Source organism: Labrus bergylta, chromosome 8 (assembly GCF_963930695.1).
Source record: "Labrus bergylta chromosome 8, fLabBer1.1, whole genome shotgun sequence".
Classification (NCBI taxonomy): Eukaryota; Metazoa; Chordata; class Actinopteri; order Labriformes; family Labridae; genus Labrus; species Labrus bergylta.
In genome coordinates this window covers 11,280,718-11,402,613 of record NC_089202.1, presented here as the reverse complement: position 1 = coordinate 11,402,613, position 121,896 = coordinate 11,280,718, and the positions used below count along the sequence as shown (strand labels likewise).

The window sequence follows — 121,896 nt, the reverse complement described above, 5'->3', positions numbered from 1 at the left end:
AAGTGAAAAAGAAATAGCACCAGAAATATTTAATGAACCAAAAGTAAATGGCATTGTGCAGAATGGCCGCACAATGGCCGACGTTTTTTCTTCTTTATAATATTGGTTTGATTTAGGATTTTTTAAAATCTAGATAATGTTGATTTGTAGGTTATGTCCATCTATCTATATTTCTATCAGCTAGGCCATATGCTATTAGCTACCAAAAACAGAGAAACCTGACAGGGCCTTTGTATTGTGTAGTGTAGCTGGTGCCTAAAATCTTGCTGAAGTGGGTCTGAAATTAAACTGCTTTGGCACATCTTTTCCTAGGTGAACAAAAAATCTTTATGCATCTATGACTCCCAGATACTGGACTGCAGAAAAGTGGACTCCAGCTAAAACACATCTCTGAGTTTGAAGTATATTAATTGTAAGTGGGTGAAATGAGATGACTTAGATAAGAGGACTAATAAAGAAAGAGAAGAAGGCAATAGTGCTGATAATGAAGCTTTTTTTCTCCTGTTAGGTGTAGTCATTCATACAATCACAGCATATAATCTGTCCTGACTGGTGGGGTTTGACAGTATAATGGTGGGCCTCAGTACCCGTAGGAATGCTGTTACACTGTTTAGCTATGTTGTGTAGTGTTCAGTGCCCCATCTGTTGCATGCCAGCAGAAGCAAAACCAGACATGGCCAGTTCCTCTGTGGTGTCAGAGTGATGGGACATGAGATGTCAGACTGATCGGTCAGAGCAGAGACTAGTTCACTTTGGGGTGACAGGGGAAGATGAGGAGGGTGGTGGTGGTAGTGGGGGTGGGGGGTATCATGCCTCCACTGTAACAGACAGGAACCTCCCCCTGTTGCTGTCCGAGGATCGGCTTTCTGCAACAGTAACCAAGACACCTTGTACCAACTCTGCCCTGGACCCTCTGCTGCTCCAAATTTAGACACAGAGACACAGGGACAAACTGCACAGTATGTCCAATTCATCTCATTTACACCCTCGTAATACTGACTGTGATACCAAGGCACTTTTCTATCACTCATTCCCCGTTCACAGCAACACTACCCGTTCAAAGCAAGGTCATTTTGTACCCCTCGGTCCTTTTCTCAAGAATTTGTTTTCTGCTAACTGCGCCAGCCTAAAGATACTTTGTCTTTCTCATCAATGTATTATGTGATCATATGTTGTTATGAATATGTGCATATATTCAAATCCCCAACAGGATAATTTGATCTTGATAATGTCTGTGATATTCTGGCGCATATAAACTGCAGAGTTAAAGACAACAAGCCACTACAGTTTGATCATATATCACCATCATAAAAGTGGGTCTGTGGTTGTGACCTGATATTACTCATATGTGCAGAAGCCACATGAGACATGCAGAAACTATTTTGTCATGTGTTGGAATGCTATCATGATGAAATGTACACATGTAAGGTGACCTATTAACTATCCTTAGGCTCAAAAAGAAGCTGTGTGCTGCCGGTCTTTGGTCATCCAAAACAATTTGAGTTGTGTGCGTGACCCAAATAAATAAACAATCGTATGTAAAGTTCTTTAGATATGAACCTTGATTGATTACATCACAGATAGTATCACTAAAGGTCAGTGAGCTCATGAGTATACTGTTCCAATTTTCTTAGGGGGACATGAACTCTGTGCTACCTTCAAGGGCCAACAGACTTAAGACCTGAGGAACCCCACTTGTCCTGCATTACACTCTTTACTTATTAGTTAACTTTATTTAAAAAAATTCAGACCAATTGTCCTAAAAAAAAGGAAAAGATTTTAGCCCTCAGTACATTTTAACAGATTATTTTTATGACAACACATAATGATGTGTTGAAATAACATTGGCCCTAGCATAGTAGCCTACACTTACACTTGAATTTGAGTGGCCTATGTTATTTATGTATTTACTTGTATAAATGGGGACAGTGCACATGAACAAAAATACCAAAAAACTGTTTGGTTGTATGTTAAACAGTCAATCATAAAGTCATTTATCTTAACTTCTTGGACCTTAAGCTTTATTATTAAATTGAAACTACAAAAAAAGTTTGGAGGTGAAGATTTATGTAAGCACTGCTAATTACTCATAAACATCTAAAATGTGACAAGAAACCTCATGATTCTCTTTTGTCAAATGTCGAAAAGACTTGGAACTTATTGGCCTATAACAATGCATTTCACTTTCAAACACTTGTTACAATTAATGGTGTATATACGAAGTCTGCAATTTTAGGTATAACATTATAAAAAACCTTCATTTTGTGGTTGAAAAATGACTTCTGTTAACGAACTTACTTCACTTAGTTTTCCGCACACATTGTATCTTTGAAATCTCCGAGGGCACTTGAACGCAGCCTAACCCATGATAACTACAGCGGTCCTTGAACTGAGCACCAACCATAGGCTCCAACTTATGGCTCCAACGCGCTGAAACTTTTTGATATGCGATGCAGACTGTCACCTTTTAACAGGCTTCAGAGAGTTTCAAAGTTAGTCATTTAAAATTAATCCAGATGACCGTGACCCAAGATCGGCCGCTGACCTATGCCAAAATGAGGGGGCTTCTGTCTTTTTTCTCAGGTAAGTGCAGGTTTTCTTACTTTTTTTTTTTTTTTTTTTTACTCTATTACGTTTAACGTTAGGTGTTATGCTTATGAATCAGAGTAACCATAGCAACGTTGTAGAAAGTAGCCTTTAAAGCTTGCTTACAAAAAAATCCTTCAACGAGACAAACTGAGTTTCTATGAGAAAAAAAACTGAACCCAATACTATTAGACGATGGTGTATTGGAGAACCTTATCAAAGCTTGGAATGATAAAACATTCATCAACACTATATTACAAAATATTCTTAACTCTTGGTTTGTTTTGTTGAAGTCACCACTTCACCTATCTGGTGTCTAATGCTAAATACAGCTGTTGAACTCTTATGTAAGGGTCTAGTTAACCCCCCTGACCGTCTTACAGCTCTGCTCAAGGGGAAGAAAGTTGGCTTCAGTCAGTTCCTACACAAACTTGCTTCCAGTCAACAACTATGCAAACAGTAAGTAAGCAAAAATGTAGGATTTCAGTGTTTTACATTTGACTGAATCTGATGAAAACTGACAAACTGTTTTTGACCTCCTGTTTTAAGCCTGGACCCTCAGAAAATCATTCAAAGACAGAGGAGATGGAGGAGAGAGAGGGAGGAGAAAGACACAGAGGTGAGTCATTTAGTGGAGGACGTTTTTTAAAAGGCTGTTGCTGAGTGTTGACAGGAGATGAAACTAAATATGACCTCCTGACCTTGCTGCCTCTGTGTCTTTTCTCTCCTCAGCGCCAAGTGAACACAGAAACCTCACAGTAAGTTGTTTTCCTCAAACACCACAAAGTATTTCTTGACAGAAGAAAAACAAACGATTTTGCAGTTACTTCACATTAAGGACCAACTCTTTCCTACTTCTGCAAATGCTACTGTTTTCTTGAATTGCCTTTACTACAATTAATATTAATTAAGTAATTCTATTTCCTTAAACGCAAACCTTAGAGCAATTTATTCAAAAGAAAATAGTATTTTTTGCAGTTCAGCTGTTTTTTCTTCTTATATATTATTCTATGGGGGTCCCAGATCATCTGCTGTGGGCCTTTTTGAGCTTTTATTAAACAAATAGCAATGAATTAAATAAATAATTACTGACAAATAAGTTTTGTAGAGTGTAAAATACTGTTGAGCAGCGTCATGTCTGACTTTTCATTACAACACAAATCACTATGTGCATGGTAGGTTTTTTATTTCCGTGAGAAGACAAAATACATATGTAACAACAACTGCAGCTCTGTTACTGCTATCTAACTCTTTGATTATTTATGCACCGTGTGCTTTTTTTTTTTTTTTTACTATTTTGCTCTTTGCAGCTGTAAACTCTGGAAATGTGCCCGTTGTGGGATAAATGTTCATCTTATCTTATATGTCATGTGTTGAACAGGATGAAACCATCTGATTTTGACTACCTCAAAGTTATCGGCAAAGGAAGCTTTGGAAAGGTAGATGTTTTTGTTATTATAAATGATTGTACTTGTGCATGTAAGTGTGTTATTTGGGACAGTGTATGACTCAGCTCCTTCACACAAATGTTACAGGTGCTACTGGCAAAAGACAGAAAGCATGGAGGATACTATGCTGTGAAAGTGCTGCAGAAACAGATGATTGTCAAGAGAAAAGAGGTATCTTTCTATCTATTCATCTGTCTCGCTGTCTTCCTGTCTTTATCTGTCAGTCTGTCTGAATCTGTTGTGTCTCTTTAGCAGAGGCACGTGATGGTTGAGAGGAGTGTACTGATGAAGGGACTACAACATCCATTCCTGGTGGGGCTCCACTTTTCTTTCCAGACCTCAAACATGCTCTACTTTGTCCTGGATTACGTTAATGGAGGCGAGGTATGGGTAAAAAAAGTTATATATTTTTTCTTTGGCCTAACATTACTCTTTATGGATGGAAACAAAGTGAGAAATTAAATTAAATGTAGACATCTCTAGCATATTAACGACCAATTTTGTGACAGATTTCGTATGCCTACAACTTAGTTTTAGAGTCATTTAGTGATCACCAGTCAGCAAGCAAAAAAAATTGGAAGCAGTGTCTCTGTGTTGAATTTGTTGTCTTTGTGAAACAAGTTGATGTGACCTCAGCTTTTCATCCTCAGCTCTTCTACCATCTTCAAAGAGAAGGGTCCTTTCCTGAACCCAGAGCTGCCTTCTACGCTGCAGAGATGCTCATGGCGCTAGGCTACCTCCACTCTCTTGACATCGTTTATAGGTACAACAAAAACAAAGACACAGACACAAATATACAAGCCATTGTGAAGTAATCCTCCAAAATGTTTTTTTTCTCTCATCACTTGTTCCATTATTGACGCATGCAGTGAATCCCCAATGAAATGTTCACTTTAGTGAGAGCTCTGCATAAATAATCGCATCCCTAAAAACCACCATGTTCTCAGATGCCACATAAAAAAATCAAAAGGAAAGGCTACCAAGGTTAAAGTACACAAAACTGGAACAGAAATACCAGGATTAAGATAACACAAGCTTTTGCAATGCCTTGTAGAGCAATCCAACACTTTTATCCCATTTCTTACTCTTGACAGAGACCTGAAGCCGGAGAACATTCTGCTCGACAGTGGGGGTCATGTGATGCTGACGGACTTTGGCCTTTGTAAAGAAGGGGTGGCTACAGGTGGGATTATGCACACGTTCTGTGGGACTCCGGAGTACCTTGCTCCAGAGGTGCTACAAGGACAACCGTACAGTCCAGCAGTGGACTGGTGGGGCCTAGGCACTGTGCTGTTTGAGATGCTCTATGGAATGGTAAGTTCAGGGGTAGGAATCTCATTTTGATCATCATATTAACACTGCCATGTTACTTCATCTTCTCTTTTTTTTCTGCCTCTCCCAGCCTCCGTTTTACAGCCGGAATACGGCAGAGATGTTTGAGAACATACTTCACGCACCGCTTCAGCTGCGTATTGGGGTCTCTGATGCTGCCCGCTCACTTTTGGAAGGATTGCTGCAAAAAGATGTCAAAAACCGCTTAGGGGGGAGCGATGACCTTGTAAGTGCAGTTACAACAAAAAGGTTATGATGCATACAAACATCTGACTTCCATTGAAAACTGATTCCAATGTGTGTCTAGTTGGAGCTGCAGGATCATTCCTTCTTTGCATCAATCAACTGGGATGACCTCCTGGCCAAGAAAATAAGGCCCCCGTTCATCCCAAATGTGGTACGAATAATTCCGATTTTTTTTACTGCACCATAGACCTGAGTGTGTATTTTTTGTAATTGCACTCTCTCTTGTCCAGACCGGTCCATGTGATGTCAGCTACATAGATCCCGAGTTCACGTTACTGCCTGTCCCTGGCTCTGTGAATGAGAGGTGCAAGGCAGGCGGGACCAGCGAGGCCTTCCCAGGATTCTCCTTCATGAACCCTGTGGAGTACGTGTCATTCGAGCCAGTTTCATAACCACAAATCCTCTGGGAGCATGTTTGTTAAATTATTTATTTTTCATAAAATATTAAATCAAAGCCTTTTTTAAAAAACTTGTGCAACATTTTCTTAAACCAACACTGCAACGGTCTGTATGTTTCTGCTTACACACTCAATAGAAGTGTATCTAAGTAATTGCTGTTTTAGCATTAGTCCATCATTTGAAATAGGCTGGTTACTGTTTCACAAGTCCTACCTACCTCTATTTACTGAAAGGACACAACAATTAATATTCCATCTGGACCGTTACATTGTTAGAACTTTACATTTTACATCACATTTTATATATATTTACAGACTTGAATTGCAACTGTCCCATTTTGCTTTCACATTCACAGCTTACAGTGGTACTGCAGATACTTCACAGGGTGCCTTAAAAACCTGCATTGTGCATTATCGATCTTCTGGCATTTACATAAAATAGGATGCCAATCTGTTGGCAACACTCTAACACAAATTGGACCCAGCTCTGACTTCAGGTTTGATGGTGACAAGCTTCTTCTTTCTTTTCTTTTTTGTCCTCCTTACTTAAAACAAGCAGCTTTCTGTCTGTCAGTAGATGCTGAAGGATGCATAGCTCTGGTCACTTTGGCATGTGAAGTAAGCAATCAACTGACCATTGCAGATCATCAGAAACAAGCCGCTCCCTATTGAACAATAACCAAATAAAAATAATTAAAGTTGGAGCAATATCGTTGAGACTTATAACCTAAAAGTTGCAGGAGCGGATTAACAATTCTACAATTTATTTAGCAGACACTTTTGTCCAAAGCACCTTACATCTGAGCAGAAGTATAACACAAGCAAGGATCTAGAAGAGAGAAACATTAATTTACCTAAAGCCAGCCACCATTGCCAAACCATAGGGAACTCTAACATCACTGCAACAGAGAAATAAAATATTTGATTTCACAAAATATTGTAAAACGTGTAAGTACTTGTGTAGATGTATAGTTAGATTTTTCCACTCACCTAGGCTGGTGATCATTACATGGAGAAGGGTGACAGTGAGTGCGTAGTCCCAGACACGCCTCTTCACCACTGCAGCAAACAAAAGACCGCTGCAGAAGTAGGTGAGCTCCAAGGAGAGGAGGTTCACTGAAAAGAACCAACATAACAAAGTGACAAAAGTTCCTACCCATAGATAACAACATTGGCTTCATTTAGTGTGCTCACCCAAGTATTTGGAGTTTGACTCAGCAGGCTCAGTCTTAAAGTCGAATGGAATCAGCCCATCAAAGTGATGCAACCTGATTGAGGTTTTGATTGGAGAAAAATTTTAGAGAAGAAACTCATCACATGAAGACACAATTACTAAACACAAAAAAAGTGCATTTTGACAGAGTGCAAGAAATAGGACCAAGGAATATTGGAGCGACAAAGAAAGGCATTTTAGTATCTAAACAGTAATAAAAACAATTAGTACAGAGTATGTTACTGTGCATATGTTCACTTTGTAATAAATAATGAATAAAGAGAGGGGTAGAATATCAAGGATGAACAAAAGAATACATACAGCAGTTGCACATAGGAAAAAATATCGTGCATATGTTTAGAAATAAAAGCTTGGGATAGTTTATGATTACAAAATAGGTCATGTATATACAATATGGACAGTAGTATAAATTTGTCTATGAACTATATGTATGTATGTGTGTATACAATAAGAATGTATGGAAAGGTATAGTCATTATTAGTACCATGTTTTCAAAAGTTTGAATATCGATACATCTTTATTCTGACAGATACTTTCGCAGTTATTTATCTTTTTCACTTGCAATATAGTAATATGTCAATTCCAATAAAAAAAAAATCTGTATGTTCATATTGTTTAGGAGCCACCTGATCGTCAACCAGAAATGTCAGGAGAGACGATGCTTTGAACTGCTGGTTATGAGCGCGTGTGTGGCTGTGCGCATGCGTGTGAGATGTCCTCACCTGAAGGCACCGAAGCACACACTCCCGATAATGTAGAAAAGGGAGTAAAATATGAGCAGACACAGCAGCAGATTGAAGAGCACGGCCTGTCGGAAAAGAGTATTTCACAACACAGTAACTAATTCATACGGTGGACAACAGTGCATATGTACCACCTTAACGCAACATCACAGACACGAACTGCGTCTGCAGTCTCTCATATCTTAGGCTATCAGCTTGCCATGGGAGGGATGAGAGCTGTGGTAACGCATACATACAGCGACTCTCGTCTTCTGCACAATCTCACCGACTGTTTTATCTGTTGTGCATTATCTTCATTCTGGTATCAGGCATGGTTTTTCAACAGTCGACCCAGATTTACGGACTGACAGCCACTAAGAGGAACTGATCAGGCTACATAATAACACATCAACTCCTACCTTTGAGTCGACTGCTTTTCCTTTGAATGCCATCTCATGGTTTGTACTAAATGTTGTAGGCTATTGCACAATAATCCAAACTGCAGCACGATACAAGACCCCGTTAATCCCTCCACAAACTGGACTTCTCTCGCCATCTAGCGACGAACACAGGATAGGACCTCGCTGTTTCCACAGGCAAGCACTGAACTCAATTCACCTCGGTTTTAGGGCGGCCTTTGTTGACTAAAACACAGACACATCTCCCTGTGTACCTGTTAGTAAGAAACTTAACTCACATTCGTGACTTCTACAGCGGTTACACGAGAAGAGGGTGTGCCAATTTCATGAAAACTATGACTAAAAATGTCCCATTAAAATGTGCAGCTTTATTCTACCGGAGATACCACAAACCGCCCAATGTGGGAGGGAATAAAAAAAACTGCATGATAGCTGGCGATAAAATGAAAGAACATGAGTGTTAGGAACACCAGCGAACTAACAAATACTCAGTAATAATTGTAAAGACCCCGCCAGACATGGAGTTAGTGCGCATAGGCTCACGATTGAATTAAAGGGATTAGCTGTCACATTACAACCATCAACCATCTAGTAGCCTACAAGTGAGGTCATACCAACACAGAGCCGAAGTAGCTCACAAGGTGTTGACTTCTTTTTAGACAGAGAATAAACTAACACACGTATTATGACGAGACGAGTTTATTGTAGGCGAAAGTGAAATTGTGTGAACATCTTGTTCGGCTTTATTTCAGGGTAAGCCCACCTTAAAACGCACCGACAGACATGTCCGTATAGGTGTTTTAAAAAAAAGAAGCAAATACCAGTTTCAGATTATGTGCACGGCCACGTTTTTGTGTTGTTGTTGTTTGTTTTGTTTTTTTGATTGGAAATAGCAGTTCAGGAATTTGACAGTCCTAGACATTTAATCCGACAGTTAGCATCGTGTACAAACTGATTATCGCCACTGATGTAATTTGCGCAGAGAAATGTGTTGTTTACGGTCGTCTGTGGTGTGAAAGTGAGGAACACACGGTATATAACCCGGTCCTCCGCGGTCATCATGGAAGACACTGCGGTCTCTGCGCTTCATTGAGACACAGTCGTACTTCTTTGAGGACACACTTCTTTAAAGGTTGATGCGAGCAAAGCAAGGGGGGGGGGGTGTGTTTGTGCTCCAGCTCATCGGTTATATTCGTAATAGCGACACTGAATTGAGTTTTTGGGGCTTGTTATTCGCGGAAACAGGCCTGGTATTGACCACCGATAGTAAACTGAACTTTTCCGAGACCTAAAGTTGTCAGGCAGCGCATCTTAACGCGCATGCGCATCCTTCTATCCAGCTCTAAATAAGAGTTAAAACAGAAACGAGGTGAGTTCCACATTTTTAAACAATACGGGTGTTAATACTCATTCATTGCCTTTAACAGTGGCACATTTTGAAAACAGAGCTTTGTTTTTTTTTTTTTTTGATTGGCGTTAGTGAACGTTATTTCCACTCTGATTTAAAACGGCAAGAATAAATCGTTTTTTTTTTGTTTTTTTTTTCCAAGTTTCTATTGAAGAATTTAAAGAAGCAACAAGGTTGAAGCTCGTACTAGTGGGACAATGTTACTGCAAGTGTGGGATATATTGTGCGAAATAATGGCGTTTTGCAAAATGCGTTTTTCCCATTGTTATAAGCCGGGAAACTTATTTATTACAGATTGTCCTTAGCTGGCTGCATCCAGTCATAATGCTACGGCTAGCCGTCGAGCAAACCCTCCGTTCATTTGAACGGAGCGGAGCTAGCTGACTGTTAGCTTCACGTCAGCGCTAGCTAGCAACCTGGGCTGACATTCCGTGACAAGGGGAAAGTGAAGAAAATAACCCGAGTGAAGAAAAACACCAAGTCAGGAAATTACACAGCAAGCGTTTGATATTGTTCGACGCGTAGCGGCTTTGCACGATTTGTTTAAATGGGTAACTTGAGTAATTTACATAGTTTAAACGTGTTGGTGGCCTCTTCCTATGCTCCGCCATTTTGTATAAGACGAATGCTAATCATGGGCGCTCTTACATACACTTTATTTATGACTAGAATAAAACTGAGACACTTCAGTGCAAAGTCAAACTTGTTGCAAATGTATTAGCTGCGATTGTTCTGTACTTTTCACATACTTATGACCTACATGAAAACAGAAAATATCACCTTAATGTGTTGTTGAACATGCGTCAGGACCAAAACGTTATATCGTTTTATTAGTCGATTAAAAACGAGTTTAAGTTTTCACAATCGGTGCAGGAAACAGTGTTCGCTGCACAATTGTTATACAAATTACCCTCGCACGTATTCTTAGCCAGAAAAACAAGCGGGTTTTAGAGATACTGTTAAAACGAGGAAAAGATGAACTTATATGGTAAACTTCAAGTTTAGACATATTTCCCCATGTTTGTCACTGATCCTGATCAAGGTTCAGTCTAATGGCACCGTTTGTGCATTCATTTCTGTGTTTGTTGATCGGGAAAACAATAATATTTCTGACTGTTTTGTCTGAAAGCGAAGTGCATGGTGGATCCTGCAAAGCCTGCACACAGTCGCCCTCCAGCGGTGATGTGAGGCACTGCTGTTTACAAGTGCAGGTAGAAACACTCGCTGTGGCTGGCAGCACTTTGTAGGTACAACCAGACGGGGGGGGGGGGGGGTAAACTGTGACAGTCATGCTCAGTTAATACACTACACAGAAAACTGTTCTTTCAGTTATTCAACCTTTGTTATATTTTTACATTTTGGATCAGTTTTCAGGATATGACATCACTTTTGACATTTTTTTATTAGGTGCAATAAAGTGACAAACTGGTGATATACAAATGAGGGACAAAAAAACAAACAAACAGACTAGGTCAGGACAACGACTCCAAAATACAGTGAATAATAAAATAAAACAAATAAAGACAGCAAAATGCTAAGACATCAATAGACACACATCATTACTACGAACAGAAAAACTACAGAACTATATGAAATACCTAAGACAGGATACAAGAAGTGAAAGAAGCGATAGAGAGACAGGGAGGGAGAGAAGGTGCTTAGTAAAGGGGACTTGAGAGGTAGAACAGAGTTGAGGAGTTGAGCAGTGTGTATTGTATGTGTTGAATATGTTGTGGTGTGAGAGGTGAGAGTTTGTGTAATGATTATGTTTTAGCAGAAGTTGACCGCAGCCGGGGTTTTGGGTTTGGTTTGAGCGTTATTTGATTGGAGGGGAAGATGGAGGGAGAGGCAAAGCTATTATTTTTTCTTTTCTTTGACATGACTGTTTTCATGTGTTTTCAGGTTGGGGATATTGGAGGAGTGGGAATGACTGACACTCCACCAAGTGATGCCCCCTCCCAGGGAGCTGAGTTTGATATGATGGGTGCTCTCGACTGGAAGGATGGTATTGCCACGCTGCCAGGCAGTGACATCAGGGTAACAAGAGAAGGATATGTGTTGATAGGCTCGTCTCTGATTGTGTAAATGTATGTGTACACGTCTGTGATCACACACAGATCCATAAAGGCAATGTCTTCTGTTGTATATGTAGCAGGTATGCAATATTACCATCTCATTTAACTTTGTAAACCTCAAAACCAGCCAAAGTGCTCTAATTAAGTCTCATACCAGCACTGGTATGAGACTTCATGTGGACGCCTAATTTGGCACTGGGTTTTGAAACTATGCTAACATCTAATGTTGCAATGTGAGTACTTATGAATACTCACTAAGTTCAGTGATAGAAAACAGTGATAGAAAACAATCTTGTCTGTCTCTTTGCAGTTTCCATTAATCTTACCAAGTGGCTTGCTTAAAGGCATAATTGGACCTTTTGGGAGCATCTAGCTTTTATAAATACCAACACCAATTTTTTGTTTCATGATAAAGCTGTGAGATGGTTGGCTTGGTTAACTCATAAAAACTGATCTTATTATTATTTTGTCTGTGAATAACTACATTCATTTAGAGATGGGATGTTCAGGGTGGTGCATCATCTTGGCTCAACAGTTGACTAAAAGAGACTTTAAAAAAGTGTCTAATTGTGTTGTTTTTGTTTGTTTCTTTCAGTTCCGCATGACAGAGTTTGGGACTCTTGAGATTGTTGCAGACATAGAGGTCAAGGGGCCGCAGGCAAAACCTAAGTCTGAGACCTCGGACCCGGCACAGTCTCAAACTCCCACCCCTCCACCAGAGAACCAATCTCAGACTGGCACAGCTATAAAACCAGCTGCAAAGATTCAGCCAGGATCATCTCAAGGAAAAGGTGTGACAGCAGAAGTTAAACAGAATTGTTATTAAAAGACATGCAGTGTTTACTTTTTACACTACTTTTTGTTTTTTGTTTTAAGTGAAGAGTTTCAGCTCCTTCATCCTGTTTCGTCCTCCAGCCCCCCGTCCTGTGCTTCTGTCCTTAGAGGAGGGCCCCAGTATGGAGGGTCCCAGTGTGGAGGTTGGCCCAAGTGTTGAAGTTGGCTCTAATGCAGCAGACACAGGCCCAAATGGGGAGCTGTCTAGGTGTCGGGCATGCGGTGGCAGCGTTTCCCAGGATTCCCTCTTTCAGGGCAAATTCTGTAGCTCCATTTGTGCCCAGCCCTCCAGTGGCAGGTAAAAACAAATGACTAAGTGAATTCTCTCTGTGTTCAGAATATTTATTTTTCTTGTTTCATCACAAGAGAAAATGTCCCATTTCGGCAGGTCGTCTCCAGGGGAAGCGAGAGAGAATCAAGCAGTAGAGGGTGAGAGGCTGGGCAAACGTGTGCGTAAAAAGAGGAAGATCTACATGGATTCTGGCGACGAAGAGGAAGATAATCAAGATGAACCAGAGGTAAGGAAAAAAGTCTCTTGTCTCCAGTTGTTTTCCTCTAAAGTGTTCATCGCCTAGTTTAATGGGAAGGGTCCTGCAAAAAGGGGCAAAGGGAAAAGAATTGAAAAATAGCACATTTATAAACCTTCTGTGCAACATGTCAGTTTCTTTCTCTGCATTGAAACTATATTAAACTGCATCAACCATATTAAATAGAATACATTCTATTTAAATTATTTTCTATGGATATTCTCTCTCGTTTCCTTTTATATTTTAATATTAAGAATCACACAAGTTAGGTGAGATAAAAATATTCAAATTTTGATTATTAACATGTTATTTCATTTTCTCCTTTGTAGGAAAAAGCAAAGACTGCCAAAGGCAGAAGAGGTGCCAAAATTGCCAAACTGGGTATGTTAGAGTGCTCTCATTGTCTCTCATTGTTTCTTACTCCAAACCGACAACGTGCACTGAAATAAAGACTGTAAAGGGCGTTTAATACTTACAATGCCATTTAATGCCTTAGACAAAGTCTTAGAGAATTTTTTTTACTCCTATTTATCTATATCTATATATTTATTTATATTTTCTTGTGCACAAACTGCAGTATATAACACTCATGTATTCATTCCTTTATTTAGTGACTGCCCCAACCAGTAAGAAACGTTCATGGAGCTGGCCTGCTTACTTGGAAGAGGAGAAGTCGATCGCCGCCCCTGTTAAACTATTCAAAGAGGTATTTTTTCCCTCTACAATCACCTGCCACTTTAATGTTCTTTAAACTCTTAACAGATGGATTTGCTTAATCATGACTCTACTATGATGTGAATTTGTTTCACAGCACCAGTCGTTTCCTCAAAGTAGGAACAGCTTTAAGGTGGGAATGAAGCTGGAGGGGCTGGACCCGTCTCACCCATCTCTGTTCTGTGTGCTCACTGTTGCAGAGGTACTGTTACTGATTGTTGATGTGTATTATGTCTATTGAAGGACAAAATACATCTTTATCTCTGTAAATAATGAAGAACTTGAGTCATACTTGTGCACTATCACTTTGTCTCTCAGATCCAAGGCTACAGGGTAAGACTCCACTTTGATGGTTACCCAGAGTGCTACGACTTCTGGGCAAACGCAGACTCGTGGGATATGAAACCAGCCGGCTGGTGTGAGAAGAATGGACACAAATTATTGTTGCCTAAAGGTAAAAACAGACACAGACACACATTAAAATCTATGCATGATTTAATGAGCAACCCACTGGAGTAAGTTTGTCTTGCAGGCTGTAAGGATGGAGATTTTAATTGGAGCATGTATGTGAAGAACTGCAGGGGTCAGCTGGCCCCAAAACACCTTTTCAAAAGCCTAAACACGGTCAGTGTTAATCCTTATCTGTTGGCTCAAAAACCTTCAGACTGTCCTTTAATTTAAGATTTGTGTTTTCTAATTGCATTTTTTTTTTAATTCTAGTCTGTGACACCGTCTGGCTTTAGAGCAGGGATGAAGCTGGAGGCGGTTGATAGAAAGAACCCGACATTGATCTGTGTAGCAACCATTGCCGCTGTGGTCGACAACCGATTGCTCATACATTTTGACAACTGGGATGACACGTATGATTACTGGTGAGAACTGAGAACAAGATCGAAAGAACTGGTCGTACATAAAGATTATCCCCAGCCAAATGGAAGGACTGCTGTAGCTTTAAATCTAAATACAATCTATGGTAGTACAATCTCTTTTCTAAACCAAGCTCAAGCTGTTATGTATGTATTTAAGGAAGGACATAATAGGTGAATTGAATGAGGTTCTGACATGTTTGGGAAGTTGGACAAAAAAGTTTTGTATAGTAGTAAAGTATAGTAGTATAGTTTAAGGCTGGACAAACATGTTTTTTTGAAGTTACTTTTGGGCCTGAAGAGAAACAAAAAATGTAGGGAGGAGAGAGTGGCGGAAGACATGCAGCAGAGGGCAGAGGGCAGAGGTCGGACTCAAACCCTCGGCTTCTGCGATGAGGACTACAGCATCCGTACATGGGGCTTGCTTCATAACCGCTAGACCATCAGCACCCACAGACATTCATGCTTGACTATAGAGCTGGTGCGGCACTGGGCACATTAGAAAAAGTTCCCAAAAGTAAATTACTACACAAATATAGGTCAATCCTACATCACTGTTATTGAGTGCCTGTTTTACTGGTTATTGTTTTTCTCTGAAGGTGTGATGCTAGCAGTCCGTACATCCATCCTGTGGGGTACTGTGAAGAGGCTGAGCTAACTCTGACCACTCCAGCTGGTAAGACACAGACCAAGACACATGTGGGTCAGTATAAACTCTTTTCATATCTTGTAGGGACCAAATAATGCAGAGTCTTACTTTGTTAGAAATGAATGCTAATACATACTAATATTCTGTTAATAAAGATGATAAAACTATTGTTTACTTCTGGCATCAGTGTATGTTATTTACTATGATATATTATTGCATTATAGTATTACATCTGTCTATGTTTGTATAGAAAGTGGTATACACATGCTTTTGTAAAGTTTTAAATGTTAGAAATGGATTGTAAGGTGTATTTAAGCTTAATTTAATCAGTTTCATGTGGTCGCCCAGATTGTTGCTAGTTTTTTAATCCACAGGGTGTAGATAAAGAACACTGAACCTTCTTTGTAAATGTATGAACTTTCTGCAGAGGGGATAGATCTAATCAGTGTCTATTTGCTCCTTTCAGAATATAAGCAGCCCAAGAGTTTCTCATGGGAGAAGTACCTGGAAGAGACGGGCACACAGGCTGCTCCTGCTCGGGCTTTCAAGCCGGTACAGATATACCAACACAGTCAGATTTATAACAAGTATAATATTATTAGTGATATGTTAGTGATATTTTTTTTCTGCCCCATGTTTGCAGCGACCTCCACACGGCTTCCAGATTGGCATGAAGGTGGAAGCTGTGGATAAGAGGAACCCCATGCTCATCCGCGTTACAACCATAGCGGACACAGAGGAGCACCGACTAAAGGTAGAAGATTTATCCTCGCAGAGATGTGTTTTTATGTTCTCTGTAATGAGATTTGGTCTAATTCTCCTTTTGCTCCCTGTCTGCTCACCTAGATTCATTTTGATGGCTGGAGTTCAGAGTATGACTACTGGGTGGAGACTGACTGCCCTGATCTGCACCCTGTAGGCTGGTGTCAGAAAACTGGACATCCACTACAATATCCTAATGGTGAGACCTGTTTAAGGCAAGATCTGTCTGATATTTAGTGCAGTCAATCTCAAGTTTCTCAGTAAAGAACTTAAATTTCAAAACGTTGAGTCAGCAGTTCGTCTCCCCTGGAGGTGGTGGTGAATCTTTAATGAAGTTAAAATGGAAATGGTCTTACAGATTTTTGCATGTTTTTATTCAAACTTGTGTGTGGGTGTTTATTTCAGGCTCCAGTGAATTATTGGCTGCCCCAGGACAGGGATGTCCTACCCCAGGATGCAACGGGGTTGGTCACATCAGAGGACCTCGCTATGGGACGCACTACACGTTAGTAGCATCCACCAGGTTTTGTGCCTTCAGTCTCTTTGTTTTACATTTCATTTGTTCTTTTAACAACTTCTCTTTACTATATCGTGAACCTATCTTCTTATTTTTTTAGTAAAAGTTGAATCTTATTAGACTTAATCTATGGTGTAATAATCGTCATTTAAATAATGATAAATCATTTCTAAATACTTGACTACATTGTACCCTAAATACTTTTTGAAGTACTTTCTCACTTTCTAATTTCTTCTCCATCTTTGCTGCATCTTGTCACTATTTATTAAGCAACACATTAATTATTGAATCTCCTCTCATCCTTTATCCATGTTTTGGGACTGTGTATTTTATAATTACAGAAGGAGAAGCATGAGTCTCCGTGTTCTGAAATGTCATTTATACCCGTGTGGGCTGTCAGCAGTGTAAATGTGTTGCTTGTGTTTGTGTGGGAGTTTGAATCCTTAGGGTGATCTCTTGAGCTGCTTTTCCTTCCATTAGCTGTAACCTGTCAAACTGAGACGATGTAAAGGAAAAAGAGGATTTGCTGTGCATAATGTGGAGTGTTTCTTTTAGGATTGTGTAAAGTTTGAATGTCTGTATGTTTGCAGTCAGGTGAGCTGTCCGTACTCTGAGATGAACCTGAACAAAGAGGGCTTGCTTCCAGACCGACTCAGCGGGGAACGACCTCTCACCCTCAGTGGACCTCATCCTCGGGGTCGTCGGCCTGACTCTCAGACAATCGCTACCATACCTACCTCCACAACGCCAGAGCAGCCAGAGGGAGCTGACGACGCTCAGAACAGGTTTGCTGTGCACACGGCTGTCACTCCAAGAACAAATAACACATGTTGAAAGCAATCCCGAGAACTCCTATCACTGTTAGGCTTACAACTCTATCCACTGGTACCTGAGAGCGGGTTATTTGTGTTGCTAGGAAACCGGTGACAGTGGAAGCTGACCGTTCAGGACGCAACAGCCAACAAGAGCCACCAAGTGGAGCTAGTGAGCAGAGCCACAATGGAACGAGGCCTAAACGGTACACACACCATAACTTTGTGCTGTGTAGAAGATTTCCCTCTGTTTTAGAAAGTAACTTCTGATTTCATTTTTTATTTTTTATTACAGGACGGCTCCAGTTCCTAAATATCTGAAAATGCATTATGTGAAAGAGGAAATCAGCGATAGTAAAGGTGTGTGTGAATTTAAAATGAGACTCAAAAAATGTGAGTACATTAATCACTTACTCACCCCTACTGACACCTCTCCTCCTCCTCACTGTTTTCAGCCTCTCCAGATGCCATCTCTCTCCAGCAGGCCCTCCATGAGTCTGTGTTCTCCCCTGGCATCTCCGCCTCCCCCCCTCACCGGGTGGCTCTCTGCTGGGACAAGCACTGCCAGCTGCTGCCTGAGGTCCTGGGGCTGACTGCCAAGAGAGTGGCCACTTGGAGCGCTGAGGAGGTCAGACATGCTCGCACACATGAAAAGCAGACACATACTCCACACTCCTCATCCAACATGCAGGTCCACAGCTCAGGGGCACTGTTCATGTGTATTAAAGAAGAGATTTATGGCTGTTACAGTGCGAGTCAGGTTAACAACTGAGCTGCACAAGTAGAAAAAAAATGATTGATTGTATCATCCCATGTTTGTAGCTTTTTACTCTAAGGTATTACTCTGTGTTCATCAGGTTTCTGGCTTTGTGAAAGGACTGCCAGGATGTAAAGAACACGCAGCCACATTTAAAACGGAGGTAAGCACTTCTTTGCTTGTGATGATTTATTGTACTCTGTGAAGTTACGGCGTGATCACTCATGTTCGGAATTCAACTTTATTCAACAATGTTGATTGAGAATAGAAAAAATAGGGGGGAAAAAAACAGAATAAGACACGAGCACACAAGCCTGGGCTCCCCTGCTCCTGTAAAAAAAAAAGTAAAAACTTCTCGAGTATCTCATTAAAGAGTTCACTCTGTTATAATACCTCATTGGCTTTCCATTTTTTTTCTTTTGACTTCATTCCGTGTAATGTACAGAGAGTGTCTTTATTTGAACAGTGGGGCTGACTTCACTTGTTGTGTTTTTAAAATATATATACAGTATACTGTTTAGAGAGAGAGCAGGGGAACGCTCTTATCTCTGTTTTTAGTGTAGTGCATAGGTGCTAGATCTTCAGAGTAGATACATAAGGTGCACACAGGTGGATGCATTACATAAGCACTGACTCAATCAGTTCAATATTTAAGTAGTTGTGTTGCTACCTGCTTGTAGTATGTCTGACATAAACCACATGGAGGAAAAGAGTATCAATACTTTTCAACAAACCTACCGTACTTCCTTTTGTGTTTTCTGTGGAGCTGCATGATTCGATAAAATGTCATTCATTTTTATGAAAATAACATTTAGAGTTTCTAAATAATACATTATTAAAATCATCTTTATAGTTAGTTTAGTGTCTCCTCCCTCAAGGGATGCTTTCAAAAATGAATGCACCCTAATAAGAAGCTAATTTCTTGTTGATAAAAACCAAAGTTATATACAGGTATTCAATAAAGTCAAAGAAGTGCCCCTTTACTACACCATTATATTTATTACATACACAAGATGTCAGCAATCAAATTCATTTTCTTCAGCAAAAATGTCTCAGGTTTTGTTTTTACAACTTTTTGCTTAGGACTAAATGAAACAGTTTAATGTAAAGGGGGCATACTCAGTCTCCAGATAGTTGGAAAGTAGCCAGCAGATGATCAGGAACACAAAGTAATGATGACGTTGATCTATAACTGCTTGAAGTGTAAATGTTAGGAATAGAGAGGAGACCAAGTCAACTTCTGTTTTTTTTTTAGTTCAAAACCTTTATAATTTTCTGCTGTATCTTCTTTAAAGATTCTAAAAAATCTTTACATAAATCTTACATGACAACCAAACTTGAAATGTATACATTTTATCACAGTTAATATGACGCTTTCAAGAACACCCTCTCAAGTGCAAAGTGCACACTCTGAAGTGCATAAGGGCACACGTTAAAGAGAAATCTTCACGGTTCAAATTGCACAAGTGAACGCTTACAATTGCACAGCACACTTTCAAGTGCACACTTTTGAGTGCACACTCTCAGGTGCAGCACTGATTTAAAGGGCTAAAAGAAATGAATAAAGCAGTTTCACAAAAATATCAGCAATTCCTAAAAATTCTCTTTCATGCTTAAAGGATGTCAGGGGTGTAGGAGCTTAGTTGCAGCTTGTTTGCTTTGCTTGTTGTTTGCTTTGCTTGTTGTTTGTTTTAAGGTTATGATTCCTTTACAGAGATCCATAGTATTCACTTCAGTCTTCTCCTCCTCCTGTCCCTTACATTAGCACCTTAGCAAACCTAAGTCATTGATCAAATTAAAATATAAAACATATAGTTAAGAAATAGTTACAAATGTGGGTAATGTGATTGAAATGCTGACCAGCAAGTTGTGGACATGTTTTAATATCCAGCCGCAAATAAACACCTTGAAGACATAAGTATTAAAGGACCAATATATAAGATATCTACTGAATGAAATCATAAAATGATGAAATCATGAAATGAAATCAAAAACTATATCATCTGACATTAAGGAAACATGCTATGTTGAAGTGCTGCCTTCTCTGACAACAATACAGCAGCCGGTATGTCGTCCTCCTTAGTTTAATTTCCAGTCCAGAATGTTTGATTGTTGTTTTGACCAGAGAAGGTGGACAGTTTTAAGGAACCCCCACACAGCCGTTATGGACACCCCTCGGTTTGGCAGGCAAACAGCAAACCAGCAGGTGTTGCAGTGATGTAAGCAGGCAAGCAAACTAGTTCAGATATAACTGATTCTACCCGAATTTAAAAGCGTCTGCATTTTTCTAATAAGCTCCACGACCGTAAACTTGGTAATAGTAGGATAAATATTGGAGATGCTTTTTAAAATTGGAGAGGTTAGAACTCAGAGAGGTTTCAAGACTGATGCAGAGCTGGTCAAACACTAAAGCTTCTGTTTCCGCTACATGGCAACTGGAGACAGCTCTCTTCAATGTTTTGAATTTGGACCGAAGTACCAATTTTAAACACTGTGTCAGAGTTACATATTGCTCCTTTAACTGTTTTCACTGATGAAATTCCAACAGAGCAGGTCTACACACATTTATTCCTACCAAAAGACCTTTGTATAAACTATCCAGGAGGTATTTTCATGACTTTAGTTAATGTGCAAATTAACAACCTGAGAGTAGACAAAGATCAAGAAAAGACAAGAAAGAAAGACAAGAAAATTCAGATTTGGGTAAAACTCTAATCAGAGCCGTTAAAAGTATGAAATTCTGCATCTTTGTGTTATAAAATACAGTCGTTTTTAAAAGCTTTTTTCCTCTTACAGCAAATAGACGGTGAGGCTTTCCTGCTGCTCACCCAAGCTGACATCGTCAAGATCCTGTCAATCAAGTTAGGACCCGCCCTGAAAATCTACAACTCCATCCTCATGTTAAAGAACGCAGACGAGGAGTAAGAGCAGTTCCCTCCAGTTCCTGAAACACCCAGCTGAAGACTTTTGATAAAATGAGCCTGAACAGTTTCATCCATTAGACGCTGCAAAAAACTGCAGCTACACAACAGAAACGAGTGAAAGCCATCATCAAAGAAAAAAAAACGTCCATCATCGTGCAGCCCCCCAAACCCCCAATCCCTTCTCTCTCCATTATTGACTGTACTGATGAACCCTGAGAGAGAGATTTACATGAAACCATGAGGCTTTATTGACTCATATCGTGTTTGTTTACTGAATTATCAAAAAAAACAACTATCGTCACCTTCAACGCTTCTTAATATTGTACAGTTTCTGGATTGGATTTAGTGCCACCGTTCTGTTGCTTTTTCTGTTTTCTTCAAAGAGTAATTGTGCTTGAGCTCACAGATGATAAACAAGCAAGTTTGTGCTTTGCTGCTTTTTACTTGGCAACATCACGTTTTTTGTTTTTTTTTAAGCTGCAAAATACAATCGTGGGGCAGTAAGAGGTTTCTAAATGTGAAACCCAGTGGAGCAGAAGCACTATGTAGTTCAGACATTGTCCTATAGATGGAGAGAGTGAGCCGCTTTAAAAGCCCAGAGGCAAGAGAGTTTGTTTAAACTGGAGTTGGCTGCAACTGAAAGAGGAGGGGGTTGTAAGGTTTGTGTGTGTTTGTGTGTGTGTGTGTGTGTGTGTGTGTACAGATGTGACTAAGTGTGTTTGAGAAATGAGCATGTATTTTCCCACCAGTCTGTGTTTGTTGCTTTTCTGGTCAGAGGATTGTTTTGTGACAAAGCAGGGCTAAGGGCTAAACCTTAAATCACGGAAACTTGTAGTCTTTTAAGGTGGAATGAGACGATGAACCAGCTCTGTTCTTCTCTATCAGCTTCATTCTTTCGTTTTCCGGTAACAGCACATGAATATGAATGTTTAAAAAAAGAAAAAACAGCTTTTAGTTGTGTTGTTGATATTGATCGTCTCATTGTAAATATATATATATAAAAACATCTACAAAAGGACTCTGCTTGCTCCCTAACACAGTTTACTCCTGCTTGGTTATGCAAAGCCTTGACTTCTGTCCACAGGCGAGGACATCGAGGCAGTGAACTGGAAAATACGAGCCTCAATTCATACATAGATTTTGAGAAACAAAACATTGTCAATGTCTTTGTAATTCAACTGTACTTCTTCAGCAAGTTGGATTGTGTACATCAGCAACTGTTTATATGCAAACAGCTTTTATTTATGTATTCTAATTTAAGGTAATGGTATGCTGTTTTGGCTCGGAGGTAACTGTGGCTGTTTGAAGGAATGGGTGAAAATAAATGAGATGTACACTGCCTGCTGTCCTTTGTCTCAGTCATTTGAACAAACACATTCATGTAGATTACATAACAGGCAACATCACGAAGGTCGCGATATATTAATCTCTTAATTCTAACAATTGTTCTATATAGTTGCCATACTCAAAAGTGGCCTACATCTGGTCCAGATGTGTCCTTTATGTGGACAGAAGTGTAGTTGTAGTTACAAAAAGAAAAACATTTCATGAGAACTGTGAAGAATTTCAAACGTTAAAAAAGTGCTGCAAGTTTATTTCATATATAAGTAAAAAACAAGAACAACTAGATATATCAGAGTATAATGTGAAATGTTTATCTTCCTGTTCAGAACCTGGCACCTACATTACCCACAATTCAACCTGACTTCTGACAACGAAGTCAGACGTCCAGTGTGACGCAGGTAGTTTCTAATGTAGTCTTGAGCTTTAAGCCTCTAGTAGAAATGAGCTGAAGGTCTCAGGTCTAGTTCTCTCCAAATCATTACCCTTATATCAGCTTCATTTTCAAACTTCTTTATATCTCACAGCTTTGATTGAAAGCCACGATAGCTGTCTTGTAGAAAAAACATTAACAAAAAAAAAAAGTCTTGTACCCTATTGGAAAGTTTGCAGGAAAATAGCAAAAAACAAACATTTAATGCATTTACTTATCAATACGCTTTCTGACAAAGAGAGGCAGCTTCTTCTTCATCAGCGAAGTGTTGTCTGGTCATGTCTAAGAATAACTAAACTCAGCGTGGGACTGGCCTGGACCAGCCATGGATTCCCACGACCCCTCCTCTACACACAGACACACACTCGCACATCAAAACAGGCTGCAGAGGCGCGCAAGGAGCGAGGAGACACGGAGGCAGGGAGCAGCTTTGCACCACTTTTAGTTGAACTGTTTAATTTTTTTTTTTTTTTTTTTACTTTAAGATTCATTTCGTGCTCCGCAGCACCAGCTGTTGCGCTGCACACAGTACGGCAAGAATCAAAAGAAGCGTGTTAATCTGAGGAGGATTTAAGTGAAAGTCTGGATTTAATCGAGAATGAAAGTGTTGGAGAAGACGCACAGAGGACTGGGATGAATAACGCAACTCGGGGATATTTAATTTGATAATGCCGAGGAGGCAGTTTCTGCTTCGGATTTACGTCCAAAACAAGGCAAGTACTCAAACTGATTTGATCATGACTGCGTGTAAGTATCCTGACAGTGAACTGCAGTGGATTTCTGTAGTCAACACCAGTGCTGTCGAGAGGTAGGAATTTAAATGTAACATTAAAGATGCATTGCTTAAGACCACTTCGAAGACGTGATTTGATATCCGAGCTTCATTTTCGTACTGTTGAAATGTGTTGTGTTCACTTACCTCCGGGGAATTGATATCATGACTTCGATTGGAGCAATTGCTGTATTCTTTATAACCATAATGACACTGTTGGGCTGGGTGAAATGATGAAGTCCTGACAGGGGTCAGTTGTATTTTATCCCTATGTGGATGAATGAGTGGCTCAAGAAGGGTTGAGTCCGGGTTCATTGAGGCTGCTGCAGGGCTCCGTGGAGAGCTGAAAGCTTCTGTGTGGCTCCAGAGACACACTGGAAGAGCTGCATAAGGTTTGGCATCTCATTAACTCAGCCACATGTCTTATTAAAGCTGCTATTTCCTGTTGTGTGCAATGCAGAGTAAACGATCTCCACTCCAACACCACTGCTCTCCCTTCTGTCTCTGCATGCTTCTTTAATTCTTTTACACTCTCCCTCTCTTTTTTTTCACATGTCTGTTCAATCTGAAGCCAAAGGATGACAGCAGCCAGTCCTGTCTGCAGCCCCGCCTCCTCCCATTCGTCCTACTCGTCACCTGCTTGCCTCCCAGCATGCCACAGACACCTGAGAAAAGGCAAAGCCCTCCAGACCAAACTTCACCTGCGCTCTGGCCCCGGCGTGTGGCTCCTGCTGGGTGTAGCCGTGGTTTTGGTCGGGATGGCAGTCGCAATAGCGGGCTACGTTTCTGCAGCGCCGAAGCCAGTGGGCGGCCGAGGCAGCACCCACGTTGAGAGGATGAAACTGGCTGGTCCTGTGGTCATGGGAGTGGGCTTGTTCATTTTCATCTGTGCTGCCACACTTCTCTATGAGAACCGGGACCAGGAAGTCCTCAGGCAGGAGATGTCCGACGACCTGGAGGATCTGAAGGGAGGAAACTGCTGGGAGGATTTGCAGGAACGGCCCGGCTTCGGCTGCCAGGCGGAGTGGGAGTGTGGAGATGGAGAGCAGGGGTGCTGGGCCACTCCAGCCCATGCGTGCCCTCTCTTAGAACACAACTGTGGTCCTCCTCTTCCTCCTCCTCCTCCTCCTCCATTCGGCAGGAACCGAAAAAACATCAGCAGTAGAGCATCCCCACCGCCTGCTTCAGATGCAGGAGGCAGAGATAACGAACACAGGGAGGATGAGGAGGGAAGATCAACGCTGTTGGCGCGAGTTCTGCACCACCAGGAGCCGACTCCTCAACCTCCCTCCCCCTGCCTGTCCATCTCCCACTCCTCCGTCAACTCAGAGTCCTGCAACTCCAGTGAAATCAACTTTAACATACGGACAGGCTCTCCTCTGCCGACTCAACACTGAACCTCCTACTGATTTAACTCTCATAAAATATGCATGATGAGATACATTGGTTTCACATGCAGGCATTGAACTAAAGACTGTGTGTTGGTATGATTTAGTGCCTCTGAGTGGCGCAGTGGCTCTGAGTCACATTCTGTGAGCGATTTTTTTTTTTTTTGTGTCCTACATCTTTTACCGACTCACCCACGTTTGAGAGATTGGAGCTATGCTGTTTGATGTCAACTAGACCCATCTTGTTGTCTTTGATCTCACCCCGGCCCAAAATCCCCAAGGCCACTGCCTGCTTGACCATATTAGGACGTGAGGAGAATATCTGAAAAAGTTAGTTGGGTGCCATGGCGGGAGAGGAACACACGTAGGCTACTCCCCCCTTTCTGTTTTACACACACACACACACACACACATCCTCTCTCGGTGATACAGCGCCTACATTTCCTCACTGGTAAGGTTTGGTAAGAGGATGAGCCAGATTAGGTGTCCATTGAGCCTTTATGTAATCTCACACATACTGTAATCTACTCTTTATCAGAGCAAATTGGGTCTCTGTATAAACAAGAGGATCACAAAAGGACACACTGCACTCACTCCACACCTACAGCCACTCTATAAATACCAGCTGGTGCTTTGTACGCACGCAATGTGGACTAGAGGTTTTTTTTTCTTCTTCTTTTTGCTGTAATTCAACAATTTCTTTTGTCAAATTTTGTGTCAGCTCCTCAGTTTTCTCCCTATTCTCGGGTGTGATGAGACAAGATCTTTGAGGATTTGAATCAGATTGTAGGTAGAAAGAAAAGAGCAATGGCTAGAGGGGAAGAAAAAAAAAACCCAGCAAAATCTGGTCGGTTATGAGTTATTCCTGACGCAGCGTAACTGAGAAAAAGCGGCTCTGTGAATCGTGTAACTGAAGCCTCACTCTCCCACCATCCCGACCTTTCATCTCCTCCTGTTCATCATCTGATTCCTACGCTTTTATTCAAATACTCCATCCTCCATCATCTCAATCCTGCAGCCAGAAAAACAAAACAAAAACAAAAACAGTAAAATAATGTCAGTTCTAGTGAATCCAGGCCGAGCATGTTTGAACAGGCTGAGAGGTAACAGGGGTAGGATTTTAATTATCACCAGCATTTTCTCCTCCAGCTTCTAATTACACAGGGGATCAGTCTGAAGGCTTTTATAGGTGCTTTAGGACTGCAGAGTATTTCCTTGTTGTTTGGGCCCATGCTGGGATCCTGCCATCCAGATGACGACTAAGACTGAAGTGTACAGTAATTTGCAGCCTCACATTTCACTCACATACAGCACCCATCTTTCTCTTTCTCTCTCTCACACACACACACACAGAGTCAGAAGAGGTGTGATGTGTAGGTACGGTATGCTGTTTTAGGTGCTGGATGCATCTCTCAGGAGCAGGGCTAAGTTTGGTAGATGTGTCTGAATCTTCCAACGAGGTTCAAGCAGCCTCCTTCGCACTTAAAGCTCAGAAACGCAGCTCTAACTCGACACACACTCACACACATAACTCCCTCTCACTGTGAGAAGAGCTGCTGTGTTTACACAAGGGGAGATGCTGATTGGCAGAGCTGCCTCTAAACATTTGTTTCATCTCTTTGTTAGTCTGAGGATTTATATTTAATAAAATATATTCATATTATTTTGTCTTTTTTTATCTATTAGAGATGTCAATTTGTTCAGAAGCTAAACCTATGCTGTGTTGAAACTGTTTTTCTGGTCGTTTATTTTGGTCACAATGGTCAAATATGTAAAAGAAAGAAAGCTGATACATTTCTCAAAAGTTCCTGTATTTAGAAGGGATCTCAAACTCAAACTCAGTTTATTGTTGTTGTTTTTTTCTGGCTTTTTTGAGCCTTTATTGTAGAGACAGGAGAGTGGATAGAATTGGCAATCGGGGAAAGAGACAGTCAGGAGTTACATGCAGGACAGGAGCCACAGGTCAGAATTGAACCCTTGAATCCACTAGGCTACCGGTGCCCTAACTCAGTTTTTGATCAAGTAAAACAAAGTAAAGCAACAAAACTCACATTTTGGAAGTTGAAACCATATTTGTAGGAATTGCTGTAATAAATATCATAATTAAACTACGCTTTTGTTACGGCTGTGGTCATGTGAGTGGGCCTTTTAACACCATCCTTAATTAACACATTTTATTCATAATGCTTGATTTAAAATAGTGAACAGCGCAGCAGTAACACAAAATACAAAATCAGTGTATCTGTTGTCACAAAATTGTCACAAAAAATGTCACTCGGTTTCTTTTTAAAATATAACTGAATCTATCCCTTCCTCTGAGAGATTAAGTAGGGTGATATCCTAGAAGACCGACTGGAGGCCGTAAGCTTCTTAACCATGCGCTGACTCAGGATCCACACAACGTCTTCGTTCCAGCAGAGCGATTATCAACACTTTTTATTGGTATGACAGGTGTGAGTGTTTGAGGATCAACCAGCCTTTTTTACTAAAGATTTCACCTGTTTCAGCAGGAAAAAGGGTCCAGTTAAGACATCTTCTGTGACAAGATTTAAGCATCTGCTGCTTTCTGTTAATGTAATGTTTCTATATCTGGCATGCAGTATGTCAACAAAACAGTGGGATGAGTTTTCAGCTTGGTCTTATTTGTAACATTCACACTGTATCATCTTTTGAAATGGCTAATAAACCAAATGACATTTTCTGACATTAAAAAGGACAACAAAATCCTTAACTTTCCATCTCCACCTTTTTTTTCTTCCAAATTGTACAATCAAGGTGAGGCCAATCATTTGCAGGTATTTCCCCCAAGGACATCCCTTGTTTGATCATCTACAGCCATTCAGCAGCTGTGTTCAGTGCGGGAAAAAGAGCAGCTGATGTCCAGACTAATCCAATTTCAGGTCCTGAGTTTGTTCCTCTCCACAGTCCTCATGTTGGAGTCAGTGGAAGGAGCATCCCATTCAAAATGAAAGGACTAATATTCTGTGCTTTTGCCGTTTTGATGCTCGGACCTGCTCAAGGTAAGAGGACGTAGAATAAAATACATTTTAATTGGTGGAAATTAAACAGTGCTTTCTGTTGTGTAACATTGCTGCTTCTAATCAATAGTTTGGCATTAAAATCATATTGATGTCACAAGAGTGACACATTGTATTTTGTTGTTATTCATTTATTAATTATAGTGATATGACGACAAATGTCATGATGATTTTTTGATTAAAATCAAATTACCTGAACATAAAGAACATAAAGAACATAATACTCATACTGTCCATAAAGCCCTGCATAAGACTTATTTTCATTAACAAGAATCCAAAGATTTTAAATTAAATCTTTAAATTACTTGACGCATGATTTATTAACAAAGAGTGAAAAATGTAATTCAAGAATGTAATAGGTGACATCTTTTCATGTCATTTTAGCTTTAAACCACAACATTTTAATCTACCAAAAATTAAGATAAGATAAGACATCAAATCAAATCATTTGAGAAGCTGGAACCAGAACATTTTGTTGAATAAAATTTGTCAAATAATACTTATTGATAAAAGTGGGTTAATGGGTACAGTAGTTACGCAGCCTAACAGCTGTCTATGTGTCAAACAAATCTAAAACTATTTCAGCAATTTAGGAACCCAATAATCATATGTGTATTTGTGTAGTTATGGTTGATTTCAGTACTCTTGTGCTTAGACTGCACGGGGCAGTACATACGCAAGATCCCTATACCCTAAACTGGCAACATACTTTGTAAATTTGCCCTCGCCTCACTACTCTTTTGTCTGCTCATTCACCTGAGCTGGTACTAGCTAACAAGATGAAGGGAATAAGGATCGTTAGCCCCCCTGAGCTCAACTCATGGCCTCACAGAGAAGATTAATCCGGTACCAGCAGCATCAGCTGCAGCTGTTGCTGCACTGTATCTGCCCATTTGGCAAATTGATGGGCTATTCCGGACTTAAATCCCTGACAGAGACGTAATGTGCTGTAGTATTTCTAAGGACTGTGAAATATAACGGGGCAGGGATAACTCAGGGTTTTTCCCACTCCCTCACAGTATGTTTCTGCCAACTCTTTCTATTAATTCCAGTATCTGTCTGTTTAATCAAAACACTATGGAGCCTGAAGACTTGGAGCTCTCCTGACTAACACAAGTCATCCTCTCAAAGAAACAAAATCCAGACTGCTGCAGAATAAACAAAATCTTTCTGAGATGCTTAAGTGCTCAACAGAATAAGGCTTATCATTTTGGCTTGATTTCATTTGACAGTGCGTCTGACTAATGAGTCCAATGAGCTAATACATGCAATACAAAAGCCCCCACCTGACTAATCCAAATCCTTTGTTCCATTAAGCTGTATTCTCTGTTCTTTGCACATTTGTCTTGTAGTGTTTACTGATTTTAGTGCTGCTTTAATCGTGTTTTCGTAGTTTTGTTCTGTCAAAATTCATTCAGGTAACACTTGATTGAATCAAATTGTTTCTGTGGCATTTCTTGGGTTCAGGTGACAAGGAGGAGCCCTTAGAGCAGCTCTTGGATTCAGTAGGATTGGAGCATGAGGTTCTGAAATGTTTCCGTTGTGACCTGGGCTTCTGGGATGCCTGCTATACCACAGAAACAAACTGCAGCAACAAGGAGCTCTGCTACACAGGCCGAGGGAAGGCAGGTGTGTTGAAAAGGCTGTTCATTTAGCCAGTGTACGATCATTAATTGATCCTGTACCATTTTAAGGGGGGAAATTATGTTAATATTTCACTTGAACTGAGATTCTACACTTATCTCCCCAGCTGACGCTCTGGATGTAAAGACACTGGGTTGTGCAAAAGTGGAGGAGTGTGGCGTGGAGACTACGGTGAAACTCTTCCCTAATAAGACATTTGTTGTCATGACCAAACACTGCTGTGACACTCCCTTCTGCAACTTTGCGCACAAACTCCCTATCAACACACTTTTGTATCTCACCATGGCTCTACTAACCACATGGCACCTCTCTGAATCCTCAATGGGTTCATAATGAACATGCTGCATTTATATCTATGTTGTCAAAAAGAAAAGAAAAGGACTCTGTGAAGTGAAGCTGAAAGGTCTTTGAACATATGGTGAAGACAAATCACCAGCTTACAGTATTTTTTTACAGTCCAGTACACTACTTAATTAGAAAACCCTACTAAGATGATTAGAGCATAAACATGCATGTTTCTAGAGCCTTTAATCCAACCAATCTGTTTGTTTTCTAATAAAACATACAATTTTAACTAAAAACAACACAAGAAAAATTAACAGCCTTCCCAACATATGCAGTATAATATGTATTGCAATGATATGTAAAATAATTCTCCTGATGCGTTTAAATACAAATATTCTGTCCATAGGTTGAACATCAGTTAAAGTGAACTCTTTCCAAAACAGCTCAACTCAGATAGTGAAAGAGCAAACTGACCACAGAGTTGTAGAAATGAGACAGCAGTTAGACTTTAGCTGCGGTTTAGCAGCTCCCCAGCAGAGGGCAGGAGCTCCTCTTTCATGAAGTGCTGAAGGTCCAAGTCTTTGTCCTCCAGGTCCAAGCACAGGAACTTCTCCACCACAGACCTGCACCTGTCAGTCACACATACAAATCATATCTTTCTGAATGACAACTCTGCCCTCTATGCTGTTTTTTATTGCTAATATTCTGAAGTTTGAAACCTGTTCGCCTGCTCATCTGATGATGCTTTGTCAATGCGTTTGACAGAACGTCCTGTCCTGTACAGTTCAGACACCTGACCAAACACACACACAAAGTTTGTCTATGTGAGTATCTTTCTGTGAATGAGAATCTAATTGTGTGTTTACCTCCACTCCTCTCTGTACAAGGCTGGTTGGTAGGCCTGCCAGAGTGGCGATGTTTGCAGCATAGCTGGACTGACAGATTCCTTCCTTCAGTTGGTACAAAAACACCAACTCATCACCGTCCACAGCTGTCTCTAGAGTCTAGACAAACACACACACACACACACACACACACACACACACTCTCGATGTTCAAACAATATTATCCTGCAGCATGTCAGTTTTCAATCAGGAACTTCACTGAACATTCACAAAGTCCTTCAGGCTATGTGTAATCACTGAATAAGTTTCTCTCAGTACCAGAAGAGACAGCAGGCAAGAGGAGGGTAAGAGGCCCAGCTGCAGTAAACTGTGAAAGTTAGTGGCCAACAGCACGTGAGGAACATCCACGGGAGCTTTTCTCAACCAATAAGAGACCGATGCAGCCAGCAGGGACAGTCCATCCACCTGCAAAGGCAGCATTTTATGATTGGCTGTGTTCTGTGCAGAGATGAAGCTACTGTTGGTGAAGTTATTTTTTAATCTATTTATTTGACAATTTACTTCAAACTAAATAACTAAATGGTTAAACATCTATGTAAATGCATAATCTAAAGGGCATCAATGACACAAAAAAGTCCCAGGACTTATTTTTTCATTGTGGCCTTCCTTGTCCTGACATGTGTGTGTGTGTGTGTGTGTGTGTGTGTGTTTGTTAAAGGTGGAAAAAAGGTGGAGTTCACCAATCACTACTAATAAAAGAACAAAAACCACAAATATACAGAATATATAGACTTTGGAAAATAAGCTGTATTCAACAGCGAGATATCAAACCTGTTGGGGAACTTAACTTACAGTCATGACCTGACATTGTGTTTAGTCTATTTAATGCCATTAGCTATTATAAGAATAAGCTTTTAACAAAAACCCATGATTGCACCAGACTGAGTTGGTGCCACCAATAAACCCATTGACACAGCATTTCTACCTACTGGTCTGTAGGGTGTTAAAGAGGGTGTTAACCTCTTTAAACTGTGTTGGTCTACACCAACTGACTGGCCTTCTAAATGCTACGCTATGCTCATCAGCTACTGTACAATGGTATCTTTAATTTACCCTGATGATGTTATTTCAGTAAGTGTTATATGTGCAGGGACTGTGCTTTATAACTGTAAATAATTGTAAGTAACCTCTGACACTAATTGTTGACCTGACAATGTTAAACTTGAGGTATGACCTATGAAACATGTTTTGACCAGAGTTCACAGAGCTTGCTGAGAAGCTGTATGTAAGACTGATACTGATCATTGTATCACAGAGATCTGCAGATTGACTCGGCTTTGTTGTTTGTAATAAAGTCTTTTCAGAACAAACATTCTGTGTATTAGTCTTATTTGCTTCTCTATGTGGCCTTTTAAACCCTTCACTCTAGTTGCTCACCGATTTAGCTTGCTGTTTGGTTTACATTTCACTTTTTAGCTGAAAAATAGACGTCTGCTCAGGCTAAAAACAAAGCTGATGAAGTGGTGAGAATAAACTTCAACTGTAGAGTTTCTGGCCAGGCAGCGAAACAATGAGCTGAAAACTTGCTCAATTTCAAGTTCCGAATAGATCTGCGGAGCATAATAATAAATCTCTGTTGGTTTCTCGATATGAGCAACTGGATTTGTATTGTCATATGATATGCTGTTGTAATAATATATCTATTATATCCATTTTTCCTTCTTCTAATGGAGCCTGCACTTGACATTTTTTAAAATGTTTTTCTACTAGCCTCTCCCTCCAACACCTCTATTTCTTCCTTAGAACTTTCGTGCCTCTCTGTCCCTCTCTAGAGTAATGTGGCAGACAGTGATGGAGGACAGCACAGTGAACTCTGTATGTATTGTTTTATGTTTTTGTCAAAGCGTCTTTGAGCTTTCAGAAAAGAGCTATATAAAACCAATGTATTATTATTATTATTATCATTATTATCATTATTATTATTATTATGTTTCCAAGAAATAGTCAGGAAATATGGGTCAGTTTTCAAATTAAATATAAAACATTAGGAAAGTTATAACAGTCTTTGCCTGTAGTTCCAACATTACATTATTACTTCCCTGGTGCACCTTAGCACATCTACTGTTCATCTGCAAGTCTTAACAGCTGCTGCTATTTTGCTGCTTATAGGTCACACATGCTGGGCTGAACTTAAGGTCTGTTTCTGCAGCTCCAAATGGCAGAATATTATTGTTTGGAACTGTTTCCAGGATGTTTGAGTTTGATGACACACTGTGTCCCTGTTATGTGTGTACATATGTATCTTATTCACAAAGGGCATAAGCAGGTTTCTTCTTACTGTGTTAGTTCCTTTTCCGAATTCATCGATGAGAACTAATGAGTTGCCCGTGCTGCTGTTCAGAGCCTGGGCCATCTGGAGAATAAAGACACAAACTGTTATACTACACTCTGCTGTTATATTGTGTGTTTGTTTGTTTGTTGGTATGTCATGGTTGTAGGCAGAAGTTGTTGTATAAAATGTCTTGACAGGAGGAGAGTGGGAGTGGAGCTGGAGGCCAGTAATGTTGGAAGTTCACTTTTATTTCCACACCCACCCACACACATACATACACTTAAGCTTGTGTGAAATAAAGTGTGAGTGTCTGAGGTACCTGGTTGAGGTCTATCATGAAGGTGCTGAGGCCCACAGACACGGACTCTCTGCTCTGCATGCGGGTAAAGATCCCATCCACGAGACCGATCTCTGACTCCTTTGCAGGAATGTCTGAGCCAATCAGAGCCATGAACACAATTAGACCCACCTGTCAAAGACAAATAGGAGAGAGGAGTCAAATAAATGATTCTCCATGGTAACATGGAGGTCAAAGCTTGTTAATATGATGCTTTATGGCACATTTACTTAGAGTCTTGTTTTGTGGTTTCTCATTAAGTTGTAAAATCTGGATTGTTGTAATAAATAATACCGTAAAATCCATTGAAATTGGTAAATATAAATCTTGGTCATCCTGAATGAGGTGCAACTACCAATATTTCCTCCCTGTCAGGGAAATGTAACTGTTGCTGTAGAAGAAACACGCTGAAGTCGCATCACTTTCTTTGATGCTGATCTTTATATTGTCTCCCACTTGAAAAGCTTTCCTGTAAATTTACTACTTTAAGCTTATTGAAAAAGAAAAAAAAGAAATACGTAAAACCTTCCAGAGACATTAATGAAAGGCCAATTTGAGTTATACCGGCAGCTGTCTTAGTGCATGCAAGGTCATAAACAAATATGTACTTACAAGTACCGGTAACTTTTTAACCAGAGTTTTTCCCACCAGTCGTACCTGTTTGAGGTAGATGCTCTTGCCAGATGAGTTTGGGCCAGTGATGATTTTGACTCTGCCCTCTGAATCAGAGCTCAGAAAGGAGTTGGCCACAAACACAGGGGAGCACAGCTCTAAAAGAGGGTGTCTAGAAATGTGTCAAATATTTATTATTGTATTTATTTAAAAAATAGGGACAGTGCACATTAATGAACATAAGCATGCCAGATGAAGCCATATGCAAATTTCCATCTGTACAGTCCTGTATCAATCATGTACTGAATTCCTAGAATAAATAACACTTGTATTTTATAAGTATGTATAATCTGTCTGTCAACAGTAATAAAGCTAATGTTATGTTACAGGGGGTTAACTGGTGTGTGACTGCCTACCTGCCCTGTATGATTGAGATCTTTCTGTGGCTGGAGAGTTTAGGTGAAGAGTAGCCGTACTCTTGAGAGGCACTGCTCAGAGCCATCAGACAGTCCAGCTCAGCAGTCAGACCCAGAACCTACACATAACATAAATTAACCACACTAACTGTCCTAAACAGCTCAACAGGGTTTACGCATGTGATTTAAGACAAAGTCTGTGTACTTAGCCATATTAAATGAAAAATACAAGTGAAAAAAAAAAACAGTGCGTGAATTTGTTTTGATGTTTTGAGTCTCAATTTTTTTGAAATCATTTTGTCTACAGTGAAAAATAGTGTAATTCTCAAAGGAGATTTTCAGAGTCTCACTCTAATAAACCTACGTTATTGAAACACTGAATGTCAATTTCAATAAAGCTCAGTGTTTGTTTTATGTTCATTTGATTGCAATGTTGAAATCTACTTAATACTCTGAACATTTTACAGCTAAAGTATTATCAAAGCAATAATTCATCTTCTGACTTTAATGCTCATTCTGCTCATAAAGACATCCATAACATTTGCATTTACATTTTGCAGCACACCCATCTGTCAAGAGGCTCATATCACTGCGCTTGAACAGACCGGTTACATAATTAAATTGTACAGCCAAATGAAGTACAAATAGTCAAACACAATCTCCAACTACACATTTTTGCAGAATAACTTCCATGCCAACAGTCATTTTATTAAAATGTTAGGTGTGTTATAAACCATAGGACCTGGAGGTGATGCATGCAAACCTTGTAGAGGGAAGTGCTTCTCTCGAGGATTGTGCTCTGCAGCTGGGTCATCACTGCTGTCTCCATGTCTGAGAAACAAGAAGTACAGTATCTTTGTAGATTTACAACGATTATTTTTTGTATTCCAATGATGAGGTAAATTACCTCTGATGTCACAGTGTAAGTCTCCTAGGAGGTCGTCCAGCTCCTTGGTTCTCTGGCTGCGGTAATGCAGACGATCCTCTGAAAGAAACTATCCCACATGCAGGATAGACAAAAAGAAAAAGCCAGACTAGAATGAGAATATTCCATTTAGAAAAACACAAATGGACAAAAAAATAAAATGAACACGCTCACAAACCATAAAATCAAGCCCTTCTATCTCAAAATCCTCTTTCTCTACCATGCTGGACAGGCGAGGGACAGAGAGCAGGAACCCAATCTGTAAGGTGAAGTTGACAATATGTTCTGAAATATGTGTTCATAGAGCTCAAGCAAGGTAAGTAAATTAAAATGTAGTAGTTGTGCAGATATATATTAGCTGGTAGCTGTGTAGACATAAAGCTAAGACCAGTGGGATGTAGATGACGCAGCAGGAGGGGATGCGAGAATCCAGGTGTTCCAGCTCTCTTCTGGCTACATCTGTTAGGAAGTCGGACAAACCCATCATCCTCCTCTTCTCTGAGAGAGGGAGAAAATGTGCATAAGACTTCGACCTAACCAGTAACCAGCCATAAACACTTGGTTACTTTTTTTAACACTTATTCAGTATGGAGGCACTTACTATCATCAATTGCCGAGTCCACGTTTGGTTTGATGGTGAAGCGGTTTTCAGCTATGCTGCTCTCAAAATCCACCTACATGTTGTAAGTTACAGGTGGAGTCAAAGTTATTACACTCAACAGTCTACTAAATAGTTGTGAACTCTTGAGCATAGCAACAAAAGCCAGGATTTCTCTGATTTACGCTATGTATTAAAGTATGTCTTACAACTCTGCTGATGAGTGAGGCAATATACTGGAGGTCATCAGAGAAACCTTCGCTTATATCACGGAAGAGCTGAATGGACTGAGGCAGGCGCCGCACTGTGTCCCTGATACACACCACACTGTACACTGTCTAACAAGCACACACAAGCACAACATGTTGTACTCTTTTCACAAAATCTTTTGGGCAATTAAAGTGTGTTTCATTATACTTTTACTCAGACCTTGTAAAGACTCTGCCAGTCTGTGACTTTGGTGTGAGAGAGAGACATTTTGCGCAGGAGAGTCTTAAACACACAAACACACCAAGAGACAAACAAGCTTTAGGCAAAGGCAAAGTTTCCATGTCCAGGTGGTGACACATCAGGAAAAAGGATAAATAGTAACAGATGTGGAGAATAAAGCAGGTCATTGGTCAGAGATGTTACTGGTATGTTGCCGATGTTGCGCAGTGAGGACTGCAGAGTGCTCAGGGCATCGGAGTTACGAGGTGACGTGAAGAAGCGTATTACTTCCTGTCTCCTGTGTAACACAGCAAGGTCCTGTGTTGGCCGCAGAAACCACTCACTGACAAAGAGAGAACATCACTCACAGTAATTAGAACTTATCTTTAATAAAAAGAACAAGCTTGTAAATTCGTATGTCTGCCATTAATTACGTAGACCAGAGTTAACCACGAGTGTAATAGAAAAGTGACAGAATGACAATATTGTACAATCACTTAAATAACCACAGCATGTAATTAAAATTCACATTATTACATTTGTCACCATACCAAAACCAGATGAAAAAAATAATTTTAAAAGCTCAGATATTAGCCTTGTTGCCATATAAACAAGCAGCAGTATACAAACCTTGAAATTCCAGCGCCAAACAGAAATATTCTACCTGAACTGCAATAAAGAAGTCTTATAGTGTGTATGTAAGTATATGAAATAACTTTATTTTATTTAGTTTTAATTTTACATACTTTATTAATCCTGGAGGGAAATTCTGGTTTACACTCTGTTATTGAGAGGCATGCTTCTTACACCTACAGGCCTGAAATACACACATGCACAAGACTTGGGAAGTGCCCTGGCACCACTCCAGCTACCAGACAAGCTTCCATATTTCAGACAGCACCGGGACTTGAACCAGAGACCCTGCAGTTCCCAACCCAAGTCCCTACAGACTGAGCTACTGTCCACTCATTTTATTATTAAATTTAGTATCATTGCCTCTTAACAAGACTTTTAACTTAAGTCTAACATGACTTATATCTAACCTCCCCTGTAAATACAACGATAAATTGTCCTATCTATTTTTAGAAGTCATAATATTAGTACTGTTGTATTGATGGTGCTGAAGCAATGTAATGTAATACCTTATGCACAGGTCTAATTTTTCTAATGTTCCTTAAAACGTTTATAGGTTCCACTTAAATTGCACATATATATATATATTTTTATTCCTGAACGGGGTTATGTAAATTTTTCTTTGCATTAGTCTATTTTTAATTGCACAGGTTTAATTTTATTTCATGTAGGGGCTTACTTAAATCTTTGTTTCGAGTTAATATATATGTATGGGAGGGGGGACAGCGGTTGTTTGTTTATTTGTAACAAATGTTTCATGTTGTGCATGTCTTCTGTAAACTACTACTGAATCCCTCGGGATTAATAAAGTATCTGTCTATCTATCTATCTATCTATCTATCTATCTATCTATCTATCTATCTATCTATCTGTCTATCTGTCTATCTATCTACATATAATGGAGTTATCTGACATTAATGTTATTTACCATCCTAAGTACAGAGTCTAAAGTTCTCTGTTGATGAAATAAAGACATCTTCATTGTTTGTTTGCTTTTTTATTGTGTGATTGGACTATAGAAAGATCTGTTTCTCACCGTAGTAGTTTGGAACCAAACTTGCACCTACAGCGGTTAAGTATGCCTGAAAAACACAATTTGAACAAATAGTTTATATTACACACAAACAAATACAAATGCGTGAATAGGTACCTTTAAACCATTGTACCGTAAAGACTGAGTCCTTCTTTTTCACCCGAATGCAGCTTGTAGACTGATGGGTGAAGTTCTGACTTAAAGATCTGCAGTACACTGGAAAAAACACAGCACACTGTGATCTCTCCATCTCTTTCTATATATATATTGTTGCCTGCCTTAACCCGTTATAAATCTGATTAAAATAACAAGTCTTTCAAAACTAAATATATTTATTTGAATGAAATACAATGTTTATCACAAAACATGCAAAAGCACAATAATAATAAAAGGAAAAAAAGAGAAAGAAAGAAAAAAATCAAATTCAAATTTTAAGTTAAAATGAGTAAAAACATTGCTGCAGGAGAGAACAAGAGAAAGTTCTACAAAAGCAAGTTTGTGAAAATGTCCTTGATGTTCAATTAAAATAAAAATGTAATTCAAAATAAAGGGTACAGTAAAGAATTAACTTGTTAAAAAGAACAAGAGATAAGTGATTTGGTAGAGCAGTGTAAGCTTTTAGGATCATAAAAGGGACACAGATCAATTATGTGATAGAGACTGTGATGAAAGTCTTACCTGTAGGTGTCTCTATCAATACAAACAACACCTTTACTATATTGGGAAGAAACAATGAACATTTTAGAGAAGCAACCTTTTCATGCATGAAAACTACTGCATCACACACACTAGTGTTTTTTAACTATTAGACAAAGAATTGAGAATTACAGAAATAAAGGGGAATCAAATTGCATAACTGTAGATGTACATGTACAGAACGGTAGTTTAACTATCTAAAGACAGAGCAGTAAAAGGTACTATTCATTGACAAAGTCATTGTGGAAAATGTGTTACCACAGTCCTATCTGTGTTCGTTTGTGTGTGTTGGTGTGAGTGTGTGTGTGTGTGTGTGTGTGTGCAAAACTAAATAAATGTGTGTCCTACAGTGTGTAGGCGTGAAACTGTAGGATTGGAACTCCAACACTGCTGTCTTCCAGCTCCACTCCTACTCTCCTCCTGTCCAGACATTTGAGCAGAGCACCCACTGCCCTCATCTACACAAGGGATAAACACACACGCACACACACACACACACACACACACACACACACACACACACACACACACACACACACACACACACACACACACACACACACACACACACACACACACACACACACACACACACACACACACACACACACACACACACACAATACAGGGAAATGAATGACAGCTCCTGTTAAGTTTCTGCATAATGATGGTCTGATGGACAGAATGATATGGTGACAGCTGGCTCACCATCAGGGGCGAGTCAAAGGAGATACAGGAGGAGAGGTAGGACAATTTGTCCATCTCTGTAATGGAGGCAGGAAGGAAAGGCAGATGGGCAGACAGTAGCCTTTGCTTACCAACCTCGAGACCTACACGATTCAAAATGGACCCAAGATGAATCTGTTAATTGAAAAAATCCTGCGTGAAAGTAACGACCATGTTTGATTAAAATTGTTGAATGTATAATTACCAAAGTCAACAAACGGATAAATGACCACCTCAGGTTTGTAGTCTGGGTTTGCACCTTAAGTACAAATGGCGGGGAGGGGGGGGGGGGGTTTTAAAAAAAAGTTGAACACAGGATAGAATCTACTATAATGTGCAAAGTGAAAGCCTGATATGGCATTGTATAATATACAATCATTCCTTTCCCTTATCACACTAAAAGCCAGCTGCTTGCCTTAGATTCCTCATGTCTTATATTATATCAAAAGAAACATGTCTGTCACATTATAGCGTTTCCCATTCCTAAATGAAGATAACTTTTATTCTTCAAGAACTCACCAAGTTTTTGCAGGAAGCGTGTCATGCAGTGCTCCTGCTTTGCACTGGTGATAATAACATGGGGACTAAGCTCCTGGATGACTTAACAAAAAGAACAAAAGGAAGTAATTTGTAATTTATTTCAAGGATAGCCCCTTGAGATGCAACCTCTCATTTTCAAGGGGGTCCTTACAAAACATAAATTAATCATCATAATACAAAATCAAAATAAAAGGTAAATCCAAAACATAATACCAAGCATTTAAACAGAGAGACACCCACACCACAAACACACACACACTCACATTCACTCACACTTAATGCTCCCTCAAGCCTAGCCACCCACCAACCAGCCAGTATTACACAATCAGAAAAAATCTGAAGAGAAAAAAATAAAATAATAATAATAATAATAAAAAAGAAAAAAAGAAAGGAAAACCTCTGCATATATATATATATATATATATATATATATATATATATATATATATATATATGCATATATATGCATACACACTATACAGTACTTACACACATAGTGTACGCAACATTAAGGCACAAGGTACAGCACAGTAAAGCAAAGCTATCTATCTAAATGAATATCTACCTTTTCTACAGACAATTACCTCTGGCCAGCAGGTGGAGCTCACAGTTGTCAGGAGTGTCTTTCATGTAGTGTAAAGAGGAGTCATTACTGTCATAGAAGCATAGAGCCACTTGTCCATGCTGAGCAAAAACACTCAGTAACACCTGTTGACAATTATGAACCGGAGTTACATCTTACTGTCTGAACTGATGACTATTCTGCTGGAAAGTGAGCTTACCAGAGGTGAGTCTTCCTCCTCTTCTGCGTCTACATTTAGGTGTTGTGGACCAAAAACTAACCCTGCCTCTACTCTTCCTCTCAAACTTTCCAGTGCTGCCATCACCAGTAAGATCTAGGTAGAAACAGTGGGAAAACTACTGAGTTACTACTCTACATCTCTTTGCGAATAGTTAAATAACGCTTATAGAACCAAGTAGCAACCTAAATTGTAAACTATCTATAAATGTTAGCCAACGGAGTGTAATGGATAATTTAACAATTAGCAGGCAAGCTACTAGTGTTGGCACATAATTTTCATTTAGTTTGCTGAAACATACTTACAGAAGTTGTGAGGACTTAAGCTAATGAAAATATTTTCTTACAGGCGGTTACCCCGGGAACCCCACTACTGCGCGCGCGCGCTCTTTCCTTCTCCGTTTTTTTTTCCCGTTGTCATAGCAACAGCCTTCAGATTGTCCCGCTTAGCCGTCTCTTGTCTGTGATGATTAACATCCAAAAAAAGAAAAATGTAGAATAAGTCAAACAAAATGTAGTTTATGTATTTATATATGAAAGAATTAAATAAGCACTTAACATAGAATCAGCCTATAGCCTACTTTTTGTGTTTACTCTTTACTTTCTGTTACATTTTATTGAGTATTGTTTCGGACTTGACAGGGCCACAGTCTGTAAGCCATCAGTACACAGATGGGGCTGGATCGTAATATTTACAGTCTATGGGCTGGATCTTATGATTCCTGAATTACAACAAATACCAACACTCCTCAACACTACTGACTGATTTATTTGTTCAATAAAGAAAGACTCCATGCCACCTATAACAACACAAAAGAAATGCCCCTTTTCTCTTTTCTCCTGAGCTTTGTGAGATGATGAAACATGAGATAAAAGCAATAAAGAAACGTCCAATATAAATCCAAGACTTTTATATTTTACAAAGAGGAAGAAACAGTCAATGTATATTGCCTTATTCTGACAATACCGCCCCAAATCCCCCCCATTACTTGCACAGCTCACTTTGACAGATACAGTCTACAGACTAGTTTCTAAATATTATCAGCCAACTTGCCTATATATATATCAATAAGTCAATAAGTCACATCGCAATAAATAAGATGGATAACAAAAACACTTGTCTGGTCACAGTCACACTGCATTTTACATAATAATTCATATAACAGAAAATATGTTACAGGTTCTTGGTAGGCTGTGTGATCATTAACTAAACGTTCCTATTTTTGTGTGTGTGCAAGCACAAACTAATGACTTGAAATCAAGTAGTGCTGGAGACGAGGCGGTAGTGGCAGCTTTGCTGTTTGATTCTGTCTCTCTTTCCCTAAAGACTGACGAATGGACAGTCCACATAAAGCCATCAGAGCAGGAGGATCACCTGTATGGAGAGACAGAAAATCTCTGTTAGTGTGTCTTTCCTTTTAGCCTAAAGCAGATCTAATTAAAGAAGCTCTGTGTTAATCAGATACTTACGTGTGGCACCGTTCAGGTATTGTAGTCGTATGATGGCTCCTCCTCTAACACTGTTTACTGCTGGGAACATCTCCCCTCCTCGAGGGAGATCTGTAAAAGCAACACCAAGGAAGCTGCCGTCTACAATGAATCCAAGAGTCCCTGCATCTGCATCCAAGACAAGCAGGATGCACTCAGGGATGTGAAGAGGTGTCTCTGCTGCCTTTAATAGTCTTAAATTGGAAGAAAGTGGGCTAAAATCCTCTGCAGCTTCAGGGGGACCCCCTTTCCTCTTTCCTGGGTAAAGTCCAAAGCTCTGACCAGCATGCCAGAGCTGATTGGTTTTGAGTTCCCAGCCCCAGGACTGTGAGTCTCCACCAATCAGCACGTTATACCCTGAGGCCTGCAGAGGACATTTCTGCGTGGTAATACCAATGACAGCATGACTCCCCCTGAGGCTGGGGCTCCACTGCACCTCCCATACATGAAGCCCACTATTCACCCCCATCTCTGCCCTTATCCCATCACTGCTCTGCTCAATAGGTGAGCGTGTAACTTCCTGTTTGCAGTCAGACATAAGGAAATGGGGAGAGCGGTGCACTGAGCTCCAGTGTGAGCGAGTGTCTCCGTGAGGGACGGGAGAGGAGTTCAGAGTGACAGCAAGGCGAGAGGAGGTCGGTAAAGCCAGATGAAGAAAATCTGATGAAGAGAAGGGAAGGCTGTCGTCTGCCCTGCCGTACAGCCAATGTGACACTAAGGCCCCCATTTGTACAAACAGCCGATACAGCTGAACACACTGGCAGGATTGCTGCAAAGTTATGGCAGAGAGAGACTGATGAGAAGCCAGACAACAAATCACAAGCTTGTAAACCAATATATATATATATGATCTGGCTTTGTAAATATATTTAAATTGTCTGCACATTATCCCTTCAATTTGGATGAATTGAGACAAGGTATTATAACAAGAGTTTTCTCATAGTCACATATAAGTTTGACCTTTGAAATGCAAATGAAGATTGCCACCACAAATTATTGTATTTGGTATATTAAAAGGAGGGTACAGTATGATGTGGTAAGACAAATATGACCAGGTGGTGTAGAGATAGGTAGTGTAAAAGAAGAAGAGTAGCACAGAACAAAGACGAATAAGTGATTTCAGAGTAAGGTACAGTAGCTACAGACGAGAGAAACAACAAAAAGGAGTGAAATAAAATGAAAGAGATGAGAAATATAGGAACAGAATAGAATATGGTTCGTAAGAGCAGAATAAAATCGTGTGAAGTACGTGGTAAAAGCACAATTATGCAAGGCCAGGACTAGAAGAGGTATTTTGACATTTAGGCTACCTCAAGTACAAGTAGCAATACCATTGTGTGAAAATACACCACTTATTTCCAAAAAGGTAAATCAGCTCAACTGAGTCACTATAACCTACTTAAAGTACATGGTCAAAATACAATCAATGGTGCATTTACAGTAAATCCAAAGACGTAACTTTGCAGCTTAATGAAATGATTGGAAGCAAACTGTTTATTCAATAATGTTGATAAAGACTTCTACACCAATCTGTAGGCGAGTTAACTTTATTTGCTAGATGTACACCCAACAGTAGCTGTCTTAAAAGGCTAAATACTAAGGTGTACACTTTCCTCTGAAGCTTTAGTGTTCAGTAACTTGGAGTAGGCTATGTAGGTTTCGTCTGGAAACTCCAAAATAAGCAAAACAACTTCCCACTATTAAGAAAGATTAATAACAATGGTGAGTTATTATAGCTGAGCACAGAATGAAAAAAGGGCCAGTCTCCACTTAGGCCTACAGGTATTTTCAGCTATCTGAACTTCACAAATAAGTCTTTAAATCGTACCTGCTGTTTTGGTGAATGCTCCGTTTCCAGTCATTCTCAGTTCGTGTGAGTTTTTTAACCCTCTCTCGTGATGCACTCAGTGCTTGTTTGACCTCCGAGACGGGAACAACACAGTCCATCACTTCAGACTGACGTCACTCAGAGCCGCGGTGACAAGGACGACACATTTCATGACGTGCTCGTAAACCAGTGAACGTCTTATCACAGAGGAAAACAACATATCAATCTGCGTCTTTTCTTCTCCCTCTTATTTCCATGTCTATTATCTTGTTCTGTAATGAACGTAAACATATATCGCGAAACACAGGAACAGGATCAAACTCGGACATTTAATCAACAAAAAGATAAAAATGAAATAGAATCCAAAACGGCTCATCGTTCCACAGAGCGCATGCGCATGACGAGGAGCTTCTCATGGGTTGTAAAAAACCCTTGAAGCTGTCTTACAGGCAACATGGCGCATGATGGTCAAAACCTTTTTCTTGCCAAGTTATATGAAGTTATATGACTAAGGTTCCGTACAACTTATTAGCCCTCGATCATGGTTATTCAAGATTCAAAATTAACTTTATTTATCCCACAAGGTGAGAATGTTTAAGATAAGATAATCATTTATTTATCCCACAATGGGGAAATTTACATTGTTACAGCAGCAAAGAGCAAAGATTGCAGACAAAAAGTGAACACAGTACAATTTAAATAAAATAAAAAAATAAAAATTCCATGCTGCAGCCATAAAACAACAACATTTAACATCATTCACATTAAACATAAAACATTGAAAATTAGGAGATTATGTCTGCAGATAATAAGATAAATAACACAAGGGTTTTAAAGTATCATACATCATTATAGGCTATACCAATATTGTGATTTTGTCATACAAACATGCCCAAGCCAGCGTGGACTGAAAAATTAGATTCAGAAAGTTTAGCAATGTAGTGTTGTTGTGTATAAATTTTCAACAAGAGTAATAAAAAAAAATACAAAAATTTAAACTTTTTCCATTGAAGACCTTGACCTTCATTTTGTACAACTTACAACATGTTTTCTATCGCAGTAGAGCCAGAACTATTTGGATGACTAGTAATTTGGGACCACTTGGCACAGCCACTTGGCACAGCAGGTGGCAGTGTCGACCCCACCGATGATTGTGATGCAGCCTTTTGCAGTCACCTCGACCACTTTGTCCATCAGGCTCTTTGTCCCTTTGGCAAAGTTTTCCCACTTTGGCAAAGTAAAATGACCGCTCAAATTATTCATTTGTAAAGCTATGAAATGAAAGCATATTAGCATCCTCAAGCACATAGTGAAGCTGTATTTCTCTTGGAGAACTGATTGTGGAGCTCGTCTCTTCTTCATTCAATCCTTAACTGGCAGGCTGCGTCAGCACCAACTGACGTCCTAGAAAAGAACAAGAGGGGGAAGAGAGTGAAGTATAACTGAACTTGTTGACTTTTAATCACAATAATTTGTGATGAATTTTTGGTCAGACTTTTTATAATTATAGATAGAGTATGCCCCATCTGTACTTGTACATGTAGGCCCATAATCACACCAATTAAACATTGTGTTTGCTTCCTTGTATTAGAAAATAGGTTCCATGTAGAGTTACTAAATGTTATCCTCAAATGTTAACAAGGAAGAGCATTTTGTTTTGGCCTTTTTGGTGAAATGGTTCTCTCACCATGTGGGTTCCTCAGGTAGCAAAAAAGTCCGGCAACCAGGAAGACTATACCCAGCAGCAGCACGGCTGTCCCCACAGCAATCTTGGTCCTGTCAGACTCACATATCGGGTCTGAAAATACATTTATCGAGAACACTACATAAGATTTACATACTGTATGAATAAAATACCAAAACTCAATTGAAATGAAGATTTCTATAAACCTGTAGACTGTACAAAACATAGTATAAGACATAGTCTCAGTGATGTCACCCATTGGTTTCTGAAGCGTAGTTTTTAATCCCAACAGTGGCAGACACCATTTTGGAACATCCTCTGCCTGACACTCAGATCAGCCACACCCTTAATTATAAATACCTCTTAGTCTTAAGATCAAAACAGTTGAATACAGCGTGTGCCAATCAAGACACGAGCTATTCAGACCAAATTTGTTTTTTTAACCAGACTGTAAAAATAGACTTTTTAACAAGGGTGTGCATGGGACTACTGGGTCATTTGCAGCTAGCCTCAAGTGGACACTAAAAGAACTGCAGTGTTCTGAACAGTTGCTTTGGCTTCATTTTTCAACAGCAGAGGTTGCAGCTTTGTTAAAACTAGCATATTTTTTTAATAATGACATCAGTAGGGTCCATTTAGAATTGTGTCATTTGTGTAAGATTAACACAATCTGATTCTACTTTACCTGTCATTTTACTTCCTGGATGGGCAGAGCTTTATTGTCAGTAAAGGCAGCAAACTCTGAAAATAAATTTGCTTGCCGGACGCATAAAGATGGCCTCATCACCTCATTGTAGTTGTTGGATGATAGAAATGATAACTGACTGTCCACTGAGTCGGTTAAATAATCCCTAAACTTGATGAGACTGTTTACCAACATAAAACATCACACCTCACACTTTCTGTCACTCTCTTACCCCACTCATACAGTTTGGGCTTCTGGAAACTTGCATGCTCCACCATGCAGGCGATTTTCTCTCCAGCTCTGGGAGTCATCTCTAGGTAGGAGTGCATCTGATAAAGCCAATTCCCATTGGGCAGTTCCTCAGTGGACGTCACATCAGATGTCACCTCCTTTCCATTTCTCAGCCATCTCACATTGATTTGTTTGGGGTAGAAGTTGTACGCGCTGCAGACGAGCATTCGTGGGTGTTTGCTGTCCGTTGCATCAAATGCTCTCAGTCTGACCGAGGGCTCGACTGCACGAAAGAACAAGGAGACAAAACAAGTAGACGTTAAATGACAGACCTATAATAAAACCATCAATGTGGTGAACGTTTTCAAGAAAGCATGTCTTAAATATTTTATGGCAGCTCATTAATAACTTACCAATAAAACCTAGAAAGAAAAATGTACAAAGAATATGAAATATGATTCAGTGCTCTTCAGTGGTTCCCAAACTTTTTCTATGGAGCTTTCTCTGCTTTTATCTAACAAAAGCCCCCAACGAACCACACATAAAAAGAAAATAATAACATGCTGTCGGAAAGGTTTCATAAATTTGAATTCCCTGTATTACAAGTCTACTTGAATAAGTAACCTGATATTTTTTAAAGAAGTGTTTTTTTTTTTAATAGTTTTATCTACAGACCTTTGAAATAAGTATCTAGTTAAAGTGTTATAATTTGTAGGAGCCAAAATGCTTGGTTTTATTGATCCTTGCAAGAAACCTAACACAACACTGTGAATTTGTATTTTGAGTGTAATTCCGTTACTGAACACTGGGTGGAGTCTTGACTTGTGCTGTGCATGAAGCCAAGGCTCCAGGTAATTGGATTCCGGTGTGTGTTTGGAGGCATGTAGTCTTTTGGCCGTGTCGGCATGTCAAGTTGACTTGAATGTAACACTTTATGCTTTATGATGTATTGGACACAATGAGACATTTAAATGCATTATTGAACCCCGATCATGAACTAAAATAAACAGATTGAAGACACCAGTAGCACTCCTCCGGAAATAGTTCCACAGCTCACATCTCAATGGGGAATGCTTTGGACAATATAGGGTTTGTTTTAAAATAATGACCACACCATTATTTTAGTTAAAATGTGCAAATCTTATGTGGACAGAGCAGACATTACATTATCTAGCAGCGTCCAAAAAAGGACAAAATATACTTTTATAAGAGTTCTAATTTCACCATCTTTCCAAAATGTAACATGCTATTTTAAATTATATTATTATTATAAATTATTATAAATTATAAATAATAATTCCTGATGACTGTAGCTAGACATTAGGTTATTAGAAAAGAAAATGTAAAAAATACCTACCTGAATAGTCTACTTAATATTTTTTCATGAACATTTATGTTCCTCTTGTACTCATGTATATTGTCCTGATGTAGGTAACAGGTTGGCATTTTATTGATACAACATATACTGTATACTGATTAAAACCACAATAAGATTTTGGTATAAAGTATTACCAGAGTTTAACTCACAAAGTTACCTGCTTTTGAAAGGATCTCCATTGCCACTGGGACGTGGGTCTTGCATTTCTCTAAATTCTTTTTTTCTTGTTTCAAGAAAGAAGGGTTTTTGTTGACCTCTTCTGCAATTTGTCTTCCCTTCTCTGTGAATCCGACATATTTCCCCACAGTGCTGTTGTATTCTCCCCACAGCACCTTATTGATGAAGAGTTGTCCCAGATACACAACATCATTTGTTGAAGTGAACACGCAGTTAAGTAAAGCGTTAGCGTAGAGAGCGTCTGTAACAGAAAGCAACAAGTATTAGATGACTTTAAAACACTGTCTTTCAAATCAGCATGTTCTTTATAACAGCAACACAATAAAAACAATGTTAAAGCTTTTATGTTTTAGGAAAACATACCTGCTCTTGAGAATAGCAGAAGACTTAGCAGTGAAAATAAGCTGCATGTATTCATAATCACTTACGAGAACAGACACGAATAACCCAAACACACACACACACACACACACACACACACACACAGCACATGAGGAAGTGTAGCAGCAGTAACATTCTTTAAAGTAGGTGTGGCTCAAAGAGTTCCTCACTTTTGATAGTGAATTGTTTCACTCATTCTCATTCATGAATATTTGCTTCTAAACAAACGCTGCGTGCAGATAATGATAATAATGACTTTAATTTTTAAAGAACCTTTAAAAACAGATGTTTGCAAAGTGCTTTGACGGACAAAGCGAGGTAATCAATTCATCTGACACCTACGGGACAGAAGTGGTTTCAAACATAAAGAACAACTGTTAAGAAACTATCTGTGTTGTCTGTGGCGGTCTTGTTGCCTTTGTAGCTCAGAAAGAGGCCGGAATTGCAGAAAAATTAATCTGTGCTGACCTATCCCCCATCCAGGACTTATACCAGACCAAAGTCAGGAAACTCCTCACACCCCGGGTCACAAACTGTTCAAACTACTCCTCCGCTCCAGTAGGCTTTGCAGATCACAGAAAGCCAAAACAACCCGACTCAGAAAGTTTACAAGTTTATTCTCCCAGGCTGTCACTCTGATAAACGCTAAACAGTCCCAGAGTGCCAGAACTGTAACCGCTGTGAATGTACATATGATTATTTAAACCAATTTTATGTTCCATCACTTAAACACGTTAATACTGTATTAATATCCTCCTCTGATATCAATCTATGCCCACTCTTAATGTTAATACTGCAAAACACTTTCTACCTTTTGTGAATTAACTCCTCTGTTAGATAATTACATATTTTATTCACAAGTTTATCTCAGCACTTTCACACTACTTACTTACACTTGTGACCCTCACCAAGCCCAGAGTCGAGCCTACTCCACAGAAGACATCTGGTCCACTGGTAAATCATGCATGAATTCTTGTGTATTAGCAAAAACCTGCTCTGTGCATCAGTGAGTTATAGAAGAAATTGACGTCCTCTGAAAAGAAGAAACGGAACAAATAACTGACCAGAAATACCTGTTTTACCGGTATGCTCTAGCGCAACTCTTTAGATTGAATGTTGTTTTGTGGCTCACTAAATCAAGGTCAGGGACCTGTATCTGTTTACAAATGTGATAAAAGGGTTCATTTTACCGTTCTCTTTCTACAACCTGCCCAAAGTGTAAATCAGCACTTTGGGCCACCCGGCATGGTTTAAGTGCATCATCTTTTGCTTTGTTCAGCAGTGCTAAAGCTGCAGGTATATAAGAGTTCCTGTAACGCTTTGTTCTACCTTCAGCAAAACGTGGCAACTGTTTTTGTTTTATTTTTCAAGAATGACCAAAAGTATTGCCCTGCTTGCATAAGTTTGTACAAACTGTGTCATATCTGTGTGTACATGATTCACTATGTATATATCAACAAGACACTTTGACTGTGTATTTAACAGTTGTGCTGTTTGGTATCCTACAATATATGATTTATTTATTATCTTTTAGTTTTGTTCTGTGGCTTCTTGTTTTTTCTCCAACTGTTTCTTTTGTGTTCTTTTACCTGTGGGTGGCTGCTGTTTCCCTTGTAACTTTGCTGTCTGTATGCTAAATTGAAAATGTATAAATAAATCATCCCAAAAGGGAAATCATGTAATTTTTACATTGACGAATAAATCTTTTAATGAATCAACCAATTACATGTTTTATTTTGTCATGCAAACAGCTATGCCCCATGGAGCATAGTCTCATTTAATATCTTACATTTTACAAAGCTAAGATCTGTAGTGTTGTGTATGCATTTTCAACTATTTAAAAGGCAACAAAATGTAAAAAGAAAGGTAGGCTAAAGAGAACTGTATTATCTTATTTATTAAAACATGTTTGCTGAAAATCCTGCCCCATGCACATCACGTCTTTCTCTTTTCTTTTGGTTTAATAGCACACCTGAACAGAACACATAAACACTGACCTTGGGAAAACCAAAATGATTTTCACATTTTTTTTAACTTGAATGATTTCAATGAGTCACTTTTTTTCAAAACGTGTTTTATCTGCTGTAGTGAGGTCACTCTTGCAAGATTGTCGATCATTTTTCACATGTAGATAAAGGTCACATATTATACTCCACTTCAACAAAAAATCTCAGTTCCCAAAAACATGTCTGTGAAGTTTCTTACTAAAAATCCACTCTGATCCTGTTTTGTATCATGCCTATAAACCCCTCTATTTCAGCCCTGCTCAGAACAGGCTGTTTCTGTATCTTTAAATGCAAGTGAGCTGTGTTTGAACACACCACTTTAGAAAGGCTTTGGTGGCTTGGGCTTTCTTGCACCATTCCCAGTGGTTTACATTAAGAAGGCAGACTCGGAGGACACCCACCTGGGGAAGGGGTTACTGCCCTTTGTGATGTAACAAAGAGAAAATCTCCAAACAGCCTTTAATGAGTACACATTTTCTGGAAAGTGGAGGAGGAAAAATTACTTTTTCTCATTATTGTTTATTAGTAAAGATGTGGAATTTTCCCTTAAACCCATATTTAATTTAAAGCTAAATATAAACTGCAATGTGTTATGTTTAATGCTGACGCATGTTTTTCTTGTTTGTGAGGAAATATTACATTTATAGATGTATTTTTCCAAAACTTCTACCTATAAGTTATTGAATGAGCAGTTAAAGAAACAAGGAAAGAATAAAAAAACACCAGCAGTTGGGATATTTTCACCTCTTAAAACCAGACTGCAGCTTAAGGAACTATAACCTTTATCACATCTTTTTCAAACTGAGCATTTATTGTCCAAGGTGTCCTTTAATGAGTAAAACTATTCCACCTGCGAATCCCAACAAGCCCACAGTCACACTCACTCCACAGTAAACATCTAGTCCAATACTGGGATGACTGATGTCTGGTTCTGTGGAGAAAGATAGAAAGCAAAGGCATCATTATTACAGGCACAACAAAACATGTTTGGTTTATTAAAATCTTAAAGTGGGTAAAGCATTTACCCCAGATCCTGGTTTGAGGCAGGTCCAGAGCTATGTGCTCCACAGTGCAACTGTAAATGTCCCCCTCCTCTGGTGTGAATTTCAGGGTGGAGAACTGGTGGAAGGTCTTATCTTTATTGGGATAATATCGACTGAGCGACACCCCTTCTGACACTGGGTGGCCATTTTTAGTCCAGCTGACTTTGATTCCAGGTGGGTAGAAGTGATTTACAAAGCAAGTGAGGCTGTTTTCAAATCCAAACTGAACTTCGTCTGCAGGGTAGAGGACGCTCTCAGGGGGGTCTTCAAAGGGGTGAGAGTCCATTAAAAACCGTCTTTAGCATTTCATTAATCACTTCATAACACTGATAAATGTTCATGATTACTCACCTGTTACCTCTGGTAGATCTTTTTCCTGGGATTTGAGGACACCAAGAACTACGCCACACGCTACTTTGGCTTTGAGAGCATCTCCATACAAATGTATGCCACTAAATATTTCACTTGGGTTTAGCATAATAAAAGGTGGCACAGTGTAAACGATATCGTTTCTTTCGAAATCCATATATAAAATCTCCTCATTATCAAACTCATACTGAACTTCCACTGTGTTGTTCTCGCAGCCCACAACATAGGTGACTTCATGGGGAACTGAAAACAATAGAATGGAAATGAGGACAATTATAAATGCATGAGTGTAAACCTGTGAAAGAAATATAAAGATGCTGTCTGATGAACTAAATAATATATTTTTGAAGAACTCTGCCTTGAAAATCTCTTACAGGAACTAAGCAGGACATTTTAAAACTTACTTTGTGAAAGGGTGCAGAAGGCATTTAGCATCAGAATAAGGAGAGAAGATCGCTTCATGGTCCAGCTGCAGGACAGTATTATCTCTCTGCATGAATGAAAAAAATATTACTGTATCTTGTACAAAGTCTCACACCCAGCCCGGGACAGCGTCACTGAAGTAAGTTCCGCACAAGTCTTTGGGGAATCAAAAAACCTGCACTGCTGTGTCAGAGAATCATTGAAGCAGCTGACTTACTCATTCTTTTAAACAGACTGTTTACAGGAAAGAGATTTCTTTACACCCTCCCACTTTCTGTAAACGTGCATAGATCAGCAGACATAGCAGTTTGACCTGATTAACACTTTATTGACTTGACAGCAGCAGAGTAATGAGGAAGTACACTTCAAAAAGCCAGTGAGCACGGTGTTTATTGTATGCAGCTGGTTTGAAAAGCTAGAAATGGTCAGAGGTAAAAGGAAAAAGTTATATAATTATGTACAGCAATAATAGTAAAGTAGTTTGGCCCCTTTATTGAAGGCTGCTTTGTTTGTAAGCCAGGGTGCTTACTGAATGGAGCATGGCCACGTCTTGTATCGGTATGTTCTACAAGTGCCACTGAGCACCTAAACGACCAATGAGAAATAGAATAAATGCAAAGTCTAAAGCACAGGTGACACATGGCAACCAGGCACCACAGAACATGTAAATCATAACCTTGTGTTGATGAATAAAGAGGTAAATGGTTGGTTAATTTATTTGAAGAAGATTGTTTTTTTTTTCTTTAGTTAAGTCTTTGGGTTTGATGATCAAAAGGGATAACTGCATACGATCTAGAGTTTGAAAAAAAGATAAACAAGATTAAAAATGGACAAGAACACAGCATACTTCAGTAACAGACAAAGGGGGGGTCCCTTACTTCATCTAAGATGTGTCATTTGTCATTAAAGGCAACCTGACAGAGTGACAGAGTAATGAACAAGAACTTGTTACACAGGATTTTATACCTTGATTTATCTTGCAGATTCCATTGCCTTGATAAGAAAGGCTCCATTTGGCTGCAGGCTGTACTGAAGCTATTTAAATGAGGCACCAGAGATTTTAAAGTTACACGACTTCAGGAAGTGATAATAAAGGAGGCTGGTAAAGTGAGAACCTGTGGTAAAGGGGAAAAAAGCTTATTTTACTTTCAGTACTGGTTTGATTAAACTGACCTCTTTGTGCTTCAAGTTCTTTCTTCAACCGATATCATCAATGGACTTTTTATGACAAATTTTCTACATTTATTCAGTTCAGACTCTATAATTTTGAGCCCCAAATCATGAGAATGTTACTTTGTTTTAAGAGTGTGGTCACTTATTAAAACTTTGCTGTGAAAAAAAGCTTGCATCATTTAATTGACACTAAAACAACGATCAAATAACTTTACAATTGTAGTGGTGAGTTTAAAATATTTTATTTGTTTTAAATGATAGTTAACTATTAGTTTGCACATTTAAATGACAGACTGTAAATATTAAGAGAACATTTAAAAGCAGTGAGAAATATTCCATCACCTAGTCGGCAGGTGTCGCTGGAGCTCCACAGAAGTTAGCGGTGCTGCGCCTGGAAGAAGCCGCCTGTTGGGTACTGTTCTAGGGGCATGTGGCTCAGAGAGTGGGGCCGTCTTCCTCCCTGACCCTGGGCCGTCCAAGAAAAAAAAAAAAAAACGCACCGAGCGGTAAAGGGAGAAGGGGATGTACAACAGGACGGAGAAAACACGAACAACCAGGAGTGCTGATGCTGCTAAACATGGAGCGTCGCATCCTTTGCGAAACAAATCGTGTGTGCCCTGATGTTTGCACCCAGTGAGTTTTAACAAAACCAAACATTTTAGTTCATTTCGGGGTTTTTTTTGTCTCTTTTAACCGGTGATACAAACATCTGCAATGATGCGGGCTGAGGACAGGACGGGATCCTCTGTTATTGTCTGCTGCCTTTTGGGATACCTTTTCTCTAAAGCTATCGCAAAAACACTACCGGAGGACACAGCTATGCAAGGTAAAAGCACTTTTAACACTTTTTTTATCCGTTCGCTTTGTTGAAAAAAAAAAAATAAATAAAAAAAAGCGGCTAATTTGTGGCTAATGTCGCCGCTAGCCTGCTCTGAAGCTGATTTGACCCAAAGTTAGCTAGCGTTAGCAAGTTAGCCTGTGTCAGAAAGGGAGCACTCAACTTCTTTGATTTGTTTGTTATCAAGCTTTGCTTAGTGTGATTGAATGTCATTGGGTAACATTTAAAATCGCCTGTCTTCAAACAGCATGATTGTTTTATTGTTGTATTGTTACTGAAACCCTCTGGTTGTGCAGATCATGCAGCAGGAGAGTCCAGCTGCTGTGATTTTGCAGTTTGCAGGGTCGCTATTAAAATCCTCTTTCCTTGTCTAGAAAGGAAATTAAAACCATGTACAGATCCCCCCCTAAATAGGACTTTAATACAACAGTAAGCTCAAACTTGTCCTAGAACTGCAGTAATTATTATTTTGATCACTTTGCATGTGCGACGTCCACAAATTATATTAAAAAAAAAAAAATGACTTTATTACTTTTTCAGATCACTTTGTAATTATTAATTAATTATTAATAATTAAGTTTTAAAAAAAGAGCCTAAAAACCTGCCAATTCAAAAGTACAGTAATCATCATTAACAACTTCTAACTCCAAAATGAACCACGGCCAACAAAAATCATCATAATGAATATTTATTCACTATTACACAATATTAAGCCCTCCACTAATTTAACGTCATTCAATGTTTCTTATTTGTCTTTTAACAAAAAAGTGAATCTGTGTTTTTCTTTTTAAATGTAGAAAAACTGATCATTTAAAAGGTCGTGAATAACATATATAAATATATAAAACCATTGGCAGCCATAGCCACTAATAAAGAAGAAAGTATTTCCCATTTACCCCATCAGTACCCCATCAGCATGTAAAGTTTGAAAGCCAGCATGACAATAATGCTTTGGAATCTCATTCAGTCACATACTTTAAAACCTCCTTGTCATATTCACTCCTGCTACTACTTCTACTCCAGCTCAGCTGTATCTGTTTGATCCAACTCAAACACCAACACACTCACACTTTCATGTCACTGTCTTTGCTTTGCTAACAATTTCTGCCCGGCCTACGACCAGTCCTCTCACTACCACCGTCTCCACAACAGAAGTTTGAATGTAAACAAAAAGTAATGTAAATCAATCCAGAGTCACCAAAAAACATCCTCCGTTATAAATAAGTTTAGGAGTTTTTTAGCACTTATTTTTTTTAAGTATTTTCTGCATCGTGCCCATAGATAAATTATTAACAAGATCTGGTTAAAATCAAATCTGATAATTTGTAAGATTGCAGAGCTTTGAAGTCAACGTCAGTCTCTCTCTGTCTCTTTCTCTCTCTCTCTCTCTCTCTCTCTCTCTCTCTCTGGTATTCACTTTGCCTCAGATTGACCTTCACTAGTCCCAGAGGGAGGGGGGGAAGAGTGTTTGTGAGTGTATGTTCAGGTCGATACTGAGGACTTCTCCTGGTCTGTCCAGCAGACAACAGGGATGAGTGGAGCCAGACAAACAATCTCCTCGCAGATATAGATCTCACTCACATTACTGCTGCCCATAATAGGCATGGCATTGCATCTCCAGCAGACAAACATTCGCTGAAGCTTTACAGGCCTGCCAGGAAGAAGCCAACCAAATAATGTTGTCACCAGCCAGCAAAAGTTGACTTATGTCATGAGTACCTGCTATGAGTGAGTGGTAACAGCATCCAACTGTGGGATGACTCCTGTCTTAATTAATAACAATCCCCCCCCACTCCATGAACTTATAGAAATTATGAATACATTATAAATACATGTATTTTTAATTTATTCATAATTTCAGTATGTATACTGAAATACTGAGCCAGAACATTTTGGCCTAAGATTTAAATTATGAAACTCTATATCGTATTTTCATAGGCAACCTTTTCACTGCTAGTTTTATGACATACAGAAAAACTAAAAGGTCCATACATGCCTACACAGACAAACAAAATAAGACAAAAACAAGAGTTTCAATAACTTTTTTTTTAAACAAATAGACATTTCTTCAGATCTATTTTACCACCTCAATATGAATATATAAATTTAACGTATGAGATGATTTACAAATTCCTATTTCTTTGGCGCAGTTCTTCCCCAAGTTACCACTTTGTCGGGTTTTGCAGTTGTGCTGCAAATTGCAATTGCAGTTGTGACATCGCAGCATATGGTAAATTTCTTTTTTTTTTTTTTACTTTCTTCTTTAGTTCATACTGGCAGTCTCTGTGTCAGTTTAGAATGAAGAGGATTAGGATCAAGGGGAGGATTTACACTGTATCCAAAAAGAAGAACCAGTCAGGAGGTGCATCTGTTAATTGTGATTTAAAAAAAAAGTCCTTTTGCTCCTACGGCTGGAGAGTGGAAGAGCTGATTATTTAATCTCATTGCTGTGTCTCCTGTCGAGTTAATGGGATTGACAATCCCTAATTCGCTGTCTAATCCAGATTTAAATCTTGATGAAGGAAGGGAGCGCCCTGATCAACTATTGACAGTCTTTAGTAAGAATGGCAGCGCTTCAGTTCAACAGACATAAGTGTGTGTGTTTTTCTGCTTAACTTTTGAACCACTGCTTTGTTCTGCATCTGCACCATGTGGGTTTCTACATGTTGCGACCTGTTTTGCCATGTTTTCCCTTGTGATTCATTCTTTATCTCTTTGTTCCTATAACAAGATCCCGATTTCAAGGTCACTAAGAGTCAGATTTTTGTTATTCATCATAACAACAAGCAAGTAGCTTCAGTCCTTGTGTTTTCACATGTAAAACACAAACTACATGCTGTGGGAGATTTAAGTTAAAACGGCAGGTATTGTTAAATTATTCATAGACTTAATTACTTTGCCTTAGTTATGGTGCACATTTATGAGGAGATTTTAAATATTATTTAACAACGTCCTTAGTGTTTCACCTATTTTAAACTCTGTGACAAGAGCTTTCATGCTCCTGTCACATGATTATTTGCTCCCCTCATGCTTGATCATTGATATGGTGGAAATAAATATTGTTTGCAGCACTCATTTTCTGTTACCTTCATCAAACAAGTCATTCATTATTAGGAAGTAAATAGAAACACAACAGGATATTCTCCAGAGAATTCACCTCGAGCCAATGGGAGGGGGTGTGATGTTTATATACTGTTACTGCTGCACAGTGCATAAAGTGTATGCTCTTACCTCAAGAAACCCCCTGCCGCCCCGCCCCCCCCTCCCGCTCTGAGGAGCATATGTGAACAGCCAGGTCAGGAGAATATCCAGAGCAGTCCTCCTGAAATTAGCTAGATATTTTCAGGATCATATATATGGAAACAGCTTTACTGACAGCAGATTCCTGGACTTCTTAGAAATGTAACTAAGGTTGCGAATGTCTGGATTTTGTTGAATAACCTTCATGAAATGAAGAAAAATACTGATTTATAAAAAGAAGTATAATCAAAGGTGTACTTAATATTTAGCTGCATGTTGTAACACTCCTGAAAGGTGGAGCGGAGACAAAAACACCTGGTTAAAGTCACAATACGTCTGGAAGGTATTTCTATTTTGTTGGACATGCTGAAACAGGAATGTTTTTTCCTGTGACGGTTAGATGTGCATTTCTATTACATGGTAAATATGTAACAAAAATGTAAAATAAGAAATGGATGTTTTTTCTTCTATTGAAACATTTTAATAGTTTAGATGACTCATCTCTTTCTCCAGGCCCGCTGGATTAATTATTCAATCAAATGTCTCAAGCTAACTGTGTCAACCCCACATTTAACCATGTAAATACCATCCACTCATCTGCCATTAACCTTTGCACAACCTTTTAATGGAATTACTGAAAACTGATGATATACAAACTGTTCCACCTCTCTCAAGACTTAACCTCCTTATGTGTGAATTTAAAATGCACAAAAAAGAGGTGGATGTTAATGCAAGCGCAAAGTATTTTTTCTTTTCCTTTTTGTCACTGGCATCATTCCGGGAGCTTGTTAAAAGCCACAGATTTTGATTAGCAGTGATCGCTGCCTTTTACAGAAAGTTGATTGGAAGCAAACTTTCCACTCAGCCTTGTGTGCAGAAAGCTTCTGGTTCCCCCTCCTCTGTCTGGAAGAACACCAAACCCCCCTCATACACCCAGTGAGGGCCAGTCATACCAGGCATTTCCAGTTTATCACACCTTACTTTTATGGTGCAGACATGCCTTACCTCCCTGTAAGTTCTGATTGAGACCCCAAACACATATCTATTCAAGCTGCAGTGGTCTAAAAGTATTCTTAGTTAACCTCCTGGGTCTATCCTTTTCTACCAACCCCCCCCACTCTCTCTCTCTCACACACACACACACACACACACACACACACACACACACTCACACACAATCACCCTGCTGCTTTGGCTGCTGCCGCCTGGTATACTTGGTCTGAGATCGCAGCGTTGGTAGCTCTTTGATGCCTTTATCCTCCATATGGTACTCAATACACAAAATTTAGCAGTGAAGAGAATTAATGGATGCATTGGTTGAGCTACACACTCAATAGTTTTCTGTCATTCTTCAGGATGAACATCTTTTTTTTCTCCTGGGTGTCAAAGCAGAGAGGAGACTCCCAGCTTGTTTAACAGTGATGTCACTACAGAGCTGATTTATTGGATGAGGATTGGGAGGGGACTGTTGCATTTGTCAGTCAGGGGTCTCCCAGGGGACTTCTTTTTTAAAGTGAGCACAGCTGGTACCCCTTACACCATATCAGGAGGAGTGGGACAGGAAGCGAGGTCAACACACACTCCAAATCTTTATACGATAGGGAGTTTCTGTCAAGGGGAAATCCAGCCTTCATTCTTTTTTTTTTTTCTGATCCTCTGCTGTGCAAATGTAATAGCAAAGAGGAATGAATTGAAGGGTCAGAAAGCAGCCACAGAGCAGATCTTCACACCCGACCTGTCTGCGTAATGATGTGTTTGGTTCGAGATTAACACGTTAGGCTGCCACATCTCGCTGCATACAAAACACCACTTAACTTCCACCCTTGCAAAGGTATCATTTTGGTGCTGTTTTTTTTTTTTTAGGTGGAGGCTGCACTCAGGCTGAACTCTAACCAGATTGTCAGAGTGGTTCCTCATCGAGCATAGGGTCCCTGAGTTGGGGGAAGGGGATTTGTCTAGCCAGGGGTATGAAAGTATGTGTTAGCGTGTTGGTCACGGAGGGTGGGGTTACAAGAAAGAGTTACGACAAAATTTAAATCGCAGTGAGTATGGGGGAGGTGGGTATGTTTAGGTCCTGAGTGAAGGAGGGAGAAACCTTTTCAGCCTTAATTGGAAGGTCACTGCGGGTCAGCAAGAAGCCAATGATCAAACACAGTTCATATTGTCATGTGTGCAAAGATGGAGGGGGAATCTGGGTTTGTGTGGATGTTAAATTGTAGTGTTTTGTAACATTTCTGTTTTTTTTCTTCTTCTTTTTTTTTTTTTTAATCAAAGCTTTGGTATTTAACTCTGAAATGGACTTTTGTTTGTTTTTCTGGTTTGTGGTTCAGTGAAAATGAGCCTCTCTTCAGAGCAGTAAACAGATGTGTGGACACCTTGTTTGGCTGTGGTGGACAATAATCATCTACATTTCAAAAGCAAATGTTTATACTTTGATTTCAATCCACTTCATCATGTATTATATAATGTCAGTTAGTTTTTGATGATTTAGATAGATCATTTAAAAAGTCTAATCAACAAACACATGATTAAAACCGCATGATGTTTCAGGTCACAGTGTTATTTAATTGCGTTCTTTTTAAATGCCAGGGTTAAGATCAACACGCAACAAGCATAGCTGAATGACTACACAGGCCCTCAGAGATCAAAAAGCCTGATTACAAGTTTAATGAAATTATACAACATCTAAGACTAGTCAGGTAATTTGCTTTCCTCACCTGTTTCCTCACACAAGAGTATTAAATGTTGATGAAAAAGTCCCATCCATGTAGGCCAACAGCACTAAGTAATGTCACATGGAAAGATTATGAAATCATAGAAGACCAGATTCCTCCCCCCCCCCACACACACACACACACACACTCTCTTTTACATTGCAATCACAACGACCATAACCTGTTCTGAAGGACGTTGAAAGTTGATGAAATGTTTCTTTTTGCTTTTATAAAGTCAGCAAACAGTGAAAAACTTGTGTTATAATTTCTGAAAGCATATGTTAATGAATAACCAGTCAAAAACCTAGCGGAGAAAAGTTCAGTTGTCAAATATTCAATAACACAGCAAAAGAGACAACACACAAAATAGTTAAGTTACCTGAATGGAAAATTGACACAATTGCGTTACTTCCACTAACATCATAGTTGTTGACTTCAACATGACTTCTTTGTACCATCAGACATGCTTCAAATTAAAGTTACATGTGACCAAGATTTGATCTGCTTTTCACTCCGTCTTTAGTATGAGCCTCTCTTCAGTCAACAGGCAGTCTGTGTAAATGTCTTATATTCATCCTCTGCATTAGAAAAGGTGTTTATGTACACAATACTTTTCCTCTCTGGTCCGAGGATTTCTTTAAGAGCAGGAAATTGTCCATTGTTTTGGAGAGGAAGCGCGGCTGGATAGTGTCCAGGAAGCGGACAGACAACAGTCTCTTTGTGATTGGTTGTGATGCGGAAATCTGTCTCTGTGGATTAGTGGTAGAGGGTCTGGCACCAAAACCAAACCCAGTTCAACAGATGACTGTATTTTAGACAACTATAATTATAACACCGGTCTGTTTCATGTCTCTTAAGTCACTCCCTTTTATAGTTCCATTTCGTGCAGTCTCTTATACCAACATTCAGATTTACAGCCCGCTAAGTAAAGCCTCTCGTTTCTTCACAGAGGTGACTCTGAAGGTTCACCTGAGCGATGCCAGCACTCAGCAGCCCCTGGGAGGGGCCACCATACAGCTCTTTGCCAACCACACTCCCGTAACCACGGAAACATCATCAGCTGAAGGCAACACCTACCTGCGCTTTCCCTATCGCCTTGGGACACCGTTGGTCGTCACCGCAAACAAACAGGGATATGTGCCAAACTCTGTGCCCTGGAGTCCCTCCAGATTACCTGGTAGGTGTGTGTGTGTGTGTGTGTGTGTGTGTACGTGTGTGTGTGTGGGGATAGAGATATCCTCAGTCAAATTCAGAAGGGATGTTCTTTTTAAAAAGCCACATTTAGATTTGGAGTGTTGGCTTTGAGTTTATTGATCCTCATGTCTGCCAGTTTAATGTATTTGTTGTTGTAAAACAGAAACTGTGTGAGTGTGAAAGTGTGTGCCAGGTGGAAGAGCTAATAAGTGAAGTGCTTCATTACTAATTTATTACAATAGATGCCAAAACCCAGCAAGGGGGCTGCTTAAGCTTCCCTTTCACACACACTGTGTGTATGTGTGGACTGTGGGATATTTATTGTGAGCCAGCCGAACGGCGGCCAATTGGATTATAACGCTTACCAGCTCTGAACAATGGAGGAGTGAAAGGAAGTAAGGAAGAGGAAAGGAGTGCAGTTTGCTGGGTCAGACTCGTGTCCTGCACAGCGGACGGGATGAAAGCAGGAATATTAAAAATGTATGAAGATGGTTTAACGATTTGTTATGTCTGATTGTGATCAGTAAAGTGGCTCAACTGGTTGTGAATTTATTTTCCCTTAATGTGTCTTGTGTGTTTCTGTTTGTGTTGCAGTGTTTTCCTCCATTAGCCTGAACCTGCTACCAGAAAGAGCTGCTACTCTGATGGTGTATGAAGATGTTGTGGAGATTGTTTCTGGCCTACAAGGTAAACACAGCCAAACGAGTGCTGCAGAGATTGTGTAACCCAACAGCAAGGTTAGCTTTACCAAAAGCAATGGAGGTTTTCAATTCCATTTTCTTTTTTTTTTATTATTACATAGTTGAAGATACTTATACATTATACAAGATAACCTGAAATAAGGAACACAAATTCTATGATTTAAAGGTTCAAACACAATCCCAAGAAGTACATATCTAACAATTAAACAACATTTGTAAAGAAAATACACAAAAGTAGCATCACAAAGATTACCACAAATAAGCTTCAAACTTGTCTGTGTGTTTGGCTTAGTAATAACATACCTGAAAAACTGTCATGTAGACACATGTTCGCAACTTCCTCAGTAAGATACACAAAAGCTTCAGAATTCACCAGCACAGTTTTGTAGAGAAGAGAAGAACAAACTGGGAAAATCTCTTCAGCTTGTGTGAAGTGTAGAGTCGACCTTACTTCAGTCACCTAATTAAACACCATATTTGACAAGAGGAATTTGGAATTGATGAATGCTGACTCATTCATTGGTTTTATACTGGGGCCAGCAAGATATGCTGCAATTGCAAAAAAGATTTCCATTTGGAGAAACGGGCAGCAATTCAAAAAAACGAAAAGCATGCGACAAAATGCCAAATCAAATGCATACACAGAATAAAGGAAATTCATGAATGATGCATATTCAAACACAACACAATCAAACCCTGAAAGCAAAGACTAGAGAAAAATGCTTTTAATTTTGTCAAGACCTCATCATGAAAGTGCTCAAAGCCTGTAGGGAGCGCTGCAGGCCCGGAGCGCTTCCGCTGTTCATTTCGAATATATGATGTCTGTATCAGTTTTTAACCAGACGTTATGTTTCCGTGCACCTAAATGCCACGTTTCTTTAACTGATGACATAGGGAAAGGATCGTTAGACAAAAAATATATGTAGAAAATAATTAATTGTTTATGTAGGTACTTTAGATTTTTAAAAATAAGATATCCGTTAATGTCTTTGTTTATTTGTGATTCAATTTGAACCCATTTTGATTCCTTCCTGATTAACTTAAATCCTAATTTACTAAAGTATACACTGACACTTATTTTAATATTTGTATTGGTTCATAGAATTAACATGTTTCTAAAGTTTGAAAAGAATTAACCCTGCCTGTAAATGAAATGGCCTACTGTTGAGTCAGATCAGAAATAAGACATGTTGATAAGACCAGCCTCCTCTGTCTACACACACACACACACACACACACACACACACACACACACACACACACACACACGTAAATCACGTGTCTGTCTTTGTTAGCCAGTCTCTTTGTTAGGGTTTGTTTAATTGTATTAGATAAGGCTTCCTCACTCAGGCATGATCAATAGAGTCTCTTTTGTCTGCTTGGCCTTTTGTGTGTATATGACAGACAGGGGAGTAATTCAACATGTCAGCTGTGTTGTCTGACAAAAAAAAAACTTCAGACAGCCCACATAAATAGACAGACACCATTAACATCTTGAACGACACACTGCCCACAGCACGTGTCTGAGCCGGGGAGAATTTATGCCCTCTGTCCGGCACTTTATTCATCACGATGTTGTGAACTTGGACGCTCAGGGGAGTGATAAACCTTGTCATGTGGCTGAGGAAAGAGGAAAGAGAATAAAAGAGAAGGAGGAGGAGGATACAGTGTGAGCTGGAGAGTGTGTCGGTGGGTGGAGCAGTTGGACAGATTAGGGGGGATGGGCAGTGCAATGTCCAACAGAAGGAGGAACAGATGAGGTTAGGAAAAGTGGAGGGAAAAGAGACAAGAAGAGTTGAGGAAGGGAACACAAAAAGAACAGACAGAGGGCCATTTCCTTCCACACAAAAGGAAGAAACATTCACACCTGCATTTCAAGCCTTATAAAGCCTCAAACATGAACTTAGGAGTAAAAAAATGCACAAAAATGCAAAGTTTAAAAACTCATGTAGAGTGCAACCTGAAACACTAACACAGTTTGAACACTCATACACAGCTGGATGTGTGTCTCACTGCTCAGGAATGTGCACTCACAGTCAGACCACAATGACATCACCTTGCTGAGTTCAGCTTCATGCAGTATTTCTGAATGTTTACCGCTCTTCACTATAATGTGTTAATGGCATACAGAGACAGGATGGCGAGAAATGAAAAGGCAACTATTAATTTCACAGGAAAATATCAGAAAGGACACAGGGAGAGATTAAAGGAGAGTGAGGCATTATCCTCTCTGCATCAATCTGGAGTTACCTCCAGGCCTTGTTTGAGGGATGAATTTATATAAAAGCAATTAGACAAAGGTTAGGAGTAGAAAATGCCTGCTTAAACATCCTACAATAACTTGAGTGTTGGAAGCAGATTGAACTTTAGTTTTCTCAGGTTTCTCTGCTCACTTCAATGTTAAATCAAAGGAGAAAGATACAAGATGTTAGTTGCTCCATGGGTGTACAGAAATGATTCATATAGTGTCTTACATATTGCAATTAGGTACTATACAGTATCTATGTAGAGTGTAGTGTACATACAGAATATACACATTCAATTTTGTGTGGATGGAGAACTAGTAATTATTATTTTTGTTCGCCCTCATGTTGCTTTTTTCCCAACAACAAATGTTAAGAGCCACAATCAGATAATTCTAAGAGGAATTTTGAATTTTTCTTTTAATCATCAAATTGGATGAAAAAAAATTGAAACCAACAGTATGTGTGGCTGTCTTTTTATACTTGTCTTTACTCTCTGTGGCATTTAGTCTGAATCCTTTTTGTTCAAACTGAAGAAAATTGTTGCAACTATACGTTTTAAGCATAAAAGAAGGCACCATTGTTTCTCTAAATGGCAAAACAATGTGACGTTCATCTATTATCTTGTAAACAAGAGTAATTCACGTGTTTGCTGGTGACTTTCTCAGCTACATTTTGGTGCTCTTTGGATTTTCTTAAGGCAGAAGGGCGGTGTAGGATCTGATCTAGATGAACATAAGTACCCATGTTGATCATAATGAGGGCAATGAAGTCAAGTGCAACTAAGTTGTTCTTTGAAAACCAGCATACAGAACCAATTCGAAAAATATAGATGAGGATTGTTTGATAACGACTGACAATGATTAATCTAAAAATTTTGTGCACTAGACTAACTTAAACCTGATCGTTGTTTCTGACAGCCTCTTTCTTTTACTCATACAGGCTTTAGGCGTCAGCCCAGTGTGCATTTCCCACGCAGAGCTCTGAGTCTTCCTTCAAACACTTCCTACGCAAACCTCACCGCTCTGCTCACCGTGACCAGCTCCCCCCTGCACATTCAGCACTTTCCCCACCTGCAGCTCCTCAACAGCACAGGTGAGGTTCAAACGAACAGATTGTAACACTGAAAAACAAACAAAGACTGGAGCAATGAAAACAAGACCAAGGAGAGTCAAGGCAGAGATGATGGAGGAGAGGGCTGCTGGGAGGAGGGGGTGGGGGAGTAAAAAGAAGAAACATCAGGGAGACCCTACCCTGTAGAGGCCTCTGTATTGACCTCCTGAACCACAATAAGCCTGTGTGTGAGAGAGTGGTGCCTCTGCCTGCAGCCTTTCTGATCTTGATGTGTTCTTGTGTGTTGTATGAATTGGTGTTTCTTTGTGTCCTCCTCCTTCAACTTGAATACCCCTCAAAAGCCCCCCCTCCCTACAGCTCATACCTTCTCCCTCCAGGCACTACAGACATACTCGACACTTTCACCACACAGTCTCTCAGATTTTTCACTCTCCACCCTGTTTCCTTCTTTCCTGTCCTTCCTTTGTTTTCTTTCCTGTCTGTCTTTCCCCTGACAACTCTCCTTTATCTACTCTTTTTTTAATGTTACCCCCCCTCCTGCTGTCTGCTCCTTTCACTGCCCCCCCCCCGTGCACTTTACCACAAGTCCCTTTCCTTTCTGCTGTGTTTTTCTCTTTAACACTTCCCTGCTTCTCTCACAGGGACAGAGAAGAGGTATGAGTTGACTCCTGTGGCAGCCATTTCTGTTCACCTATTGGCCAGCGATGGAGTAGAGCTGCAGGTGAATGAGCCAATCACAGTCTCCGTTCCCCTGCCAGACGACAGTGGCCTGAAAGAAAATGATCACGTCCCTGCTTGGAGATTTGACCCCAGATTGGGTATGTACAAGCAGAAACACAAAAGGTTTTCCTACTATTTCAGCTGTTTTCACATCTTCATTTTGTGTTTGTGTCTTTCAAAAAGAGCTCTGAAAAATAATGTCAGATCATTTTTTTAATTGCTCTACTTTGATATATTTACTTCTATAAATGAGAGCTATACGGGCAATAAACCAAACCTTGAGCATATTAATTCAGTGCAGCCAGGCCAACACTTGTAACTGAGTCTCATAGTGATGAATGCATTTATTCATAAATGACTGAAATCCGGCGCCGCATTAAACTACCAATCAAACACAAATACTGCTACAAAGAGATTTGTATGTGGATGCTATCTCTGTTGTAGCTCAGTTTAATCTCAAACTGAATTTAACCAGCATGGGTCTTGCTCCTTCAGCACAGTTATTGAGACCTTTCATGCCTCTCTGGACCTACAGATTCACCCTGGTTTCAGACAGGCTGCGTGTTGGCTGCTTCACGGCTGCATGATGGCTCCACTTTTATTTTGGCGTGCATGTAAACAAGTCAGAGCATTCAGCCTGCTGGTGAGAGCAACATGTCTCATGCACGTCTCTTCCGTGTCTCACACTCCATAAACCCCTAAAGAATAGAACTGCTCCCTATTTTCAGCACAAGTAACATGTGCTTTTCAGCCATGATATAAATGAAAATGATATTTAGAGAGCTTAATCTTCCCTTATCTTAGCAATATGTACATCTACATCAGTAGAATATGTGATAGGCATGAAAACAGAAGGATGGTTACACTTCAGAAAAGTCCTGTCTGTCACTGCTGTCGAGAAAATACCTTTGTTCACCACAATAAGGTTACTCTCACAGCAACTTACAGGATTCCCCACAAAACCTAATTAGAAACTAAACAAAGTCGTGAAACATGTAGGCTGTAAGACCATTGTGTAACAATTAATAACATAAATAAACATAAGGGTGACATGTCTTTAGGTAAGATCTCTCTCTCTCTCTCTGTCTCTGTCTCTGTCTCTCTCTCTCTCTCCCCCTGTCTTCCTCTACCCGTTTCTGCTTGGAGAGTTGTTGCTTCGTATGTCAAATAAGTAATATAAAAATAGTTTTCTGATAAGACTAACCCCCAAAACGTTACAGATGCACGAATCCCGCTGGATATGGCAAAAAAAGAGGAAAAATCACGTTGTCATAAATCACTGTAAGAACATCATGTCATTAATGTGAGAACTCACCTTCTTTTTCTCTCCCCGTTCCCTCTTTTTGTCTTCCTTTCTCTCGCTCTCTGCTCTTCAGTTGTCTTAGCTGAAGAGCAGCAGTTGTCTTATCTGGCAAACAGCCTGCTAGAGTGTGAGGAGTGATTATTTAAGTTGACTTTATTTACGTTTATTGATCATGATTTATTTACAGTTGAGCACACGCCTCTCTAGGCTTTCTGTAAAGAACAAATCTTTAAAGTATTTATAAATCCAAGAAGGATAAAAAAAATATATAGTTTATGGACTTCAAAGAGGTAAAACTGACAGCAAAGACAAACCATGACGCGTGAGCCAGGGCCATCACGCACATCAACCGTCACGCAGCCAACACGCAGGCAGTGTGAAGCGGGGCCTTACATCTGCGTTGTCAGATGTCCGGCACAGTGACACACCCGGTTCCAGAGAGACAGTGAGTAGATCATCAGTTGAGTCAGATGTGTCTCCACCACTGAACATCCTTCTGTGTACATTAGTTTCACATTTCCACATCTACTATGTCTCCACATTATCGTTGTGCTGTACCAGTGCTCAGAGTATGACAGGGTTCTGTTAGGACAATAAAATAAGACAGAATTGACTGAGTTGTTTGAAACTGAGCTATCTGAGGCATTTGCCATTTGTGAGCAGCAGAAACAAGCTCTTATCACAACAGTGATATCATTAACAACATCATAATTTGACACGGAAAAAAAAGTAAACAAACAGTTGCTTGTTTCCAAATGTAGAACTCAACAAGCAACAGACAGATAAATAAAAAATGATTTTGTTATACTCACTTTTCTTTAAGCCCTGTTTTGGTCTCTGCCGACTGAAATATCCATCTTTGGCTGCTGAATGCTCCAGTATGTGTGTTGTTGCTCTGTGTTTATTTCTGCTGGGCAGGTAGTGTATATTGATCATTTTCTGGAGTTTTAGTTGAAAGTGCTGCTGGTAGAAAGTGGTGAGCTTGAAGACAAAAGGACTTGAAGAAATCAGAAATGGTCCTGGAGGACACTGAAGAGTCAGAAGAAAATTTGGGGGATTTCCTACTATGAGCAACCTCTTTTACGTGGAATTACTTTTTTTAAAACAAGAGAGCTTCTCACAGCTTCTCAAATGTAAGTGTTGGATAATTGGCTGCCAAATAAGAGAGAAGTGTCCAAAATGTTTTTTTTTTTTATTGTGCCGAATGAGTGCACTACAGAGAACTCTCTGTGTAGGGAGTAGGGAATGAGTGCGTCATTTTGGATACAACCTTGCTGATTATTTTATTTCAAACCAACTTGTCCTGTCATATGACATTTATTTTTTATTAGGTGCAACAGAGTGAAAAACTGGTGACATATACATAACAAATGAGGCACAAAAAAACAAACAGACAAGGTCAGGACAATGACTCCAAAATACAGTAAAAAATAAAATAAAATAAAGGCAGCAAAATACTAAGACATCAATAGACACACATCAGACTACAACCAGCAAAGACATTACTAAACTATACAAAATACCTAAGAAAGGATACAAGAAGCGGTAGAGAGAAAGAGAGAAGGTGCTTTGTAAGGGGGACTTGAGAGGTAGAAGAGAGTTGAGGAGTTGAGCAGTGTTTGTGTGTTGAATATGTTGATATTGAACAATGTTGTGGTGAACAAGTTTGTGTAATGATTATGTTTTAGGGGTAGTTGACTGCAGCCGGGGTTTTGGGGTTGGTTTGAGCTTTTGATTTGATGTGAGGGTAGGATGGAGGGAGAGGCGAAGCTATTATTTTTCTTTTCTTTTGCCGGGTCCTGCAGAAGCAGCCCCCAGACCCTCAGGAGGGGACTTGTCACTTGCAGGACCCGTCATATGACATTTTTAATATTGCATATAATTGCATAAGCAGAGCAACAGTAGTGACCCAGTGATCAACTACAGCCAAACCCCCACAGTCCGCATGGTTTGTGTCAGAATACGTAAACATTAACGAGAATAATAGGCCACTTGTCACAAGTTATACATTAAACATGTCCTAACAAAACTAGCATAAGCAACTCGCATTCTCGATCTACCCATGAAATATTCCTACCATGCATTTGGCTAGTCAGTCTTTGTAATGTGGACAGGCTTTACTTTTGTGATCATTTTAAGGATCTTGAGGCTTAGTTTAAAGCATGAACAATCCAAAATTATCAAAAGGGCTTTGATAAAGGCTGAGCGAAGAGACACACTCAAAAGCTTTCACACAGCCTTTAGCAGCAAGTATTTCCACAACAGAAGCCTTCCCAGGACCCTTCCCCGGGCTACATGTCCTGTTCCTTAGCAACCCACAAATAAATAACACAACAGAAGGGCCTAGCTCCTGATTGAGTTTCTTCTTAATGTGAATATATGTGTTGGAGTTTGTGTGTTAAGGTTTTTGTCAATCTGAGTATAAAAAACAGATACAAAGAAAGAACTATGAAGCCTGCCAGGTGCCTTGTTCTTTGGGACATCCTTCGGACGGATAAAAGATCTCTCACAAAGTAGATGGTTTTCTTTATGACAGTGCACACATGGACCACAAATATACACACACACAGAAACCTGTTTTTCTTGACAACCCCTCATGTTTTGTCACATGTTAATGGAGCATGGGGGGAAATGATGTCACATAGAAACAGATCAAGTTCACTTGATTGTGTCATTTGTAAATAGACACACCTTCACCCTGAGAGGGGTTTGTTGATGCCGATAAGAGCCACTTCATCACTATCTTTGAAAGTCCCAATGCTCAGCTGTGTTGACTTTGCATGAATGGGACAAGAAGCAGAAGTTAATGTCCAAACTGTATTGACTGTATGACATTATTGACTTCCAAATGCATTGTGTTGAAGCAGTCAAACCAGTGTCTGTTGTACAGAGGCCTGGGAACAGAGTCATTAAATGTCAGTATTAAACAGGTCAGTCGCACTGAGAGCGCTCCCATGTGGAACCAGGGGGGATCTGGGCAGGGCTGGGCAACTGTGTGTGTGTGTGTGTGTGTGTGCTGAGTCACAGAGCATCTCTCCTTTCACTCGGCCACTGTTTCTGGTGCAGTTTGTCTTATCTCTCCTTCCATTCCTCCTATTTATTCTCTCTTATTTCCTCTCCTTAAATTTTCCAAGCTCTTTTATTTGTCTTTCCTTGTTCAATATCCTCTCCCACTTTCCTTCCTGCTTCCTCCCCCCATGAAGACCTTTGAGGATTCCTGACCCCTTAATGTCTTGTGACTGTAAACAAACGTAGAAACAAAGTAGCTCTCGCTGTATGTTTCCTCTTGGAGCACATTTACCGTCAAACAATCAATCAAGGATTTTGGCTTTGCTGTGTTTTCTTTTTTGGTTCTGGCAACACTGAAAAGCTATTGTGTAAATGTTCACAGGCTGTCAGTGATTAGACTGAACACACTGCCTCCCTGTGGCTGGTTCAAGTACTTCCAAAACACAGGACCCTCTTACACCACTAAACTTAACTCAGCTTTTTATCAGTTAACTGTAATTCTTTTAAATCATTCAGTGACCTAAAAAGGTTTAAGTATATCTTTTTTTTTGACTCTGTAATAAGATTTGTACATGTGAATAGTCGTAAACTGATTGTGTGTTTGATTGTGCGGTGTCAGGAGAGTTGGATTGTTTTGACTCACAGCCGTAGGAGGGCTGTAGGAGGGGGTGTTACGAGTTTAGTGACCTCCATCAGACCTGGCAGTGACACTTCTGCTATCTATTTATTATCACCTTAAATTACATTTTTGATGCATGAATCCATCCATCCTGTCTTCCTTCCTTCCCTTCTTCCTTCCTACCTGTCTTCCTCTCTTCCTTCATGGATTCCAGCTTAAGTTAGTCAATTGTTTTTAATCATAAGGAGTTAAAGGCAGGGTTGGTAATATTCGAAAACTAGCATGATTCTGAAAATAGCATTTCCTTAGTGCTCCGTCTGCACCCACCCCCTCCCCTGTGTGCGCCCTCAAAAGCCACGCCCCTCACTTATATGCACAAGCGCCCTTTGTCCAGAAGCGGACCTCAGCTTTGAGTGTGGGCTTGTGCACGCATGGGGTAGAGAACGAGCACGGAGACCGGGAGGCCTGATTGGTTCATCAACTTGGTACCTCGTGGCAGACATTGGTCAAAGTTTTTACAGGCTTACAACTGCTACAGATAACACATTTTCTTTGTTCCTTTTTCAGAGCACTTAAGTTATTAACATCTGTCAGGACCTAAAGACTAGTTCAACCAAAATCTTAAAAAGTGTATCTGGAGAAAATTACCAACCCTGCCTTTAAATTTACACATGGCTTACACGTTCTGACACAAATACACAGTTTCATGTCATATGGTCTCAAATGGCTCTCCATCATATTGTCATACTTTGGTAAGTACCATAAGTGGGCACGTTTCTGTCCAATTGATAAAATCATTTTCATATATTTCATATACAACATATTCTCTCAAAACGTATCTCTAAGCAGCTAAATGAAGTGCTGCCGTGTTTACACACAGTTCAAAAGAGGCATGAGGGAGCATCCGTCACACTCTGTAAAGATGACTCTAATACAGGATAATGTTCAGAAATTACATTTTAATCTCTGTGACTGTGTTTGTGTGGATGCGCAGGTGCTTGGATAAAGAGCAGTTGGGGTCATGTGCAGAGGGAGGGCAGCCAGCTCAGTCTGACCTACATTGCTCCACAGCTGGGATATTGGGTGGCTGCCATGTCGCCCCTACACTCAGGTAAGAGATCAACTTTAGTGACACAATACTCATACTTCTGCGCACATACTAGATGTAGACATTAATGCAGACGGATGTAGAATACCGATATTGCATTTATCTTTACAAATACCCCAAAAAAACAGCGAGTATGTATTAGGGCTGCACGATATATCGTTTCAGCATCGTCATCGATGTGCGCATGCGCAATAGTCACACCGCAAGGACATGCGATGTGAAGAAAAAAAAATAATCTGGCAGGAGCCGAAAAATATATTTGAGCCTTTTAATTTAAGCTCATGTAGCCTGTCTAAGCCCATTCACATTACTAATAGATCTAAATGAGCATACATTTATATATTTTATCACATTACATGCAACAACTCGCATAGTTAGAACACCTTCTCAGAGCTCTGTCATCTCACCTGCTGTTATCAGGGTCGGGCAGAGCGATGTGCAGCGTGAGTGGTTGAGAGACTGAGAGAGAGGGAGCGGTGAATGTGAGCGGAGAGGTGCAGGGATTTTGACAATCTGACAGTTTGCTTATAGTTGATATCACATAAGGGGCTATATTGAACACTTTCGGGGTTAAAGGCAGCGGCTTCCAGATCTGTGCATTCAACTTTGTCTTCAGTCAGAACAGGCTCTAGGTTTTGTTTTTGAGGTCTAAGTTTCGATCTTCTGATGACCCATTCTATTGTTTATTTCATGTCCTCCTTCCCACGCCTTATGATTTCATGAGCTGCCATAAAACTTGAAAAAGTCGTAGTTTAATGTCGAAGTAATCCGTTGCTTAAAGTTTGCTTTGCTTCCTGCGGAAATCGCCCTTTTTCTCTTTCCAAGGTGGATCATCTTCACAAAATGCATTGTGCTTGTTCTAGAAATGTCTCTAAACATTACTTTTCATTGATTCACATCTCTGGCAACAGATTACTCAAGCCTACAAAAAAGGCAAAACGCAGGAGGAGGACAAACTCTGTGAGCTATTGCGCGTCTGCTCAGCCTTATGTACGCATGTGCGCGCTCCCGCTGTGTGTCTCTCTCTCTCTCGTGCAGACCGGAGGGGCGCAGCACGATTTAATAAATATCCCTGTAATATTATTTGGAAATAATAAAACTTAAATGATGGTTAGTAAAAAGTCTGACCTGATGTGAGAAGAATCACTTGCAGGAAATATTATAGATCATTATCAATAATTAACGAATATCAACATGATTAAAACTCTTTGCAAACTCAAATAGCGTTCCCGGAGGCAGTGAGAGACAGAGGCAGACAGGTGAGAGTCTGTAATGATCATTTCAGGGAGAATTCAGCTGAAAAGAGTGAAGCAGTAAACTTAAAAAAATATCGCAATATATATCGCAGGAAACCAAAATATTGCAATGTCATTTTTTCCCAATATCATGCAGCCCTAGTATGTATAATAATCTGTTTCTTTTTCTACCTCTTGTCCGTTCAATAGGTCCAGTGTTTGCGAAGGACATCAGCACCTACCACACTGTGTTTCTGTTGGCTATACTGGGAGGAATGGCCCTCATCCTCCTCTGCCTGCTCTGTCTTCTGTTGTACTACTGCAGGTGTGGCAAAGATTTTCTGCGTTAACATTTTTGATCTTAAAGGTTGTCAGAAGTTGCTAGATTTGTCACATACAATGAAAACACAAAGACTTTAATTCTTAGAACATCAAATCAGTGCAAGGGTCTTATTTTATGGTGATGAATGTAAAGCTTTTGGTTTTGTTTTGGGGGTTTTTGCATCCATTAGCATTACATTTCATGTTAAAAATAATCCTCATGGTTTTCATCATTTAGCTTGCATATACTGAACTTCTAAGATACAGTTATAATATTAACATAATAAGTGTTTTTAAGGCTTCTCATTGCCTTCTGTTCTGTCACATGCTGTTTGTATACCATCCATCCATTCTTCTGTTGTGAGTGACACATTGCAAGTTATTGGGTACCAGTGCTCTACTGAAGATATATGGTTTTTCGGAACTCTGTTCTGTTGTCTAATTTCCTGCTTGTTTATATCACAATAAATGTGTACCATGAAATAATGTAAAGTCAAAAAGATTCTGCAGATTGAATAGTAACTACCGTATCTCTGTGTTGTGCAGGCGTCGCTGTTTGAAGCCTAGAGGGTCTCACAGAAAGCTCACGCTTTCTTCTGGTGTGGACAGCAGTAAGAGGGACCAATCCACTTCCATGTCACAGCTGAACCTCATCAGCAACGAGGTCTGTCTGACTCACAGAATACCGTAAATACTGGAAAATAGTGCACAGAGAGTACCTGCCTTTAGAGTTAAGACTGCTTGGTTAAAGCCCTTGGTTGGTTTTAGGGATCATCTGTTGCACTCAGAGGTCCTTTATCATGAATTTATACCCCAAAATGCTCAATAGAGGTGGTATGTGTTAACTAAATCATTCATTCTGTTGATGAACAGAAAATACTAAATATAATGCATTATATCTTGATAAAACATTTAGTGTTTTCTTAGTTTCTTACATCTCCATTTTTGTTGTCTTTAGGGGCAGCTAGAACTTGTTTCCACTGCGACTGAGCCCGACATGACCACACCGATGCTGAAGCCGTTCTCATATGAGCACCAAGACAATCATCGTCAACACAGCATAATCCATCACAGCAAACACAGCCGCTCATCTCTCGGCAACAACAGCCACCACGGCTCTTCTCTTGGCAACCTGACTCCTCGCAGCAGAGACTACCGGCAGTCTGTGGAGACGTTCCAGTTAAAGTCTGCACTTTCATCCGGAACAGACAGGGGCTACCGTCAATCATACACCTCCGTCTGCTCGTCCAGCAACCCAGTTTCAGAACCGCTGCTGTTAGCCAATCAAGGTCTGTTGTCAGCTAACCAACTGAGCAGTGTCGGGCATGTTGATTGCATCTCCCCCTCATCTCCTCCTCACTCCCCAAGCAGAGGGGAGGTATGTGAGTGCAGAGCTCCTGACTACCTTCTGTCCCGCTCTGTTGACCACCTGGAGCGTCCCAGCCCCCCACTGCTCTCCAGACCTGGCCAGCTACTCTGCTGCGGCTCTGTCGACCTCCTGAGTGGAGGGGATGGCTACCCAAGGGTGCGCCCCACCCTGGTGATACCAGCACACTACATGCGGCTGCCTGGGGAGCACCCTCTCTCCGGTCAGGCCCTTCTGCTGCAGACTGACCAGCAGAGCGACCTGGAGACCATCCAGGCTGAGCTCAATGCCTCACATTCCCAGCAGCCCCTGGGGCAAACTCCAACTAGCTGCACCCCCGGTCCCACCAAACAGGGTGATGGAGAGGGTCTGGGTCTGTCAGGGTCCATGTCTATTCCTGCAGCACTTGGGGAAACTGGTCTGATGGAAATAAACAGTGAGGACACCTTGTTAGCTGAAAAGACTCTGATGGAGCTCAGAGGAGGGAAGCCCCTGCCTCACCCACGAGCCTGGTTTGTCTCACTTGATGGACGCTCAAATGCACATATTCGCCACTCCTACATAGACCTCCAGCGGGCGGGATGCCACAGCAACACACCAGGTGGAGGTGTTCAGCAATCTAAAAGCAGTGGCAGAAGGCGTGGCAATGGAAACGATGCCAGTCTGGACTCGGGTGTGGACCTGAATGAGCCGAGAGTGGTTCGCAGGGCGAGAGATGTAGAGCAGGAGGAGAGAGAAATTGAGAAAGAAAGGTCGAAGGGCACAACTCCGGCCATGTCGTACACTCAGCTGGTGTATGTGGATGATCTGGATGGGGGAGGCAGCGAGGAGGGGACGCCTAAGTGCAGCCCTCAGGACAATCAAACAGGACCCACCTTTTCAAACAAAACAGAAGGGGAGAGAGGGGATCAGGAGCAGAAGGAAACAGACCAGAAAGGAGTAGAGGATGTTCAAATACAAGAGGAGCCGCCCTCACTTTCCTCCTCGTCCCCTGATTCTCCTCCTCCCCTTCCATCACCAGAGGGAGAGACTTTCAGGACTGATGGCGCGCTGCTCTCAGTCTCTCCTGATGGCGATGCAGCTCAAGAGGATGGAGAGGAAGAGAAGAAGAGTCCGTGGCAGAGACGAGAGGAGAGACCCCTGCTGGCCTTCAACTTGAAATGATCCACAGAGAGAAAATACAAGGACAGATTTACAGTGTTCTCACTCTAATACTCACATGTCTATGTGTACTTTGAAAGTACTTTTGGTCACTTTGATTGTTCCTCCTCTGCCTTTCTTAAAGGGAATGTCATTGAAAATGATTGGGGCGAAATAAAAGTCCTCATTAAGCCTTGGCTTGGCTTATGTGAAGTACTTCATTAATCCCAATATTATACAAACAGTCAACTTAAATCTAAATAACTGAGACCATTCTCTTCTACTAAATATGCACAACAAAGACTTTGTAGACCCCTGATTCACAGTCAGTCTGACAACTCATCTGAGTTGCATAAATGAGTCATTGGAATAATTTTCTCCTACTTGTATGCAGAGAGAATTCTTTTGCCCTCATAAGACTTTCCGATGGCTTTTCTAACTTCACACAGATAAAATTATCAGCCAAACTTTATATTGATTTAAAAACAAAAGATCTCAGGCTGGGGATTACTTTCCATTATCGCTTGCAATTTAATCAATGTCATTGTAGCTGAACAGGAGGAATAGTTAAAGTTGTCAACACTGTACGCTTGAGATAGATTTGAGAAAATGTGAACCTGTCCTGAACCTTGATTCTCTGGCCAGACCATAACATGAAGGATATTGATGCAGACCATTGTTTTTTTGTAACATAGCACTGAGAGAATATTTCAGCACTGGGATCCCTTCAAGTCAAGAACGGAAGAGTACCTTTTAGCTCCTTCATGAACTTCCAGGGCTCCTTTTTTTTTTTTTTTTTTTTTAATGACCACTGTCGTCATCATCTATAGTTGGAAAGCTCTTCAGTCTGGATGAATACTTTGCTTTGGAGAGACAAACATTGAAGGCAGGAAACAAGATATTTTATGCACAGCAGTTACATGCCTTTTTTTTTATAAATAGCCTTCTCAACATAAAGGAACTGTGGTAGGAACAGATGATGGGTTTTTCTCACAAACAAAATACTTTAAGTACGCTTTCTCTCGAGCCATATTGGCCTCACTCCACTGACTGTAACACTATATTTCCTTAAAGTGAGATCGTAACCCTTACGGATGCACGCTAACTGATTTTTAGGATTGTGTACCATCTGTGAAAATAAGTGATTTCACTCTTTTCAAAGGAAATGAAGCATCACACGAATGAAGCATCCCACATGAAGCAGCCCTGACATGAACATGTAAATCCTGTTATTTGAAAGGTTTTGAATATGTTGCTAGAATTTAAGCTACCCCTTTTAGAAGGCTGTGTTTAATTAAACCACTATCCGCACTACAACATAATCATATAATGTGACACAACCGCCATGCTGGTGGGTAAGGATGTAATGCCACTACAAACTAGTTCAACCCAAAATATTGTGAGGTGTACTAATATGAAGTTTTTTTGTATTTGTTGAACCACTGACTGGCATATTTGTGCTCTAAAGGCTATGCATCACTTTTATACGGCTGCTCAAGACGCCTTTTTTTGTGTTATTTTACTCACTTTGATTTTATTGCCAACATAAAGTATTTTACCCTAATATAGGTTTTATTATTTCTTTGTGTATGTTAAGGGCTTTCTTCTTCTTCAACAGCCTTATTTTAACTGCATTCTTTTTTTCTGAAACCAAACAAGTTTTGCATGATTTGTTTCATTGTTTGTTCTGATGTTCCAAGTGCCTTTAAACAACCTGACTCTGATACAATTTTGTGGAAGAGATAACCTTATTTATTTCTCGCCTTCTCTTGCCTTTAGCTTTCCTCCTCTACCTCAGCTCTCCCTTTCTCTTCCACCTGTGAAAGAAACCATGCAGTTAACTTTTCTCAGCACTAGCGTGACACAAGCTAAACTGTAGACAACCCAGAAAATGTCTACCAGCTGCTGCACCAGTGAAGATCATCAACAGTAATCAGCAACGCAACAATCTTATTTTGAAAAAGTAGTGAATATTTTATTAACATTTTCAGTGTAGTATGGGATAGATAAGGCTCAGTGTTATTTGTATGTGCAGGTAAATTGCAGGTTACTTGAGTGTATTTTCTTCTTTTTGTGTTTTTGGAGGATGAATGTCTTCATATTTATGTGCACCTGCGTGGTGGCAGTGTTCATCTGCAATGCTGCTTGCCCTGAGTTTGTGTTTTCATACTCAGAAATTAGCTACATTCATCAACTCAAGGTTCATATAGTTGTAGCATTCATATTTCAAAGTGTGTACATTTCTTTAACTCTACCTGGTCAAAATAATGTGAGTTGGTGTTGTGAATAGCCTCTTCTCTGTTACCATCGCACAGCAACCTCAAGTTTAAGGGTGGAGATGCAGTACGGCAAGTGTGTATCTTGGTTGCTTGCATTATATTTGAAGCCTATTATTCTAAATAAACAGCCAAACTGGAACTTTTGTGTGTGTGTCTGCATTTGTCTAGGTGAACAGAGTTAATATTTAAAAACATACATAAAATTAAATTATCAGGATTAAAAGCAAACAATAGATTATTATGTATAACTATATATATCAGGGATGGGCAGCTTTGGTCACAGCAAGGGCCACATTCATTTAATTCTGACTGCCAGAGGGGCAAAATTGTAGAATACAAAAATGATTACAGTCAATTATGTCTCAAATTTAACTCAACATATACCAGTGATCAAATATTATTATGGAAATATTTCTGGTTTTCATGATTTCATGGCAGATTTTGTCATGTTTTCTTCATGTTTTGATATATAAAAATTTACCTGAGGGCCACATATGGCCATGTTACCATTGACTACCATTGGTAATGCATTCTGTTGCATTGTAATATTTTTTTGTCACATATTTCGTCAGTCATAAAAAATAAATAAATGGTGCTTACAAATTGTTCAAGAGTATGGAAGCCCATTTCCGCCAGTAAAAAAAAAAAAAAATGAAAATAATAAAGTCTCATGATTTCAACTTTTTATCTCATAATTTTGACTTTCTATCTCATTATTTTGACTTTTTATCTCATTATTATGACTTTATATCTCATAATTTTGACTTTTTATCTCATAATTTTGACTTATCGCATTGTTATGACTTTATATCTCATAATTTCTACTTTACATCTCATAATTTTGACTTTTTATCTCATTATTATGACTTTATATCTCATTATTTGGACTTTATATCTCATAATTTCGACTTTATATCTCATTATTTTGACTTTATATCTCAGTTTCTACTTTACATCTCATAATTTTGACTTTTTATCTCATTATGACTTTATATCTCATTATTTGGACTTTATATCTCATTATTTGGACTTTATATCTCATTATTTTGACTTTATATCTCAGTTTCTACTTTACATCTCATAATTTTGACTTTCTATCTCATTATTTGGACTTTTTATCTCATTATTATGACTTTTTATCTCATAATTTTGACTTATCGCATTGTTATGACTTTATATCTTATAATTTCTACTTTACATCTCATAATTTTGACTTTTTATCTCATTATTATGACTTTATATCTCATTATTTGGACTTTATATCTCATCATTTTGACTTTTTATCTCATTATTATGACTTTATCATTTTCGTTTTCATTTTTTTAACTGGCGGAAATGGACTTCCATACAAGAGGCTAGTTGAAGTTGTGGTAAATAAAAATTAATACAAACTATGGATATTTTATTTTGGTGATAACCTGTTAAAATAAAAAATAAAAGCACTTGGGTACCACCTTATTATTTATGGGTACCACCCATAGACTGTAAAAAAAAAATAGTAGGTATAGTATAGTCCCACCATACGTTAATAGGTAGGAGACCTGCCTTGTTTTTCTCTCTATCGGCCTCTATGCGGTGCAGTTTCCTTCGGCGTTTTCTTTGTTTTTCCATCCCTCTCTCTCTCGTCCGCTGCCCGTGATCTCTCATCATACGGCCGCTGGTGTTTAAAAACATTTACATGATGGCGGAGGACAGTGAATCCGCGGCCAGCCAGCAGAGCCTGGAGCTGGACGACCAGGACACCTGCGGCATAGACGGAGACAACGAAGAGGAGAATGAGCATATGCAAGGGTGAGGATGGCCTGCCCGGTCCGGCTAGGAAACGCAGCGACGTTATTTCAGGGAGTCTGCCCCGCTGCCTGTTTCTGTGTGTGAGCTCCGTGAGGAAGAGCTAGCGCAGTGTAGCTAACATGAAACAGGTAGACAAGGCCGTTTCTTCAACCTGTAAAACAGAGGCGAAGTGCTAATTAGAGGCCTTTATAACACTGTTCATTTTTTTGTGTAAACGTGTGTGCTTTTGCGTTAAAATGAACAGCAAAGCTATCGTCCCGACTGAATGACATGAGCCCGTTAGATGGCTAGCCTAGCCTAGCTCAGCTGTCATTCGTTGCTATGGAAGCTATCGTTAGCGCGATGCTGCTGCTGCTTTGTGTGTGTGTGTGTGTGTGTGTGTGTGTGTGTGTGTGTGTGTGTGTGTGTGTGTGTGTGTGTGTGTGTGTGTGTGTGTGTGTGTGTGTGTGTGTGTGTGTGTGTGTGTGTGTGTGTGTGTGTGTGTGTGTGTGTGTGTGTGTGTGTGTGTGTGTGTGTGTGTGTGTGTGTGTATGTGTGTGTGTGTGTGTGTGTGTGTGTGTGTGTGTACTCAAATGTTAGTCAGATGAAGTGAGTTCTCAGATTTAATGACGTGTTCTGCTCGTTTGTGTTTATCTCCGAAGGAGTCCAGGTGGAGATCTGGGGGCAAAGAGGAAGAAAAAGAAACAGAAGAGGAAGAAAGAGAAGCCCAGCTCAGGGGGGGCAAAGTCAGACTCTGCATCTGACTCCCAGGAGATCAAGGTGCAAAGAGGAATCTGCTGAAAATGTTAGCAGACCCCTTTAAGTCAGGGGGCAAAAAAACCTAACCGATCAACCAAATTAACTAACTAACAAAGTTGATCCATTTTCTTGTCCAATGGAGGAACATAATGCACATAAACAACCAAAGATAAACCTGTTTGTTTTCCATCAGTATGACTGGATCAATGAGGTTCACCCATCATTGACCTAAACGTTGTGCATGGCATATATTCACTTCACCGTTACTTGTGTCACCCTAAAAGCACAAACCCTGCCGTATGTAAAGTAGTCTGCTGCTTGGAGAACTCTGCACTGTTCAAATCAGATATACTCTGATGTTTAAACAACGTGTCCAGGTCTTTGATATTCAAATAGCCTCCACTATCTCAAACCTGACAACTTCCAGGATCATTTAAACTAGGATGCTAATTAGTAGGTTTTCACTTTGCATATAAACGTCAATCACTTAAAATACTCAAATCCTAGATTGAGAAACTCAGAGGTACCATGTGCATGTAAACACTATTTCTTAATCATAATTAATTCACTGGCCCCATCAGGCTCTGTGTTTTAGGGTATGTAACCAATGTGTTAGAGTGGCTTCTTTTGTTTTAGATCATTCCGTCTTAAGTATACAGACTGTGTTACATGTTGCTGCATGACAAGTCAGAAATGCAGGGAGAGTTTCATGTTGCCCCTGCACTTGAGGCACACTCAATTTTTGTTTATTTTTTTGTTTATTTGTCCTTTCTATTCATGAAGAACCCAGGCTTGCCAATTCAAAAGCTGCAAGACATCCAAAGAGCCATGGAGCTGCTGTCCTGCCAGGGTCCAGCAAAGAGCATCGATGAGGCAACCAAGCACAAATACCAGTTCTGGGACACCCAGCCTGTGCCGAAACTAAGTAAATACCCACTAAAATTTTAGATAGCAAAAGCATTGTTTGTTATAATAAATAATATGATATTATAATATAATATAGATGCAATTTCTGTTGAGCCTTGCTTTACATTACAAATGTTTTACAGACAATGATTGTATTAAAGGAGCATATATTACAGCATTCGCCCATGTACAGAGGCACCAGTTCTTGTCACTGGTCACGGGTTTGAACCCTGATCCTGATGCCGTTTGCTGCATGTAATGACCCATCACTCTACAGCTTGCCTATCCTAAGACAAAAGCCCCCCCGCTCCCAAAAAAAGAGGAGCACATTTTATTGTATTTCTGTTGTAGTATCTTTTGTTTTAATTTAAGGTGTATTATTGCTGCCACTGAAATACTTCTGTGTTTTAGCAGTTTTATGGTTTCACAAGTTCAGAAAGGATTTTCTAGTTTAAGCATTGGGTCAGCATTACCTGAGCATGAAAATTACTTTTATATATTGGAAATGCTGTGATTAAAAAATGGTCTTTTATCCTTTTACAAGAGCTGTGGCATTCTTTTTTACAGATGAGGTGGTGACGAGTCACGGGCCAATAGAGGCAGACAAGGAAAACATTAGACAGGAGCCATATTCCTTACCTCAAGGCTTTATGTGGGACACTCTCGATCTCAGCTGTGCAGATGTAGTAAGTACAGTGTGTCTCATATCATATTAAAACAAACAGTAATAGCAGCTAACTAGTATTGTCATGATCAGCGGATCTGCTGACTGTTTTCTCAGAAAACTGTGGAAATATTCAGTCCAGCTTAGTGTGTAACTCAGTGGGGCATAGCTGATATCTGGAAACCTTGGACCCAAATTAAGTTTTATTTGAGTTATCTTTGCAGCTCTAAATAGCATTTGGTAAAACACAAAATAAACAGCTTGCTGTGTGTCTTTTTTCAGCTGAAGGAGTTGTACACATTGTTGAATGAGAACTATGTGGAGGACGACGATAACATGTTCAGATTTGACTATTCACCAAACTTTCTAAAATGGTCAGTGTTTTTCATGTTGCTTGTGTTTACTACTTTGCTAAGGATTTTCAAAAGTAAAAAAATAATAATAATGAAGTTTGTTATTGAACTGCACGCTCACTTCATATTTCTCCTCCTGCAGGGCTCTGCGTCCACCTGGCTGGTTACCACAGTGGCATTGTGGAGTGAGAGTGTCCTCGAATAAGAAGCTTGTTGGCTTCATCAGTGCCATCCCTGCAGATATACGAATCTATGACATGTGAGAACACAGTACTGATCATGAACATTTTTCATCAGAGCAGTGATATGATACAGTAGAAACCATTTTGCTGTGATTCACACGTCTCCTTTCTATCTGCTGCTCCAGAGTGAAGAGGATGGTTGAAATCAACTTTCTGTGTGTCCATAAGAAGCTTCGTTCAAAGCGTGTTGCTCCTGTGCTAATCAGAGAAATTACACGGAGGGTGAACTTGGAAGGAATATTTCAGGCAGTATACACAGCAGGAGTGGTGCTTCCTAAACCTGTGTCCACATGCAGGTATGCCAAACAAAACATAAAGCATGGCATCTGAAAGTAATTTAAAACTCTTTGATTCTTTGTCTCATTCTTTATGTATATTTTTCAGGTATTGGCATCGTTCCTTGAATCCCAGAAAACTTGTGGAAGTGAAATTCTCTCACCTGAGCAGAAACATGACCCTGCAAAGAACCATGAAACTCTACAGACTACCAGATGTAAGCACTTGCCTGTGCCTGTCAGTCAAAGCTCTTAATAATGGAAGGAACTTAATTAGACTTTTATCTCAACACCCCCCTACAGAGCATCAAGACTCTGGGTTTGCGGCCGATGGAGAGGCGTGACATCCCACAGGTAACCGAGCTGCTGCAGAAATACCTGAGACGTTTCCAACTCGCACCTTCTATGGGAGAAGAGGAGGTGGCTCACTGGTTCCTGCCACAGGACAACATAATTGACACATATGTGGTAGAGGTATTTAGAATCAGTTTCTTCCCTCAAGATACTGACAGAACTTCTGTTGTTTCTTCTTTTTCTGCTTAACTCACTTCTTTCTTTTTTTTTTTTTACATCTCTTCAGGGAGCTGGTGGTGTACTGACAGATTTCGCTAGTTTCTACACTCTGCCCTCGACAGTGATGCATCACCCGCTTCACAGGAGCCTGAAGGCTGCTTACTCTTTTTACAACGTTCATACACAAACCCCACTACTGGATTTAATGAATGATGCACTGATCCTGGCCAAACTGGTATGTTCATCCTATTGTAATACACAAACCACTAACACATATTTAAAGATGCCATTGTCACTCCAGAGGAGAATTTCTGCAAATACCTCAAAAGGCCCCCCGTTAATAATGAGGTCATTCTTGGTCATACCAACCAAATTCAAACCAAAACTTTCCTTTCCCTGATTAAGTTTTTGACAACATGTTGTTTTGTGTGTTTTACAGAAAGGGTTTGATGTTTTCAATGCCTTGGATCTAATGGAGAATAAAGTGTTCCTGGAGAAACTCAAGTTTGGCATAGGAGATGGAAATCTGCAGTATTACCTCTACAACTGGAAATGTCCCTCAATGGACCCTGATAAGGTCAGCAATAAGAGTTCTTGTCCTAGCCTGTAATCATTTCTATCATCACCCTGCACTGTCCTGTGTGAAGACTCAGTAATAAGAGACCCATTAGGTGCTGCATGAATATATAAACTAAGGGTTAAGTTTTGTACTGGTCACAAAAGGCTGACATCTGATTCACAATGTCTTAATACAGATTATATTTGCAGTAGTGCAGATCTTTTTAAAATTCCTACTTCACTTTTACTCTATAGTGGTCATATACTGAAGCTAAGCTGAGCTAGTTTTGTCCGTCACCTTGTTCAGTCAGCAAACAGTTTGCCATAGTTACAACCCACGGATGGTTTTTGTGTGTCATACAACAACAGGTAAACTCTGTCTTGTTTTTGTTTTGTCAGGTTGGCCTGGTTCTTCAGTAGCAGACCTCCCTTATCCAAGCTGCTACACAAACACTGATCAAGAGGTCAGAAGTCAGCGACCTGTGGCTATTCCTTACCTGGACATACAGGTAGCCCAAGCTAGACAATGAGAACTACAACAGAAAAAAAAAAAACAACAACCCCTGGGAGGCGGTTCAGCCGGCACTCATGTCATTAAGAACAATTCTCTGTTCACCTGGAGGTGAAAACTGAAATCATCAACATCCTGAATGTGAAGTCATGCTATGCCTGAGATACTCATACAGTACAATGCTCCTGACATGCACACTCCCATTTAAAACACATCAGTTTGACAAACCAGAGGATGCCCTGATGTTGTGAGTTATTTTTAGTTCTCCTCAGCAGACGCCTTCTTAAAGGGACTGGCATGTTATTTTTAATTTAACTGATATTGAACTATGTAAATGATAATCAATGAACATAAACATGACTACATTACAAAATGACTAGTTTTTGTGCCCAACCTGCAACTGCACACTTGCAGAGGATCTTAGAGGCAACTGATGAGTTAATGTTTGCATACCGTCTCATATCCCTGAGGACGGGAGTTTCTCTGCTGTTTTTAGCCCTCATTAGAAAAGACATGAATGTGTTTCTTCGAAGGCTACGCGTAACGATTCCTTTACCTCAAGGATTCTTTTGATTATGATCAACATTTACATGAAAAATATGTTCACACACACACACACACACACACACACACACACACACACACACAGACAAACACATGCATTCACACAAAGGAAGGACTCATTCAACTGGTGCATTGATAAACCTGTTTCTGTTGAAAATATATAGTGACCTGTACATTTAAAGCCAGATCATATTTATTCCTGTAGTGTGAGTTTGGGGTTCGGGAGGGCTGATCCAAAGTATTTTCCTCCAAAGTAGAGTAGGTGTTACTGAGTTTGTTCAGAACATGTGGGTTTTAGTGGTTTTTAAATGAAGAATGTATTGCCTCAAAGAAGCACAATTTTTTTTTTGAGTTCATTAACAAGCAAAAGGGTCTATATTTTTTTTTTTTTTTTAAACGGGTCAGATTTCAACACAGGCTGTACTGTACAGACTGTTCAACCTCGTTTGTTTGTTTTTTAACAAAGGATTTGAGCTGTTTTTATCTTACAAACTCTTCTCTAGAGCTGAATGGGGATAGCAAATTTGCTGAAATGGAGAAAAAAGCAACTAAAAATAAGGATGGCATGTTCAGTGCACAAGCATGTAAGGAACAATTTACAACAACGGCTAGGAAAGAGAAATAAGGTTTAAAATACAGCCAACAGTATTTTATTTAGATTTTGTATAAGAGACTTCTCAGAATAGATGTAGTGCTGGTCTAAAGACAGTTTGGTAGTTTAAAGATGGATGACTAACCTAAAGAAAGAGTAATGTTCAAAGCAGCTTGATTGGTTCTCTTTTTTAATTTAGTCATTTTCAGTATGTTGTCGGTCATTACTTCTATCAGCATAGAACTGAGTGCGATGCCCATACAGCAGCTGATGTTCAGAAAAGGTTCAACACATGGCTCATAAAGAACTTTGTGTACGTGAACAGTGATCCCCTCGCCTGCTGCAGGATATTTGTGTTCTCAATCAAACGCTGTTTGGTAAAACAGAACTGAGCACAAGATCAAAGTGTTATGGGAAAAGTGAATAAGCTATTATTTGGAGAACAGTGGATGCATTTACAAAAGCCTGTAGAAGAAACAGCATCTTTTTTTAAATAAGCATTTCCCTGATTTTCCGGGTCCATTTTTATTGACTTCTTTGGATGTTTTTATTTTTATTTTTTATGGTACTGTATTTGTTTATCAAAAAGAAAATACTGTCGGTCATTTTCTCAGTGTGTTGTGTGGCCTGAAGTGTGAAACAGTTCAGATATTTATTAATGTACTTGGCAACATTTCTGAATACATCATTTGTGTTGTTTTCTTTGGAGCAATGTCCTGAACTTTCAAGTAAAAAAAAAAAGAAAAAAAAAAGAGGGTAAATTAAAAGAAAATGTTTTGATTTTTCCCCAGCTACTTGGCATTTCTCTGTGCAAGATCTTTGATGAAAAGCTGTTGTCGGACCACTTGTCTTGTTTTTGTTTTGGGAGCTGCTGGTGTACTCAGAAGTTACACATCTTTTATAATTGACTTTTTGCTCTGAGTTTGTAACTTTACGTCTGATGTCTGCATTACTGAAGAAGTTGAGGCTGCTGCCATTTTCGTTGTCTCTTTTTACTGTCTGTGATGTAGTTTCTTCTCATCCCTTTATATATTATTAGCAAGTAAAGACAACCAATAGTCAGTGCTTGAGGGTGTAAAGTTCTTTTTTACCCTTGAAAGGTGAACGAGTTTCCTTCACAAACGGCATTTATTTATCACTGAAGCTGGGTTGAGTCGACAGTGTGCCTCATGGATGCTGGTTGTGTTACAGATGTGTTGCCTGCAGCTGTTTGAATGAACTTTGAGCATGTCAGTTGTGCTGCCACGATGATCTCTACATTGTTACTTGCCACACCCTTTAGTGAGAACTCAAACCCGAGGTACCTGCCTTATTTAAAAGATGTTTTGTTTTTTAATCAAGATTTTTGGGGGGATGGGAGGGTGAACTTTTGAAATGACATACAGCTTTCTCTAACTGAAGAACAATATTTTTATTCAAATCCATTGTAAGCTGTGAAAAAGCTGAAGACCTTGTACCAGCATCATTTAGACATGACCCCATGCAAATAACAATCTGATTCAACACACTTGTCAGCTATACCAGCATGGATATTTGATCGAATAAACTCACTTTAAAAAGAAATTCGACTGATGCCCTTCTTTTAGAACATTACTGAAATACTTGATTTTATTTTACGGTTAAAAAAAACAAGGTTCTTAAATGAACTCAGCCCAAATACATTTTTGTGGCCGGGATCTGAAATGTATTTCAAACAGTTTCACTTCTACAGAGGAGCATGAAACATATCTGTTGTTTACAGGTTTAATTAAATCAGTTGACATAGTATAAGCTTTGTCTGTAACCAATTTGCTTTCACTCTGAAATGTATGTCACACAAGCATTCAAACTATCTCTAAACAATTCATTTTAAATCATGTTAACTGCCATCCAGTCTTTCAAACACTGTCTATCAAGAGTTCTATGAACACTGTTATGTACTCATCTCCAAGTTTAAAACAGACTGCTCTCAGAGTGATCTACAAAGCATAAGCAATGATTCTGATAAACCAAAGGGGAGAAAAATTTATTCAGAAAACATACACTCACATGCATGGTGTGTTTTGATAAATAAAATAAAAAACTTCCACAAAATGTTTTTTTTGTAACCTTAGTAGAGTACATTTTCTAAAATTAAAAGAAAATAACTTAACTAAAAGCTCATATTTAACAACCTTAATAGAAAAGGCTGTAGGCTTTTAAAAAAGGGCTCACAAGTAGACTACACCTCATTTTAAGAAACACATGGAAGCATCTAGCTTTAACTTTCAAAAAACAAAGGAACACCTCTTCTAAAATGAATGTTGATTTTCTGTTTTGTATAACAAACTATGACTTAGCCTTCCTTTTTCTTTTCTTTGTAGGATTAGCCACTATTCTCTTGACTTTGAGAGGTTGCAGGGTACAGGGGGAGGCAGACTCTGTGACCTCAGAATCACTTTCTAGTTTCCTTTTCTGTCCCTTCTTTTCACCAGCGCCCTCCTGCTCCTCTTCAGGGTCCACAGAGACTTCAGGTTTAACACTCCGTGCTGCACCTTTTAGCCAGGTGACATCTGGTGAGGGCACTCTGGGCGTAATGGCCTCAACGGTGTCAGTGAATGCCTCATCATCCTTGGAGGCGCAGCATCTGAACCCCAGCGCGAGGACACTTTTCAGCCCAAGCGGCACGGACAAACTCTGACTCAGTCGAGGCACCTGGCAGGCCGGCACACCTCTTGTTGCACTTAGAGCGATAAGATGATCTGTCATGTGTTTCGGCCTGACAGACTTGCACACCAGCAACAGTTTGAGCTCGTTTCTCTCTAGAGCTTTGGTGACCTCGTTGATGCCGATGGCCAGTTGTCTTCTGGCTGCCACATTCGTCCAGCCGTTTTTCGGAGAGCCCTGCACTGCAGCGTCTTTGCTCACCTCAGGATGAGGCTCTGTTATGGAGATAGGATTCTTCTTGTCTTTCTTTTTCTTCCAAGGGCGAAACACTTTCACCTCTTTCTTCTCAAGACCAGTGGAAACCAGCTTGTCCGTCAGGGTATTCAGGATAAAATGCATGTCTTCTTGGGGTAGTGGGCTCCATTTCGGAGTGAACGGTGAGGTGAAGGAAGTCTTGGATGGAATTGTTTTTTTTATTTCCTTTTTTATTTGCTTCCCTGCAGTAGCCATTCCTCCACTTCTGAAAGAAAGTGTACCAACAAATGAAAACAGATATACCAGCATATGACAAACAAGGGGCTCATTACTGGGTCTTTAGATAAAATACATCATAGTAAAAAAAGATTGTTACACCAGAATTTAATTTTTAAATGTGCTTCCGTTTGGAAAACACTTGTTTAAACGTGCTGTTGTGTTCAGAAATAATAAACTTTAAACATTGCTAAATAACGATGTATACTGAATGAGAAATAGATTAAATATTTAAAGGCTAAACAACACATCTAAAGTATTTGTTCAACCTTTAATGATTCATTTGGAGGGTTTGTTGTTAAAGACAGTCATTTTTTCCAATAATACGTGAATGAATCGGTCCAAAATCCACTGAAAAGAGGTTACATCGGGTTATATTAAATTTGCACTTTACTGTCTCATCATGACCGGCGGGTTTTACTGAATTCTCTCGGTATTAAACGAACATATATTAATATTAATATTTATTATTATTAATAATAATAATAATAATAATAATAATAATAATTACGTGTCTGTCATCTAGTGAGGGCACTCTGGGTGGTCTGGGAAGAAGTTATTTCTGTGAGTTATGTTAAGAGCAGCTTTCAATGTCATTCAGTTCGTGTTAGATAAAATAAAATAAAACATTTTGAATCCTGAAGCAGATATTAGTGATTAGTCAACACGTCTCTTTTTTTAACCACACAGACGTTTTGACAGGCAACAGATTTGTCAACAAATTACAACTTACAAATTACAACAAAGTATCATTGAGTTACTCTACCTGAGTTTTAATCAAACAAAAGCAAGTTTCTTTGATGAAGTTAAAGTCCTGTTAAGATGCTCAGTCCAACTGCACAGTATGCATGGTAACAGGGCGCCGCCATGTTGAAATTGTCTTCTTCTTCTTCTTCCTCTTATAGCAAACCAGAGGTGCATTACCGCCACCAACTGGACAGGAGATGAGACGAGTTGACAGTAATAAAAATAAAGAAAGAAAAAAAGGACCTGAGGCCTTCTAAATTCTTCTAACTAAATCAGATTTTTTTAATACATTTCTTTAAACAATCTAACTGTATATTTTGGCTGCTGTTTTTCTAAATAGTTCTGACAAAAAAGTTGTGATGTTTTGCTTTCTTTAATGACTGAACCAGGCTGTCATTCTATCATATTTCCTGCAATGAAGTAGTCTATGTTTTACTGTTTCTATTTGGTCCCAATATGAACAGATCCCAATTTCATACTTGCCAATTCTGTGTTGGAAAAATAGTATTTAAAAGTTCCCACAGCGCCGACAAGTGTTCAGTTAACAATATAAACTATACATTCAATTACATTCTTATTATATAATTCAGTATATGCAGGCCTGGCGCTCGAGATTTATGACATCACATCATTACATCTTTTTAAACCTAGCATATATCTTTTTTTATTATATGGATAATTTAAACTCACCTTTTTCTGACATGATAAGTGGGTGAAAAAAAATTGATTATCTTAGAAATAATACGCCCTGTGTTGACTGGACTCTAGCAGGATTGCAAGAAAGAGCACTGCTTACTTACTTGTTAAAAAATAGCTGTTTTGATATGGCCCTCGCACATTGTACCTTTTGTCCTTGCTCCAGGATTTTGTCTAATTTCATTTGCCTGATTTATTTTTTTATTTATGTAGCACAATTTTGAAATCTTTGGAATTTTTATATTTATATAAAATCCCCCCCATTACGGATGCGTATTGCATTCATGTGTGGAATTGTTTTTAAAAATATTACGAAATAAAGATCTTTTTATAACGAGATAAAGATCTCGTAATTACAAAAAAACAGGCAAAACAAAAAATTCCCCACATGAATGCAATAAGCTACCGTACCCCATAGACTTATATAGTTTTTTTTTGTATTTTACTCTGTGTAAGTTTATTCTCGGCGAGATTTTGTAGTAATATTTTTTAGTTTATTAGCCTATTATATATTATTGACTATCTTTGCATGCTAATATGGGTCAGTTCGGGACAGTAGGCCTAAATCCGACTAAAAATAAAATAGAGCGAGATTAAATGTAGCATGCAAATTTAACACACACAAAAAAAACCAAATACATGCACAAAGTCCAGTAGCCTATTAGTATTTGAATTGGTCCGCATCAGGCCTATAACTCTGTGTGTCCGTGCCTGCGTGCGTTTCTGTGCGTAAGAGAGAGACAGGCAGCCAATCACAGGTCGTGAGCAGCTCTCTTCTCCCTCCTCTGCAGTCCGCTCGTCTACAGACAGTCTCACATTGATCAGCTGTGCTGCAATTACAGCTGCGCAGATCCGTCTAGCAAACAGGGAATATACTGTACATTTATCTGAACTGCGGAGCTCCAGCTGCGAAAATGTCTAATCAGGTACAGTATAACTACATTTATTATCATTTTATTCTTCAGTCTATTGTATGTTGAAGCTTATAGCAATGATGGAAATAACGGTTTTAGCAGAGGGGTGTTAAGCCAGATAGTGAGTGTCATACATATTTGACAGGGTGGGATGGGTAAAGGCGAGTCTGAACAAAGAGGCTTATTCATTTGCTCCAGTATCCTTAAGGTGCTGCAGGTGTTATATACAGGTTCTGGCTATTAATATTGTTAACACTGTTAATATGTGACATTATTTTAGCTATTTCAATGGTAGCCAATCAAAATGATCAAAATCCTACATTTTGGTAGTTTGGGGTTTCTGTGCATGTCCTTTGGTCCATAATGATCTGTTCTGCAATGTCCCAGATCCTTGGTAAAGTAGATTATTCAAGTTGGCACAAAAGCACTAGAGCCTTGAATAAAAGCCCATTGTTTAGCCCTAACTTGTGCAACAATAGGTTTCCCGGGCTCTGCACCCTGACCGGAATACTACGCTCAGATCTTTCATTCGTGTAATCTTTAACTGATTTATATGCACTCTCTCATATACTGTGATTGATATTCCCATCCACTACCTTAGCTGGATTCACCTGAGTGGACCCTTTACATATGTGCTTATCTAATGACAACATTATAGCAAAGTTTGGAATTGTTCATCAGAAATACACCAAGTTACTTGAATGTTTCTTTTCTAAACATCTTTTCCATGTAGGCAGAGTTTGAGAAGTTGGCAGAGGACGTGAAGAATGTGAAGACTAGGCCTACGGACCAGGAGCTCCTTGACCTGTATGGCCTTTATAAACAAGCTATTGTGGGAGACATCAACACAGGTGTGACTTGCCTCAGAAAATCAGAATAACGTACACATAAAGTTCAATAAATTCTGAACATTTCCTCCCAACTGTTTTCTATTACACATTTTAGAAAGACCAGGGATGCTGGACTTAAAGGGAAAAGCCAAGTGGGACGCCTGGAACTCCAGAAAAGGTGACAAGGTTTAAATGCATGTAGATGTAAAACAGTAAATTAAGCTTGTTGCTTAGTATAAGCAGCGATTTACTGTCAGTTTGAACAACTTAAGATGTGAGTATTCAAGTTTAGATAATACCAAGTGTTCAGTGATGATAGCCACATGCAAGGCTGTATGGTTTTGTGTTCAAATGAATATCCTATTTATACACACATTTATTTGGATTGGATATTTTGATTTTTTTTTCTTAAGCAGGTATGTTACGTTACATGTTCATCATAAGCTAAGCATGTTAGCATGCAAAGCATTGCTTCAGTACTTTGCAGATTATGTTAGTTTTACTAAAATGTATTCATAAACAAAGAACTGGACATGTTGAACTTTTGATTTCAGTTTTGTGTTATTGAAATATCAAAAACAAAGAAAGATGCCATTAAAGTGATCACAATTGATCAAATGGGGAGTAATTAATGTGTGTAATGAGTTTTATGAAATCAGTTTTGATGCAAAATTTCACACAAAATCCCTCTTTGCCTTCTTAATAATGACAATTTGTATTTATGCACTCTTTTAGGAATGTCTAAGGAAGATGCCATGACAGCCTACATTACACTTGCAAAGGAAATCATTAGCAAATATGGCATGTAAGGATTGCAATAACCTCAAGGGACTTAACACAGACACTGTCTACTAACTCAATAAAATGCTGCTGATATCAGTCAGTAGCCTTCTGCATTCAAAGTCCGTAATAACAGAAATTAAACTTCATTATGCACTTTTTGTGTGTGTGTGTGTGTGTGTGTGTGTGTGTTTTGTTGTCATGAAGCCTACCTGATAAACATTTGGTTGGACGAAATAAAATAAATAAATAAAAAACTCAATGCAACGTAATTAAAACTAAAAATGAGTTGAATCAACACTGTTGTGACTCAGGTTTAGTTACAAAATCTGAGCTTTATAACCTTTTGTAGGTAGGATTATTGCAGGACTTTTGTATTAGTCTGCATCAGCCTGCATGTGCCAAATATCCAGCAACTGAGAGTATCTACTCAGAACAAGGACTAAAGTGTTGTTCTATACCTAATCACAGCAACAAAACATTTTGTCAAATCACATGAGAATTGTTTTCAGACATATATTCCGTTATATACTGATAGGTTTACTGAAAATACACAAAGGTAATCAGGCAGGGGTTCTAAATATGTTTAGTATTGTAGTTTATTTATAGTCTATTGTTTAATTTATCAGTGAGTCTGATTGTCTACAGTACAGTATAAAGCTTGAGTATTGGATTGTGTGTAGATAACTCACTTATTTGAGTTTAATAACTCACAGCCAATAAATATCCCGCAGCAGTGCCTCATATTTCACTGATAAAATGTAGGTCAAGCGCAACCGCTCGCGCATGCGCCGTATGGTCTTCCGGGCTGGCTCGCGGGACCTCTCGTTCAGTTTAGTGGGGTAAAGGTGAGGAGAGCTGACGCGGACAACAACACACTGGAGCTCGTCACCATCCTGCTGAAAGAGAGGTACCTGCTCACTGTGGATGCAGAACGCCTGAGGTAGCAGAAACTGAAGGAGGTAAGCTGCTAGAGGAAGCGTGTTTTAAACATAGACTGTAAATATTACAGGTTTAAAAGCTCGGGGGGGGGGGGGAGTTTGTAAATCAGGTTCATGTCGGTGTTATTGTTAAAGCATCAACCGAGAGAGAAACCTTAGCTATCTAATGGGTAATGGGCTGCAGTGAGCTTGCACACCGGACACCATTAGTTCAGTTTAAATAAATAACGCTGCACAAGTGAAACCCTCGTCGTGTTATTCCTTTATATCCATCAGTATCTATCTGGACTTCTGTTGAACTGGGCCGTGGGTGCAGAAGTGTGCTGTCTTGTTGTTCTCATATAAGGAGATTCAATTCAAACAACTTTATTAATACCTCTAGGGTGGAAATCAGTTCGGAGCAGGTTGTACATAAAATACATGATATAAACAACATAGAAGAGCTAATGTGAGAGAAGACAAGATCTAATAAATAATACTAATAAACATAGAAACATTATTTTTTTTGTTTTACATCCATGATCTTAGAACAGATTTGAACAATATTGGTCAGAATGCTTCTGTCTCTAACCCTGTGGTTGTAAACCAGCTTATAAAAGAGGATGTAACTTTAGTTCTCTCTTCACATGGCTTTGATAGAGAAAGCAACACAGCCTTAGGACGCATTTGAAAGCAGACAAACAAGCAAAATGGGACATTTGAACCAGCAGGAAAAGTCGCCTTCTTAGAGGTTTTCACAAACTCCAAAGCTAACTTTGTTTACAGAGGAATTTAAAACTCTATCCTGCTGTGTGTACCTGCTCAGGACTTATGTAACAGATCAGCGTGACAAAGAACCCCAGTGGAAGAGGGTTTAGCATTACTCTTGTTAAATGATCATGAACTAATTAGTCTAATGGTCTTATAGAAGTGTTCAAGGATGAAATAAAACAAAGTTAAACTCTGAAAAATGTTTATTTTGTTGAACTTTTTTTTTTTTTAATAGCTTTACAAGCTTTGTTGTTTAACAATAAAACATTTTAGTAGTTTTTGGCTGTCCCTAGTTTCTCTAGTGTGAAATATACAGTTTTTTTGTGATATAATAGTGAACTAAATTTTATTTAGGAATTTTCGCAAGTTCGACTAAACAAAAAATATGAAGATGTTACTTTTGACAGTGAAAAATTACAGACATTGTGTCACAGAACACATTTACATTCATAAAAATGTAAGACAAGACACAAAGATACAAACAAATACCACAACATTCAAACATCGGACAAATATTCAGAGGCCTCCCTTTAACCTACTTATTATCTGGGCGCCTTGCTATGTAGACTTATCTAGTGTTTATTATAGACTCTCACTCGCCAGAATGAACAGATCTGTTATCCACACTGTTGGCCGTTCTGTTCCATAGTTTTTTTAATGTGACATCATTTATTATTATTAACATGTAAATCTTACTATTGTAGATTGTTTAATAGTTGCTTTGTGTTTCAGGACAAAGAAATGGCCAATAATTTGCCACAATCTCTGCCTGAGCGGACTTTCCAATACCAAAGCAGCCTGCCATCCCTGCCTGTTCCGACACTAGGGATCAGCCTTTCAAAGTATCTGGATGCAGGTAGGATAGAAGCTTTATACATCATGCTGTGCCACTGAGTAACACTATAACACTCTTCCTTTTAAACTGTTAAAGGCAAGACAGTAACGATGTTAGCACCTTGAATACTCCTGAAAGTTATTGAACAAAGTAAACCGTTAGTTTAATACAATGAATGAATGGATCCACATGTTTTAACCTGAGAGAGGATTGATATGTACCGAACAATAACCAGATGCTGGCGCTCTTAATTTACAAATGAACCAATTTGCTTCCCTTTGTTTTTATCAGTTCGCCCATTTGCATCTGAGACGGAGTATAAGGCTACATTAGACATTGTGAAGAAATTTGAAGTGGGTGTTGGTGAAGAGCTGCACCAGAAGCTGCTGCAGAGATCCAAGGCAAAGAGGAACTGGGTGTGTTAAAAAGCATGAAAAGTATTTTTATTGTTGTAGATTTCCTATTTAGTGATGCATGTTTTACTTAGTTGAGTGTTTTTTTTTATTCTCAAGCTGGAAGACTGGTGGTTAGATGCTGCGTATTTGGAGCTTCGCACCCCCTCTCAGCTGACTGTGAACTTTGGTGGTCCGGCACCCTACCTGGAGCACTGCTGGCCTCCTGCTGAGGGAACTCATCTGCAGAGGGCGAGCATAGCAACATGGCATACACTCCAATACTGGAACCTGATCCGCACGTAAGACATGTTTACATTACAAACAAACATTTTTTTTACAAACTTTTTCTGTGTTCCACATAAGATGCTTCCCCTTTCACATCTTTTTCTCACGCTTGTATGTTTTAGGGAGACGCTGCCTCCTCAGAAAGCTGGTAAAACAGCGTTGGATATGGACCAGTTTAGAATGCTCTTCTGCACCTGCAAAGTACCCGGGGTAAAGAAGGACACCATTTACAACTATTTTAAAGCAGGTAGGATGAAGTTAAGCTCTTATCTCTGACTTTTGGACTGGCCTGTATACTCTCCAGCCCACTTTCATATGGCTGTTGTGTAATGTGCATTTTGTGCTGTGTTACAGAAAGTGAGGGTCCGTGCCCATCCCATGTGGTAGTGATGTGTCGAGGACGGATCTTCACATTTGATGCACTCTGTGATGGAAAAATCCTCACTCCTCCAGAACTACTCAGGTAGCAATTAACCTCAAGTACACAAATCAATCAAGATTGAAATCCAAATATAAAGCCTAGCATAAAAGGGAACTAACTTCCTGTTGAGTTGCTACATGAACTTTTGACATACTAAAAAAGAATGCATTCTGCTAATTGGCCCAAAGAGGGCGCTACATCAACAGTATCTGAGAACTTCAAAAAAATTGCAAAAAGGCAACTACAATTGTGTTATCACTGAAAGGAGAAAATACAGTAACTACATCATACATTTGTGGAAGTCTTCAGGTAAAGAAAAGTTCAACATCTGTACTTTTTTTTTGCAAGAGCCAGGATTGATGTGACATAAAAAAGTGGACAAGAAAGAGAAAAGATCTTAGTCATTCCATATTTAATGATGTAGTTTTTTTTCAGTTATTGACTGCAGGATTAGGCTTTCAAAGACGTTTTTTTTACATGGTTAGTTTTCTTCATACAAAGTTCACCTTCATTATTTAATACTTTGGCCAATAGGCCATTTAAACCAGACGTCCAGTTTCAACCTCTGTGCTGTTAAAAAGGTCTAAAAGTCTTACATTCAAATGGATAGACTCTGCAGAAACACTGTAAATAAAAGTTTGCTGACATACGCCCTAATGAGATTTATGCAAAGCATCACTGTTTCAGTGTTTTCTTCTATTGTTTCATGTGTGTGATATAGGCAGCTGAGCTACGTGGAGAAAGTCTGTGAGGGAGAGCCCGAGGGAGACGGAGTGAGCGCTCTCACCACAGAGGAGAGGACTTGTTGGGCGATGGTAGGACTGCTAAAAAAACAATTGGACACTTTGTTGTTTTTCTACAAATAAGATCTCTGAAAGAGATTATTGATTACATTTATATAAAAAAAGAGTGCATGTGAACATCAGTGGTGTTACTGTGAATGTGTTCACTGTCTCTGTAGGCCAGGGAGCATCTAATAAGCATTGATCCACACAATAAGACCATCCTGGAGACCATCCAGAGCAGCCTGTTCGTCATTTCTCTGGATGAAAGCAAACCATACTCCTCGGCAGAGAACTACACAAATGTACGGGCTGTGTGATTGCATGACTGTCTGTTCATCGACTGTTTTTCTTAAAGAAAAGAGCTGTGTGTCTGAGTGTGTGTCTCACCCTTCCTAAACACAGATGGCACGGGAAGCCCTTAAAGGAAACCCCACCATCCGCTGGGGGGACAAATCGTACAACTCACTTGTGTTCTCAGACGGCACTTTTGGATCCAACTGTGATGTGAGTTAGAAAGTCATTTTTTACTCTACTGTGTAAAAGCTTCAAAAATGAACTCTGAAGAGGTTAAAAGTCTTAATCCCTCTAGCCTACTAGTACTATAGTAAACTATAACCCAGTTTGGGAGTGAGATTTGGACATCTCTATAGATGATGCAGAATGGCAGGAGGTTTGGATCAAGGCCACACATATTTATATCTGTAATGGAACCAGATCAACTCAGTTTAGACTTAACATAATATGACAAAACACCTGAGACACAAAATGGGTGTTATGGTATCTTCACTTTGCTGTATGTGCAATTCTGAAATCAGAAATAATTTTCATTCTTTCTGGTCGTGTGCTGAGTTGCATAGATATGGGTCTGACATTGTGTCTGAATTGTGTTATTTTTGGTGTTTACAGTATATTCACTTAAACACCATGGCCCTCCTCCTTGGTCTTCATGATGTTCGTATGACAAAAACCTTTTAGTCTACCGACTTTTGCAGCAAAGAAAAATATTTACTTGTGGAAAATGTGTATACAGTGTGACAAATACAAGATGGTCACTCAACTGGAGAGTAACCGCGTATGTCAGTGCGTCACCGCTTGACACTCTGGAGAGTGATTTTGCTTGTTGTAATCCATATAGCGCACTCTGCTGCTGACAGCCAGAAAGAGATTATGCTAGTGTAATACAGTGAAACTTAAATGAAATGATATTTGACTGGTTAATAAATCTAGTAAAATCTACAATAAAATTAGCCGATAGCGATAGTCCCTGGATAAGATAATAATGACTGATATTATCAGCTGGCTGAGTAATTGTTCGGGCTCGAGAATGAATCCTAACAAATAAATATCACATGTATGCTTCACTCATCTGTTGATCATTTCTACTGTATAAAGTGTGGGACCCTTATGTAGTACATACCGGCCCTATATTGTCATCTTTAATATTACATGGAGGTCTTAGCTTCTCCTCTTGCCTTCTCTTATTGTAATGCTAACCTTCCTGTAGCCTCACCTTTTCTTTATACTTTGTTGATGCTGCATTCCTGTGAAGTAACGATTGAAAAACCGGGGACTTAGATTGGATGTGTGACTCAAATTTCATATTTTTATGTATTGCTTTGTTTGCTGTTGTAGATTTCCTTCCTTTTTGTGCTTACTCGTATGTATCTGTGTCATGTGATGTCTGAGCTCATTCATTCCTTGTTCTGTTTGTCATTTTTACGTAATCACTTTAATGAACATATATTTGGGGGGAAAAAAGAGGTTACATTACATTTTTTACATCAAACTCACTTTGATTTGTTTTGTAGCATGCACCTTATGATGCCATGGTCCTTGTGTCTTTGTGTTGGTATGTGGACCAGCAACTCAAAGCTACAGAAGGCAAATGGAAGGTAAACACTGTTATTATTACCTGAAACGTACACTTTAAAATGTATCTGGCTGCTCTTCACACATTGATATTTTTGTTTCTTAGGGGTCAGACGCAGTCAGAGCGATTCCCCCTCCTGAGGAGCTGGTGTTTACTGTGGACGAAAAAACTCGTAGTAACATCCGTCAAGCCAAACAGCAATACCTGGAGTCGGTGAGACAATGCTAAACACCAAAGTATAGAAGGAAAAGTCTGTTTCAAAATGATTTGTGCACAGTCTGATGTGTCTGATTGTTCACTCTATTGCTGGTTTCACAGACACAGGACCTGCAGGTTGTGTGTTATGCCTTTACAGCGTTTGGAAAATCAGCCATTAAAGAGAGGAAGCTGCATCCAGACATCTTCATTCAACTAGCAATGCAGCTAGCCTACTACAAACTGCATAAAGGGTAGGGACTACTTAGAAATGTAACTTTACTGATGTTTGAAGTCTTAACTACTATATGACCCTAAATGTCTCTTCTCCTCTCTTAGGCCAGGAAGTTGTTATGAGACCGCAATGACTCGCACGTTCTACCACGGCAGGACAGAGACGATGCGCCCCTGCACTGAGGAGGCTGTGAACTGGTGTAAAGCTATGATAGACCCCACGTGTGATGTGAGTGTATTTGTAGGGAACCCTGCACTGTCTCAAAAAGGCACAAAGTAAGGATGAGAAAGCCATCCTTCAACGATTTAACAAGTTACATAAAACATTTCCCTGTCAGGTTAATGCCAGGAGGAAAGCCATGAGACTCGCCTTTCTTAAACACAGCAAACTGATGGCTGATGCCCAGGAGGGAAAAGGTTAGTCAGCTTTACATGCATGTATGTGCTTTATATTTCTATAAAAAACTGAGCAGGGGCGCTGGTGGCGCAGTGGTTAGTGCTCGCGCCCCATGTATGGAGGCTATGGTCCTTCAAGCGGGCGGCCCAGGTTCGAATCATACCTGTGGCTCCTTTCCCGCATGTCATTCCCCACTTTCTCCTTAATTTCTGACTCTATCCATTTCTGACTCTACTGTCTCTCCATTAAAGGCACAAAAAGCCCAAAAATAAATCTTTAAAAAAACAAAAAACACTGAGCAAACATTTGGACTATGGAGCTGCTCTACTATTTAACTAACATCATTTTTTCCCTACAATTTAAAAAATGTGCATAAAGGAAACAACAGCTGGACTTTTACAGCAATTGCTGAACTGTTAAAACCATGATGGATAAATAAAAATAAATAATCTGAAACACAAGACATCAACAGGATTGAACAAAAATTTCCAAGTAACAGGTTTATTTGAATCACAAAAAGTTCAGCCTAACGTACAAGCTAGCTATTTTTTATTGTCCTTTATGTTGAAGAAAAGGTTTTGTTTGTAGTGTGGCTAAGGATACAAGAACTCAAACACAGTGATAATCCTACTCACATCTTTCTGTCAGCTAATGTGTAAATAGACATTTGCAGCTGGTCGCTTTGACTCGGCACTAAACCAAACAATGTACAGACAAAGCCAGTGATGATGCCAGCAAAGGGATGTGCCTGTTGAAGCGTCATCATCTCAGCGCTGTAATACTTGTGCACTTCTGTTCTCAGATTCACTTTTTTGGACTCCATTGTTACAGTTTGAATTCTAATATTACTTGTTGTAGAGACTATATAATGAGTAGGGCTTTTTATGGCAGAGCTCTGATGTGCATCTTTTTTATTAAACATATTATTTTGTCAAATTGTCTCAAGGTTTTGACAGACATCTTCTTGGGCTGTATCTTATCGCCAAAGAGGAGGGACGTCCCACTCCAGATCTCTTCATGGATCCCCTCTATGCAAGGAGGTACTCGCTGTAAAGCTGATTTATTTATGTGGAACTGTTGTTCACTGCTTATCACCATATACCTGTGTGTGTAGAGGAAAACTGTATACGATCTAAATGTCAGTTCTTTTTATTTATGGTTGGTATGTTTAAAACATCAAAAAAGAAGCTGAATCACAAAGAAATTGTATTTTTTATAGATGACACAAAAGAGATTCTACTGCAATACAGATAGGACATTGCAGATTATTGATGTCAGATTAAAATAAGTGCATGTGATGTGTTTGTCTCTGCCTGTAACTCTGTGGTGTTTGTGTCTGCAGTGGTGGTGGAGGTAACTTTGTGCTGTCGTCCAGTCTGGTGGGCTACACAACAGTTCTGGGGGTCGTCGCTCCCATGGTGCACCATGGCTATGGCTTTTTCTACCGCATCAGAGATGACAGGTAGGCAGACATGACATAAGAATGTTTTCAGAGGGTTTCTTCTGCATCTGAAAATCTCAAACTTGAGCAATGTTTTTGCACTGTATAAACCTAAAACAATCATAAAGCTACAATGTTGTTTTTTAAAATCCTTTTTTATTATCCAATTTATCAGTAACACTTTTTCTTTGTTCAACAGTATGGTTCACATTTATAAAGTAGTGAAACGACTAAATTATGTGAACTTTCCCAGCAATCTTAGAAACTGCCGTCATTACTCTTCACTGTTATTTTCTCCTGTAGGATTGTGATCTCTGTCTCAGCGTGGACATCTTACCGTCAGACAGATGCTGCATCACTTTTCAACAACTTCAGTAGCTCCATGCATGAGATGCTCCACCTGGCCACCACATCTCAGCTATAGAGTCACACACAACAGACTCGCCCAATTGAACATTATATATGACCGTTAATGCTCACACAGTTTGCATACCACCAGTTTATAGCCGACAGCTAGCGATAGTCCTTTTTGTTCTCAGCACAGATCAATGCAAAGGTAATCAGTGCCATCAGGGGATAGCCACTGGTTTTAAGAGTTATAAAAAAAAAATCCAATGTGAATGTTTTTCTTCCTGCTGTAAATATTTCCTGATTTTCCTGATTGTAGTCAAATTTTTATTGAGAATTTTTAATTTGAAACCTGACAGTATTAAAGCTAAGGTGAGGCTAAGGATCGAAGAATATAATTTCTGGCTGCTTCGAATGTTCAGATTTTTTTCTGTGAAAATAAAATGGCATTCCATATCGAACCCATGAAGGTAACTTTTGATCAGTTAAATTGTTCATGTTTTTAATTGATGATCAAAAATGAATGAAGAGCAAACAGCCATACATGCTTGCTGCAAGTTTGTCTGTGCAAAAAACTTGCACAGATCATGGATTGTAGATTTTTGTCCCTTATAATTTACTTTGGATGCATATTAGAGAAAGATATTTTAAAGCTGTAATGAACAGGAGTTCAGAACTGTTATATTCCATATGAGGTAGACACACACACACAGTTTATATCTCTGCATTTAAAGCCTTAAACCACTCTGTTATCTGCTTGTTATGATTGACCTTTTCTTAAATGAATAAATGTTAATAACATTATTGTTATTGCTTCAACGTATAACTGAGAAACAGACCAATATTTTCTATGCTTGATCATAATTGAATGTGATTCAGGAACATCCAGTAAGGTTGTCTCGACATGATGATGAGAAAAACTGCTCGATTTCATATCTTTGTCCAAATAAAGAAATGATGTTGAAACAAAGTGGTGGCTCATAAACTGAATATAAAACTTTAATAGTTAAATAAAAGCATCTTTTACAGAACAATAAATCTGAGAATTTGTTAAAACAAGAAGTGATTACTGTCAAATGTATGTGAACAAACATTACATCCTGTTGAGCTCTGTGAACTTTTTCAGGGTTTACATTTCCAGGCACTGATCATTTTTGTGTTTTGCTGTAGACAAAACAAACTGCATTATTATAACAATCAATAAATTATCAAAAAATCTGCAAAAAAGTACAATATAACTTACATTTTTTGGATAATCCCTTTTGTCAGAGGCATGGCTGGGGCACTATGGTACATAATAAATCCAGTGTATTCACTTAAATCTCTTGAACTTGACACCATTTTGCACTTTACAGAAGTTGGTCCTAGAAATCAGAAGCTCCAGAGAAATCATAACTGGTAATAAAGGAGTCCCAGTGTACGAGGCACAAACTTAAATTAAAGGTTTGAAACAAGAAGAATAACAAAAACGAGTGCACAACGTGATTATTGTTTACACAGGAGGCTATTTGCTTTGTAAGGCTGATAACAATCGAGTGACGTGGTAAGCTCTGACAGTGAGCCATCATGCACAACACTTGACCCCGCAAACTGAAGCAGAGAAATGGACTTTAGTCATTGAGGTCATCGATTAAACTTTTATATTTTCCTTGCTGCTGTGTGTCAAACTGTCCTCTGTATAAAATGCCCTCAAACACAACGTCTTACAACAATAGTACAGAAGTTATACTTTGACATTTGTCTGATCTTTACCAGACTATGTAGCCAGATATACAGAAATCACAAGAAGGCCACGACAGCTTTAAAGGCCACTGTCAGGTCCCATCTTTACTGTTCAGATGATGATAAAAGGCATGCGTGTTGAATCCAGCCCTCTAAAGATCAAAATTAACCGGTGAGGTATTCTTCCTTATTCTCTGCCGTGGCCCATCTGTGTGGTGACCAGCATGTGGTAGACTCCCTTCTTGGCCAGCAGCTGTTGATGCGTCCCCTGTTCGACCACCACTCCTCCCTGGAAGACAGCGATGCGGTCGGCGTTTTGGATGGTGGACAGACGATGGGCCACGACGATACACGTCCTGCCCTTACTGGCCTGGTCCAATGCCTCCTGCACCACCTGTAAAGAGCACAATGATCCTCATGTGAGCTTATAAGAGTCATTTTATTTTTATTAGCCTTTGTTTCTGTTGATCCTTCTTGTGTCTTGTATGAGAAAGTAGGCTTGTCTTCCTTACACAACAGAAGCACAGAACATTGGTACATCTTTCTTTGCAAGGCTGAACTACAGGATTCAGCTGAACACCGCCCGATTTGCTACTCTATCCACTGTCCTTTCAAATAAAGGCAAAAAGCTCCAGAAAATCTTTTTTTTAAAAGAAGAAGCTGGCTTTGTTTTGTTTTTCCTCTGTTTTTAATGATCTCAAAAAGAAGATCAAATGACACAGAAAATATATCTGTAAATGAGGATTACTCCTCAGTGGACCCTATCTGTATAACTTATACCTGACCAAATTTCCACTTGGCACTTAAGAAGTATTTTTTTATTCTTCAACAAACACTCCCACACATATTTTCCCTCTTCTAAATCATGTTTACATTCTTACCTCCTCCTGTATTTGTGTGTAGCTGTATTGTTTAGTTATACTGTATATATCAAATTCTGAATTCCCACTCAATATTGGTCAGTGCTGGGAAGAGAAAAAGATAAACACTCACCTTCTCACTCTCTGTGTCGAGGGCGGAGGTAGCCTCGTCCAGGAGCAGCAGCCTGGGGTTGCGGAGGATGGCTCGGGCTATGGCAATACGCTGCTTCTGTCCGCCTGAGAGCTGCGTCCCCTTATCGCCTGCCTGAGTTTTGTACTTCTGCTCGCACAAACAGAGGGAAGGGGAAAGGGGGTACAATAATATTGTTATATTGCCAAAATAATCACAGAAGAATCCACAAACTTCACCTCTCACTATTATCACTATTAAACCTTTATGCTAAAGAAATGATCTAGTTACTTCATAAACTAATGAAAAGACTTGATACTGCAAGAGATAAGTGATTAAATATCAGAAGAAGTTGAAACCAGACACCAGTTTTAATTGTTTTATTGTATTTGATTGAAGAAAATCTATTATATTTGGCTCATTTGACTTTTATATTGTCTCCTGCACTGACAGACACCTCAGCTAAAGTGTCATGCTTTATCACTGTGACTCAAAATATTAAAAACATAAACTAGCAATACTCCCATACAACGTTTTCCCTAACGAAACAGAGTCTTACCATTTCTACTACTTCTACCTCGAACATGGCTGCCTTGTGACACATGATGAAAAATCCCAGCGGTTACCTGTGGCAGTTCTTCGATGAAGCTGTGAATGTTGGCCGCTTTAGCAGCTGCCATTATCTCCTCCATGGAGGCAACTCGGCTGTTGTCTCCGTAGGCGATGTTTTCAGCCAAGGTGCAGTCGAACAGCACTGGCTCCTGGGATACGATGCCTATCTGCGATCTCAACCAGTGGATGTTCAGATGTTTTATATTCGTACTGTCCATCACCTGGAGGAGTCAGTGGTAGAACATGATAGGGCAAAATGAGAAGTTGGGGAGATGTCTTAAACCTGCAACAATCCATTTTGGGCCCAGCTTTAAAGACAAAAAAGGCTTACAAAAACAAATAAAAAAAAGAGACCTCAAAGTGAAGTAGGCACAGAAAAAAGAAATTAAAAATTTAAACCATCCAGAAATTTCTTCTGGCTTACTTGTAAGAACTAAAATGAATACTATTGGCCTCCCCCTTTTTAGGTCTTCATCAAGGGAAATATCCGGTTATTTGGCAACTAACTTATATTCCTATATTCACCAGCTGATCTCTTATTAGCTAATAAACAAAACAATGACCCCAGAGACCATGGACAAAGCTGTCTGAAGAAAATAATGGGTTAGTTTGTTGATTCAAGCAATCCCTTTCTGTATCCAAGTTGCCTGGTGAAGCACTGTTTTCACAGAAAGATTGGTTTCAGCCACTTGAAAAAGTCAACAATGGACCAAATCAAACTGAGAGATAAATATATATCAAAAACAGGATTATATTTCAACCAGAGGAGCGTCTGAAGAGTGTTCGGAACAATGACCTAGTGCTAATAAAAACATCAAGATAATGGGATCATTTTCCTTAGAGGACACCTTTATGAATCCCATCAATATACAATGCAATGATAAGTGCAGTAAAGATAAAACAATACATGCCACACAGACCGCTTACTGTCTCCAGGTCCCTGTCTTGTCAGTACAGTGCTGTAAAACCGATCATAAATACCCTGGCTAGCTAACCATTAGCTAACTGGCAGTAGGTGAAGAGGCACAGGCCTTTGACACAGAGTGTGGGTGTGCTTTTATCTCCTCACCACTCTCCCCTCTCTGGGGTCGTAGAATCGCTCCAGCAGCTGGATGGTGGTGCTCTTTCCACAGCCACTGCTCCCCACCAAAGCCAGAGTCTCTCCCTTTTTCACCCTCAGGTTCAGCCCTTGCAGGATGGGCAGATCGGGGCGTGAAGGGTAGTTGAACTTGACATGATCAAAGTACACGTTTCCATCAAATTTGTCCTACAGTTTGAGGAGATGAAGCAGAGTAGTGGTGTGTTAGCATGTGTGTAATAATATGTGGTATTTCTTTTTGTTTGACATGTCAGGCTCGTGTGTTATGTACCGGTGACTGTCCTGCATCTGACAGATTATCAATAGCGGGCTCTCTCTTTATCAGGAACAAGAGGTGGGCGGCTGACAATTTAGCCTTAGCGTAGTTTGGAGCGAAAGAGTTGACCTCTCCGACAGCCATGGCACCAAACAGAAGAGCGGAAATCACACTGGGAGAGAAGGTTACATGCACATTAGTTTTAACACTGAAGAGAGTTAAGGAAGGTTACCAGGTATAACATTAATATCACATAACTGATGACCTTCACTTTTCTTGTGTACATTATACACAAAAGCTCAATTTAGTCTCAGTTGTTTTTCTGGTTCCCCACAAAAGCATAACACCATTAGATGCAAGGGATCTGAGCAGCTCACAGGTTAAAGGGGAATCCTAAGACATCACCACCATCATCAAGAGTGTAGGTGTTCAAGAAAAAGCTGGGTCTTTAGCCTTTTCTTAAAGGTGGAAAGGGGCTAGTTAAGGGGGAGCCATTTTTGTTGCTGTTTTGTAAGCGAGCAGCAGGGTTTAAATTTGATATGAGCAGTAACTGGGAGCCAGTGGAGGGAGATGAACAGCGGAGTGACATGAGCTGTTTCGTGGTCTTGGCAGTTCTTAAACTGGATGAGAAGTCATCAGACTCTCTGGATTTACTAAATGTTTCTCTCAGCTGTCCTAAACCCTGCCCTTTGCCCTCTGAGTCAGTCTATTTAACAACTTTGGCCACAACAACTATTGAATAAATTGCTAAAGATTTTTGTGAAGAATTCTTGTTTTTTTTTTAAAAGATGTGATTTAAATGTTTGTCTTTACATTTGTTGTTTTCTATAGCAATGACAATAAATATATATTCTATGTTGTAGAATGTCTCATACTGATTGATCTCCTGACTCGTCCTTCCACCATGAGGTGGAAGTTTCTTCACACAATATTAGATATATTTAAATGGCTTTTGTTTAAGATTCCTGTCCCACTTTATATAAATAACCTGCTATATGATAAGTTTGGTGCCCCATTCACTTTTTCTTCAAAGGTGAAAATGTCTTAAGTCGAGAGCTTTCGTAAATAATAACACCAAATGTGCACAAGACATTTGGTTTGTATTCTGTATTTGTAAGTCTGACCTCAGTAGTACTGATGCTAATTAGAAAGTTATCATGCCAAGACACTGACCAAAGATAATGAACATTAGAACAATAACCTCTTCAGAGACTTAGCTTGTGATAAAATGTTGGTACACTAATATTAGCATTCAGCTTAAAGCACTGCTGTAATGCCGTACAGCGTAGGAGAGCTGCTAGCATGTCTAGACTGTATATCGTTTCCACACTGGTAACATTTTAAACCATATAATCTGTTCTTTATCTGCCTTTTTGTATTCTTTTATCATTTAAGATTCACAGGTTCCCATAAAAAGGTTTTTTTAATTAATTCCTAAACTGACTAGATCATTCTAGATGTCTTGTTGATTGCTTTACATATTTTTTTTAATTCAGCATGATACAGTGGGTACCTTGGTAAACCTTGGCTTCTTGTAAAGTATGGGAAACTAATATCTAAGGATTTATACGGCATATTTCATGGGGTTGAGGAGTTAACATGTCTGTGTTTTATAGTTACATGTCCCTTCAGATGACAAAGCACTTTGGACTTCTCCTTTGGTGTGAAAGGTAGAATACCAATAAAGGCGATGGCTCCTCCCAACGATGACACATTAAGCTACGATAGCCATTTGAAGCACATGTATGTGTTCATTGCATCAACAAGGCTCAGGTGTCTCATGTGCTCTGGGATTAGATCCCAGCCAATCACAGCGGCCCGTCACCTGATTCCGGCTGAGTTAATGATTAAAAGCCATATAAACAACAGCTCCTTCCCAAACAAATGCTTTTGTTCCTGATGTTTCATGCTGTGACCAAAACTGTTAGACAACATCCTTGCTGTTAATCTCCACATTTATATCAACTTTATAGAAACTAATACTGTCTGGTACTCACAGGAATACCCCCTCAACATCCATTCTTCCTTCTTTAATGAGCCAGGCTCCAAAGCGGAAACAGCCTGCATACGTGAAGTAGACCATAGCCTGTGAGAAGGAGAAGGTCAAACCATACACGTGGGCCTTTTTCCTGGCACTCCTGTGCAGGGAAGGTGTGAGAAGGACATAATCAGAGCGAGCACAACACAACTCAAAATGTATATTTCAATGTGTACATTTATTCCATGGAGTTGTTAACATTGTGTTCCCTTACTTGTATGGCACTAAAAGTTTTTCCTGATACAAAGCCTCAAACTTGGATTCTCTGCTGAGAGAGGCAACAGTGCGGATATTTTCAATGGCCTCTGTAGCAATCTGTAGGAACGGAAAAAAAAAGTATCAGAAAATAAACATTCTACTTGCTTCTATCCCTAGGTCTTTTTTCAAATCAGCGTTCTGCCCCAATTTTTTTATAATATGGTTACAGGGACAGTGTCAATTACAAGAGATTTATGATTAAGTTCTATTTTTTACAGCAGTCCTTATCCGGACTTTTAGAGAGCAATAGCAAAAGAAGCTCACATTGAGTTCCTACCTTTCCTGCCTGCTCCAGCTCTTTCTTGTCTCCTGAAGCATGTCCCGCAAGCATCTGCATCTCTACAGCTCCAGCTGTTGCTAAGATTGGCACCACAGCCAGAATGAGCAGGGTCAGTTCCCAGCCATACACGAAGGAGATGATAATACCGGTGCCCAGGTTGGCGAAGTTCTGTGTCAGAGTGGCCATGCGAGCTCCTGTAGCCTGAGGTCGCATAAAGATGGGGACAAAGCACACAGATTGAGCACTGTTTTTAATTTAAGATTCTTTGTGGTTCTCTTGAGCTAGCAGCTTGGTTTGTTGATTTTAAGACTGTGAATGAGTTTTGAGACACACCCCTTGTACTTGTGCAGCGTCTGTCGCCAATCTCGTTGTGAGCGCTCCAACACTATTTTTTGGGTCGTCATACCAGCCAAGGTCCTACAAGACAACAGGAAAAAAAAAAATGAAAATGTTAAATATGCTCACGTAAAAGTAAACCAAAAAATTGGGTCACCCTCAGTTACTTATATGAGTGCTGAATCCTTGAACCAAAAATCATCGACGGTATTTCAGGACAGCAAACCAAAAACTATATACATATATAAATATAAGGAAAACTGACCCTATATCATTTAAGTTATAGCTAGTTGACATCTTGTCTCTCATCTCAGTATTTTGGTTTGATGCACTAACCTGTCTCATCATGGACGTAAAGGCTTTGAGTCTCAGTTTAAGAGTCAGAATCTCTCCAGATTTACCAAAACAGAAACCCTGTGCAAAGTAAACGGGGAGAAGGCATGTCATATCATCTGCATTTCATCATGCTGAAACACTATTATTTGGACAAAACATTTAGCTCGATAAGAAAACAAGAGTGTGTGTTTATGTGTGTGTACATGTATACCTGTAGAAACATGGTGACAAAGGATATCGCTCCAATTAAAACAAACATCAGGGAAAAGAACTCCGATTTCTCCTTGATGACTCTCGGGTCTGGCTCTGCAAACGTCTGAGAAGAGAGAGAATAACTACGGTAGAATAACTTCTGGCAAATGCCGCAATTTATGTGAAACATTAAAATGACTTTTGTGCTAAAAAAAAAAAAAAAATGCTAAAAGAAGAACCTACAGTGATGATCTTTGTGAAGATGATAGCAAACGCTGGCTGCAGAGCTCCGTTGGCTATGGCACAGAAGACTCCTACCACAATGTAGGGCCACTCAGGAAGGTTGTATTGCATTACTTCAGTGAAGGACACGGGAGGAATATTTTTATCCTGTAGAAGGAGGGAGAAAGAGCTGAATTAGATTGCATTTCTCTCCTGTTTGGGCAGCTGAGACAGCGGTGATCTGCACATTGTACGTAGTTGCTAGTGTGTGTAGGGAGAGATGGTCACAAAACAGTGGAGCTACAAAGTACAAACCATTTTGCAGAAATATTTCAAATGTATGGCCATATCTTTCAACAATGTGATACATAAGCCATTTTGAATATAATTCATAGACAGGAATAGAGGAGGGAGTTAATATCTGCTAAAGACATATCTAGCTCACAGCGTATTCCATCAATCTAAAAAGTAAAGAGAGACCAAATATAGCGATTCGTATAGTAATCTAGGAACTGAGGTAGGCTCACTCTCCTGTAATAATCTTCTAAATATAAGCAATCAATAGCCATGCAAATATTTCCATGTCAGGTAAGGAATTGTTGGAAACAGATAAAAAAGCAATAATTATTTATTATTTATAAAGGACACATAGGACCCTGATGAGTAATTGCTAATGTGAGATAAAAAAAAAGGGTGTATTGTTTACCAAAGCCAAATTCCTTGTAATTGTCAACATAATGCTGATTCCTTCTGATTCTGATCATTATGACAGATTTGTTACATACAATAATGAATCGTCAGCATCAAATGAGACCTTTTGCACACACACCCTACCCCCAACCAACACACACACACACACACACACACACACACACACACACATACAAACACAAATCTCATCAAATCAAACCATGCAAAGCAATAGCAAGGACAAATAGCATACGGGATTGGGGATTGATATTTTAGTGAAAAAAAAACTTTAGGGAGTGTCATATTCTTTTTTGTGTGTTAGTGTAATGATTTAAGGACTTTTGGGGATGACAATGGGGTTATATGATGTTGAATAGCCTGTATATATTTAGAAATCCAAACTTATTTATTCAAAATAGTCTGAACTGTTGAGAAAATAGTTGGTACGACCTTTTACTTCTTAGGCTTCTTTATATATAAATGCTGCCCCATTGCTAAAACTGCATAGATGTTCACAGCTCACCTCTTCTGCCTGCTCAATCTCAAACTTTTTCATCTCTTCTTTGTCTGCCTCTGAAAGGGCAAAGGAGGAGCCTCTTGACTTCCTTCTGGACAGAGAAGTCTGTGACGCTGATTTGACTAGCGTGCCCTTCTCATCTGCAGGCAGCTCTGACTCCTGACCGTCCTCTTCTTTCTGAAAAGTCTGCAGTAGAGAAAGTCAGAAAGAAACCTTATTTGATAACATTATCAAAGACCAACCATTCTGTAGTTACAAGTTCCCCTTGAGCTCCAGTCCAACCAAATCATGTTGCAAAGTGCTTATGGGTGTGTACATTACCTGCATGGTTACCAGTGTATGGTAGACTCCCTGTTTCTCCATCAGTTCATTGTGACTCCCAAGCTCCACAATTTCACCTTTCTGGAAGCCAGCAATGATGTCTGCGTTTCTAATGGTCGAAAGGCGGTGGGCTACAACTAAGGTGGTACGACCCAGTCGGACCTGCAGACAAAGTTTTGTGAAGATGTGCTCCATGATTCAGTTCTTATGTACAATGATGCTTTGAGTTACATTCTCACTTCTGCACTTGAAAATGTAAAAAATTATTAAGCTTACATTATTGTTTAGAAGGTAATGTTTACCTTGTTTGCATCTTATTTTAGCTAAAACATAGCCCAAAAGCACAGAGCAAACCTAAGGCTGAGGAGAAATGCCATTTGCTTTACAAATATTGGCAGTCTAAAATCAAAGTCTAGCACTGAGTCAAATTTTATTTGCTGGTGACGTTAGTTGAAAGCTCATGGAAGAAAAAACTGATATCCTTGGGCCACCATATTCTCCCATTTATCGAAGGAAACCCACTGGCTGATGAGAAGTTATTTTTTTATAGAATTTTGAGAACACAAAGAACAAAAAACAAACAAGCAGACTTTTCCCTAACATATCTTACACAAAAGGGGTAGCTTAAAAAATGATAAATGCACCTTGTAAAATAAATATCTTGTGATCAAAATAAATCGAGGGTGATCAATCCATACCACAAGTATCTGAACCAAATTTGATCGGTTAATATTTCTGTCTAGACCAAGGCCAGAAAAAAAGACCAAGGCCATTTCTAGAGCCACACCACTCACACTACAAAAGAAACTAGTTTCACAAAGTATTTGTTTCTTTGTAAAGTGCACAGCATGACAGCACAAAGCTTCATCAATGTTATAGAATTTATGTGTGTTTTCACCTTGTCAAGAGCAGATTGCACAATTTTCTCACTCTCAGCATCAAGAGCAGATGTGGCTTCATCCAAAAGAAGGATTTTGGGGTTGCGGACTAAAGCTCGAGCGATCGCAATCCTCTGCTTCTGTCCTCCACTCATCTGAGTCCCTCTGTCTCCAACCAGCGTCTCAAACTTCTGCTCAAACGACAACAGTCTCAACATTAGCAAGCGTTGGACAGAGAGCTTGATAAGCACAGAATACAGTCAGAAATAAATACAAACATACATCAGGGAGGGTCATAATAAAGTCATAGGCATTAGCCTCCTTGGTAGCTTGTTCAATCTCCTGTTGGGTCACGTCAAGTCGTCCATATCTGATGTTCTCAGCGATGGTAGTGGCAAAGAGGATGGGCTCCTGGCTCACCACACCGATCATCTCTCTCAGGTAGCGGATGTTAAGAGTACGGATGTCGTGATCGTCAATGAACACCTAAAAGCAGAAGCGAAACAGACACAGAACTTAATTTAGGTCCCTATAATTCTTCTGATGTAGCTGTTATGTGGGTTAAGAGTTGCCAGGTTTTGCTAAAAAAAAAATGATAATAATAAATCTCTGACTCTGCTGCTTTGATTCATTTATTCATTCTTTTTTAAACTGTCCACCAATGTTTGATAACTTGGAGAAGTGCTGTAATTTCCTAACATGACCCAACCAATTGACCATAGTAGAACATATCACAAGGATCAAATGTATTCTTTGGATTAAGATGTGGATAAATGTCACTTACAGATCCTTCCTGAGGATCGTAGAACCTCTGCAGCAACTGTATCGTGGTGCTTTTACCACAGCCACTGCTCCCCACCAAGGCAATGGTCTGTCCACTTTTCACACTCAGAGACAAGTTATTTAACACCTAAGAATGAAAAACAATGCACGTTGTAAGACACAAATTGAACTAACATATTGTTTGTAGGTTTTTTGTGTATCTATGGGGAACGTACTTTGAGATCCGGCCTCGAAGGGTAATTGAAGTTTATGTTCTTGAACTCTATGTCTCCCTTGATGAAGTCGGGCTTAAATCCCGCCTCTGAATAGCTGTCGATGTTCGGTTGCTGTTGAGACAAGAGTGAACAATATCTATACTTCAAAAACTGGGCCTCCTTTTGGTTTTCTGATTCTTATCATAAGTTTAAACAGACAATGAGAGGAAAGCCGTTAGCCCTCCAGGTTCGGGTAAGCGTATTTAACAAGGCTAATGTTTATTTCTTCAGCCCCTTGTGTGTTTTCACTGCTTCTCTTGATGCTGCTAAGCACACACACGCACGCACACACGCACGCACACACGCACGCACGCACGCACACACACACACACGCACGCACACACGCACACACACACACACACACACGCACACACACACACACACACACTGTTGTTTTCTCTTTTGCTTTGCTGCTGACAAAGGTAGAGCTCCGTGTTGATGAAGGTTTTTCTTTTATGTCTCTTCTGAAGACTTCATCTCTGTATTTCAAAATAGACAGAAAAGTCTATCTCATCCAGCATAACAGAGAAAAAGATGATTCATAGAAAAGAGCTGAAACTAACTTAGAGACATGTTCATGAGAGTTAGGCGCTGTGACGTTGATGGAAACCTGTCCTCCAGTTTGAAGCCTGTCATACAATAAGGAAGAACCCCTGAGAGGATATTTCAGACTCTTTCAGTTTTACTTGAGGCTTTTTATGCTAATTTCCATTCAGGTGCAAACACATGTACTACCGAATCAATAGTTTCAAAGAATGCAGCATCCTGTATCTTTACGTTTAAGCAAATGTGAGTGAGTTAGTGTAATGACTAACAGTCACTGAACACAGGCATGAGATCCCAAAACTGCAAGTGAAAAGAATCTCTCTGAAATCATCCTATAACTGGTTCAGTTGAAACCGGTTGTGTTGCATGTTTCTCAGGCTACATGAACTAGTTTGCTTTTAACCATACGTTATGTGATAATGATGCAGTATTTGCAACGTGCTGGTAACCTCACAGGAAATTCACGATAAGTTCACAAAAAGGGAGAGTCCCTGCTGTGCAATATCAACCAAATGACCTCCAGTCTTCATGCAAACAGCAGGAACTCCAATTACAGCAAAGCCTAACATCTCATTAGGGACTCCAGGTTGTCGGCTTTATCAAAGCGCCTTCCAAGAGGTGAAGGTACAGTAATACAAACTGACAGCTTAAATAAATAAAAAAAAAGTGTTTTTTAAATATTTTACTGGTGTACTTTGGGGGAATTACTCAAGATGTTGTACTTACTTGATCAATAATGCTGTAGACTTTATGTGCAGCTCCTCGGGCGCTAGCAAAGGTCTGGATATTGGGAGAAGTCTGCCCAATGGTAAACGCTCCAATGAGCACGACAAAGAACACCTTCAAACAAAGACAAATCAGTGTTAGCTGCCCAAGCTGCCTGTAAACATTCATATTATTGATGATTAAAGGGAATTAACAATTAGAATTTCTGTCATGGTGTGTCTACACTCACAGTAAGTACAGTTCCGATGGTGTACTCCTTTTCAAGCACGAGCCTGCTGCCGTACCAGAAGGCCAGCGCGTAGGTCAGGTAGATCATCAGAAAGCTGAAGCCCATGGAGATGTTGGAGGAGAGCGCTTTCTTTATTCCCATGTTTTTAGCGTCCACTAAGTACTTGTTATATCTGTGGTAGATCACAAACACATGTGTTGTAAATGTCAGGGTTAAGATTGCAATGAAAACAATGCCCCATGGCTTCTATAAATGTCCCATCAGTAGAAAACACTAATCTAATTCAGTGGGGGGGTTTTATTGGTTTTATCAGGTTACAGTTGATAAAACAGTTTCTGTGGGCCTGATTGTGTTACAGACTATCATCTATTTGCCCTGAATAGATGTTTTGCTTTGCTAAATAGAAAATCATCAAAACTTTACATCATACTATTTGCCTGATTTTTGGGCTGTTAGTCAGCTTCCAGGTAAATGACAAAATGTACTTTATTTTACCCCACCCACAGAATTAATGGATGTTTAATTAAGGTATATTTGCATTGATATATCTCTTAAAATAATGTGTTATTTGATTTTCATTTCTTTACTCATTGCATCTGCATTCTTAGAAACCAGGGGACTATTCTTCCCACTGTAGAGGAAACATATTTAATCCAGTAGAAATGAAGGGTAGAATCAGTATATTTGGATTGCCCCAAATAATAAAAAGGGCCATTTTAAAATCAAGAATAATTGAATAATACAGAGGCAGGTCCGTGTTCATCTGCACACAAATATATGAGAAGTGCTGTACTCACCTCTCGATCTCTCTGCTCTGACCACTAAAGGCAAACACTGTCCTGATAGCAGAGAGCACTTCTTCTGCCACAGCTCCGGCTTTAGCATACGCAGACTGCTCTTTGCTAGTGAAAGATGCCAGCACCTGTTCACACAGGGAGGAATCATAAAATGTTATTGAGAACATCTGTTTTCTGTTTTAACACAATGATTAAAACACAGCTACAGGCGGACTTTTACCTTACTGAAAAGAGCAGCTGAAATGCCCAGCGCGGGGCTCACAGCCAGGATGACGAGAGTCAGTTTCCAACCTTTGATGAAGCCGATGACGAAGGATGTGATGAAGGTGCTGTAGGCCTGGATCAGCATTCCCGCCTTGTCGCCAATACCCTCCTGGATCTTATACACATCACTTTGAAGGAAAACATAAATAACATTAAGATGTTTTCCTTTTTTAATGTCACACATATTACATTTGCCAAAGTGACTCAACTTTCACTTTTGATTTATCAATCAACAGAAAATGAGTCACCATGTTTTTTTTACAATGCCTGAATTGATTGGGTACATTTTAAGAGGATAATACAAAATATCTTTTGCAGATTTTTCCTCTATCTTAGTGATAGTCATTCAGAAATGTTGATGCAGCAGCCCCTTTTAGCTGGCACATGATTACCTGTCTTGTAATAGGTCCTTACAGGTCACATGGTCATAACACATCACCATCTACACATCATCTATCAAACAAGGAATAAAATGTGAAATATTACACAAGGGGGAGTATTTTTCAGTAACCCACTCTGTGAGACGAGTGTTGAGCTCTCCGGTCTCGTTGACATCGTACCAGCTGATTTCCTGCCTCATGATGCTATGAAAAAACAACCTCCGGATTTGTCTGATCTGCCGCCCTGCTGCCAGGGTCCAGAAGGAGACCTGTATGTAGGCTGCCAACAGCACCCCAAACCCCATGATGGAATAGTAGATGGCATACCTAGAAAGAGAGTAATATTGTGACAAATACAAATCGTTTCTCTGCATTTGATTTGCTGTGTTTGTAGTGATGGGAAAAGACTTACGTTGTCATGTCCTCCTGTAAAGTGTCGTTAACAGGTACATGGGTGAAATCTGAAGACACAAGGTAACCGAAGACAATGTTTAAGGGTTTTTTACAGCTTAATTATTTATTTCATTACGGCCTATATGTGCTTGGGCTTGTTACTGAAAACTCACTAGGCATGCTGATGTTGGACGTCACAGAGGCATGTATAAAGCTGTCTGTCATGTCCCCAAATACTATACACATGACAGGAAGAATTATGCCATTGAGCATGGCCATCAATGTCCCAAACGTGATCAGCACGATGTCCCAGCTGTCCGCAAACCTGAACTACAAAAAGAGAAGAAAAAAAAGGGGGGGTGAGAATACAACAAGAAAGTGTGGGGAAAATCAGTATCTCTTTGTTCGGAAAGCTCCTGATAATTGACTGGGTGTAAGAATTTTGAGCTCAGCGATCAAAACAGAGAAAAGTTTAAACTTGAAGGAGCTATTATATTTTCACAGCAGGCGTCTCACAAAGTACACCCAAACAACAGGAGGATGTACTGCACTCCCATCCTCCCAGCCTGTTTCCCCTTTTACTCTCACACACACACGCACGCACGCACGCACGCACGCACGCACACACACACACACACACACACACACACACACACACAAGATCCCACAACTTCTCGACCTCTTATAAAATCACTTTTAACATCAGCCTCTACCTCTTCATCTCTGGCTAATCTTTAAAAAAACAACAATTTTAGAGCATTACTATGGACACGGTAGGACTATTCAGACTGTATTAGTGAAAAATGAAGCTTAACTACAACCCAGAAGGCCCATTTACATCAGTTTCTGTCAGAAAGACTTCACATTGTGATGAAAGAACTTACCACAGCAATGGGGCCAACCATGGGCAATTTGGGCTCTTTTTCTCCCTTCTTCTTTCCATCCTTGCGGTCATATTTCTTGCTGTATATAAAGCAAAAAGCAAGTTTGATGTCAGATATAAAGTTAAATGGCAATGTTTTTCTTCCCAAGAGAAAAAAAGTGAGACCCTGTTAAAAAAAAAAATGTCTTACAGGTTTAAAATCATCTGTTGAATTTGGTGAGTGAAAAGGAGTTACTTTTACAATGAATTTACCCTAATTCTTCACTTTGTCCTTGTTTGGCTGTGGACAGCATTTCCATCTCGCCCTTCGCATCCATTTCATCCATGTCTGGGTCCTGTCAGAGGAAGAACCGCTCGGTTTAAACTAATATTATCGTCTTAGGAATAAACACACGAGTAGCAGGCAATGATCCAGAGCTCATTCTGCGGTGCTTTGTAAAAGCGGTAAGTATGACAGAGAAGAATCAAAAAGTAGAATTTAAACCTGGATAGATCCACGGTTTTCTTCGCCGTTGTAAGCCCCAGACCCCTCTCTGTCTTCCAACCTATTCTTGACAGTGGCAATGATCTCACAGACACACGCCTGCTCTGGACCATAGGCTGTCCTTCACCCTCCTGCAGTCTCCTCCTCTTCTCTCCCCTCCTCACGTGGCTTTAAAGAGCGCTGTCTGTCGCCCGCTTCCGTCCTCAGAGAAACACGCAGTACAAACATGTAGTAAAAACATGTAGTAAAAACATGCAGTAGAAACATACAGTAGAAACATGCAGTAGACACACGTAGTAGAAACACGCAGTAGACACACGTAGTAGAAACACGCAGTAGAAACACGTAGTAGAAACATGTAGTACAAACACGCAGTAGAAACACGTAGTAGAAACATGTAGTACAAACATGTAGTAGACACATGTAATACAAACATGTAGTAGAAACATGTAGTAGACACATGTAATACAAACATGTAGTAGAAACATGTAGTAGACACATGTAATACAAACATGTAGTAGAAACATGTAGTAGACACATGTAATACAAACATGTAGTAGAAACATGTAGTAGACACATGTAATACAAACATGTAGTAGAAACATGTAGTAGACACATGTAGTAGAAACAGGTAGTAGAAATATAGAAATGACACCTATAGCCTACATATGGTCGCCGTCATGTCAAGTTTGGGGGGGGGCGGGGCGGGGCGTCCCATAGGGGGAAAGAAAGAGCATTCTGGGTACAGGTGTGCCCTGGCATAGAAACCCGGGGGGGTTAATTATTGTAACAATGTTTTAGGCCTACTCAAAAATAACTTCAAGCCATTTTAGAGTCTTAAATTTTATGAAATCACTCAAATTCAAATGTTACTTTTGTCCCTGTGGCTACAATTCAGGCATTCTGCCTTGATGTAAATACTCAAATAGGCTTCTATCAGTTATGAGAATCTGAAAAATGTGTAAGCTTCTCTATTGATCATCAACAGAAAGTACACTAAATGTAGGCCAATTCTGAAGGGACAATGGGCCATGTTTAATGTAAAACAACTTACCTATAAGCAATCATTTGACAACAACTAACTTCAGCATAAGTTAGGATAGAGAAGGCACATTCCTAACTAATGATGTTAAATATCCAACCATGTAATATAAAACAGAAATAGTTGATTTCTAATGCCAACCAATTCCTTCCTTAGTCTATCATAATGCTAACATGACCATTACCCAGGAAGTTGTGCCTTTCCTAACATGAAATGCTATCAAAATAGTCATGTACACTGGGAATAGACCATTGGTTTGGACTACAACAGTAGCTAAAAGATTATTTTAACTGCCTGCACAGTCACGGACAAGTCTGGAAACTCTTAAATCTATAATTTAATCATTTATTCCAAATTGTGAAACAGGTCTAACTTTAAAAAATTACCTTTTAGAAATGTAAGGCTTGTTTGTAGACATTTCTAGAAAGCTCACAGGCTCGCTTCCTGTTTAAAAGGGTAAATATTGTTTCTGGTGTCAGGTTTGACAGAAACGTACATGTGCTGCTCTAATGCTTGAGGCTGAGGCTAAATATAAACCAGATGTATTATTTGTGATTTGGTTGCCAGTTTGGATCAAAGAATAAGATAAAATAAGATAAGATAAAACTGTATTAATCCCACAACTGAGACATTTTTATTGTTTAAAGAATAGAACTATTAAGATTATCTTCTTTTTAAACTCACCGTCTAGTTGAGAATGGTTCATGGAATTTGGACAAATATTGAGTTCGCTTTTTTGAGTTAGGCTTGCTCACAAAAGAGGAGAAAATGAACTGTTTATTTTGAATTACAAGTTTCAATCAATTAAAACTGCTATTAAGGGAATTTTTAAATGTAATTCACATTTTAATGTTGTGCTATTTCAGAGTGAACATGACTTCCACTTCAGCATTATTAAATGTTAGTTTAGTGTTATGGTAAAATAAATCAAATGTGTTCATTTAAATGATCTAATCAAATACAGTGCTTTATCCGGGGTTGGCTTATATTCACTTTTAATGTTGTTGTTTTTTATCTGACAGAACAACAATATCTTAAATGGGATCTTTGTTTTTAATAAACTCAAGAAAATTTCAAAGAAATCTCAAAAGAAATGTGCACTGACTCTATCTTAAAGGAGGAGAGGATAAGGAGACAATTAAAAGAGCATGTGTTGTAAGACAGCCGATTCTGCTGCTGGATCCTGTGTGTATATGTGGTGTGTCATTGTCAAATAACTGTATCATAACAAGTCATCCATTGATCAGCCATTGATCTACATTACAACTCCAGCCACTCAGGAGACAAGAACATCTACGAATCATTAAAATCATACATGTTTATTCACACTTCAGAGGTCTTGTCTATGAGTTTATTTGATTACCAAACAAACATTACAGAATATAATCTTAGTTGAACATTGACATCGCGTGACTGATAAAGCACCATAAAGACAGACTTCACCCTGCAGCATCATCTTTGTCATGATTTGATTAGCTATCATAAAACGTTCTTTTAAAAGTCAGTGAAATCTAAGAGTTTAATGAGAAGTACAGCACACACGTTAGAGCACAGCATGCCTTTGAATTATTTGTGAAGGGCCCCTATAGCTGGTGTTTCGTTTCGATTCATTCCTTACA

The 121,896-nt window shown here is 39.5% G+C and overlaps 14 protein-coding genes across 23 annotated transcripts; 7 read left to right on the top strand and 7 right to left on the bottom strand.

The window, feature by feature from the left end:
- Positions 1-2,384: 2,384 nt before the first annotated feature.
- On the top strand, positions 2,385-6,032 carry sgk2b (serum/glucocorticoid regulated kinase 2b). The gene is made up of 12 exons (XM_065957809.1): positions 2,385-2,583; positions 2,970-3,045; positions 3,136-3,205; positions 3,319-3,344; positions 3,968-4,025; positions 4,122-4,205; positions 4,287-4,418; positions 4,685-4,797; positions 5,129-5,348; positions 5,437-5,592; positions 5,674-5,763; positions 5,843-6,032. The coding sequence occupies exons 1-12, from the start codon at positions 2,517-2,519 to the stop codon at positions 6,002-6,004; spliced, it is 1,254 nt and encodes a 417-aa protein (XP_065813881.1). The 5' UTR covers positions 2,385-2,516; the 3' UTR covers positions 6,005-6,032.
- LOC109990032 (putative transmembrane protein 244) lies at positions 6,023-8,578 on the bottom strand. The gene is made up of 6 exons (XM_020641984.3): positions 8,386-8,578; positions 7,967-8,052; positions 7,205-7,278; positions 7,001-7,126; positions 6,865-6,909; positions 6,023-6,675 (listed from the first exon to the last, which is right to left on the bottom strand). Exons 1-6 carry the CDS (start codon positions 8,416-8,418, stop codon positions 6,581-6,583), a joined length of 459 nt encoding a protein of 152 aa, XP_020497640.1. The 5' UTR covers positions 8,419-8,578; the 3' UTR covers positions 6,023-6,580.
- A 962-nt stretch (positions 8,579-9,540) lies between these two features.
- On the top strand, positions 9,541-22,569 carry l3mbtl1b (L3MBTL histone methyl-lysine binding protein 1b). 8 transcript variants are annotated; one of them, XM_020641979.3, is made up of 22 exons: positions 9,541-9,754; positions 11,696-11,830; positions 12,464-12,659; positions 12,745-13,000; positions 13,091-13,220; positions 13,559-13,610; positions 13,841-13,935; positions 14,041-14,145; positions 14,262-14,397; positions 14,476-14,567; positions 14,664-14,815; positions 15,409-15,512; positions 15,925-16,010; positions 16,102-16,212; positions 16,305-16,419; positions 16,626-16,743; positions 17,328-17,522; positions 17,654-17,755; positions 17,845-17,909; positions 18,005-18,177; positions 18,407-18,469; positions 21,103-22,569. In XM_020641979.3, exons 2-22 carry the CDS (start codon positions 11,720-11,722, stop codon positions 21,229-21,231), a joined length of 2,586 nt encoding a protein of 861 aa, XP_020497635.2. In that variant the 5' UTR covers positions 9,541-9,754; positions 11,696-11,719; the 3' UTR covers positions 21,232-22,569. The 8 variants fall into 8 exon arrangements, with proteins under 8 accessions (XP_020497635.2, XP_029134743.2, XP_029134741.2 ...); XM_029278910.2 differs by lacking the exon at positions 9,541-9,754 and adding an exon at positions 9,931-10,344; XM_029278908.2 differs by lacking the exon at positions 9,541-9,754 and adding an exon at positions 10,420-11,004 and having other exon boundaries at positions 15,409-15,485.
- Positions 22,570-22,748: 179 nt separating this feature from the next.
- On the top strand, positions 22,749-27,895 carry LOC109989990 (uncharacterized). Its single transcript, XM_065957810.1, has 2 exons — positions 22,749-23,717; positions 24,348-27,895. The coding sequence occupies exon 2, from the start codon at positions 24,355-24,357 to the stop codon at positions 25,171-25,173; it is 819 nt and encodes a 272-aa protein (XP_065813882.1). The 5' UTR covers positions 22,749-23,717; positions 24,348-24,354; the 3' UTR covers positions 25,174-27,895.
- Positions 27,896-30,639: 2,744 nt separating this feature from the next.
- On the bottom strand, positions 30,640-41,137 carry msh5 (mutS homolog 5). The gene is made up of 25 exons (XM_065957876.1): positions 41,122-41,137; positions 40,838-40,990; positions 40,233-40,313; positions 39,919-39,972; positions 39,696-39,817; positions 39,336-39,445; positions 38,970-39,005; positions 38,425-38,507; positions 38,295-38,340; positions 36,830-36,968; positions 36,626-36,688; positions 36,406-36,534; positions 36,200-36,272; positions 35,987-36,096; positions 35,777-35,857; positions 35,581-35,668; positions 35,437-35,504; positions 34,674-34,792; positions 34,303-34,429; positions 33,628-33,777; positions 33,315-33,389; positions 31,295-31,441; positions 30,998-31,135; positions 30,851-30,924; positions 30,640-30,760 (listed from the first exon to the last, which is right to left on the bottom strand). Exons 1-25 carry the CDS (start codon positions 41,135-41,137, stop codon positions 30,640-30,642), a joined length of 2,403 nt encoding a protein of 800 aa, XP_065813948.1.
- si:ch1073-228j22.2 (SPRY domain-containing SOCS box protein 1) lies at positions 40,978-44,831 on the bottom strand. The gene is made up of 3 exons (XM_020641988.3): positions 44,369-44,831; positions 42,523-43,309; positions 40,978-42,427 (listed from the first exon to the last, which is right to left on the bottom strand). Exons 2-3 carry the CDS (start codon positions 43,265-43,267, stop codon positions 42,297-42,299), a joined length of 876 nt encoding a protein of 291 aa, XP_020497644.2. The 5' UTR covers positions 43,268-43,309; positions 44,369-44,831; the 3' UTR covers positions 40,978-42,296.
- Positions 44,832-44,961: 130 nt separating this feature from the next.
- On the bottom strand, positions 44,962-49,934 carry LOC109990040 (rano class II histocompatibility antigen, A beta chain). 2 transcript variants are annotated; one of them, XM_065957811.1, is made up of 5 exons: positions 49,798-49,934; positions 48,504-48,764; positions 46,970-47,251; positions 46,056-46,166; positions 44,962-45,772 (listed from the first exon to the last, which is right to left on the bottom strand). In XM_065957811.1, the coding sequence occupies exons 1-5, from the start codon at positions 49,865-49,867 to the stop codon at positions 45,738-45,740; spliced, it is 759 nt and encodes a 252-aa protein (XP_065813883.1). In that variant the 5' UTR covers positions 49,868-49,934; the 3' UTR covers positions 44,962-45,737. The 2 variants fall into 2 exon arrangements, with proteins under 2 accessions (XP_065813883.1, XP_020497649.1); XM_020641993.3 differs by lacking the exon at positions 49,798-49,934 and adding an exon at positions 48,887-49,041.
- An 849-nt stretch (positions 49,935-50,783) lies between these two features.
- LOC109990041 (H-2 class II histocompatibility antigen, A-U alpha chain) lies at positions 50,784-52,985 on the bottom strand. The gene is made up of 4 exons (XM_020641994.3): positions 52,727-52,985; positions 52,305-52,565; positions 51,936-52,217; positions 50,784-51,841 (listed from the first exon to the last, which is right to left on the bottom strand). Exons 1-4 carry the CDS (start codon positions 52,782-52,784, stop codon positions 51,720-51,722), a joined length of 723 nt encoding a protein of 240 aa, XP_020497650.1. The 5' UTR covers positions 52,785-52,985; the 3' UTR covers positions 50,784-51,719.
- A 1,476-nt stretch (positions 52,986-54,461) lies between these two features.
- Positions 54,462-79,161, top strand: fam171a1 (family with sequence similarity 171 member A1). Its single transcript, XM_020641981.3, has 9 exons — positions 54,462-54,744; positions 61,660-61,887; positions 62,499-62,591; positions 65,791-65,943; positions 66,564-66,740; positions 72,568-72,684; positions 74,127-74,241; positions 74,784-74,901; positions 75,196-79,161. The coding sequence occupies exons 1-9, from the start codon at positions 54,633-54,635 to the stop codon at positions 76,765-76,767; spliced, it is 2,685 nt and encodes an 894-aa protein (XP_020497637.2). The 5' UTR covers positions 54,462-54,632; the 3' UTR covers positions 76,768-79,161.
- Positions 79,162-80,534: 1,373 nt separating this feature from the next.
- nmt2 (N-myristoyltransferase 2) lies at positions 80,535-87,481 on the top strand. The gene is made up of 12 exons (XM_020641969.3): positions 80,535-80,813; positions 81,455-81,572; positions 82,335-82,476; positions 83,025-83,143; positions 83,404-83,495; positions 83,617-83,733; positions 83,842-84,012; positions 84,101-84,209; positions 84,295-84,465; positions 84,572-84,739; positions 84,944-85,081; positions 85,462-87,481. Exons 1-12 carry the CDS (start codon positions 80,701-80,703, stop codon positions 85,480-85,482), a joined length of 1,479 nt encoding a protein of 492 aa, XP_020497625.1. The 5' UTR covers positions 80,535-80,700; the 3' UTR covers positions 85,483-87,481.
- A 977-nt stretch (positions 87,482-88,458) lies between these two features.
- rpp38 (ribonuclease P/MRP 38 subunit) lies at positions 88,459-90,798 on the bottom strand. 2 transcript variants are annotated; one of them, XM_020641971.3, is made up of 2 exons: positions 90,652-90,798; positions 88,459-89,871 (listed from the first exon to the last, which is right to left on the bottom strand). In XM_020641971.3, exon 2 carries the CDS (start codon positions 89,862-89,864, stop codon positions 89,037-89,039), a length of 828 nt encoding a protein of 275 aa, XP_020497627.1. In that variant the 5' UTR covers positions 89,865-89,871; positions 90,652-90,798; the 3' UTR covers positions 88,459-89,036. The 2 variants fall into 2 exon arrangements, with proteins under 2 accessions (XP_020497627.1, XP_020497626.1); XM_020641970.3 differs by having other exon boundaries at positions 88,459-89,874; positions 90,652-90,791.
- A 1,298-nt stretch (positions 90,799-92,096) lies between these two features.
- On the top strand, positions 92,097-94,013 carry acbd7 (acyl-CoA binding domain containing 7). The gene is made up of 4 exons (XM_020641936.3): positions 92,097-92,254; positions 92,976-93,093; positions 93,188-93,250; positions 93,808-94,013. The coding sequence occupies exons 1-4, from the start codon at positions 92,243-92,245 to the stop codon at positions 93,879-93,881; spliced, it is 267 nt and encodes an 88-aa protein (XP_020497592.1). The 5' UTR covers positions 92,097-92,242; the 3' UTR covers positions 93,882-94,013.
- Positions 94,014-94,454: 441 nt separating this feature from the next.
- On the top strand, positions 94,455-103,719 carry crot (carnitine O-octanoyltransferase). Its single transcript, XM_020641935.3, has 17 exons — positions 94,455-94,814; positions 96,276-96,399; positions 96,670-96,794; positions 96,891-97,072; positions 97,181-97,305; positions 97,413-97,521; positions 98,201-98,294; positions 98,441-98,566; positions 98,667-98,768; positions 100,073-100,156; positions 100,240-100,347; positions 100,453-100,583; positions 100,669-100,792; positions 100,902-100,980; positions 101,907-102,000; positions 102,303-102,422; positions 102,705-103,719. Exons 2-17 carry the CDS (start codon positions 96,285-96,287, stop codon positions 102,823-102,825), a joined length of 1,839 nt encoding a protein of 612 aa, XP_020497591.2. The 5' UTR covers positions 94,455-94,814; positions 96,276-96,284; the 3' UTR covers positions 102,826-103,719.
- A 1-nt stretch (position 103,720) lies between these two features.
- On the bottom strand, positions 103,721-119,389 carry abcb4 (ATP-binding cassette, sub-family B (MDR/TAP), member 4). Its single transcript, XM_020641934.3, has 28 exons — positions 119,236-119,389; positions 119,004-119,086; positions 118,753-118,831; positions 118,042-118,198; positions 117,888-117,936; positions 117,611-117,802; positions 117,052-117,223; positions 116,832-116,956; positions 116,035-116,206; positions 115,806-115,919; positions 114,495-114,605; positions 114,281-114,406; positions 113,779-113,982; positions 113,517-113,687; positions 112,619-112,780; positions 112,304-112,483; positions 111,112-111,258; positions 110,888-110,992; positions 110,677-110,754; positions 110,338-110,421; positions 110,002-110,205; positions 109,681-109,781; positions 109,426-109,566; positions 107,444-107,600; positions 107,143-107,340; positions 106,088-106,294; positions 105,465-105,611; positions 103,721-104,865 (listed from the first exon to the last, which is right to left on the bottom strand). The coding sequence occupies exons 2-28, from the start codon at positions 119,075-119,077 to the stop codon at positions 104,659-104,661; spliced, it is 3,864 nt and encodes a 1,287-aa protein (XP_020497590.2). The 5' UTR covers positions 119,078-119,086; positions 119,236-119,389; the 3' UTR covers positions 103,721-104,658.
- Positions 119,390-121,896: the final 2,507 nt, after the last annotated feature.

Coding starts and splice junctions, on each gene's coding strand:
- sgk2b (XM_065957809.1), top strand. CDS start 2,517: ATGACCGTGACCCAAGATCGGCCGCTGACCTATGCCAAAATGAGGGGG. Junction 3,345..3,967: donor GTGAACACAGAAACCTCACA/GTAAGTTGTTTT, acceptor TGTGTTGAACAG/GATGAAACCATCTGATTTTG. Junction 4,798..5,128: donor TCTCTTGACATCGTTTATAG/GTACAACAAAAA, acceptor TACTCTTGACAG/AGACCTGAAGCCGGAGAACA.
- LOC109990032 (XM_020641984.3), bottom strand. CDS start 8,418: ATGGCATTCAAAGGAAAAGCAGTCGACTCAAAG. Junction 7,127..7,204: donor GTCAAACTCCAAATACTTGG/GTGAGCACACTA, acceptor GGTTCTTTTCAG/TGAACCTCCTCTCCTTGGAG. Junction 6,676..6,864: donor GCAATGGTGGCTGGCTTTAG/GTAAATTAATGT, acceptor ATTGTTCAATAG/GGAGCGGCTTGTTTCTGATG.
- l3mbtl1b (XM_020641975.3), top strand. CDS start 10,846: ATGGCACCGTTTGTGCATTCATTTCTGTGTTTGTTGATCGGGAAAACA. Junction 13,611..13,840: donor TGCCAAAATTGCCAAACTGG/GTATGTTAGAGT, acceptor TCCTTTATTTAG/TGACTGCCCCAACCAGTAAG. Junction 13,936..14,040: donor CTGTTAAACTATTCAAAGAG/GTATTTTTTCCC, acceptor TTTGTTTCACAG/CACCAGTCGTTTCCTCAAAG.
- LOC109989990 (XM_065957810.1), top strand. CDS start 24,355: ATGACAGCAGCCAGTCCTGTCTGCAGCCCCGCCTCCTCCCATTCGTCC.
- msh5 (XM_065957876.1), bottom strand. Junction 36,689..36,829: donor GCAACATCGGCAACATACCA/GTAACATCTCTG, acceptor TGTGTGTTTAAG/ACTCTCCTGCGCAAAATGTC. Junction 31,442..33,314: donor TCGGAAAAGGAACTAACACA/GTAAGAAGAAAC, acceptor CTGCCTTTGCAG/GTGGATGGACTGTCCCTGCT.
- si:ch1073-228j22.2 (XM_020641988.3), bottom strand. CDS start 43,267: ATGGGGGCCTTAGTGTCACATTGGCTGTACGGCAGGGCAGACGACAGC. Junction 42,428..42,522: donor ATACCTGAACGGTGCCACAC/GTAAGTATCTGA, acceptor CTCTCCATACAG/GTGATCCTCCTGCTCTGATG.
- LOC109990040 (XM_065957811.1), bottom strand. CDS start 49,867: ATGATTTACCAGTGGACCAGATGTCTTCTGTGGAGTAGGCTCGACTCT. Junction 48,765..49,797: donor GCTTGGTGAGGGTCACAAGT/GTAAGTAAGTAG, acceptor TTTCTGTTACAG/ACGCTCTCTACGCTAACGCT. Junction 46,167..46,969: donor GCCCAAACTGTATGAGTGGG/GTAAGAGAGTGA, acceptor ATGTATTTTCAG/ACCCGATATGTGAGTCTGAC.
- LOC109990041 (XM_020641994.3), bottom strand. CDS start 52,784: ATGAAGCGATCTTCTCTCCTTATTCTGATGCTAAATGCCTTCTGCACC. Junction 52,218..52,304: donor AGATCTACCAGAGGTAACAG/GTGAGTAATCAT, acceptor ACCCCTTTGAAG/ACCCCCCTGAGAGCGTCCTC. Junction 51,842..51,935: donor GCCTCAAACCAGGATCTGGG/GTAAATGCTTTA, acceptor CTTTCTCCACAG/AACCAGACATCAGTCATCCC.
- fam171a1 (XM_020641981.3), top strand. CDS start 54,633: ATGATGCGGGCTGAGGACAGGACGGGATCCTCTGTTATTGTCTGCTGC. Junction 62,592..65,790: donor GATTGTTTCTGGCCTACAAG/GTAAACACAGCC, acceptor TTACTCATACAG/GCTTTAGGCGTCAGCCCAGT. Junction 65,944..66,563: donor GCAGCTCCTCAACAGCACAG/GTGAGGTTCAAA, acceptor CTTCTCTCACAG/GGACAGAGAAGAGGTATGAG.
- nmt2 (XM_020641969.3), top strand. CDS start 80,701: ATGATGGCGGAGGACAGTGAATCCGCGGCCAGCCAGCAGAGCCTGGAG. Junction 82,477..83,024: donor CCAGCCTGTGCCGAAACTAA/GTAAATACCCAC, acceptor TCTTTTTTACAG/ATGAGGTGGTGACGAGTCAC. Junction 85,082..85,461: donor CCTCAATGGACCCTGATAAG/GTCAGCAATAAG, acceptor TTGTTTTGTCAG/GTTGGCCTGGTTCTTCAGTA.
- rpp38 (XM_020641971.3), bottom strand. CDS start 89,864: ATGGCTACTGCAGGGAAGCAAATAAAAAAGGAAATAAAAAAAACAATT.
- acbd7 (XM_020641936.3), top strand. Junction 93,094..93,187: donor TGTGGGAGACATCAACACAG/GTGTGACTTGCC, acceptor TACACATTTTAG/AAAGACCAGGGATGCTGGAC. Junction 93,251..93,807: donor CGCCTGGAACTCCAGAAAAG/GTGACAAGGTTT, acceptor GCACTCTTTTAG/GAATGTCTAAGGAAGATGCC.
- crot (XM_020641935.3), top strand. CDS start 96,285: ATGGCCAATAATTTGCCACAATCTCTGCCTGAGCGGACTTTCCAATAC. Junction 96,400..96,669: donor TTCAAAGTATCTGGATGCAG/GTAGGATAGAAG, acceptor TGTTTTTATCAG/TTCGCCCATTTGCATCTGAG. Junction 100,157..100,239: donor CTACAGAAGGCAAATGGAAG/GTAAACACTGTT, acceptor TTTGTTTCTTAG/GGGTCAGACGCAGTCAGAGC.
- abcb4 (XM_020641934.3), bottom strand. CDS start 119,077: ATGGATGAAATGGATGCGAAGGGCGAGATGGAAATGCTGTCCACAGCC. Junction 117,224..117,610: donor CTCAACACTCGTCTCACAGA/GTGGGTTACTGA, acceptor TTTCCTTCAAAG/TGATGTGTATAAGATCCAGG. Junction 105,612..106,087: donor TCATCGAAGAACTGCCACAG/GTAACCGCTGGG, acceptor TTGTGCGAGCAG/AAGTACAAAACTCAGGCAGG.